This window comes from Artibeus jamaicensis, unplaced genomic scaffold (genome assembly GCF_021234435.1).
Source record: "Artibeus jamaicensis isolate MK-2021 breed Jamaican fruit bat unplaced genomic scaffold, CSHL_Jam_final contig_387, whole genome shotgun sequence".
NCBI classification, from domain to species: Eukaryota; Metazoa; Chordata; class Mammalia; order Chiroptera; family Phyllostomidae; genus Artibeus; species Artibeus jamaicensis.
The window spans coordinates 30,270,112-30,414,290 of record NW_026521812.1 but is presented as its reverse complement, the minus strand read 5'-3'; the positions used below and the strand labels follow the sequence as shown (position 1 = coordinate 30,414,290).

Below are 144,179 nucleotides of genomic sequence, written 5' to 3'. Positions count from 1 at the left end.
GGTGCTCTGAGACAAAAAAAATGTGGCCTAAATGAAAGGGCAGATCAAAACTCTAGAAAAAAATACAACTGAGCAGTGGAGAGAAAGCCAACTTATCAGATGCAGAGTTCAAAACATTGGTAATCAGGATGTCCACAGAAATGGTTGAGTATGGCCGCAAAATAGAGAAAAAAGTGAAGGCTATGAAAAGTGAAATAAAGAAAAATGCACGGGAAACCAACAGTGATGGGAAGTAAACTGGAACTCAGATCAACAGTTTGGATCAGAAGGCAGAAATAAACATTCAACCAGAACATAATGAAGAAACAAGAATTCAAAAAAATGAGGAGAGGTTCAGTAACCTCCAGGACAACTTTAAATGTTCTAACATCCAATTCATAGGGTGCCAGAAGGAGAAAAAGAAGAGCAAGAAATTGAAAACTTATTTGAAAAAGTAATGAAGGAGAACTTCCCCAATCTGGCAAAGGAAACAGACTCCTAGGAAATCCAGGAAGCTCAGAGAGTCCCAAAGAAGTTGGACCCAAGGAAGCACACACCAAGGCACATCATAATTACATTACCTGAGTTTAAAGACACGGAACCTTAAAAGCAGCAAGAGAAAAGGAGAAAGTTACCTACAGAGGAATTCCCATAAGATTATCAGCTGACTTCTCAAAAGAAACCTTGCAGAGAAGAAGGGGCTGGACCTGGCTGGTGTAGCTCAGTGGACTGAGCACAGGCCTGTAAACCAAAGGATTGCGGTTCAATTCTCAGTCAGGGCAAATGCCTGGGTTGCAGGCCAGTTCCCGGCAGGGGACACATGAGAGGCAACCATACATTGATATTTCTCTCCTTCTCTCCTTTCCTTCCCCAAAGATAAATAAATAAAAATAATTTTTTTAAAAAAAGAAAGGGCTGGAAAGGAGTATTTAAAGTCATGAAAGGCAAAAACCTACATCCAAGGTTACTCTATCCAGCAAAGCTATCATTTAGAATAGAAGGACAGATAAAGTGCTTCCCGGATAAGGTCAAGATAAAGGATTTCACCATTACCGAGCTCTTATTATATGAAATGTTAAAGGGACTTATCTAAGAAAAAGAAAATAAAAAATACGAAGAGTAAAATGATAACAAACACACAACTATCACAACTGAACAAAAAAAGTGAACTAAGCAAACAACTAGAACGAGAACAGAATCACAAAAATGGAGACCACATTGAGGGTTATTAGTGGGGAAGGGCACAGGGAATAAGCATAAATGGTAGGTATAAATAGGCAGGGGGAGGTTAAAATAGTACGAGAAATGTAGAAGTCAAAGAACTTATATGTATGACCCATGGACATACACTAAGGTGGGGGAATGATGGTGGAGGGGTGGAAGGGGGGTATAGGGCAGAGGAGAAGAACAGGGAGAAAAAATGGGACGACTGTAATAGCATAATCAATAAAACATATCTTTTTAAAAAGACGAGACTTGAAGCAAGGGATACAGAATATAACATTCCTTATGGTATTGAGAGTATTTGATGTTTGTTTTATTCTTTGTCTTTTGAGTACCTTTTATACTTCTCTAAATGCAAGAAGGAAAGGAAGGAGAAGACAAGCAACTGACTTGAAAAGGGGAAAGTCCTACAATTTAAAAAAATCAATCTGAGCTCAGACATCTCCTCCATACACTAAATCCAAAAAGACAATTTTGACAAAACACAAACAACAAATTTTAAAATTGTATTCCTAGCTGAGTCATCATTCACATGTCAAGGGAATGGAAGAACATTCTCAAGTATATAGGGGCCCAAAACACATACTATACTCTTCCCCTTCTTGAAAAAAATAACTGAATATCTACTCTAATCAAATGAGTAATAAATCCAAATAAAGGCCTGAGAGTTGTGGTATAAAAAGATTAGCAGTAAATATTGTAAATAGTCAAAGGAAAAAAATAATATGTGTACAAGGATACAAAATCAACCACATCTACCTAGAAATGTTTTTTAAAAAGATGTGAAAAGTAAAAGGATCATAAATGAAGAGCAGTAATCTGGATGCCCAAAGTCAGCAAGAAGAACCAAGAGGACTGGAGGTGATGAGTAGCAGAGAATAAAGAACACAGTAAAATAATGCTGAGGAATCCATCTTACATGGGATAGGAGCATGGCAAAAGGAAACTTTAAATTCTTTGATCTCAAATGAAATGTAAACTGAAGAAAGTTTTTGGACCCCCAAGAGGCATACAATATGAAATTTCAGCAGGATGCGAGGCATACAAATCACCAAAGAAAGAGACAAAGATGCCTCAGACAGCAGAATCCTGACAACAGAATGATAGTAATAACAACCTAAAAACTGAAAGCACAAAGCATAACGATTGATAAAAGCAAGGATAAACATTTTAGTGTTCAGGGAAATAAAAATTAAAATAATGATGTTAATGTCCACATTGGTTAAAGACTACAAATATCCAATACGGACAAGCATATGAGGAAAGGGCACTCAGCAGCTGGAACAGCCTCACTAAAAGGTAAATTGTCAGTGTATATCACATTTTTAAATGAGCATATATACCAAAGAAATTCTATATAGTGACAATAATGTATATGCCAAACACATAGTAACAATGGTATATACGCATATTTTATGGTAGCGTTGTTTATGCAAGCAAAAAAATGGAACTAAACAAAATGCCCATCAGTAGCATGATTGTAAATAAACTGTGCTATAACCATTTAATCAATTATTACAGAACAAATATTAGAATGAAATGGACCTATACGATATGACACAGGAAAATCTCGAACACATCATCAATCAGTTAGAGGGACACTGTACAGAACAGTGTGTACGATCTGCACCCATTTGGTTTGAGGCCTAACTCCATGTTAGTAGGTGTAAATATACAAGAAATGTTTGAAAGAATATATAGAATGCAAATTATAAAAAGTGTCTAAAAGAATATATATTAAACTTTTAACAGACACCTCTGAGAGGGAGTAGTCTTTCCCTTCTTTTTCCATATACTCTGTGCAGTTTGCATTTTTATACAGCAAATGTATATCTCAAGTAATCGTTTCTGTTTTGTTTTCTCACCAGGCCTTACTCAAATGTCAGCCCTGTAATCTCCCTCTGATTTCCTTTGCCTTTGGGGAGACTGACAGAGGTTAGCCAATGAAAAGTCAATAAATTTCAAGTCTCAGTTTCCTCCAATGGAGTGAGTCTCGGTTACAAAAGCCCCTCCCGAGTTCATTTAAAAAAGGGTTTTCTGTGAAATTGCACCTAGTTTGTCATTTCACAGCCTATCTGCAAAGGCAATTCTTTGTTGTTCCCAAAGAAACTCGTCTTGCTGTCCATTTGTTTAAGGTCAATACCCACAATTTTAAAAACTTTAAATATTTTAAAAATTTTTATTTATCCTCACTGAGGGCATGTTTATTAATTTTAAGGAGAGGGAAAGGAAGGGAGAAATGGAGGGAGAGAAACACCAGTGGGTTGCCTCTGGTGTGCACCCTGATAGGGGTCCAACCTGAAACCTAGGCATGTGTCCTGACCAGGAATCCAACCTGCAATCTTTGGTTTTATAGGAGTAAGCCCAACCAACTGAGCCACAGCAGCCAAGGCAAAAATTTTAAACGTTGGGGGAAAAGTATAGGCTCTTTTCTACTATAAAAACCCTTTTCCAGAGGAGATACAACTGTATAAAAGGCATGCTCAGTTAGTCACAGCATTGCACCAACTGAAATTTTCTTGAAAGCCAATCTTAGAGAAGGGGAAGGGGTGGGAGTCAGAGAAGTAAAAGACATGGGATCATTTTTCACAAGTGACTTACCATAGGGGCAGAGAATTGCCCTGGAAGCATCATGATGTACCCACCTGATCCCATGCCCACTCCCTGAATAGTTTCGTATTCTGTCTGTGCCATACCAACCCTCTTGCCCATCTGCAGCCTAAAGAAATTAATGAAATTTAAATGTGGTTCTATAGTAAAAATGTACTTTCTATCTTGGAATCTCACAAGGGTTCAAAAGCCAAATAACAATTCTGAAGAAGCTGAGGCAGGACACACCTTTAAAGGCCAGTGTAGAGGGGGTAGGCTGAGGCGGAACTCAGCAAAGGGAGGATGGAGAAGGCTGAGGGTTGCTCTTGGCACTCCAGTCAGGGGATGTACATGGTACCATAGAAGCCTGCCTGCACTGAGGGATCTTAAGTTGCCTCATCAGAAGAGTCTTCCTTTGGTCAGAAAAATATGTTTCAATATTTAGGTAGAAGACAGGGGGCCCCTCTTGTAAACTGGAAGAAGCCCCATTTCTGCACCCATGTCTCAGGCCAGAGAAACAGCTGTGGGTGGAATCCAGTTTCCTAATGCCCCAAACCTCTCCAGTCTGAGAAAATTGTTTTGTTGAAAGCCTATTTTCTTGTTTTTCAGAGATGTTCTTCACAGATCTGAACTGATTGGGGTTTCTACCTGACCTGCCACAAGCCACATTTCTAAGGGGAAATACCATTCTTTCCTTTAATCGGTTTCTGGTAAGATTTTGGTCATAGGACTAGGGTAAAATCTAAAGCCATAGTGCCAGTGCCACCAAATGGCCTTCTGGGAAACTTGAAGGAAACCAGCCAGCCTCAAGGATTGCTGAGAGGGGCCTTTGGTCCAGGTTATGGTTTCTGGTGATGTAATATGTACATTTGAATCCATATAATAAGGATTTTATTTTATATAATATAGGCAGACTCTGCTGATAAAAGAAATATGACTGGGCAAGAAAAGAGGAAGGAGAGCCCAGAGCCAGGGACCCTCAGGGAGGGTGTCTCAGCCCCACATGAAACTGGCAAACCATATGAGTATGTGTGACCATGAAAACTTTGCATTAGCTGCCAAAGTCAGTGCCCTAAAACCAAGATACATTTTAAAATGCTTTTATTCCACATATTTATTCATAGGTCAAGCCTCATCTTTCATTCCATTAATGCATTCATATTGCACCTGTTTTCTTCTCCCTTAGGTGCTTTACATAACCAAATGAACAAATACTGATTCTCCTCAGGTTTCCTGACTGTTTTTTAACTCTCAGCTTCTGACACTCCCTGCCCCTGCCTCAGATGCTCTGAATTCTGCTCTTTTGGTCCTTCTCAATTCCCTTGCAGGGTCTCATGCTACCCATCCTCACCCTAGTCCACATGCCTACTTTTGTTTTGTTTGCCCCAAAAGATGCCAGGCTAGATGTCATCTTTCTTTTACTTAAAATACAAGCATAAGAAGCTTTACCAATTCAGCCTCTTGGCTCCTTGTTCTTAGAGAAAAGGTAGTAGAACTAGTATGTTAATCCCAAGTGTGGTTTTTCTCACAAGATTCTTTAAACAACACTTTGTCATTGAACCAGACTTAACCAATCAGGCTGACTGGTTAAAAAAATACCCCTTGTATTTAGCATACAACGGAATCTCCAGGAAAACAAAGGATCAGAGAAATGTAAGGACAATCTTCCCTTTTAAAAAGTTGCAGTTAGAGAGCTGCTATGATTCAGCCCCACTGAAAGTGCTTCTCCACTACCCTGGCTTCATCTCTAGATTATTGATAGTAATTATCTTTGTAATTTTTTTTGTTGTATAAGTACATAAATGTACACAAATTTCAAGTTTATACCTAATGAGTCTTTACGAAGGGAACACCCTGCGCTCGCATTATTAACTAGCACCCAGATCAAGATATATGATGTTCCTGGTGTCCCAGAAGCCTCCTTCATACCTCCTTCTAGTCACTAACTCAGTCAACTGTAACTACAATTTTTGTTTCTGTCATCGTAGATGAGCTTTGCCTGTTTTTGAACTTTATATATTTAAGTGGATCATACCATACATACTCTTTTATGTCTAGATTCTCTTGCTCAGTTATTATGTCCATGCCATGATTCTATGTTGAGGTGAATATCATTAATTCATTATTTTTCACTGCTGTATGATTTTCCATTATATGAATATACCACAACTTACTTATCCACTCTACTGTTGATAGACATCTGGGTTATTTCTAATTTCAGCAATTATGAATAATGCTGCTAGAAACATTCTTGTACATGGTTTTTGGCAGACATATTTATGAATTTCTGCAGGGTTTGTACCTAGAAGTCAGACTGGTGCATCATAGAGTGCATGTATGTTCAGTTTTAGAAGATATTGTCAGTTTTCAACACAATTTCACCAATTTATACCTCTACTAATGTATGAGTTCCAGTCTTTCTCATGCTCTACATAATTTAGTATTATCAACTTATAAAATTTTAAGCATTCTCATGGGCAGCTGGTAATAGCTCATTGTGGTATTAATATTCACTTCCCTGATGGTTACTGATATTGAGCATCTTTTTGTATGCATATTGGCTGCTGAGAAATTTTTTTCAAAAAGTGCTTATTTGAGCCTTTTGTTCATTTTTCATTGGATTTTCTCCTTTTCTTGTTGGTTTGTAAGATTTTTAAAAATAAATTGTAGATGCTACTTCTCTGTCTGATATTAATGACGTAAATATCTTCTGCCTAATATAAATATCTTCTTTTGTTGCTTGTCATTTTACTTTCCTTAATGGTAAAAAAAGAGAATTTTTATTTTAATACAGTCAGTTTACCAACTTTTCATTTTATGGTTAGCTCTTTTTGTGCCCTATTTAAGCAAGTTTTGCATGTTCCAAGGTCTCGAATACATTTCTTTAATGTTATTAACTATAATATTTATTTCACATTAAGTTCAATGACCCACTGAGAATTGCTTTTTGTGTATGGTTTGAGTAAAGGACAGAGTTCTTTTTTTCCCTTATATTTATATCTAACTGGTGCAGCACCATTTATTGCATAAAGAAAAATAGGCTTTGGCACTGTATGGCTATGGCACCTTTATCATAAGTCAGATGGCCAGGGATATTTGTGGGTCTGTTTCTGGACTTTTCTATTCCTTTAGTCAGTTTGTCTATCCTTGGGCCAGCAAAATAGTGTTAATTACTCCTGCAGCTTTGTAAGAAATCTTGATATCAGGAAGTCTACATCTTCTAACTTTGTACTTCCACATGATTCTCTTCACTATTCTTAACCCTTTGCATTTACATGTACATTTTAAAATCAGGTTGTCAGTTTCCACCAAAAAGTCTGATGAAATTTTTATTAAGATAGATTAATTTGAGAACTGGCATCTTTTCAATATTGAGCCTCCGATCTGTGAAATTGCTATATGCTCCTCCATTTATTTAGGTCTGTAATCCCTCTCAGTAATATTTTATACTCTTCTGTATAGAGTCCTGTCATTTATTGTAATTTTCCTATTTAATTTTTCTATGTTAATACAAATGGCATGTTTTTAAAAAGCAATTTTCTAATTTGGTGTGGCTTATATATATATGTAAATATTATACAGTTCATTTTTATATATTGACTTTGTTGTACACAATGGCCTTGCTAAATTAACTATTATTAATTTTAATAGATCATTTGTAGATTTTTTGGAACTTTTGTGTGCACAATCCTGTCATCTGCAAACAAAAGTAGTTTTATTTCTTTATAGTATTTGTCTTTTCTTGTCTCATTGCACTAGCTAGGAATCTCAATACAATGATGAATAAAAGTGGCAATAGAAGATATCTATGACTCATTCCAAATATCAGAGGAAATATTTTCAGTATTTAATCAATAAGAGTGAGTGATGTTTGCTATTGATTCTGGTTTGAGAGGGGATGATAACTGTGATAATTAAGGAAGTTACTTTGCATTCCTACTTTTTAAAGAATTTTTCCATGAGTTGGTATTAAACTGTATTCAATGTAGTTTCTTCAGGTAGTTTCTTGTAGTTATTGAGGTGATCATATTTTTTCTCCTTCACTTTGTTAAACTTTCTACTTAATTTCATTATGGTCAGAAAATATACTCTGTACAATTTTGACTTTTGAAATTGGTTGAAACATGCTTTATGGCCAGTCATATACTTTATTTTGTCAAATGTTCCACATTCACTTGAAAAAAAGGTATATATCTATAGTTATTTCATAGAATGTTCCATATGTGCAGTTAGGTAAATGTTATGGATCATGCTGTCCCATTTTTCTACATGCTTACTAATTTTTGTTGTCTAGAAATCAATAACAGAAAAATAATTAGGAAATCACCAAATGTTTGAAGATTAAACAATACAATCAACCCATGGATCAAAGAAATATCCACAATGAACTAAGGTGAAGCAATGCTTAGAGAAAAACTTGTAACTTCAATGCTTAAGTTGGGAAAAGTGTAAAGCTTAAATTTGGGGTTGTTTCATCTTCCTATTGAATTGACTCTTAACATTGTGGAATGTCTCTTTTTATCCATAATGATGGTTTTCAATTGATGACACTTGGTAATGTCTGGAAATTTTTTCAGTTGTTACAATTTGGGGAGGCAGGATGCTACTCATCTAATGAGTGGATGCTGGGTTGCTGATAAGCATCTTACAATGCACAAGGCAGTTCCCACAACAAAGAATCATCAGTCCAAAATGCCAACTGCACATAATGAAGAAACGCCAATTTATGGTAATATCTCTTGCCTGAAAATCTACTTTATCTGATATTAGTATCATTAATACCGGTATAAAGATGATTTTCCTTCTTACTGAAGAACTTCCTTTACTATTTCTTTTAGTGTTCATATGCCAGAGATGAATTCTATCAGCTTTTGTTTGTCTCAAAATGTCATTTTTATTTTACCTTCATCTTGAAGAACATTTTCCTTGATATAAAATTCTAAATTAACAAGTATTTTCTTTTGACAATAAAGACATGCTATTTTTATCTAGCTTCCATTAGTTCTCTTAAAAGTCAGGTATCAGTCATATTGTTTTTTCCTGTGAACTTGTTTCTTTTTGTTATGGCTAATTTAAAATTCTGGTTTGTCTTTGCTTTTCATTAGTTTATTTTGGTATGCCTCAGAATAGTTTTCTCTGCATTTTTCCATAGAATGTCTGCATCTGTGGTTTGATGCCCCATGGATTTATGAAAATTGTCAGCCAATATATCTTCAAGTACTGCTTCTGACCATTGTCTCTCTTTTTGTTTTCTGGGACTCCAATTACATATATTTAGAATTTGTATCATTTTTCATATATATCTTTTATTGCATATTTTCCATCCATTTTCCTCCCTCTGTACATCAATCGGAATATTTTCAACAGAGCTGTTCTTCAGTTCAACAATTCTGGTTTACTGAATGCTAATCTGGTATTAAACACATCTATTGAATTATTAAATTTGCTTACTACAATTTCAGTTATACTCATATAGGTTCTTATTTTTGCTTCATTTTTACAGGTTCTTGTTTTCTGGTAATAATTTCTATTGTTTTCTCTATTTCTTGAGTACATTAATCATAGTTATTTTAAACTATGCCTGTGTCTAAAACCCCAATGTGTGGATCACCTCCAGGGGAGTTTCTTTTATCATGTTTCCTTATGATAGAAGGAGGGAGTTGTTTGCTTGATTTTGGGTTTTGTTTTGTGTTTCCTTTTTTATTTGGTTCTCTTTCCTATTATGCCTGGTGATCCTTTATTTTAATTTGTGAGGAATTCTGTCTGTGCATAATTCCACAGAGAGGATTTTTTCTTTTTCCTGGAAGACAGATGGAGAACTGAAAGATTATCCTGATCCAGGTAAGGGGAGTCTATTTCAGGTTTTCCCTTGTTCCAAAGCTTGGCCCTTTAATAGTCTCATGTGAGAGCCTCCACTATTTACCAGAGCCCCTCTTCCTGAACTCAATTTCAATCTCCAAAGCACTGCGATACTACTCTCTTTGCTTTTTAGTTTCTTGCAGCTTTCTGCTTAGTTTATCAGCATCTCATCCAAAGCATGTACTTTTTTAGGATGCAACAAATGACTCAAGAAGAAATTGCAGGCAGAATAGTATATAGCACTCTTTCCTCTAAGATCTTGCTCCTCAAGTCCTGGCTGCCTCGGAAGCCTTGAACTCTCATATTTAACTCCCAGCCCAGTGAGTACACTTATGACAAGGTTTCTGACAAGACTCTATGCCCTGCCCCACAATTGGTTAAGTGCCTACAGGGAAAAGCTGATGGTAAACGTAGGGCTCACTTTACTGCACCTTTCTTCTTCTTGGAATTTTGATCTATCAAGTCCTGGCTTCCTTAATTTCCCATTGTTGCTTCAAATATCTGTTTTTTAGTTGCTCTTAGCAGGAAGGTTAGTCTGATACCAGCTACTTAATCTTAATCAAAATCAGGAGTGGTAATTACTTTTTAAACAAGCTACAAGCAGTACAAAGTTGAGAACTATTTGATTCATTAAATTATTTGGTTAATTAGACTAATAACCACCTTGAATTCCTACAACATTCTTCAAAGGATTTCAAAGCACTTCTACACATTAACAAAGGACCACTACTAGTTGTCACCAGCTCTAATTTGTAAATCTGAAACTGGAGTAATAGAATAAAATAGCAGCTTCCCAGGTACATAGGCATCCAGAGAAATTAGAGAAAAACAGGCACTAAACGTGCTGATGGCCAAAATCACTGACATGGTTTGAAATCCAAGGAAGGGGACTCTCCATAAGTACAGCGTGGTTCACATTAAGCATGTCATTCCCTGTAACCTCCAGGGCTCTAAAGGGGTACGGAAACTATGTAGAAGGTATTAAGTGCTGGTTTGGGCACTTCATCAAGTAAAGTAAACAGATTGGTATCCAGGCTACTTAAATTATGTTATAAACAACATAATTACAGTGAAATAATTTTTTATAAGATTTGTAAGACAGAAAATTCTGCAGTTTAACTCAGAATAGGGTTTCTCATGTAAGTGCAAACCATAATAATTTTACAAACCATATTCTGCTTATCCTTTCAGGTTTAGCGTAGCAGTAGCCTTTGAAGTGATATTTTGTTCTATGAAATTGGAGTTATTTTCATGTCTTCTCTCCAGAATTGGCATCAAACCTGGATTTCTTACAAATTCTTTCCAGAGAAGCATATTTAGTTTATAAAGAAATTTCAAGATTTAGAAAGAAAAAACTGAGTGGGGAGAAACGTTACTAAATAAGCAAGTAGGAGCCTATGGACCTGAATTCTAAATCATGGCAAATAGTTACAAATGAAACACAAAGCACCCAATAGATACCCAATAAATATTTAATGATATTGATTTCTTACATCCTACAATAGGGATTTAGTGGGGCTTTGGTAGTAACTGGATAACTCATATTAAAACCATATTAATACAAAAGAATTTGGAATAATCTTTCATGGCGTTTTTCTAAGATTTCAAGTAACAAGCACCAAAAGCCAGAGGAGGATAGGCTGACCTCACACAGCCCTGCAAGCAGCCCTATGAATTGAGGATTAATAATAAATGGAGGCTGGTATTTTTATAGCCAATTTCTGTCCAACATTAAAAGTATCTTATAGAGACTGGCTGGAGTTCTTACCTTTTCTTGAAAGACTAGGAAGAAACAAATATAGCTATGTCCATTTCACAAATCAGCGAGCACAAAGAAGTCAAATATTTCAACAAAAGTCATGTAACATGCCCACCTCTGCTAAAGCCCACCATGTTCCCACTACCAGTTTAATGAGTTATTGATTAGTGCTGACTTCCTGCTTACGCCCTACAGTTTACTTCATAGACCAAACCCTAACGACTAAACTTTCTATATAGTAGCCCCATTCCCATGTTTGCAAAGTGACCACATCCAGTGCAACTCTTCCAACACACAACTCACCTATTGTGCCTCATTTAGGAATAAGCAATGAAGCAAAATTATGTAAGTGAGGAATACGGGGAGAATTGGACACTCATTTCCTCCTTGTATTTACCCTCCCCCAGAAAACGTCCCACCTTTTTGGACGTTTCTTGTAGGTTATTATCCCCTGCAAGATGAAAGCAAAAGAGAGGAAAAGTAAATAGGGCATTTAGAACAACGACTATATTAGAAAAAGAGTACTTTAACTCCTAAACAACCTCACACTTCATGAAGCTTAAAAAAATCCAAAGGAAAAGTTTTGGAAATTATATGAAAATCATTTGAGTTTATGCAATGAATAAATCAAATATTTATCATTTCTTCATTTCATATAATATCTACCCTCCACAGTGAGAGGATCCATGGAAGATGCTTTAAACCAATCCCAACTTTTTAGATAAATACAGATAAGTCTCTATATTTAGTAACACTTTTTCTGCCTTTGGTTAACAGTAGGTCTTGTACTGATACTGTGCTGTACTTCCTTTACAACCTTGAGTCCATCTCACCAGCCCTGGGGAAAAAGGGAAACAGTGTCAGTAGCAACCACCCTGCCAGAAAGAGCAGCTCAAACGGTTCCCAGTATCCAGTCAACACCTGGCAAGGAGCTAGTGGTCAAAAGAGTTAAGTGTGCCCACTAGAACTAGATGTGAGAAGTGGATACGGTGAACACATGCACTTTTGGAATGTCGCTTGCTTTATTTTGTTTTGCTGATGTGAGCAGACTGACGCCTCTTTCTGTTTCTGCAGCCTTTTCCTGTATGAAGGGCAGCAGAAACCAGAGCAGCAACGTCTTCCAAGGGAGACAGGGTGCAGCACGGAAAGCAGTTGTGAACTAGCTCCCCCAGGCTGCTGCCTCAGGCTGCCCAGCCCCCTCTGCAGTGTTCTGGCCTCCTTCACTAGTACCCCGCTGAGAGTTAGACTTCCAAGGACTTCTCACTCTTTTTGTGTTCAGCTTGTTCTTCCTTCTAAAAGGGACTTTGCTCTAGATTAAACTGCTCACCTCCCTCTACCATTTCTTAGGTTGCATTCAGAGTCAGAAAATCCAAGAAATAAATTCGCAGATGTTCCCTTGTTTATTTGTTGACTCTGTGTAATTTGTTTGCCCTAATTTGTTTTTGTCTACCTTGAGACATCCCTTTTTAATTTCCCTTTCTCTGTTTACCCCTCTTTGTGGAGCAGCGGTCTGTTAAGCTGTGAGAGGCACACGCCAAATTAAAAAAAAATGCACTGCAGATTGTTTTAAGCATGGGCTGCCCCTTTGGGCCTGAAGGCCTTGCTTGAAGCCTGCACCTGCTCCTCCTCCTGAGACACAGGGCTCCTGATCTTTATCCCTTGCCTTTAAGCTGCCTGATTCCTATTATCCAAAGTCAAACAGCGTTCTCTACATTCACGCCTCCAGCACTTGGCATGAAATTAATAAGCCTGGCTGATATATTTCCCTGGAAGCCTGCCACTCTTTAACAGTGGTGTTAGATTAAAAATTTTGGCATGGTTAATGAACAGGGAAGAGCTGAAGCCAAAAGTTTCTTGCAGCAATGCAAAGATTTGGGGGTAATGAAAAGAATACCAACTTTCCTCATATTTTCTAAATGCCACCCTAATTACAGGGTTAGATAACAGACACAACTAGGCAGTCAGCACTAGAAGAAAGAGTTTATTCTCAGGCTCTACTCATATTTAGATTTTTATCGTCTGTCCTTTCAATCATATGGCCTTCTATTAGACTGGGTTATCTAGAATTGTAATAATAGCTATCTGTGTTCTAAACAGGCCTCCCTCCTCCCAGGTCACCAATTTTCTCATTAAAGGAGCACTATGAATGTATTTCAGCCACAAACTGATCCTTCTGAAGTGAACGTCAATCCACTGAAAGGAGATTATTTGGAGTTTATTAAAGACCAGTGTCTCATTGTTGGGCTTCCAGCACTCATTATTTATGTCTACAGCCACACTTTCTAAGTTGTAAAAACACCTCCTCCCCACCACAGGAGAGATACTTGTAACTTAGATCCACCTCTTTGCTTCCTGCCTTCTTCTCAAAACAGCATCTAGCTGTTGTGAATTTGCCCCACCTAAAAGATGCAGAATTTACTGGGTGTTCATGACCTGTCCCACTGAATTAGGGTTTGACAAAGGTTTGTCAAATCCCAGGCAGAGTCCTGTATTCCACACAGAGCTGTCTCAGCACGGAGAGAAATTACAGACACGGAGACATGAGCATGCTGTTCACCCCATTACCCATCTCCGCTTCTGAGATAATGCATACACGACCAGAAGCCTGGGAATATGAAAGAATGTGGTAGGGGCAGAAAAGAAAGAGAAAAAGGAAAGTTATCTCTACTCAGTGGAAGCACAGTATGGTTTCCCCCTTGTTCTATCCACTGAAGAATGGCTAAGGACCATGCTAGATGCATGCCAACCCCCTTCAGTAGCTCTTGACTACAAGTCCCAAGGCCCAGAAAGGTGGGGCCTCTGGGGCTACAGAGCTCTCCATTCTTTGGTCTCATTTGAAATGCCTAGACCAAGAACTCAGAAAGGCATATTCAGTTGATCAAACACAAGATTTGTTTTTTATGTGATCCAAACTATCATGTAAAATCAGACTAAACCTACCTATGATCCATGGATAATTTAAATCCAAGAGATTGTTAATTTTAGGTTTTGCTTTAGTTTCCCTGATCAATGGAATAGTCATTTAAAAAAAGAGCATCATGTCAAAATCACCAGCATCACTCAAATGTTTACTTACAACTGAGAAAAAATCACCTAGATGTAGATGCCTAGCAATCACGTCATCTTCTCTTGTATTGGATATTGTGACAGCCATTTTGGTACATATTCCTGATCTAATCAATGACTTGAAGGAGGAACTTAAATGGTAAATACCTCTTCCTGAGCTGAAAATCGGAAGTATGACTAATACTCTTCTCTTAGGTTACTGGGAGGCAAAAGGCTTTTACAGCACATGAGGGTTTCATTGGGAGACAAGAGTTGACCCTTGGTAGAGTCAAAGCAATTTCATAGCAACCCATTACAACAGGCGTCTACTGTATTCATTATTGCAGGATACTTCAAAGCTTTTTTTTTTTCAATATAAAGGAAGCATAAAGAGATCAAAGCTCCTGGACCACTCATAATGCAGTTGAAAGTTGTCCCAACATGTTCTCTGCCTGCAAGACAAATAAGTTAAATATATTTGCAAATGCCGACTTCGTCCCTTTTAATGCCTTTTAAATCAGGTCAGTAAGTCTGTTTTGGAAACAGAAGTAGAATGACTCACATATACTTGCTTGGCTCATTACTCGAGCTTAGACAACAAAGCAACTCAATTTTAAGCACTCTGGGGTTGCCCTCCTCTGGTCCACATCCTCCGGACATGGTTACACTCTGACCGTTTGTATTTACAACCTCCTCCCTTTGCTGGAAGACAATATGTTACTATTGCACACTTGCACCATTATTATGAAACATGAAAAAATTAAACCCATTTTTAAAATTGTGTTTAGCTCTCCTGACCCCAAGAGTAAATACCGGTTTGTTCCCAGAGCGGCACTGAGTTTTGTCTCTCAAACCAACTTGGCCCTGAATATTGTACTAAATCCCGCCCTGAAGCAGGATGCACCTTTGCTGCAGATGATCTATCTGTCCCATTTTAAAGACTGGTTCCACTGTCCCAACAGAACCATCTTATTTTTGGCCCTCTAAACTCACATTGCACCCTGCTAATACCTCCCTTAGGGGATGTCCACAATCTTCTTTTTAATAGAATTGTGGTTTTAATCTGCCCCAGTCATGGACTAGTGGGTAAGTACTTCAAGGGCAGATCTCATGCTCTTGCTCTCAGGCTTCCCACAGGTTTGCATTCCCTGAGGAGGGACCGCATTCTCCTGCCAGCTTACATAACAAAAACCTGAAGTTAATTTGCATTGGATAAATGAATCAATAAGTGTTTACACTCGTCTCTATTTTTAGATGCAAAAACCTTTTTTGTGTGTGATTCTTCATATTGCTGAACAGCACAGACCCCCTGAGAAACTGTCAGGGCTGAACAAGAACACAAGGAGAGGATCAAGTGGATGGCAGGCCTTAAAGATTTAAACAGGGACAAAAAACTGTTATTTGTGGGTTGAGAAATGTTTAGGGACTCAAAGCATTATCCTTGTATTTTCCCCATTTCCTCCCCAGCCCAGTTGGCGCAATTTAGAAATATTCTGCGGCACCTTCCCAGGTGTTCCAGGCGTCTCATTTCTGGCTATTTTAAGCTGCTACTAAATAAACAGTATATACCAGTCGAGAGAATCAGCACAACCTTGAGTTTGGTGGGCGTTCAGACAATGTCACTACTGGGGTCCCAGGCTCAGGGACAAACAAAGTAGGTAGTGTGTATTACTTTTCTACTGCTGCTGTAAAAAAAATAACACGTACTTTACCGGCATAAGAATACATTTATGCTTATTATCTTAAAGCTCTAAATTTCAGAAGTTTAAAATGGGTCCCACTAGGCTTAACACAAGGTGTCAGCGAGGGTAAATTTCTTCTGGAGACTCTAAGGAAGAATATATTTCCTTTCATTTCCCAGCTCCTAGAGGCCATGTGCATTCCTTGACTCAAGGTCCAATTTCCGCATCTTCAAAGCCAATATGAGGTGGCTCCTTCTCACCCTACCTTCTCTCTTGTTCTCTCCCCTCTGCCTCCCTCTTCCACTTATAAGGGCTCTTATGATTATGTTTAGCCCACCTGATTAATCCAATATAATCTTCCCATCTCGAGGTCAGATAATTAGCAATCTTATTTCCATCTGTAATTTTAATTCTCTTTGCCGTGTACCCTAACACACTCACAGGTTCCAGGGACTGGGGCAAGGACAGCATTGTGGGCCATCATTCTGAATACCGTAGGCACGCAGAGCAAGGGAAGCCAAGTCCCAGAGTCCTGGGAGGAACTGTCTCAGTGGAACAGAGAAAGCCCTCAGGCTAGAGAGGATTGCCTGCCTACAGAGCCCTCGGCCAACAGGCCGGTGCTGCTGTCCCTCCCTCGGAGCCCACCAGAGCCCCTGCCTTTGAGGTGGCTTCATCACTCCTTTCAGGACAGTAATTAATCCATCCCAAGGGACTTCCCATGACATAGGAGCTCCCTGAAGACGACTTATCAATGGTAAAATTGCAGACATCATTTGGAGAGTTATATGGATGACTTCTCCTAATGTATCATGTACTCACTCCTCTAACAAACTATAATTAGGCTGACCTTATTCCAAAGCAAAAACAGTCAGATCACATGTGTGGATGAGAATTAAACAGAACACAAGACCCAAAACACACACACATACACACACTTTCTTTTATTGTTTTTAAACTTGCAAAAGATCTTTTTCTCAAATAGAAAGTGAAATAGAAAAATAGTAACTTTTTCATTACAATTTGCTGTTGCCACCCCTTAGGGGTGCCAGTATGGGTGGGTTAATGTCCTGTGACAAGCCAGGGTGAGATATTTTTATGGGGTAGTGTTTATCCTCACCATATGTTTTCTAGTATTGACTAAGAGTGTTAATTGGTGTTTCAGGAATCAGGAGGGGAAGATCAAGGGCACCTAGGGAGAGCACATCATCTAATGTCCCCCACCTTCAATTAGTAGGTTAACACATGTCTACATGCTCATAATTTGTGCTGATCTACTGCTTAGCCAGCAAATAGATCCCACTTAGAATGTGCTGTATGCTAGCCTTACAGTTTCCTTGTCTTCTAGTTTACTTAGAAAAAAAATAGGGAGGTTTTTCTTTTTAATATGATAGCTGAAAAATAAAAGTGAATGTGCCTACACTGAGGTTCATGAGTAGTTGAAAGAGTAGGTGGCACCTGGGTGTCCTGCCTCCATCCTCTCCTCCCAGGAAGACCCTCCATCTGACCATCCTGACTGAGCTCTCCTTTTCCCACCTGCCACATTCCCACCTGCTTCCCTGGATGCAGACGGTAAGCCCTTCCCAAGGCTATCAAGGCCTCTCCACTTTTCCCCTGCCAACCCACACCAGTCCCACTTCCCCAGAAACCTTCCAAAATAATTTTTGTTTATGCAACCTCGCTACAAATAACATTCAACCTCAAAACTACACAGAAAGATGGAATCTCAAGATGAAGAAGATTCTATAGTTAATGCTCCTCGATATAATAAGGCTGCTGGCTTTATAAATAAATAGTTGCCATTTTTCACTGTTTGGAACAATTTGGCTGGAGGGGGATTTGGATTCAATTATCAGAAGTCCTTCAAATATTCATGTGCATTGACTAAATAATTCCTCTTTAGGAATTCATAATAAGAAAATAGAGAGAAATGTGGCCAATGACTTACAAACAATGTTTTTCTTTTATTACTAAGCTATTTTCAAATTTTAAAAAAATCTTGGAAACAATGTGCTATGGTCTGAGTGTCTGTGTCTCTGCAAAATTCATATATTGACATCCTAATCCCCAAAGGTGGTAGTATTTATTAATAGTTGGGACCTTCAGGAGGTAATTAGGTCATGAGGGTGGAGTCCTCATGAAAGGGATTAGTGCTCTAACAAATAATGAAGGAGAATTTCCCCAATCTGGCAAAGAAAATAGACTTCCAGAAAACCCAGGAAGCTCAGAGAGTCCCAAAGAAGTTGGACCCAAGAAAGAACACACCAAGGCACATCATCATTACATTAGCCAAGATTAAAATGAAGGAGAGAATTCTAGAAGAAGCAAGAGATAAGGGGACAGTCACCTACAAAGGAGTTCCCATCAGACTGTCAGTGGAGTTCTCAAAAGAGACCTTACAGGCAAGAAGGGGCTGGAAAGAAGTATTCCAAGTCATGAAAACCAAACACCTACAACCAAGATTGCTCTATCCAGCAAAGTTTTCATTTAGAATAGAAGGACAGATAAAGTGCTTCTCAGATAAGATCAAATTCAAGGAGTTCATCCTCACCAAGCCCTTATTGTATGAAATGTTAAAGGGACTTACCTAAGAAAAAGAAGATAAAAAAGATGAACAGTGAAGAAAGGACAGCAAACTCACAGTTATTAAGAACCACACCCCAAAACAAAAGCAAACTATGAGGACAGCTAGATCAGGAGCAGAATCATAGAAATGAAGATCATATGGAGGGTTAGCAACAGGGGAGTGGGAGAAGGAGAAGGGGGGAGAAGGTACAGAAAATAAGTAGCGGAGATGGTAGGTAGAAAATAGATGGGGGGGGGCAAGAATAGTATGGGAAATATAGAATCTAAAGAATTTGAGACACGTGGTCATAAACTAAAGGGGGGAATGGTGGGGGAGGGGTGTGCAGGGTAGAGGGGAATGAAGGGAGGAAATAGAACAACTGTAATGGCATAATCAATAGAATATATTTTTTAAAAAATAAATAAATAAAAATAAAAAATAAAAGCGGTCCAGAGAGCTCCCTAGCCTCCTTACACCATGAGCTTACAATGAGAAGTCTGCAACCTGGAAGAGGCCTTCACCCAACCATGCTGGCACCCTAGTCTCAGAAGAACTGTGAGCAATAAATTTCCACTACCTCTAAGTCACATGCTCTGGGTATTTTGTTGTAGCAGCCCAAGCAGACTAATGCACAATGAATTCTAAGAGTAGAATGGCAGCTAAATAAATGATTCATTCATTAAAAATCACACTTTAGAATAGTATTAAATGAGATAGGAAAATGGTGAAAAAACAATTTTAAGTAAAGCAGCATGATATACTTGTGTTCCAAAATTTGTTTTATATATTAAATCATTATCCAGGATTTTCTCATAGGAGTTCTTATTCCTCCTACTCTTCCTAATGTGGTATTAATTACCTCCAGGAAGAGATGACACAGCATAAAGTAGAAAACACACAGGATTCACCTCTTGGCTTCCAATGCCTCAGCCCTAACATAGACAAAATAATTGGGAAGATGCAATGTGAAGAAGAACAAAGCATTTCCAACATTTTCTACCCCCTCCCAAGGTTAGATAAAGATCCTCTTGCCTAAGTAAAGGAAGAACTGAAGGAGATGTAGAGAACTAAAGAGAGAGAGAGAGTGAGTATGTGTGTGTGTGTGTGTGTGTGTGTGTGTGTGTGTGTGTGTGTGTGTAAGGGCATGAAGTAGGATGATAGGGTGCAAAACTGAGAGTGAGGAGAACCTAGGCCCTTCTTGGACAGAGCCCCTGGAAAACAGCAGGGAGATGCAGAGTTCCCTGTGCCCTGGGCAGAAATGGTCATGCCCTTTGTTTAGGCCCAATAGTCCTTCAGCTGAGGAGCTCCCAGCAAAACCTGGGAACAGCAGAACAAATTAGTGTGTTCAGGAATGGCACATCAGTGGCAGGCCCTTTGATGACCTCGTGAAAGCTTCTATAGCACAGGGTGCAGCAAAATAGCCTGACACCTACGAATAGCCTAGGTGTTCATAGAAGGAGGAAGCTGGCCCAGCAGCCCAGCATTCAGAGGACCCGTACCCCAGCCCTTTTGTTTTTTTCATCAAAGACCAGAAACACAGTTCCCTCCTGTTTTACATGCCATTGTCAGAGACCCTGAATTTTAAACTTCAGACCTACATCCATTCAGTTATCAAACCTCTTATCTGTCCAAGCCTATCTATCTGACTGCCATCCAAGACAAAGCCCTACTCTGACACTGTGAGTGGACCACTGAGCACAGGCAAAGGGTCTCCCTTGCACCAGCTCTTACCTCATTGTTTCTTCCCCCACTACATCAGCAGAGTCATCCTCTTGAAACTCATCTCTCACCAGCCCTGCTCAGAAGCCTCTAGCAGGTCCTCAGCCCAGAGCTCAGGCTTCCCCTGGCCCAAGGTCACAAAATAACCTGACCTGTCCAGTGAACCCATGTTACCCACCCCACCCCCATTCTCTAAACTGAATCCCCATTTCAGACTCTCTGTCTTCTTGCCTTGAGCATCTTCATAACCAAACTAACCACTCTTGAGATCCCAAGTCAAGTCCTATTTTCTCTAGCAATACCTCTCCATTCTTTCAGTTTCCATAGCTCTGTTTTTTCTTTGATTCCTATAGCTCTTTTTATCTGAACCATTCCCTCAAACCAGGAACCACTTATGACCTCATTATTTCATGACTGAAGCCCACAGTGTTTCTATTGCTCAAAGATTCAACCAGGCCAGCCTCCTGAAGGGCAGGCCAGCCAGGTCTTCTCCTCAAGTTGCGCTATGATGAAAGAATGCAATAAGTGCTTTTTAATGCATTTATTGGCCATCAGTTCCTTTTCTAGATCTTCCTTAACAGCTTCATGTAGGGCAGATGGGAAAATGGGCAGTGAGGACCCAGGAAATGGTCCCCAACAGAAAAAAGAGTGCTCACCCCAGAGCACAAAGCTTAGACCTCCTTAATGAAAGAACTCCTTTAAACCCAATGCTTGAGACTACACTGGCGAAACTTAATGTTTCCACAAGGTCAGCACTGCTAACACGTGCTTTAGATATGGGACAGGAAGAAAAGGCAAGGTTCATAGAAAAGAAAATGAGAACGACTTTACTGAAGCAGCTTAAGCACAATTTAGTAAGTGATGGTGCAACACAGAGGTCACAGAGTACACCTGTGTGTGCACACACATGCTCACTCACTCACAGCCAAGAGTTAAGAGCTGGCCCATCAAGTTTTACAAGGAGGTTTAATCAGTGTATGTTGACCACATCAGAAAACTAGATGAGGGACATAAACAAGAAATTCATATATACACACACAGCATTCAATAAACTTAGGGGGGAAAATTCCACCTCACTAGTGATCAATCAAAAGTCTCCTTCCTGACTCCTTCCCTATGGCCTAGGGGTATTGTAAATGAGAATTTCAACAAGCAAATTCATCTCAAGCTTGCTTTGTGTCTACTCTGTGTCAGACACTGGGTAGCAATAGAAAGCAATAGGTTGCAATGTGCAAGTTCAACCAAGAGGGGACATGATCACACAGACTGACAATTACTGTGGAAGTGGGAGACAGAACAAGTCCTTCTAATTGTCTACACCAAACAGTGAGGGCCAGCACTCAGATAGTGGCAATGGAGATGACATTTGTTTTAAACCCAAGTCAGTCTCTCCTTCCTTCTAACCTAATTTCTCTTTTCTCATTTGAATGCTCTATAACTACCCAAATTACTACAAGTACTGCAGAAAGGATGGTTTTATGAAAGGCTAACATTTTTTTAAAACACTGTATCGATCTTTCATCTTCCACCAAAATGTTAAACTCTAAAGTGTGGAGGTTGTATAAAAATGTGCTCAAATTGAGGAGTGAGAATGAGCCATTTGTTTTTGCTGTCTGAGTTACGTGAACGGGAGATCAGTAGACAAATACTCCCTAGAGGAACGTCAGTTCTCCTCAAAGAATTATTTTCTCTTTAATAAATCATAAAGCATGACTGTAAGTAACTTTGCGCATGTATATCTAGTGCTATGTGATTGATACATGATAATAATGGTGATGCTGGTCATCTGTTCAACAAGTTGCTACTCAATAAACAATGAAGAAAAAGAAAGCCAGGAGGGAAGTCTGACCTCAGAACTCCAACTACAAAAATTTTCTATTTTAAATGCACTCTGCTTTTCTTGTTGTTTTTTTTTCTTTCTCTTTCTCCATTCAATAAAACAAATGCTAGGTATTATTTTATCAAAAGTGCTAGATCTTCTCACAGGAAATAAGGAGCAGAAGTTCAGCTCTCGAGAGCCCCTGCTCACCTTAACTGCTTTCCTCGGCTGCTGGAGAACATGACTGGAATCCAAAGGCAGAACTGATGTCTGTGGGGATGGCTCCCAGCTCCCGGCAACTTCCAAAGGAGCCATGTCAACCTCTGAAGGTGGGATTTGGCTCTGAAAGAGCGCTGTGCTCCGTTAGAGATGTGCATATTCATGCCTTGGCTGTAAGTGAGGCCAGATCTGTTGTTTCTGCCTGGAAGGGTATTAGGTTAAATAGAATAATGCAACACATTGAATCAAGTCAGCTGGGAAATATTCTGGAGAGGAGCTCGGGCCTCAGTTTATGGGACTGGAGAGAAGCTGGAGCACTCTGCGAGGCTCTTCACAAGAGCAGCCCACAACTGGCCAATTCACAAAAAGCTGAAATCAGTTCATCCGACTGCTTGGCATCAAGGAGGTATAACCTTGATGTTCAGAGGCAGATACACTCCAGGGCCCTAAAATGACCAGGAGCTTGGCATAGTTTACTACTTTTCAGCAGCTACTCTAATAGAAGTTCCATACGGCATTTAATCCAACTCCACTATTATTCTATTGCATTTCAGCAGTTGTTGTTCGAGCCCTCTCCGGTGTCAGGCACTAAGCTAGGCGCGGCAGAGACAAGTCAATAGGATGTGAGTCCTGCCTTCATGGAGTTCATAACGAAGAGCTAACGTTTTTCTGTTGGGGCCCGCCTCCCAGTCTAGACCTTTGTTTATGATTCTGTTGTTAGAATGCGGAGAAAAAGTTCTAACTCTCCCACACATCGTCTCTTTGGGTGATCAATAAAAATATTTTATAATTGAGAGTGCTGAATGACTATTTCTTTTTAGGACCCTTTACCTCTAGCAAAGGTAACACTCAACACATTTCCAAGTGACAAGGGAAATACACTTATTAGGGAAAGGATACAGTTACTCAGAAAGACAGTATTAGAAAACATGGTAAAGGTCCTCATGACCAAGGCCCAGTTGGCTCCAGCTACTTGCCAGACCGTAGAGTCACCAGCCAGCCGTTCACACAGCCTGGTGAGGTGGGGCTGCAGCCTGTGGGAGGAACCCAGCAGAAAAGGCCTCCGCCAGAACATTCCACACGTTGTGCCTTTTTTAGTGTTTCAAGAATCACGCCAGCAAAAATCCCTTTCTTTGGGAAATAAAATCTTAAGAAAATGGACTCTTTCAGCCAAAAAGACAGAGAAGAAGGCCATACGCAAAGGTCACAAATGTGTCATAAATGAAACATCTGTATCTCTGCCTCGAGCATTGGCTGCATCAATCTGCAGCTGTTTGTGTGTATGCAGTGTCTCCACTTTCTAGAATGTGAGCATCCCCAAAGTAAAAAAAAAAAGCTGCACCAAATTTACCTTTGTTTCTCCCCAGACTAGGGCCAGGTGAGCCGGTGGGTGAGAGGGGTTTGCCCAGCTTCGCTACTGTGCCAGGGACCTTGAGACGCCCATAGGAAGAAATGCCACAGCCCATCCCCCAGGAAGAACCTCAAGAAGGGGTGCGACCCCACAGTCCCTGAACAACAGGGGAGCATGGCATAGAAGGGATGGGCCACCCCCAAAACAGCCTTGTCACCAAGAACAGCTACATAATGTCACCAAGAACAGCTACAAAATATTCATTTTGCATAGTCTAGTGCAAAATGAAAATGCAAGGTCCCTTGTTCAAAAATCAAGAATTTCAGGACAGTGACAACAGAAACCAAACACAGCACTCTTCAGAGTGTGAGGCCTTGTGTGGCTATGCAGGTCATGTGCCACTGAAGCCAGACTTGCTTGTCTTCTTGTCCGTTTCAGCCTCTAATGCCATCTGGTTGCCCCACTGCTCTTGGCTGATCGGTTCTGACTCTAGTATCTTAGGCTCAAGAGAGAGAATGAAGTTAATATCCATGGCACTCTAGTGACCTAAGCAAACTTGTAGCAATGGAAAGGGCTGCACTCAGGTTTTGGGAGGATAAAACTTAGGAGGAGACAAAAAGAAATAATGCTGTTTGCTACCAGATCCCAAGCAATAGGCAAAGCATTAGGTCATTTAATCCTCACAACAGCTGTATAAGGTATTCACTATGTGTATCTCCATTGTAGAATCAAATTTGTATCTCCACAGAAAAGGAAACTGAGGCATTAAAAAGTTAAGTAATTTTTTTAAAAGGTCACCCAAGAAGTTGATTGCAAAACTCACAAGAAGGTTCTTCTGGAAACAAAGTCCATGGTCAGTAGACTGGTGACCCCCCAGCCCCCAATCTGCTCGGAAGGCCTCCTCCAGGCAGCCTTCCAGGGGTGGATGAGGAAGCACCCACAGAGCTGCTTCCACAGCCCACAGAACACTTTCCCCTTGCCACCTGATAAGATACCAGTCATAATTAAAGTTTCAATAAGGATATCACCTCCTCCAGGAAGGCTTCCACTCTGTCTTCTTGATTAATTCTTCCTTGGCTCCCTCTACACTTTATATTAACCCCTGTTGTAGCATTAATCTCTCAACTGGAATTTGTTTGCATATTTTTCCTGCTCAACAGTGAGTGCTTTGAGGGTAAAAATTGTATCTTATGCCTGACTGATAATAGGTGCTCAAGAAACAAGAACTGAATTTAATTCAGTGGCATAGAAAGAATGGAATGGTATGCCCTAAATTTATTTCTTGTCTACAAATTCCAGAAAGCTTTGAGGTAAAAAGGGATCTAGGGAACAGCAATGTGAAAAAATTTGCGATTCAGTGCCTGTGACCCTCTCTCCTGTTGAAAGTGGAAATTTAATTTGTTTTTTGTCGCTGTCTGCACGTTCTCTTCCTCTGTGAGCTGCAAAACAATCTAGGAAGGAATAAGACCAACTCAATGACCTTTTCAAAATCTTTTAGTCTTTTGAGTATAAATGTGCATTTCAATCCTTAAAAACAATGATTTCAGGGCGTTTTGCCTAATGGCCACTTTTAAAAAGAAATCCCCTCACGGAGCAGCCCAGTGAGACCCAGGTCGGTATGGCCACCGCTCTGGGCCCCCGAGTCCCTCCTACTGCTAATTGACTGTCAGAATCCGCGCTGTCCTGAGCGCTCTTCAGCCAGGACTGGTTTGCTCTCGTAGCACATTGATACATTTTCATTTGCGCTTTAATTAAATCTCGTCTCTTCAGGTGTCAGTGACCTGCCGTGGCAGCTAAAAGGTAACATATAAAAGTTAATTTCCTAAGGTCCTAGAGCACAAAACCCTGACAATGGGCACAAGATACACGTGTGAATTCAATTTCAAAGGAAGTATGTTGGAATTGCCCTGCTCAGAGTGAACAGAATTTTAAAAAAAGAGAAAAAGACTTGTCTTTGACCAATGAGAAAAGGTTCATAAAAATCAACATAAGTCAACTCATTAAGTCTGTCTAATATGACATAAATATGCTGTCACGATCTGGAAATATGTGAGGCTAATATGGAAATTATTCATGTAGGAGGAGGTATTTACTAAACCAGATTCAATTACGGAATCCCAGAGCTAGAAGCACTCTAAAAGATCTGTAATCATTTAGTCCAATTCTCTTGTACTGCATTAGTTTCCTATTCTGACGGTAACAAACTACTATAAAGTGGATAGTTTAACACAACAGAAATTTATTATCTCACAGATCTGTGGCTCAGAAATCTGGCATAAGTCAGGGTTAAAATCAAGATGTCCACCAGGCTTCATTCTTTTCTCAGGGAGGGAATCCATTTCTTGCATTTATTAGCTATGGCCCCTTCCTCCACCCTCCAAACCAGCAATGTTACATCTCTCTGACCATTTTCCTGTAGTCACCTCCCTCTCTGATCACAGCTGGAAGGGTTCTCCACTCTTAGGAAACCCACATGATTAGGTTGGACCCCCCTGGATAATCCCAGGTAATCTCCCAATCTCAAAGCCCTACACCCTGGGCTCATGAGAGTTTAGGACCCTTTTGATCTATGCTAGGTGAATCCATGACTGATAGGAGCAAGGTTGTGGCAAACTATCTGAACTTTCTTTCAGTTTTCCTCTACTGCTACACCCACAGGCGCTCCGTGACCTCCCATACCTCTTCCTGTGAGAGACCACACTGATCTCTATGCACAGATGGAGACATGAGCTTCCCTCATCTTAGCTGGACTCTCTGATGACCTTCCAGTAGGAAGGTGTCCCCTGCCTCTGCCCCTGCACATCTGCATACCCACCCCAGCCCCTCATGCTCTCCCCTCAAGGCCAGTTGCAGCCCCTGCGGCAACCACAGGTACACACACATCCCCAGGTACACACACATTAAGGTGATGGCTCGCTTTAAACAACTAAGTTCACATGCAGTACTGAGGCTGAAGGAGATGGAATATTTTTTCCTGGGAACCTCATTGTTTATACGTAAGCATTTTAAGGTAATTCCATTTTCAAAAAATAAGAAAGAATACTTGGAATATCAACGTAGTTCTATTCATTGGCACTTTACAGCTGTAAAATACACAAATCTAACCCATGGTATTTGATTAATAGATGCATATACCAAGATAGGGTTCTAACAATATATATCATTGTACCAAAATGTATTTTCCTCAGTTTTACTGACAGAGATCAATACAAATGCACAAGGCCCTCTGTGTCTCTGCTGAAGCATGAATCTTAGAAAGAATATTAGATAAATACATTAATAGAGTAATGAAAGTATAACTGCCAATGTTATAAGCAAAGCTGTGACAGAAGAGCGTTCTCACTGATCTATAACAATAAATGTTCAAAATTTGTTTTCTCTCCTTAAAAAGCAGATTTGTCTTATAAATTTTTGCTTTCCATTCATTGTTTTTTGCCTCCTAACAAAAAGAAAAGTGTTAGAAGTTTATTATGCCACATTCCTGTCTCTCTGTTATCAAGTGCGTGTTGAAATTATTCGCTTTTTAACACTAAAAATTATGAAGTTGTTAATGTCTTTTTTGAGTAGGATGAGATGCTCCTAGCGGATTTTGTCTCTTTTCAAACTGAGTATTGCTCTCTGCTCCCTTTCAGGAGGCAGGTGCCCTTGCCCGCACACCTCCTTTTTTCAAAGCCTTTCCTAACACACTAAGCAATTCCCTTGGTACAAAGAAGTGGGTATCACCCCTTCACCACCCTGGACCCTCAGGTATCAACACAGTCCACCAGCAGGAAAATACTTCAAGCTGCTGAGAGTCTGAATCACTATCTCCTCCACACTTCCACAACCCAGAGAATTTTCTGGTCTCCCTCTTCCCACACATCCCCTGTGGAGTCCAGCCAAGCCCCAGGCCCCGAGGGGTTTCTTCAGGCTGAGATAGGCCCTAGGGCGCTATCTAAGGGGGTTTAAGGTTTCTCCTCAGTGGTTCAGAGTAGTCTGAATTTTGTAGGCTATAACTTGAGTGGGTTTCCATGGGCGGCTGACAGCTGTCAGGGAGGCAAGCCTCCCTCTTGCCGCCAGCCAATCCTGAGGCTCATTCACTGAGACAGGGACAGAGCCCAGACTGACACACTGTCTTGGCTGGTTCCATGAAACCCCAGCACACTTGGTTTGGCTGCCAATGGCCCCAAAAGTCAGCAGAACATGCAGGCTTCTCAAATATCATTGGATCAAGTTACCAGGAACTGGACCTAGCCCTGATAAGAGACTCTGGTCCCTCCTGCAGACTGCATTTTTTGCGATCAAATACACTTTACTTTCATATCACTAACTTCTTTTGAGCACCTCCTGTGTGCAAAGACTGGGGATGCAGGGCCTCTGGGATGTGTGCTGCCTGAACCTGAAAAAAATCAAGGTGAAAAGGAACTTTGCCATTTGTTTGTTTGTTTGGTCATTCATCATTCACTTACTCATATTCAACAGATAGACACTGAATATTTACTCTGTGAAAAAATACTGTGTTGGACACAGTACTGAGGTATCCTGCCCTCAAAAGGTTACTCTTTGACAGAGGAGATGTTGCGGCTATAGCTTTTTCTGGGATGAGGTTGACTATGAGAAAAGTACAGACAGCACTGTGTGTGTCCCAGGAATGGAAAGACATTGTTGTCATTTGGAATACAGGGGAAGTGGTCTGCAGTTTGGCTTTCCCCAAAAGCAGATCCTGAGATAAGAATTTGAGTACAAGTAGTTCATTTGGGAGAGAAAAGGTCTCGGTGAGCACAAGGAATGGAAGTCAAGGCAACAGGGAGAGAAAAACCAGCACAGGATGCTTTAACCGTCAGTTACCACTACAAATGTCTGGGGCTCAACCTCTTGGGGAGTCTCTGGGAGAGGCCGAGCATCCCCCAGAATCATCAAACGAGGAGTAAGGAAGTTGGGGTGCTTGTCTCACAACTCCCATCTCTCAGGATTAATGGTCACTATTTCCAGTGCTCCACAGTCCAAACCCCAACCTCAGGCTAGAGAATACTCTCTGGAGCAGGGGGCACGAAGTGCCAAAGTTAACAGGACCTGCCTACGAGTCCCCTGGGTGGGCTAAGGGAATGTGGGTGGGCACCCAGCGGATGTATAAAAGTCTTCGTGGAGTATCAGACTTCAGTGGGGTCCCCCTTAATCCATTTGGACTGCTATAACAAAAATACCATAAACTGGCTTGCAGACAAATGACTATTTCTCAAAGGTCTAGAGGCTGCAAAGTCCAAGGTCAAAATGCAGGCAGATTCAGTGTCTGGTGAGAGCTCACTTCCTGGCTCATCTTCTCCCTACAACCTAACTAGGGAGTTCTGTCGGGTCCCTTTTTTAAGGGCACTTTTCCCATTCATGAGGGCTCTCCCCTTATGACCTAATCAACCTCCCAAAGGCCCCTCTTTTTGTAACATCATGTTGGGCATTAGGTTTCAACATATGAATTTGGGGAGGACCGAAATATACACTGTGCATAGAAAAAAGTCTTACAGAAAAAAAATAGGATTTGGCTTGTGGAGGGCAGGGGGATTTCAGGTGAAGAAATAGCTCAAACAAATGCACAGAGGCAAATAGCCACAGGCAGTTAAAAGGGAACAGTGAATAATTCAGCAAAGCTGGACCTCAGGGTCCAAACTGCGGGGCTGGAAGAACTGCAATAGGACACCCATGAGAGTGCCAGACTGTCCATCACCTGCTAATGGATCAGTATTTAGTGGCTAATTCGAAAGAATTTAGAAGTACAGATGACATTTTAAAATTTCAGTCTCTGCATAAAAAACCTTATTTTATCTCAATGCCAGACTGCTTGACTGAGAGACATGTTCAAACCCAGTCTACTGTGCCTTTGTGGCTAAAATGGTGTCCGTGAATGGCCACCAACATTGATTGTGAAAAGCTCTTGTTGGTGAACTATGGTTGATCTTTATGATCCACAAAAGCTACTTCAAATACATCAGTGGTGTAGCTCTTAGCACTGGTAATAAGTATACACAAGGCAAGGTAAACAAGGTAAAAACACTTTATCTTTTATATTTTAGGAATGGCCTTCTCTGAGTATATCGCCTCTTTACCTTGCCTCTGCCCTCAGGTGCTTTGGGAATGCAATCTCTCCCTACAGCTCAAGCACCCACAGAGACACTCATTTCTCTGCAGAAAAGAACTCCCACACCAAGTGTGACTGGTCCTGGGAGGCCATGGGACTAATACACACCGACACCCACTGCCTGGGAAATTTCTGTCCCCACGACTGCTGCTCTCCCATGTGTCCAAGGACACAAAAACTGTGTGGAGGCTCTTCAGTGGGTGAGCTGAAGAAGGGCTTAGAATTTTGGTATTAGAAATTTAGGTTTCAGGTCCATAGGAAAATTGGGGAAGTTCCTCTCCTTATCAAGGTCAGAAAACCACACATTCTCTGACAACTCAAGGAAAACCAAGCTTTTAAAAAATATTAGTAAATGACTTTAATAGAAAAAGAAGGATCTATGTTCTTTAGTTCATAAAATTATCATGTCCCCAGAAAGAGATGCAAAGATGAATTTCCTCAACATAAATTTTTAACTTCCCTCACATCCAAACCACCACCACCACCTTAGGTATCTGTTTGATAAATTTGAAGATCTTTGGATTTTCTTAGAGTAGAGCACATTGAACTGAAAATGTCATTTATCAGGAAACTTTTTTTTTAGATTTTATTTATTTATTTGTAGAGAGAGGGGAAGAGAGGAAGAAAGAGAGGAAAAGAAACATCAATGCACAGTTGCCTCTAAAGCACCCCCTACTGGGGACCTGGTCCCCAACCCAGGCATATACCCTGACTGGGAATCAAACTGGCAACTCTTTGGTTTGCAGGCCTGCACTCAATCCACTGAGACACACCAACCATCAGGAAACTTTTGAAGGTGGTGGATATGTTTATTACCTTGATTATAATGCTGGCATTACAGGTTTGTGCATATATTGAAACTTATCAAATTGTATACCTTAAATACTTGCAGTTTTTGTATATCAATTATACCTCAATAGAGCTATAATAAAATAAAATAAGATGCTGTTTATTATTCAGTTCAGCTCAACAAGCTTTGCTAAGGACCCACTGAGAGGAGGGACACCCTGGGGGAAGAATAAGAGAGCAGAGGTGGACCTGGCACAGTCCCTGTGGGCTTCAAGGGGTTGGCGTCTCTATTTTGTTTTCACTGATGTCATACTGGGCATTACGTCCCAACTGCAGAAGACCTGGAAGTTTTTAATGCGGTGCTGAAAGGCTTACAGTGTTAGTCATTCTACAAACTAATAAAAATAAATATTCCCCTTAATAAATCTTTTTAGATTATTTGCAAAGGAGCTAAAACCTAAAGAATAGGTTTGCACTCATTTTCTTTAAAATTAGAAAGCAATGTGTCAGATGAACAATAACCTTTACATTTTTGTTGTCTCTCTCAACAAACATTTACAATTTTAAATCTTTGCAAGAATTTCTGCTGCATCCTGGAATTCTCTCCCCAAGTCCAAGTTCAGTTGTTTTCAACCACCCCCATTCTTTTCTAATCCCCTCAGATTTTGATAAAATCAGATCAAAGTCCTTGAGTTTCCAAAGAGAAGCCATTAGAAAAGAGAGTAGGAAAACACAGTGGGGATATTTTCCTGAAGTTCCCACCAACAGTGTGACTCCCAGCCTGGCTTTCAGCCTCAACACAGTGGGTCCCTGGTTGGGACCACCGGTTCCCCATTTGCTAGCCCAGCCCAACTCCCAGTTCTGATTCTGAGCTGGGGCACAAGAGCCTTAAGAAGGTCCTTTAGTGTGTCTGCTCTGTTCTAATGCATTATACAACCTCTCTCAGTTAATTCTCCCAGTACTTCTCAGAGCTAGGAGATGTGAGCCCTACTCACAGGTAAGACAGTGAGGCCTCCATCAGCAGCACACAGCGAGGCAGTGGTGAAGCCAGGATCAAACCCAGGACTGTCTGGCTCCAAAGCCCATACTTTCCCACAGGTCCACCCAGCCAGTGCAAGTCCCTTACCAGGCTCTTGTGCTAAGCGTTGGGTGCCATGTCCAAGGCTAACCGTGTCATCTGACAAAGTCATGTCATGGGGACTACGACTTCACAGAAGCATGTTCCGGCCAGGTGGATGTGGCATAAGTGGATATATGGTGTTGATTCTGTTCGTGCTGACTCTTGGTATTCTGACATTTACTTTTCTGATAATTTGGAATCTCCTAGAAATGATGGCCATTCTCAGAGATGATCAACAACTAGGTCAGACTGAGAAAAATGCCACCTTGGCCTTTCCCCAAAATAATACCCTCTCTGGGGGCCGAGAGGAGGAAAGGCCCACAATGTCCAGTGAGTCCAAGGGGAAGAATATTTCCTTCCCTGACCCAGTTAAGCAGATGCAGGACAAGTTAGTATTAGGTGGCAGGGAGCCAGAATTACCCAGAGCGCTCCCCCAAGTTACTCCCCTCTAATGAAATAGCCCCTGAATGTCTAAAACTTGTTGGAGTAACAGCCCCTCCTTTACATTGAACAAGAATATATATTAATTAGAATTAAGCAAGCAAAGAAACAGGAAAAGCTTGTTAGATACCACAAACTAAGCACGAAGATACAATTACCAAGGAGTTAGAGTCCATAGTACACAGAGAAACATTTTGGACAGAAAGATAGATAGCTAAGTTAGACATCACAAAGGACTTATAATAAATTTCCTAACCTCTGCTCAGTCTAGCGTACCTTTTGCCCCATGCCAAATTCTAGACCTTTAATAAACAATAAGACATTCAAACTCTGTACATAGAGTTATTTCAAATTGTTCGATTAATGGTTCTCTTGGTCAAAACAATTTTTGTTTAATATAACTGAAACTATGGAAATTCTTGTACTTTTCCTGGTTACCTTTGTATTGATTTTTTCTGCTTAACTAATCATGCTATACACCTGCAAATGTTAATCACTATGTAAAATGAAAATATAAAAACCTGCTTGTACTTGCAATAAACAGAACAGAGCTTCACTGTCCTTTGAGGCATGTTGTCATCTGTTACCCATCGCCAACGCCTTACCCACCTTCGGGAATTCCTGGACCCTGCTGCGGCTGGACCGCGGCAGTTGGGCACCTCTGAACCTGGTGGCTGGTGCCCTGCCACCCACTAACTGCTGCTCACCAGGAATTCAGAACACTTTCACCCCATAATTCCACCTGTTGGGACAGAATGGCTGGGCTATACCAGGCTTGTCCGCCATTCCTTGAACCTCTTCTGTGCTGGCCAGACCAACTCTCCCTTGGCCCCTGAAGGCTGACCAGAGCCATTCTGGGCCTCTTCCATCTGCCATGTCTGCCTGTGAACACCCGACCCATATGAATCCTAAGAAAAGACAGGAAGAATTATGACACCAGAGATGTCAGGTAATACACTGTGATGGCACCATGTCTGAGAGGCCAAGCAAAACCTGACTTCCAAAAGAAACATACAGGCTTTTGCCTGGAACTTTCTAGATTTCTAGCTTCAGATCTAAAAAAAGTATTCAAATATCTCCAAACTTTGCCTAGAATTTCACTGACCACAGAAAACCCAGGCCAGACTAGTAGGAACAAAAACTGGAGAACAAAAGCAATTTTCTTGAGTAGCAATTGGCAACCTTTCCACAGGGAAGCAGGCCATGGGCTACTGCTCCCTGGAAGTAGAGCCTGGGCTGGAGTGAGTCGGTGCCTGCGCACTCCAGGGGGTGGGGCAGTGTGCAACTCTCAGTGAAGACCGCATGCTGCAGGGGCCCGCCCCAATTTGGAAGACCACTTCTATTCAAAGCTGGATCATCTCATCTCAGAAAGCGCTCTGGCCTCTGATGAAGCCACAGCTACAGTAATAAAGCATCCTGCTGCGATGTTCCTCTGCGAACACCAGGAATCACAGATTTTCTAGTGTGTCAAAAAAAAACAAAGCCCATGATTTACCCCAAAATAATTTTCTTCAAGCTACGGAAGTAATGCAGAAGGTTACATAGTCCCTGTAGACTCACAAGCATTCTGTAAGTCAGTTTCATCAAGCCAAATATGTTTAATATTTTTCTGATTACCAAAGCAATTAAGTGTTTATAAAGTAGAAACAGGAAAGTACAGAAAAGCACAAAGGTAATAATGTAAATCAATCATTATCCATAAACTCAGAGTTAACCACTATTGATGGTTTAGTGAATAAACGCCAGCCCTTTTTTGTGCATTTACATTTCTCTTCTGTTGTTGTCTTTAGAAAAATGGGAGGGTATTCTATATGCTATCTGTACCCTGTTTATTTCACTTAATGATACAGCATAAAATGTTTCCCATGACATTAATTTTCCTTCTACAGCATGATTTCAAGGATTATCTAGCCTTTACTGTTGGATAGTTAAGTTGTTTCTATTAGAAGTAACATTAGTAGTAAAAGTTCTTGTACATAAATCTCTGTGCATCTCTACTTATTAGTTCCTTAAAATAAATTTCTCCAGGCAAAGTCTGAGTATAAATGCTTTTAAGCTTTCAATTTATCTTAACAAGTTACCCATCAAAATTGGGCACATCCTCGCTCCTTTGCCAATGGTGGGCTTGTCTGTTATTTTGCCAATTTAATAGCTAAAATTTGGAGTTCCTGTTTTAATTGGCATTTCTTTGTTTACTTGTGAGGTTAAAATTTTATCATATATATTTGGACATTCACTTAAATAGTTTTAACTTTAATCATTTAAAAAAAATCTAGTATTTATCTTTTATTAATTTGCAAGAATTTTAATGCATTAAAATATCTGTCTTTGAGCTACCACATTTCTTGCCAATGTTCCCTACAGGCTATCATTTGCTTTTAATATAATTTAGGGTATTTTTGCATTAGCTAGAATTCAATACCATTTTGAAAGTGCTCTAAGTAAGAATAAGAAACCTTCTGCATGTAGACGCTAATAGCCTTGTTGCCCCATCACAAGAGTCCAGGAGCTCCAGTCACATTAGAGGCTGTTTGATCAACAGCCTCTGGTACGCACAGCAATACGTAGTGGCCCTGAATTCCAAACACATTGTCCATTCTATGCAAACAAAAAAACAGCTAAAACTAACCTAGACTGAGCTCCTACCTGACTGAGTTGTTTTCTGACTTGTGATATAAGACAGGGTACAGCAAACCCTCTGTAAAGGGCCAGTCAGTACATATTTTAAATTGTGCAGACTTCTACAACTCATTTCTGCTATTGTAGCATGAACAAGACATAGACCATACACAAACAGAATAATTTTGTCCAAATAAAACTTAATCGATAGAAACACTACGATTTGAATTTCATGTAATTTTTGGAAGCCACAAAATATTAGCCTTCTCTTAATTTTGTCAACCTTTTAGTTTGCCAATCCCTAATGCAGGATGAATGTCTGGTTCATGTAGACCCACTAGAGAAACTGAAGGAAAAGGGTGTGTTTTGATTTGTGAGGAGAAGAGATACGTACCATCCCGTGGTGCCTCACTCCTGGTACTGTCCCTGTGTCAGCCTGGGTCCTGAAGTTAAGATACACGGAGAAGGGCCACAGCCAACCTACAATGAACATGAAGCCCCATTGAGAAATAAACTTGGACTGATACATAGTACCTTCTACTGCTGTAGTAGAATTCAGTAAAATCTGTCTTATTCTATGACTACTTGATAATAAAAACCTTTCTATATTACTTTACAATTCACAATGCATTTTTCATATATCTTACTCATAACTTTGTAGGTCAGGGTACACAGTAATGCAAACTTATAGAAGAAAAAACGAAACTCAAGTGCCTTAGGATAAGACTTAATTTCAAATGTCTATAGGAGCCAAGCAAATATAAATACAGAACAATCTGTTCAGGTGTGTATCAGTCAGCATAAGCAAACATATGTGCAGTACCAAAGTGATCCTCAAATCTTGTTTAGCTCCTATAAGAATTTGAGTTTAAAAGTCTTAAGTCATTCGGGTTTTAGTTTCTTCTTCTATAAAGTTGAAGTCTGAATTCTACTACAGAAGCAGAAAGTACTATGGCTAGGGGAGACTCAGACAAATAAGATCATAGAAGTCAAGAGAAAGCAGCATTTGAACTAGAGGTTGACAGACTGGCAGGAATCTAGGAGAGACGTGTATAAGGCAGGTAGGGACAGCCTTACTTTGGCACAGTGTTGAATTCCCCTCGTCCCTGCCCTTGTTTGAGATCTTAAGTCTAGTGCCCACTCATTAAATTTTGAGAAAGAAAAAAGAAGTTCTATTATAGGTAAACAGTGTGTAATAGAAGAGGACTCTGAGATGTTCATTCTGAAATCTGATTTTATATTTCAAATTATTTAATTCCAACTCAGAGTGAAGGCAGCCCAGGGGGGTTAGTGACATAATTGCTCTTTTAACAGTCCTGGCCACCGTTAGCACATTTAATTATTCTGTAATTACTTGTACTTATGGCCCAATGTGGAAATTATATGTGGATTATCGATCTTTGTGATGAACAAAAAAGAAAAGCAATCATTGTTCTCTGTCCCCAGAAGGCCTCCTCCCCTTCGTCATAAGGACAGACAGCTTTCTCTGGACAGTGAAGAAAGCTGAGGATAGGCCTGGGGGCCCAAAGTACCATAGGTGGGAGCTGAGAGTCCTCACAAAGGGTAAAGACACAAAATGCTTACACATTTCCAGGAATATTTCACCTTCAGTTCATCTTACCCAGATTCACGAATGACAAATGCTCCCTGAGACACACAACTGTTCAGGTAGGAAAGTTCTTGCAAAACTCATATTTAGTGAAAGTCAAGGATACTGCAGCATAAATGCTCTTCCTTTCAGTCCCCCCTCAGAACCCACTTTTGCATTTTAAAAATAAGCATGAGCTCAATCTATTGAACTGTCCACAGCTAGACACAAAGTCACGGCTGGCACCACTGGACTTTACCCCTACATCTTCAGTCAGACTTCTAGTCTCTCCTGTATCATTGGTCTGCAATTAATGGGAAAGGCACTTAGTGGGAACTCATGGCAATTAGTGGGGAAATGACACAAATAACACTGATATACGATAAGCTGATGAATCAGGAGTCCTATAGTCAAGAAGTAATGCCAGAAAGAAAGAAACAGACCTGCTTACAGCAGTCACTGCCCGCAACAGTTGACTCTTTGTTCCTGTAAGAACACAAACCCTCTTCAACTCCAAAATCTCATTATGTGTTTTATGAAATAATTTGAGGAAAATGAATTTGGGTAAGACCAGTATTGCATAAGTGAGAGAGCTGTCTGCTTACATTCAATATTAAAGTTTAAACCATGCCTAATCCAAGAGCCACAAAGAGCATCCCAGTTGCTCGTGAAGACCAATGTTACCTCTTTGGTGATGCCTTTAAGAATCAGCAAGTATAAAATAAAGTTCCCAGCCCCTTATCCTGACTGAGGGACCATTATGTTCATGCAGAGCCTCTTCCCTTCTGTGGCTCATAACTTATTTAGGGAAGAAGACAGAGAGATGAGTCATTAAGAAACAGCACAGACCTGAGGGACAGAACAAGGTGACTTGAGGGACAGAACAAATGACTTCAGGACTGCACAGGCTTGACCAACTGAGAAATAGTTTTTCAATAATTCAGACCAAGAGAGAAATCTTGGCGGTCTGGAATGGCCATGAGGATGCCTGGGTGGAAGTTGGGACCCGACCCGAGGGTGCATAGAATATTTTGGGAAAATGGGCAGACCATGTTCCCAACATACCCAGTGGACTCAGAGTCTCAGAGGAGGAATGTGCCTGATGAGCTCAGGGACAGTGAGACCTGCCACATCTGAGCTGTGCCCACAGATGAGTTGAGGGTACAGTGTGAGGGGCCTGGAAGGCCAGAGCACAGGCTTCGGAAGGCAACCTGAGGGTGAGCAGCCGGCATGGTTTTCTGCTTGAGTCTGTGGCAGAGATTAGTTTCTCAGCCTTTAAAACAGGGACAATAGTACTCACCTCATAGTGTTGTTTGAAGGATAAAATGAACATATGTATTATATAACAATTATTTTATTATATTTGGCAATATTCCATCATTTCTGCTAAGGAGTTTTATGCCCTTGGGACATAACTAAACAGTCAATTTAATTCATTCTCAGATTTTCTAGAATAAAAATAAGTATAACTTTGCCCACAACAGCTAAGAGACCCATTTCCTAACTGTACCCCAAAGAGAAAAAAGCATTGAGCAGGATAAAAGGTCCAGGAAATGAGCTCCTGCGACCACCTCCCCAGATGTAAACTTTGTTTCTCCCACAACCTTTCCCTGGGATCCGGCCCTGGAGTTTCTAGCCCATTAGAGCACCAGAAACAGTGATTAAGATGGACATCCCCTGAAACAAATCGGAAACTTTTCCTAAAGGGGGGAAAGGGCTGAACTTCCACAGTATAAATATTACTAGATGGCCTCAGGCTCAGATGCCATTCACAAACTCCTCAAGCTGCGCTCTCGCAATGTATGACATTTAACAGAGCCCCTGGAGAGCGCTCCAGTCCTGCCGTGCTCCAGAGCCAGATATTAGCCTCCTTGTGTTAATGAGGCCGAGTCAGGGAAGAGGAAGACAGGAGATCATTTGAGTGATTTTGCTTGTTAACTTTCAGGCCTCTTCTCTCTCCCCCTCCTCTCTTCTCGCCCATGCTTGAGAGAGAAGCTGGAAGCTTAAAGGACGAGGATTCGGTGTGCCCCCCTCACCAGGCACCCATGCTGGAGCTATCATGGGGCTCATCTCATTATGTGTCATGGGCTGCTCAGCTCCCAGATCCCAGGGCACAGTTGGGAAGAGGAGATGGGGAGATACCCAGGGACAAGGCAGACATGGTGGACACCAGCAGGCCACTGGCCTTATTCTGGCCTGCCTCCTTTAACCTCTTCTGTGGGGGCAACTTTACCCGCAAGTCCCCCTGTCCACCATGGATGAAAGTGAAACTACCAAGACATGATCTCCTGGGGGAGCAGAGGTGGTCAATCTCTCAGAGGAGAAAGGCCAGGAGCCCCTTCCTCAATGGCTTTTATTGGGTTGTAATACATAGGAATACAGGTGGCAAGGATCAAATAGTAGATAACATTTCAAAGAAATGTGAGGGCTTAGTCTGAGTCAGTGTCTGTCAAGTAAGGGGCTTGCAAAACTTTGGGAGACACACTCATTTCCTGCTTGAACCCTTATCATATGAATGAAAGCACTCTTAGCAAAGCAGGCTTCACAGGACTTTATGGATCCTTTCTTATGCCCCATCACCCTGGATCCCACTCTAGCTGGCAGGGGGCTGCACCACTTTCCCCATCACAGGTTTTCAGGCTTAAGTGGATTAGAGCCTGGAAGCCCCTCTCCCAGACACAAATGGGGACTCAGGCAATGTCAGAATAGCGGGGGGCCAGGGTCCATCACTCCCTCTTTGTTGCAACCCCCAAGTCCTTCCATGATGGCCTCCCAAGTGATCATGTCTGGCTTAGGTTGCCCCTCCTCTGAGGGGTCATACCCGTCTCTGACTAACCTACCAAGCATTGGGGACAGGGGAGTAAGCAGAAGCAGCATTGCTGCCAGAGACAAGCTTTGTCTCCTTAGTGGCTCACATTCTGGAGGTTGCTCACTCAGCCTTAGCCATGGGGGGCAGTCACAACTACTGAAGCCAGGCAGAGCGGTTCCCAACACTCTCCCATGCCAAACTTGAACAAACGTGGCTCTGCTGAAAACAATTTTTGGACCTCCAGCAAGGAAGGGTCTGTACTTTTATGGAGTAGAGTCCCTCCAAGGTTCACTTCTGGACAGGAGACTGTTCATCCAAATCAGCCACACACTTCCCTTCCTGTGCCTCAGCTGCCTTGACTTTCTCTTGGGCAGAGCAGTTATCTCTGTAGGTGTAGTCTTGTCAGGTTCAGGAAAAATAAATAATTGTTTATGTAAATTCTCTCCCATACCATAACTGAGACATACTTACACTCAAAAAAAATTTTTTTGTCCATTTGAAATTCAAATTTGATTTTGTATCCTGCCCTTTATCTGGCAACCTCACCAAGGCCTTGGTGTCCTCACCTGTAAGTGCAATATTAAACAAGATCAGTGATTTTTTAAGGACAAAGGTTTCCTTTTTAAAAAAAAACCTACCCAGAAGCACAACATATGAGATAGATAAGAACAGAGCTGCCCTGGTTGAGGCAGAGCAAGGCAGCCAGCGCTCTCCTCCCACCTCCTGGGAAACCCAGGTGGGCCCTGAGTTCTGGGCATAATCTCTGTGACCTCTCCTGACCCCTCTGTCTCCACCAGCCCAGGCCCCCAGGGGCCTTCACAATTGAAGATCCCACAAAACTTCAGACCACTCGTGTCTCTTTGCTCTACCATTAAAATTCTTCACAGGCACCCTGTCATGGGAGGTAAGGGGCTCATCTTCAGATACTCCAGGTCATGATTCCAACCTCCAAACCCATAGGACATCAATAGAACCACTCCTCCTAGACTTGCCCCATAGAAATGAAGCACCTCCAAGACTTAGTACTGTGGGGAGTGCGTTGGCCAGGCTGTGTGTGCTGGTGGGAAAAGCATGGGCTCTGAGACCACCATTGTCACTATTTAGCTGGGTGACCTTGGGACTTAGCCTCTTTGAATATTGGTTTTTTGATAATAAGGTTATTGCTATAATAATTAGATAGGATAGATGTATGTAAAAGACCTTCATGAATAAAAGAAGTCAGACCTCCCTCTACCAAAAAAAAAAAAAAAGGGTGCAATGTTATATGGTTCCATTTAACTCTAAAAATACAAACTAATCAATAGTAATAAAAAGTAGATCACTGGTTGCCTGGGGATGGCATGGCAGAGGGGGACCACCCAGGGGCACAAGGAGACATCTGGGGGTGATGGACACATTCGCTCTCTTGGATGTGCTGATGGTGTCATGGTTGTATATACATGTCAAAACGTGCCAAGTTGTAGTCTTTAAATATATGTAGTTCACCGAATATCACTTATATATTAATAAAGCTGTTTCCAAATAAATAAGCTTCAAATATTGAAAAGTAACACATAAGCTTCATTATTACCATTGTTGTGCTTGTTTTTATGCCAGCTTTGAGGAATCTTGCCGTGTTTGAGGAATTTCTTTTTCTCCCTAGATCCAAGTATATTTCCTAACAGAAAAAGTTCAAATTTGTGTAACCCTGTTATGCCCAAGGCTCATGGAGTGTTACCACATCAGAGATGCAAAGGAGTCCGAATGCCATCTAGGCAAACCTTTCATCAAATGCACCCTTAACTCCTCTCTCACCCCTAAGTCCCATAGATTCTTGCCTCCACCCATCTCCCACATCTCCCCTCATTTCTCTACCTCTGCTGTCCTCAGCCACTCCCTCTCTTGCCTGGACCACTGCAACAGACTGCTGATGAGCTCTACACACTTTCATCTTGCTCATCTCCAATCCATTATCCACACTCTAGCTACAGTGATCGTTTTAAATGCAAATACAATCATGTCACTCCACTGCTTAAAACCTGAAAGTAGTTCTCCATTTTCCTTAGAAAAAGATCCAAAATCTCTACCATAGCCTACTGGGCCCACCTGGTCTAGCCTGGCCCACCTGATCAGCACAGCCTGTACCGCTCTGCTCTGCTCTGCTCCAGCCAATTTGGATTTCTTCAAATGGACCATGCTCCTCTCAACTCTAGCCCTTCCCAGATTTCCCACTAGCTGCCCTCTGCCCAGAAGTTTCTCTGCCATTGTAACAGGGTGCAGCCAAGAGGGGGGCCCCAAAAAGGGATTTGGAATTGGGTCCAGAACTCAAGGTGTCCAAGAAAGATTAAGATGTCCTTACCCCTCCTCCCCCCACAGGTGTGAGTTGGGGAGGGGACAAATGGAGCAGGGCCATTGAGAGCTGTTTTGTACAGCAACTTCTGGCATGATCATTTAACATATCTATAACATTTAACTGGCTGTATAGATATGTTAAATAGCTGTGGCCATGCTCTGAGCCAAGGGGATGGAAGTAACTTTCATCCAAGATGTAACTGGGGGGCAGGTCCCCCAATTTACAGCGCCTGTGTGAGAGCTTGGAGTTGATTGGCTACAGGACATGGGGCCATACCTGCCCAGACTCACAATGGCAGCCCAGTAAACTTGGAATAATACAGGAATGCTGGCAAGTGTAGCCGATTGTGGGAGGAGTCGGAAATGGGGCTGCAAAGGAGGACTGGCGCTGGGATTTAAAACCCAGACACAGCAGCCATTAGAGGGTACCACTTGGCTTTCCCAGAATGGGGACTCCTGCATCCATGTGGGGGAAGAGTACCACATAGCTTTTGGACAGAGTGAGGACCCCCGCAGCTGGGGGTAGAGAGAATCACCATGCAGCTTTATCAGAGAACTGCCACTCGGCTTTGCCAGAGTGGTGACCCTGCCCTCTCCGTGGCTAAGTGAAGGAAAGAACCATGCACTTTTGGCAGAGTGCAGACCCCTGCAGCTTTGGTAGAAGAGGTCCATGTGGCTTTGGGGTCCTCCCTTTGCCCATATGGCCTGGGAAGCAATAGAGACTTTGCCTGCAAGAAGGGTGAAAGAACTCTTTGCCAGTGGACTATGTGAAGGTGCCACATGGCTTTGGAGTCATTAGAGATCCTGCCTGGACAGCGACACAGCTGACGGTGCCAACAGCCTGAAACAGGGATGTGTGCTTCTTTTCCTGAGATATGGTACCCCAAATTAGGGCAGGGGGAGAGGGAAGCGCTGTGAGCGTCTGTGGGTATCCTAAAGGACTTTGATATTTTCATGGGGACATCGGGTCACTATTTTAAGTCTGTACTGCTTTAAATAAACCTTTCCTTTCCTTTTCACAAATCTCTGGCATTGAGAGACATCTTTCCTCTGGTGGCGGAGATTAGCCCAGTAAGTGGTCAGGACAGCATTAGTATACTGTCCTTAGGTGGGGGAGCTGTTGTTCTGTAACAGTTTTTGGCATCCCTGGGTGAGCCAAATAGTGCCCCCCCTTGGACCTCTGTTCTGTAACACCCTCACTCCTATAGCCAACTCATCCCTTTGGGTTTCAATATAAATGTCACTCTCTCAGAGAAGCTGAATTATTTCTTCAGGTAAAGTCTGGTCCACTTATTTTAAATCTTCAATGCATTTTATTTTTCATTTAGTAGTCAATTATGCAATATTCATTGTCTTTCCTTAAGGAAGAGGACAGGAATTATATCTATCTTATTTATAGATAGTCACTACCAATCAGAGTGTCTTACACATAGTAGGCGCTCAGTAAATTGTTGTTGAATAAATTAATGAGCAGAACTTTCAACTGCAGCCATGTACTCTTCTATTGTGATTCATGTGTAGCCCTTCAAAATCCATAAAACTTTACCATATTGACCCAATTTATATGAAATTATAAAATGATCATTGACTATATAAGCCAGGATCATCTTATGACAAGCCTTAAAAATGAATTGAAGAATTTGGTCACATATATTTTATCAGTTGGATTGGCAAAGATTAAGAAATCAGACCCTGCTTCATGCTGGTGACGGTATAGGGAAGCAAGTTCTCTCCATCGTTGTCAGTGCGAGCGTAAGTTCACACTATCTTTTGGTGAGTCGTCACATATGTATATATGGAGCAACTGAGCAAGAAGGAAAAAGGACTCATGGACGTGGACAACAGTGTGGTGATTGCTAGGCAGGAGGAGGTATAAGGAGACTAAATGGTAATAGAAAAAATATAACAAAGATCAAATCAAAATAAAATAAATTAAATTAAACAAAATATAAATGCACATGCTATTTCTTATGCACTAAATGTTTGTTTTTCCCCTCAAAATCATATGTTGAAATCCTAACCTCCAATGTGATGGTATTAAGAGGAAGGATGTTTGGGAGGTGAATAGGTCATGAGAGTGGAGCCCTTATGATGGAATTCACATTCTTATAAAAGTGGCTTCAAAGAGCCCCCATCTCCTTCCACCAGGTGAGGACACAGCAAGAAGGGTGCAGCTGGAAAGGGGCCCCACCTGGCCGTGCTGGCACCGGATCTCAGATTTCCAGCCTCCAGCACTGTGAGGGACAAATGTCTACTGTTGAGAAGCCACCCATTCTATGGTGTTTTATTCTAGCAGCTCAACAGTAGATAAAATTTTGTAAAATAACTATTGGTAATACATGGTGGTAGGCGGGGACCTAGAAAACATATACTAATTTGGAGGCTAGGTGATTTTTACTCTTTTACATTACAAATTTGTGAAATGCTCATTGAGGTGACACTTGCGAGAGGTCCTCCGGAAGAATGGGTGCTAAATAAACTTTACTGCATGCTAACCCTAAATAAGTAGATAGGCTAATTAGTTAATTAATTTGTATGGCTTTAATTTTTACACTAACATCTATTACCTTGAGAGTCAGGTGAGTTAATAAGGTTTTCAAAATATTTTAGAGATTATCATATTCAATTCCTTAATTATATTATTGAAGAAACTGGAGCTCAGAGAATTACACAATGAATAATTTTTGTCTTCCACAATTACTTTTTTGTCAGTCTTTAAACTTGTTCTCTGAGTAGCTTCCCTTTTCTATCCTGGTAGACTTCCATGCACAGACATGGGCACGCAGTTGTGGCTCCCAATCAAAATACACATCCCCAGGACGCAGGGCTTGGTCCAAGGATGGAGATGAGACACGAACAACTAGAATCACTTTCAGAAATTGGCCTGGATATAGAAGAAGAGGACTTCATACCTTCTACCCTAGATTGTTATTTATAAGGAATATCTGAGTTTCAAGCTACCCAAGCATACATCATGCCACAAAGTAGAAAAATTACACATGCAAATGAACCCGAAAAGACAAAAGAAGATCTGAGAAAGGAGACAATGTCCCAATGACTGCAGTTGTCCAATAGATCTGGTTGTGTCTGTGTCCTGGTTCATCCTCTTGGAATTCTTGTTTTTGCTAAATACCCTGAATTTTTTTTTTTTTTTTTTTTTTTTTGCAGAAAACAGCACTCACAGGTGATCACTGATGTGACAAATCTCAGAAGTGGCAGGGCCAGGGTTAACTTCCTGCTGTCACAGCTCTGCTGCTGCCCAGACTGATGTCTAGCCACACTGACCTCCAGCCACCACAAGTTCCACAGGAGCAGTTGATGTTCAAACACCACCTCTTTGGTGAAAATGTGCACATGAACGAACTTTCTGGAAAGAAAATGTATAACATGTATCATGAACCTTCAAAATATCTGTACTTTTTAATGATTTATTTAATTAATTTATTTATTTATGGAGAGGAAGGAAGGAGAAGGAGAGGGAGAGAAACATCAATGTGCAAGAAAAACATCAATTGACCACCTCTTACATGTGCCCAACAGAGAACCTGCCCACAACCCAGGCATGTGCTCTGATCGCAGATTGAACCAGGGGTCGAGAGGGGTGTCATTCCCCTCTCGGTTTGTGGGGACAACGCACAACCCACTGAGCCACACCAGTCAGGACAAAACATCTGCACTTTTCTATGATTAGAGATTGTGTTGATGAGTGGCCTTTTTTGATAATTATCTCTTTCATTATAAATTAATATATTCCCTTTCTAATTTTAATGGTCATACTCTCTAACTCACTATGTTCACTTAGGAAAAACATCTTAAGGAAATTATCTAAATTATGAACAAAAGTTTATGGACAAAAATGTTCCTATAACATTGAAAAAGAAGTGATGTGGTCAAGGTATGATGATGGTGAAGTACATTAGGAAGTAGCCATAAATCAAAATGTTCACGATAATTTCGAAAAGCTGTTACATGTTTATGATTTTTAATATCAGGAAAAATGCTTATAATTAAGCAAAAAGGTAGGTTTATTTTGGCTATTCCATTTTATTACATCTACTATATCTCAGAAATGTTCCACTAAAGCCATCTCTAATTTGGGAAGGAAACTGACACATGGTAGCCAAGAGTTAGATTTGTGAAGAAGAGCTAGAGTGGCAGATCATTATTATTATTTAGTTAAAATAATATCAGTGCCTACCATGTACATCACTGAGCACATCTGCAGTCATATCAAATATCCCTCATGTTCCAGCTACTAGAGTCCCCGTGAACTGCTTACACAAAATCTTTGAACAAGTAGCCCCAGAATGATGCCCTTGAGGCAATCAGCTGAGCGAGATGACAAGAATGTATGTTGAATTACATGAAGCTACCCCACAGGCAATTTTGGTTCTTCCAAACCAGTTCCCGAAGTCAGGTGCACTAGAGCCCACACACAGCTAACTGAGGATATACTTCCTCTTTAAAATGAATACTCAGTGTGCCCCCTGGGACTCACTCATAAGGAAAGGGGAATATTTTTGTTGTGCCTCCTGCCTTCTGCATCGGTGACTAACAAACAACTCATCACCTCACTATGTTTCTCTGCCAGGAATGACATGTTTCACCAGGCAATCTTACCTTTAATTCTGTTCCTGATAAACAGATTAAAGGTGTTGTTAATAGGGTAAAGATTTAAGAAGCATTGTTTACTTGCCTTACTGGGGAACTATACTTAGAAACACCTTGCTCTTGTGGGAAAAGCTGTGTGTTAGAGTAACAGGCCAGGATACAAATCCTGGCTGAGCCTGTTTTGAGATAGTTAGCCTGCCCAAGACGCAATTTCCTCAAACACTCAAACACCACTTTGCCAGGCAGTGATGAATTTAAGCCTCAAATGGTGCCTGGCACACTGTAGAAGGGTAATAAATTGTTTGTGAGTGAATGACCTTGAAATGCTTAGCAGAATGCCCATCCATGTCCATTGGTGCTTCCCAAATTTTAAAGCACCTAGAGAAGCATCTTGGGGTCTTGAGAAAATGCAGGTTCTGATTCAGTAAGCCTGGGCTGGGGCTCGAGGGGTCCAACAAGCTCCCAGGTAACACCAATACTGCTGGCACACAGAACAATGGGAACAGCAAGGCTGTACATCACTGGTTCTCAAATCTGAGTCCGCCTTGCCAAGGAACTTTAGAGAATACCGATGACCGGGTCTCACCCCCTGAGCTTCTTGTTTAATTGGTCTGGGGGTGTGGCCTAAGAAGTGGGATTTTAAAGCTCCCCAGGTAATTCTGAGGTGCACCCATCTGAAAAACATTGTTTTATATAGTATATACTTAATAAGTCAGAACTATAATAATTATGCATTTGATGCAGGTCCAGATAATTGTGATCATGCTTAAGTAGCATATAACATACTGTAATACTATTTCTTAATAAATTATATCTACCATGCTATAATAAATAACAGAGAAAACCATATAATTTTGCATGTAGGTCTTAACAATTTTCAAAAAAAATAGAACAAAATAAATCAATCAGAGTCTATACAGACTTAGAGTTTTCTAAATTTTAAATTTAATACTTTAAATGAATTATATGCAATGCTTTTAAAGAAGTCCTTCTTTTGTAGAAAAAATGTCTCTTCAGATGGACTCCAGTGCATTGGCACACACAGCAAGGTTTCCATCCTATCTTGTTAACTATTTGGGTTTCTTTTAACTGTGCCTTCTCATTTCCACTAGAGAGTGGGAACACAAGACACATGATACAATGGGGAAAATGTTGAGGCAGCATTTTCAAACAATCATCCGAATGTGAAGGGACATGCAGTTCAGAAGAAACAGAGTAAGATGATACAACAAGGAGAGGAGAGAGCAGGTGACGCAATCCGATGTGACGCTGACATGCCAGATCAAAGACTCTGAGGGAAGAGAAACATTTCACTTGGGAATCAAGTGAATTGTTATAAAGTTGAGAGGAGGAGGACTGGGGAGATAATAGGACTGGCTTTCAGCCACCACATCTAAGGACTTCGCCCAGAGGAACTATTCAAGTGCTCATTCAGAACACAGTGTCCGGAAACTTAAATGAAAGTGTCCGGATTCCAGCAGCATCTGCTTGTCTTTGAATGTCACCATCCAAATCCTGGGACCCTGACCTTCCAGAGAGCAGCACCCATATTCTAACAGTCTTCCTCAAAAAGGACCAGTCCCCTCTCCCTGAGATGTTTATGTATTCAACCAGTTCATTGAGTTGAGCACTTGGTTTGCATTGAGCACTTGCTTTTGGATTAACTTATTTTACATGCCACTAATTTTTAAGTAAAAAAAAGTTACTTTACCATATTTTCAGAGTACTAAATGTCTTTTCATACTCCTTTAAACCAAATAATTGTATTATGTCTTCTTAATTCTTTAACTCTTTTCTACCATTTTGCTATTTTGCAGAACAAATCTACCACTTCAAAGGAAATAATTTTAAACAATTATTTGCAAAGCAGAACAATAACCACTTATTGAGGAGTCTAAAGAGAGCACCAAAAGTCTTTCTCTCTGGTCCTGTCACTCCCTGAGGTTGCCTGAGTTGGCAAGACATTTGTTCTTTGCCACCCTGTTTTTTCCATTCATAATGTCTTGAAAATATGAGAGATTTTTAATAAAATGGTATAAAATTCCTCTGAAGAACACAGCATTAAAATTTACCAAGACAAAAGTAGGAGTGGAATTAATATGAACTAACTATACAACTTAGAAAGAATTGGAATGTGTCTGGAACACCTGAATCGTGTTCACATGGACCAGATCCTGAGTTTTCATGAACAAAGTCCAAGGGATACCATAAAGCTGATAATAATTGAATTTAAAATATTAAACTAAATATTTTCATAATAGTGATCAGAATTATAAAAGAATGAAAAAAAACTGAAATGAAGATTCTGTCAGATGTAGGCAAATGAGAAATCCCAATGAAGTACCACTAGACAGAGCAGCTAGAAGAGCCTAACACCAGGGCTGGTGGTGGGTGGCGAGAATGCCCGTGCCTAAGTCCACTCAGTGGAGTTGAATGATGGATCTAGTTATAAGTGCTGGAAGGAAACACTGTTACAGGAAAATGAAGCAACCAGACACTGAGGGATTCTGGAGTACGAGGTTTATTAACGTGCACGGGTCTAGAGGAGTCAGTCTCCAAATTCTGAGCCCCAAACAAAGGATTCTTAGGGTTTATATAGTCTACGGGGTCTTCCTGTCTATGTAGCAAAGCGAGATACAGAAGCGGAATGTGGTAATTAGTTCTATGTACGGGGCAGAAGCAGAGTACAAAGGCTAAATGCGGAAATTAGTTCTATCAGTGGGGGTGCTAGCCCCAGTCCTTGTGACTATCCTGCTGTTTGCTTTTCTCAGACGGCCTTATCACTCTCCCAGAGCGCCTGGGGTTTTGGGTGAACAAAGGTTTTCCAAAGCTTCCCACATCAACACAACCTGCCAGGTGCAACACGTTCTCTAAAGATACAGTCACAGAAGATGGTGCCTAGAACATAGTAGTAACTCTTGGTTGGGTGGATGTATGGACGATGGGTGGATGGATGGGTGATGGATGGATATGTAAGTGGATGGATGGGTGGGTGGGTCATTGAATGGCCATTCAGAGTCAGAGTCCCAAAAGAAATAGCATGTTACCTATAAAGGCAGCAAATTGGGAGACACGAGGGACAGATGAGAAACTCGGCAGCCCTGAGAGGAATGTGGCATCAGAGATATCTGTCATCAGGTGGAAAGCATTCAGGGATAGAGAACAGGAGGAATTGAATTAGAGCAGAAGCCCCAGCCTGGAGGAACCATAATAAATGGAAGATTGTTTAAACAAGAATTCATAACAGGAAAATAACATAAACACTATACTCTCTGATGAGAAAACAACAATTAGTCTCAAGTACTAGACAGAAGCTCAATTTTTAGACCCTAAGGCACAGAGCGAGGTGGCTCAGGACTGGCACACAACTTCAGTCATCAGACCTGGGGCATGAGGTCAAGGTTGTACGAGCACCAAAGGCCACTTGATCTGAAACTCCTGAAGTTTCTCCTACCTAGAAGTGGGACTAGTTAATCCTTGAGCCCAGGGCAGAGCTGAGACTACAGCTGTGTTCAAGAAGAGCCAGGCCTGGGAGAGGAGACAACAAAGGCTGGAAATCAGACAACCTGGGAAGCAAACAGGACCCCAATGACTCCAGTAAAGAGAATGGGGATGGGGTTCCAGAAAAACACGAATATCACACCCCATGGACCATTCCAACAGTATTCTGAAAACACCTCCACCCCACTGAAAAATAGCTTTCACACAGTTAAGAAGCTTGAATCCTCATGGAATCCCACTTTGGTGGGTCCCAATCACACTAGCGACCTCATGTTACTACTAACCTAGTAACACAAGTGCCACTAGCCATCAACATTCCCTGGCATCCTTTCCAGGCAAAAAGCCCTGTCCCAGGCTTCCATAGGAAAAGGGAATTCCTGTAATTTAGAATAAACTGTTGACAAGAATGCTAAGACTGAGCAAGGATTACATGAAAAAATATGCAAGGATTTTCTTTTCCAAAATCAAAACATAGACTGTGGCAGGGACTCCTGCCATCCATTGAAAGGGATGGGAAGTGGTCCATCAGACTCATAGGAATAATGCGACCTGAAATCAAAGAATCACAGTGTGCTGAAGGCATTTCCCTTTCCGGCTCTGGTCCAGTCCTCTTACACCTTCATTCAAGTTGGCCTCAGTGGATGAGCCTCTCCCTAACCAGACAAACGAAGCAGAAGAGCTGAAGTCCCTGACTTGGTGCCCCGGGAGGTGGGCAGTTTGCTCACAGGGGAAAAAGCCCCTTCTGCCACTGCCTGCTGGTTCTATGGCACCTTCCCCACATCAGTATTCTGAGGGGGTCTTCAGATGCAGTGGCATTGAGGTGCAGCAGTTGTTTTGGTTTTAGTCAGTTGGGTATTTTTAGCCCCCAGCATTGCCTCCAGCCACTTGCACTTGCTTAAGAGGATCATTTGCTACTGATGTTTGCTAGAAGCATCAGCAAGATGTGATGGTGCTGCCTTTGCTTTGCAAATAACTCCAGTTTCAAAGAACAGAGACAGCTGCCTTGCCAATCCAGAGCCTCTGTGGAGGATTCCAGACAGGAGGCTCAACTGCCCAGAACCAGAGTCTGCGGTGCTTCATTCCACAACTTTGTGACGCCCTGTGAGGCCACATCCTTAGCCCTAGGGCAGAGTGTAGGTCCAACAAAGGAAAGGAAGCGCTTTCCTCAAAGGCTGACTCCCTGTACTGAAACTATCTGAATTCTGAATGTTAATAACACAGCAGCCCCTGGCCTGTCTTTAACAGATGGAAGAGCTCCCCTTCACTAATGGAAGGCTCTCGTCTCTTACACACCACAGCACCCTCCGTGCAGGCAATGATGCTAAGGAGAGCTCATCCAGGGAGCCTGTCCTCTGCCCCACCCTCTACACTATTCCAAAGAAGAATTTATGTGGACCACTCATATCTCCTTCAGAGAAAAAAAGTGCTCATGTGTCAGGGCCTAGAGCATTAAGACAGAGCAACTTCATGCCCCTCACCTTCACTTTCTGAGTCTGCACAGTCCTTTTAACTTGAATAACCAGCATCACCTTTTTTCTGCTCCTCCTGCCTCCTCCTCTCACACCCGTTTTCCCCAAAGGGTTAGGGGGCAGGGAGTAGGACAAAGAAGCTAAAGTGATGGGCAAGTTTGGAGGGGAAGACAAACCCAATTAACTTTTTGCCACTATTGAAGCTAGCTGTATTAACAGGTCCTTCTGTTGTCATGCTGGCAAAAGGTTGAAGATCTCTCTTCTCCAAGCTGTGGTTTTCTCTGCTGGGAAATGAAAACGATGGTGCCTATCTTGCAAGGATGCTGAAAGAGTTCAGTGACACAATGTCTGCACGGAGCCCGGCATGCAGTAGGCATACAATAAATGGTAGCAGTTTTCATTGCTTACTCTCCTGAAGGGTCATGCCCATCAGCATCCTGTGCACCGTTACTGCCTTTTCTGTAACCACCTACCACACAGTGTCACGCACAGCTCAGCTTCACCAGACAAGGCAGAGGTAGCACTACCCCAATCTGGCTGCTTTCCCTGTGGCCCCTGGAGAACAGGCAGACTGTTTCTATCAAGGTCAGGTGATCCCCAGGGGACACAGTAAGGTTTACCGTCAGAGAAGACTGGCCTTTAAGGTAACGTGGAAATGAAACAGAAGTTCCTTTTAGAGTTCAAAACAACCAAGAACTTCTGCTTTCCACCTCATAACACTGCCCAGTATTCCAGAGTATGGGCTGCTCAAAGGCAATGCTGTAATTTTAAGAGCAGGCTGCATTGATTGTTTCTGATCCATCCGAAACCATGTAAGGGCCCAAGAAAACCCCTGACCCTATAAGATTCACAGACCAATTTTCTAAAACCAAAGTGGTTTGCATAGGCTTTGGGTAAGAATCTGAAATCATGTTTTCTTATCTACACCAGACCACTTTAAAAGAAGAAAAAAGATACATACAATACCAGCTTTCCAGGGAGTGGTTTGCAATAGTACAAGACCAAGGAAAACAATTATTTGGAAAATGAGTATTACATGTCAACAGTTCACGCTCAAAAATGACACGATAGCACATTTCATAGAGCTTGGGAGTGTACACCTGAAATAACTAGTGTGATACAAAAATCATCAATTGAGCTTGAATGGTATCATTTATCTGGACCCTGACTGTTGTCTCCCAGGATAGGACAGAAGGGATGTGGTAAAAGGTGACACTGTCTACGTGAACGGTAGCTGGAGTGGTTGGGAGTCATAAATCTACAGAGGTGTTAACCCGCCCATTACAGCCCCTATACCACTCTCACCACGGAAGCAGTGGTGGTCCTGGGTCCATCCATCTCAGATGAACTGGAGGGAGGCCCCTCCACACAGCTACAGCAAAGGCCATTGCTTCTTGAATCTCTCCTTAGTTAGCCAGGGTTGAGTGCCCCAAGAATTAACAGGATTTCATTAGGAGATTAGAAGCATATTCTTAGAAGTAGAAGTAACCTAACACTATTTAGAACAGCTACCATATTGAACTGAGACAATGAAAGTCTTGCCATGCAAGAAAAACAAAAATAAAGAATAGCCTTAATTGGGAAATAGTCCTTAGAGAGATTTTTTCATGTATTTCTCATCTTCATTTACCATCTGAAGTCTTCAAACATCACTTTGATCTTTAAATGAATTTTGGGTTATCATAGCATCTGTCCAGAATCTCAAAGCAGTTTCAAAATGAACAAATTCCCTATTTCTCCAAAGAACAAATCTGAGACCATTTCACAGGTAAGGCTAGAAAAATGGAATCCCAATGCACCCGGAGAAGGGAATCGTTCAGTGCGGACTATTTTAGAGAAAAGCTGAATTCAACTTGCCAAATTGTTCCAGATAAACAGAAAAACCTGGGACCTTTCCCGCCCACACACCTGCCTCTGGAAGGGCGGTCGCAGCCTCACCGGGAAATGCGGGTGAGAAAAGCAATTCCATGAACATTCTCACCACCAAAAGCTGCACCTACATTTCTCCATCCTGAAAAATGTGTCTCCTTGTTCACCTCAGCATACCTAGGAACATATTACAAATGCAGATTCTCAGACCCCAACCGAAACTGACAAGTAAGAATCTGCTTTTTATCAGCACCTCTACGAACTTTGCTCGCACATAAAAGCTTGAGAAGCCTGGGCTGCCTTCCCCCTGTTCCTAAACCTACTGGGCCCTGTTGAGTCTTCACTTTTTGTTAACATCCCTAAAGTTTTCCTTAGAGATCCTGTCCTGAGTTTAGTCTCAGCCTTTCCCCCACCACTACTCTGCACAAGTGTCAAAAGGTGATTGCCGTGAAGAGGGGCGGGTCTCCCAGAGTCAAAAAGCCCCAGCAACTTTTTCCTGATCCTCAAATGTGCTCACCCCTCAGGTCATGAATTCCCAGTCACCTCCAGTCACCTCCCAAGGCTGAAGGAAGAGCAATGCACAGCAGAGCTGATGTACTGGGCGACCATTGGTCATTAGGTCGCAGAGAGCAGCGGGGCAGGGCACAGGAAAGGCCTGATTGGAGGCCGGGGGACTGGAGATGCTGGATGAGGAAACCAGCCAAGTGCGGCCAGTCAGCGCCCCACCGTCCACACAGCGCAACATAAAGCAGCGAGAAAAGAGAAACCTCTGCAAGAGGCTGGTGATATCTCAGCATCCACTCCACATAAGACACATGGAGAATCCGTGGGGATGATTTAACTGAATTATTGGCTATAAAATAGTCAGCACATAATGTATGGTTGGCAATGCCCCGGGAAAAGAGACATATAAAAACCTACATCAAGATATAATTAACTAAAATTGGGGGAGTAATTAAAGTAATTAGAGTATATTTATATGAAACTTAATGTTGCCATTAAAAATGTTTAGGAAGAATATTGATGGATGGTAACTGCTCACAATGCCTCCTAGCTGAGCGATCTTGGACACGTTGCTGAAGCTTCCTTTGCCTCTGTTTCCTCATCTATACGTGGAAATAACGCCACCATATTCCATTAATTTTAAGGTGCCTGGTTGCTCACATTTTAACTTCTCTAGAAAAAAATCATCATTTGCAGAGACTTTCAGTTTGTTGGTAGTGTTTTTTCTCTGTTTCTTAGTGCACATAAAATGATGATGCATCTTAGGACCCACAGCATCGTAGACCAGATGAAATGGAGAAGCTACTGCATTAGATTTCAGTAAGGATTAAAAGAGTTCATACAGGTAAAAATTTAAAACTGCCTCACAAGGGGTAAGCACTCAAAAAAACCTCATTATTATAACTGTTATCAAAGGGGAGTGCCTTCGGCACACAGGTGCTCAACTTGGCAGGAAGAGCTGACCACCTTCTGGAGAGGGGTGGGCTGCACTGGCAGGGGATCCTGTCAAAACAAACGTGCCCCTCTCTTCTCTTTGGCCCCTGGACTTCCCATCACCCATCCCTTCTCTTCCTCAAGAGCAGGGTTCCTCCACTCTGGCTGTGCAGAGTAATCACCTGGGGGCTTTTTCAAGTGCCAGTGCCTGGGACTCCCCAATACCCTCAAACACACACACGCACACACGCATACACAGCCTTAGCCAGCCTGGGATAAGCCCCTGGCATTGGGATTTTTCAAAGCTCCCTAGCTGATTCTGCTGTGCATCCAAGTCAGAAAAACCACTGCATTAAATTATTAGGCCTTTGAGACTAAAGACCTTTTTGGAAGAAAACCAATATAGCAGTTGAGTTAAGGTTCCAGAGTCAGCCAAGCCTGGGTTCAAATTCCTGTGCCTCCTCTTTGACTAAGTGATCAATTGCTTAACCTCTCACAACCTTAACTTCTTCATCCACAAATTGGGAATAATACCTAATTCAAAAGGTTGTTTACAGGATTCTTTAAATGTCGTGAAATGAACTGCATACACATTTAATAAGTTGTCACTGTTAGTGCCATTGGATCGCCCTCTGAGCATCCCACACAGTGGCTCCCAGTGGAGCTGCTTAATAAACATCTGTTGATTTGAAGTGGAGGCCATGCAAAGCCCCTCCCTCACAGGGAGGCAACCAAAGGATGTCACAGAAGGTCCAGTCTCACAGCTGAGCCAAGGCCTTTCTGCTCCTTACACGGTGGAGACACAGAAATCATCACACTCCTCCCATCGACAGGGCAGTGCTCCCCAAGATGACCAGCGAGGGAAAGGTTGCTTGCCTTGGAGACATCCCAATGGCATCCAGTCTCCCAGCAGGTAAACTGGCAACTGAACAGCATCTGATAATTTGGTCAGAGGCACAGTCTGAAGAGTCTTTCAGAACAAGGAAAGTTGAAACAAACAAATATATATACACACACATCTATAATCTATATATATTATATATATATATATATATATATATATATATATATATATATTCTATTAAGTGCAGGGCTATGATGTTCCTCTCCTCATAAATAAAATTTGACCTTGAAAGGAGAGAAGGAGGGTCACCACAGACCCCCCTGTCCCACATGCCTGGGCCCAGGAGCTACCAGCCAGACCAGCCGCAGCCCAGCGACAAGCTGTACTAACAAGGATACCTGGGAAATGTGCACCAGAAAGCCGCACTGGGAAACAAAACCTAGGTCCCGTTCCTCCCATCAGCATCAAATTTTTATTTCCTGACTAGAAGCTCTGTGGAAGAGAAACAAAGCTGGAATGGAAATCATTTGCTGCCCTCTTGTGGGTAACTTGGTTTCCTTCCCAGCCAGTGTCCAAAACAAGACACATCAAAGGCAGGGGGTGGGCGGTACACGTGGTGTCCAAAAGGCCAGCTCACCTCAGCAAAGGACCTGGGAAAATGACACTTGTGCTTGCTCCCAAACTTCCCATGTGCCTCCACAACTTCGTTTAGTTCTGGCAGGGGCTTGGTGCACTCAAGGGAAGTCTGAGTATGTCCTTAGCCTCCAAGGAAAGGTGGAGGAGGAGAAACAACAAAAGGTCTGATTTGTCGTGGTGGTTATAATTTCCCAGCGGCAAAAACCTGGATTTGGACTGTTGGCCTATCCCTGAGAGGTGGGTGGGCCCGCCAAGGAGCGGGGAGGTGGGAAGAGCTAGTAAGATGAGATATTCAGGACCAGTCCTTAGGGTTACAACTTCCCTAGAGCAGCTGAGGTCAGGGGCTCGGGCCCATCATGAAATGCTGGACTACATTAACTGCGGAAACAAGCCAGGCTTCCAGAGGCGGGTGGGAGAGCGAACCTGCAGCCAGGAGCTCAGGCAGAAATCAGATGCTGTGCCCCGTCCGGCAGCCCAAGTCTCATCCCCAGTGGGCCAAACAATACCTTAGCCCTTCAAGCGCTAAAAGAAATGTTTTTGTTTTTAGAAATGTTGAAAGATATCCTCAGTCGCTTGGAATATGTCCAAAACCTGTGCTGAAGTCACAGTTCTCTGGAGACTACCCTGTGCTAATGAAAGATTTAAGATTTCCCTGTTAGCTGCCACATCATTTGCAACTTAACTAGAGAAAGATAAATGAAGAAGGATGGGCTTTTTAAAATTATCACATTCTTAATATGGGGACAGATTTCCAGAAATTTTACAGATGTGCAACATAATAACCTAAAGAAAGAGGGGAGCCTTAATAAAACAATATCTGATTTGTTATCTTTTTTACTGTTATATCACAATTAAGAAGCTACGAATACTATGACTAGAGGTTTCGAAGCAGCATTCATTCAGACGCCACAAGCATTCTCGCTGGAAAAGCCTGCACGGTGAGCGTCCTCTACCCCTGGTGCCACTGTTGTTTCATTTCTCAGGTTGGTCTGTGCAGAAACCAATCAACGGATGATTTTTCTTACTTGACTGATTGTCCCAGCATGGCACAGACACAGCTTCATATTGATGACTCCTCCATTGGAGGCATCATGAAACACATATCTAATTGCATCACTTACTTACCTAGAATCTCTCACGGCCCTACATATTCTAAAGCTGCACTGTCCAATAGCCTCTAGCCAGGTGTGTCTGTTTACATTTATGCTTTAATTCATTCAAAGAAAGTCCCTCCGTTGGACTAGTCATGTTTCAAGTGCTCAGTGGCCACATGTTTTATTCACCATGGTTTCTCTAACTCCCATGATGATGACTCACACATAGTAAACACATAATAAGCATTTAATGACTATTTAATGAGCAAATGAGGTCAGCAAAATAATGGCAGAATCACTCCCACAATATAACTACATTGTGCAGTGTCCTTATACCTCTCGCTAGTCCTGTGGTTGCCCTTCAGCACTGTATAGCTGTCTGAGACAATCTGTTCTTGCCCTGACCTTGCTCTCTTTCTATACTAATGAGGCTCCATCCTTACATGTTCCAGTAAATACACTATCCTCTGTTGGCAGTCTCCTCCTCCTTAGCAGGCATTGCTGAGGCCGCCCACCTTCTATCTCTTGTTTGCTGGGCAGCCTAGGGCACAGGAGTTGGATCCTGGTGACTGTGTTTACGTTACAAAACTTTGCACCGCTGCCAACATGGCCCAGGCAGAGTGAGATAACCACAGCCGGGAGAGGGGGGGAGTTCCAGGTGCCTCAGCAGCACCCATGTGGGATTCACCTGATTTTTTCACCAAAAATTTAAAGGCTGAGGGGCCAACTCTTTACTCAGCTTTGAATGTCAAGGTTCATTCCTGAGGAGAGAAGCATCACAGCCCTGCATTTGGTAGAGTACTTATATACATTTTTTGTTTCAATTTCTCTTATTCTGAAAGATCCTTCAGATTGTACATCTGACCCAAAGACTGGGAGTCACCAATCTATAGAAAACATCGTGAGCACTTACCACAGAATCGCCCATTCTGAGGTTTGGTTGTCCTGTTCTTTCTTTAGCTTTGTGAGATACAAAAGTTCTTCCCATCAATTTCTGTTGTTTGCAATCAAATGAACATTAACTGATAAAGCCAAGGTGTACTCCATTCTACTCTGTAGCATGCGATTTTTCCCCTAATGTTCTAGCTGGCAGATATCACAGTTACGATATGGACATTAAGTCGTAGCCAAGATAAACTTGCACATTGATCAGAGTTGGCTGTTGACCAGTAGGGACCTGTTGGTGCACTGTGATGGCCAGGGACACGGGTGAATGCTGTCAACCTAGAAGGAGCTCAGATTCCTGGGAAGAACGTGGTGCAAATCCAAAATGATTACATACTATAGGAATAGTGATTAGGACCCAAATTAAAGCTATAATCATCTACATAACCAGATAAGAGGAGCTGGAAAGATCTGGATTCTTGTCAGTCTGATTGCAAGAGACCTGAGGGTTTCAGCTGCATCTAATCAGGATAAGCTAACATCATATGAGCACAAGGGAATGAGGCTAAGAAATTGATCAAGTTTCCAGATCATGATAGGTAGTAATGACTCTGCAGTCTGCATGCATTAAATATTATTTGCAATATTGTCTCTAAATCCATTGTCATCCTATAAGAATGACACTGCCTAGAGATCATGGGGGAGGGGTCTCAAGTGATGAGAGGAGTATAAACCATATGACATGAGGAACTGTTAACACAACTGTGGGTGCTTGATGTAGGAAAGGAAAGGCTTAAGAGAGTCCAATTGCTTTATCACAAATTTAAAGAGCAATTGCTTGAAAGAAAGCTTTCCCTATAACTCTAGTAAACAGAAGTGGGGATAGCATAAGAAAATTATAGGGAGGCAGTATTTAATCTAAAGACTAGCTTTTATCAGAATTCTCCAGCAAAATAATGAGGCACCTACCCTTCCTGGAAATCTCAAACAGGCTAAACATTTCTGGATGTTTTAGAATGTGCTTCTGCATTAGAAGATGAGGGGCAGAGATGACATCTCAGTTTCTTTGGATACTAAGATGCATTACATCTTGTGTGGATCTTATCACTCACTGTCTAGGTGACTGGAGCAGGTGTGCTCATTTCTCTTGGGCTTTTCAGTCTCACCTCTCAGGAGAAGAAACCAAATTAGATGGTCTCAAGGTCTCTTGCATTGCAAAACCCTGTAATTTAAAGCACAGAGGGAATATGATCCACAGAGAGTAGGAAAGAGGGTGGAGGGGAGAAAAGACTCTGCAGTTACGGAAAAAAGAGAGGCTGATGACAGAACAGGAGAAATCAGTGTTTTCATGAGGGAAGGAAAATATAAACAGAGTCATGGAATAAGAGAGAAAGGAAGGAACCGAAAAAGAGGAAGGAGAAAGGTAGAGAGAGAGTGGAGAACTTCTGCCTTTCCCCGGCCCTCCTCCCTTGGTCTATTTAACAGCTCCATCTCCACCTTCTTTACTTCAGCTATTTTGAGAAATTTCAACTGGCATTATGTGAAGCATTTGGTTAATAACATAGTTTTAACTCTCAAATCAATTTTATAGCCAAAGGTGTCTTTTTTTCCCAAAGATTTCTCTGAGACCCATTGCATTTTCCCTTTATATTCTTCACTTATTACAGGTTTCCAGGAGCCCCGAAATTTCCTATTTATGTTCATTCTCCCAATCGATATGCTGAAGGGACTTCACTGCCATTTGTTATGAATGAGCTACAACAGTATTGCAACAGTGCTCTGCAAACAGCTCTTGACGTTTAGGTGTCATTACATGCAAGTTAAACTAAATGGATGAATTTTTAGCAGGAATAATGTAGTTCATGTTGACATTATTCACAGCTTTCCCAAGAAGACAGGTATTAATCAGACAACACTCGTGTAGGTCTCAGTATATAAATATTTGGGCGTCTGGCTAAACAGTGCCCTAACCTTTAAAAGGCATATAGACCTTATGCTTTAAATAGGATCATTAGTATAAAGGGCAACTTAGGACAAATAAAAGGAAGAATTTGTTTGCACAATGGTATGGATGTATACGGAACCCATTATTTCAAGAGTTTCAACAGCATGCTAATAAAAATAATTCCCCAAGAAGGATTCAGATAAGTCAGTAATAGCAAAGTCTGTGAATTGTCCCTTCAAAAGTTCTGTGAATTCTTCCTCATGTAAATGTCTCTTACCCTCATTCCCACCTCCCCTGACTTGGACAACATACATTTATCAAAGCCTCAGAGAAAAATTTAAAAATATAGGAAATTGAATGTTGTTTCTGAAGGTGTATAATCTAGAAAGTGGGACAAGAAACAAATAGAAATGCACGTAAGTACATGCTAGGTGCTCAAAGACAGATGAACAATGATTACCTCCGACATGAAGAAACAGGGACCATTTCTCCAAGAAGGGAGATTTCCTGGAGAAGAGTGAATCTGCTGTGGCATACTGCATGGGATGGGCACTGGGAAGCCAACGGGATGGCAAACCCATGAACCAAAACACGGAGGCAGCCATGGAGGTGGCCAAGGGTGGAGAGCACAATCAGCTGCCTGGGTGGAGAGCCCAGGTCCTCTAGGGTGCTCACGTAGGACAACAGGAAAGTGAGACATTTAGAGGCCAAATTCTAAAAGTTCTTGACAAGTAAGTTAAAGACTTGAGACTATTCTGTAGGCAGTGAGGAGCCGTCAAAGGTATCTGAGCAAGGAGTTCTGACAAGAAGCAATAAGGACCCAAATTGAAATCAGCAATGTGAATAGAAAGGGAGCAAATCAGGAGAGCAGTGTCAGTGTTGAACACAAGTCAGAATTCTTATTATTATGCTTGACTGCCTGTATTAATAACAGAACTGCAGCTGTTTTGCTGGACTTAGGAGATGCACAACTTCTCACTGGCTCAGAGTGAGCATATAAACAATGAGGCTTGCCTAACACACCCTGGCTGGTGTTGCTCAGTGGGTTGAGCTCCAGCCTGAGACTCCAAGTGTCTCTGGTTAGGTCCGCAGCCAGGGCACAGGCTGGGTTCCGGGCCAGGTCCCCAGGAAGGGGTGTGCAGGAAGCAACTGCACACTGATGTTTCTCTCCCTCTGTTTCTCTCTCCCTTCCCTTCTCTCTAAAAATAAATAAATAAAATCTTTTAAAAAAATGTTATCCAACACTACGGAAAAACTACCCTACACAGCAACTTTTTAGGAGCAATTATTAAAAAATTAAGTTTATAATTGTACTAGACATGTCTCATGTCTGCTGTTCAGGGACTAGTTATATATGTATGTATACAACAATACAGAAAAGAGAGTTAATACAATATTATATCACTATGAATTAAAATTCCTAATGTCAGGAAAGAGTTGATGCAGGCAGTAGAAAAGGTAAAAGAAGAAGGCTTATCTTCCAGCTGTCAGGAATCTCTCCTACTTTTGTGTACAGAGATTGTGCTAAATCCATGTGTCGGTACTTAAGCAAAGAATGCATCACTAACTGCACTCTGCTTCCTACAGGATGAAAAGACTGATAGCTAAAAGCAATGAACTTCCAAAACCCCAGAATAAAGCTATTCACAAAGTTATAATGTATGTAGTCTCATTGATAAGTTAAATATCCTGTATTACATAGTGACAATATAAGACAAAGGACAGGTAAATGTGCCTTACCTTAGTGGCTCTAACAAAAGAATTGATCAGGCAGCATAAGCACACCGGGGTGGAAAAAACACAGTGCCAATCATTAGCAGGATTTGGGATTCAGATCCACAGTATATGTGTGTCAAGGAAACCAGAGCAATTTGAATTACACGGCTATAATTCCAGGGACGGATACTGAGAACTGCATAAACCACTTGAGCCTACGGAAATCACTATCCTGTATTTCAGCCACCTATGGTTTGTTCTATGAGTAATTTACTGCCTTTGCATAGCCTGTCCTTGTGAACTTCAGACTTTGGTTATTTGTTTACAATGTGGTTTGTCTTTTACCTGAAAATCTACCTAATCCTGTGACCAGTCTTTATTGAGCATTTACTATGGGGGCAACTTTCCTCACATGCCATGGTCCCCCCGCATGCCATGGATGAAAGTAAACATGACAGAGACATGATGTGATCTGCTTGGGGAGGAGAGGTAGCCAGTTTCCCAGAGGAAAAAGGCCGTGAGCAGTGGCCAGTTTCTCAGGGGAAAAATGCATTGAGCTCCTTCCTCCAAGGGCATTTATTGGGTTGTAATATACAGGAATACAGGAAGGCAAAGATCAAACAGTAGATAACATTTCAAAGAAATCTGAGGGCTTAGTCTGAGTCAGAGTCTGTAAGGAAGAGTTTTAGGATTTCCTGCTTGAACCCTTAACATACAAATGAAAGCACTCTTAGCAGAGCAGATTTCACAGGTTTATCAGGAAGTCTGTGTGATGCCAGATTTTTCCCCAGGACACGCTCTAGCAAGGCAAGGAGCCGCACCTCTCCCCAACAGGTATTCAGGTTTAAGGGGATTAGAGCCAGGAAGCACTTCTCCCAGAGAACATGGGGACTTGGGCTTTGTCAAAGCTGGGGGGCAAGAGTCCATTGCTCTTTGTTGCAGCCCCCCGAGTCCTTCCATGATGGCTTCCCAAGTGGTCGAGTCTGGCCTAGGTTGCCCCTCCTCTGAGGGGTCTTACCTGTCAAGAACTTCTGACCATGCTTTGGGGGCAGGGAGGAAACTGAGACAGTGTTTGCTACCAGAGACAAGCTTTGTCTCCTGCTGCTTGCATTCCAGATCACACGTTCATCCTTCGCCCCAGGGGGTAGCGAGTTACAATTCCTAAAACCAGGCAGAGCGGTCCACAACAGTTTACTACATGCATGTATACACCATGATGTGGGGCGAAGTGAACTGTGCTACCCCTCTGGTCTCCAGCTGCAGCAGCCTTTTCCGCACTTAAGGCTATCCAACACCAGAAATCAGACATCCTACATGTGCCAGCTAGAGTAAATGCCCATCAAAAACAAAAACTAAAATGTCAAGTGGGGACACAACCATGAGTTTTGTGGGGTGTGGTTCCCAGAGTGCTCCATCCGTGGGGTTCTATCTAAGCGGTTTCCCAGGGCTCCAAGCAGATGGAAAAGCTACTGCACAGTGACTTGAGGAAGATGCTTCTAAGGAAAAAGAGGTTGCCTTAACCGATGCTAAGACGTGAGATGCACACCCCCAATCAACTCACACCACCTGCCTGCTAGCCACTGGTATAATGCCTCCCAGCTAAACCTTGTCCCCGCAGTACCACAAATGCACTCCATGTCCACTTTAACCCTTTTGTGACACTTCTTTGCATCCTTTATCCCTTGAAAGCTGTACAGCTCATTGTATCTAGTAGTGTGAAAGCTAGACTCTTATTCTCAAGCTCTGCACTGAAACCGCAGCTGCTCTGTTCACTCAGCAGAGATCTAGGAAAAGTTACAGTCGTACCTCGGTACTCGTCAGCTTCAGAACCTGTCAGACCCTGTACTCATTGCATTTTGATGAAAAAATGAATGCTTCAGCACTTGGCACTTGCTCTGGACTCTTCATACTTGCTGGAACTTGTATGTTAGGATGCCAACATACAAGTTCCAGCAAGTTGGAATGCCAGCCCACAAGAGGAAAGGCTCCAGCACTCATCCTTTGTGGGGGTGACTACTTCGAGAGTCCCCCCAGTGCCACAGACACACGTGAATGAGTAAATATGGCTGAGACAAGATGAGATCTGTTTAGGGGAGGAGGAATAGACTGTGGCCAGTTTCTCTGGGGAGACAAAGGCCAGCAGCAGCCAGTTTCTCTGAGGAGGAAAAGGCCCCGAGCACCCTCTTCCATAGCCTTTCATCGGGTTGTAATACACAGGAATACAGGGCGGCTGTGATCAAACAGTAGATAACATTTCAAAGAGATCTGAGGGCTTCAGAGTCTGAGTCAGTGTCTGTGAGGAAGAGAGTTGCAGAAACTTTGGGAGACATACTCATTTCCTCTCAGACCCTTATGAATGAAAGCACTCTTAGCAGAGCAGATTTCACAGGTTTATCAGGAAGTCTTTGTGGTGCCAGATTTTTCCCCAGGGCACACTCTGGCCAGGCAAGGAGCTGCACCTCCCCATCAGGTATTCAGGCTTAAGGGGATTAGAGCCAGGAAGCACTTCTCCCAGAGGACATGGGGACTCGGGCTTTGACAAAGTGGGGGGGGGGAGTCCATTGCTCTTTGTTGCAAACCCCTTGAGTCCCTCCATGAAGGCCTCTCAAGTGACTGACTCTGGCTTAGGTTGCCCCCCCTGTGAGGGGTCTTATCCGTCATTGATTTATGACCAAGCTCTGGGGGCAGGGAGAGGAACTGTGGCAGCATTTGCTACCAGAGACAAGCTTTGTCTCCTGTGGCTGGCATTCCAAAGGTCGTCTCTCACCCTTAGCCACAAGGGGTAGAGATACAATTCCTAAAATCAGGCAGAGCAGTCTACAACAATCCTTGTTTGGTGCTCATCCGTTTCAGCACTTGTCACAAATCCCAGAATGAATTAACAATGTGTATTGGTACCACTGTATTTAACCTCTCTCTGCCTCAGTTTTCTTGAGGATGGTGATGAAAGTGGTGGTGGTGATAAAAAAACTGATGGTGACAATGATAGTACCAATGTCACAAGGTGGTTATGAGGATTAAATGAGTTAATATGTATAGTTGCTAAGAACAGTAATTCACATGTAGATATCAGCTATTACTAGTTGATTTGGTCAACAAACTCCTCTTTTCAGCACAATGAGAATTAACAAAGCAGGGGATGGAATCAGTGTTTATAGAGGAGTGGTACAGAACCTCAGGGGAAGAAGAAAGGACATTCGAACTGGAAGGTATCTTAAACATCACCTGCAAGAACTGTCCATCTGTATATGAGGATACAAGGGACATGGTCCAGGTGTTACCAACTCTAACAGTATCTTGAAGAGAAACATACAAATGCAAGGTCCTATTGACTTTTATCATCCTTCCAACTTCCTTCCTTCAGCAACCCCTTCAGGGGCCATGGATTCCCTTTTAGCCCTTTTGGAAGTTTTAGTCCTGCATCACCTACCGATTCTGGAAATTCATTGTGGCTAAAACAGGATGATGCTTTTCTCCAAACCAGTGCCCTCTCCTCTTCCTTTCCTACATATCACCATGTCCCCCATCTCCCAGGGTTACCTTCGTCATCTCCCTCCCTGCGCCCTTGTGCTCCCCACATCCAAGAGTCTTAGTGTTTCCAGGAGCTCAGTGGCTGCCCTTTTCCCTCCACATTCCCACCACCCCACCCTGGGCCAGCCCCACCCCATCTCACACCTCTCCTTCCCTCTGAGACCCTGAGGTCAGGTCCAGCTGCTGGGCTGCAGCCTCTCCTCTGACTAGTCCTGCATCCACTCCGTAATCAGATAAATCTTATTTACTCACTCTTTCCTCTTCTTAGTCCCTTGTTCAAAAAACCTCCTCACTCCAAAGGGATGACTTCCCAACAGTCTGCTCAGAGTCCTCCTCCCCTCCCATGCTCGCGCCACCAGCAGATCTGGACTGTTTGATATCCTCAAGCCTTCCTTAAAATTTCTGCCCTTTTTCTTTGAACACAGCAGCTAAAGTGGAGGGAGGCTTGCAAGGGTGAAGAAGGAAGCAGCGGGGCTTTTGCACAATGAACCTGTGGACACAAGAGGGTCAGGGAAGACATGAGAGCTGATCCCTTCCACACACAGGCCTTCCCTCCACTCTCCTCCTGTCAAGGCTGCCAGCGACATTGTTTTCAGCAGAGTTTACCTGGATACATGGTGAGCATGAGATACCCAGTGTGCTTGCCCAGGCCAATCACGCCCCCAAGTACACAAACCTCCAATCCTCACATCCCTCAAGTGGAGACAATCCCCAAGTCTGCACACAAGAACACGTCACTGAAGTAGACCAGGTGCCTCTTAGGCATGCAGGACAGCAACACAGTAATTACCTCTTTGTTCTCCAAAGTTCCCTTTCATCCAAAGGATGAGCTACTCTAACTTTGGCAGGGTTTGAAAGAAAAATCTGTTGCTAAGGGGAAGCAGCCCAGCTGCTAAGTGTTCAGTGGGTACTGACCGTGGCATCCTCTACCACACACAACGGGCGGCCCTGGGGGAGCGAGGCCTCCCACTGTTCTGCCTCCCCTCTGAAGGGAAGGACAAAAATATAAAAACCAGGTCGTGGAACGTTCAGTACAACTGGCTGCAAAACATTTCTCTCAACACTTCAGAGAGTACCGTGTGTTGGAAAGGCAAATGATTCCCTTCCCACTGCTGCCTCCCAGAAGCAAGGAGAATAAAGCTTCCCTAAAAGGACAGCTGTCAAGCTTGAGTCCAGGACCCTGACACAAGTTCTAGAAGGATCTGGAGCCAACTTAAGTTGAAGTAGACATAGATTTGTCCCAAAACATTTCCAGGAAGAGTCTATGTTAATAAGCAGGACTAAATAGTTAGGTTTTATTAGGTCAAGAAAGGACAGGGGTATACAAGAATAAAAAACAAAGTATCTCTAGAATGTATGATTAGGGGTTTCCCTTATTTTCTACTTACTAGATACTCCCCTGGTTTGGGCAATCAGTGACTTTGAATGTTACCTTATTGGACTTGGCTCTAAAGGGTAACCAGCTAATATTTGAATAATAGTTGGTCAAATTTGTAGATAGCATTTGAAGCATCTAGAATGTCTCAATCTCGATATGCCCTTGTGCCCAGCTATCTTTTGCAGTTCATGCATATGGGTGTGAAAAGTAATATGTATTTCCAAAATCTCTGACCCCAAGATATTAGTTGAGCATATCTTAGCCAGATTACCCTGATTAACCTACCTGAGCCTCTCTCCTCATCTAGAAAGTGGGAATCATAATTACTTGATTGAAGAGGTGGAAAAAACTAATTAAGATTATATTTATAGAAAGGGAAATTGGTCTACTATATGATTAGCTACCACAGGGAAGGTCTTTATTTTTTTATTTTATTTACTGATTTTGAAAGAGAGAGAGAGAAACATCAATTTGTCGATGTACTTATTAATGCATTGATTGGTTGATTCTTGTATGTACCCTGACTGGAGATCAAACCCACAACCTTGGCATATGGGGATGATGCTCTAACAAACTGAGCTACCTGGCCAGGGCCAGGGAAGGTCTTAGTAACATGTCCTGCTCTCTCCTCCTTTTCCTCCCTCTACCAGTAGACATCACCCCTCAGAGCGCTGGCGGCACACTGAGCATGAAGTGAGGGCAGGAGAGGGTAGGATAGCATATTCAAAGACCTGCTTTTCCACTTAAAAAACACATTCATTTGAAATTCTGTCAGCAAGTGATATGCCTAAAGAATCCATTACCTCTGTTCTAATTATGCAAGAGCTTTACAACTAAAATATTCTCCCAGCAAAAATTTGATATTTTCCCCATGGGTGTAAAGTTTGAAGATTTAAATTCGCAAAAGAGAAGTGAATTGGAATAAAGACATTCGCGGAAAGCTGTTTCATATCCATTAGTTATCATTTACACATCAAATACATACAGACCAAATATACAGAATTGTCACATCTATATACAGTAATCAAGAGTGCACAATTCAAGTCTATCTTACAATCAAGTTTACAAGTTTAAATATGGCTTTATAAACTACTAACAATAACTGTGGTAAAGTAACTCATAGGTCCAGAAATAAACATTGGAACGCTACCTCCACACTGAGGCCCTCATTCAGCAAGATGCTAGTCATGTGTTTGCAAAACAGATGGTGCAGGTGAATGTTTCCAGGGAGCGTCCACCCCGCGGCTCCCGAGCAGCTGAAATGTGGTTCCAATGATACCAACAGTGGTCCTTCTCATCTCAGACATCTGAAGATAAATCTGTACATTTCCCACACATTTGGAGACACAAGGTCATAAACAAATAGAAGACAGACATATCAATGACATGGTGATTATCAGGAATTATCAAAACATGTTTTTCAGATTGCTGCTCAAATCCTTAGGCAATATATCCTGCATTTGCATTATTTGAGGTTTCACCATCCTTTCTTTTCTACTTTTGCTTAAATTGGTGTACTGTGCAATCTTTCAGAAATTTTCAAGAGCTTCTAGAAAGAGTGATCAAAACAAAAATAAAATGAGATCTTGTAAAGGTGACATCTAATTATTCACTCTTCTCTGATCAAAAATGCCTGTTTAAGTAAAAATAATGAAGAAATACCTTGAGCTAAAATCATGCACCCATGCTTATTTTACATCCACTTTGCCACACATGTTACATGACACTCTTTAATCAGTTACAGCCTTCTAGATGCTACCCTGTGTGCTTACCCGTGTCTCTTTCTCTGGGCTCTGTGGAGTACAGGAGCATATTCCCTGTAAGTTTCTGTGTTTGCCACAGATTTCAATATACACACTCAATCAGTACAGCAGTGTGAGCAGCACGTGTACGTTTACAAACAAATATGCTGAAGGGCATGCTCAGGAACTTTTACTGTTGCAGTGAATGAGCACAGAGGTTCGGAGACCATTGCCTACATAGGGATGATTGGGGCTATCTCCACTTTAAAGGATTCTGTACAGCAAATATACATTACTTTGTACAATTTATATTTGTACAATGAAAACTATGTGCCACAAACACGTTTGAGAGACTAGAAGGGAGCTGCAGAATCGCAGACATGAACACAGTGGGGCTGGCCACTCTCAGATTCTTCCCTGGTTCCCAGGAGTCACTGCAGCTGGGACAATCCGGAAGCATAAAAATATAAACTGTGACAAAGATCATGTTACTTCAATGCTTCCTGCACCTGCCACTTGTACGTCTATATACCATTCTCCTGGAGATTGTATTTTTTAAATTTAAAACCTGTACTTTAGTAAGATGCTAGAACCTATAAAACTCCCAGTGTGCCTGACACCTCTGACCCACAGCCATACCACTGGTTGCTTTTAGCCCCTGTATCTGTCATTTTCCTTCTTTCTTCCTACTCAGTGGAACTTGAATACCACCAAATAAAGGACTGACGTCTTCAACTTCACAGCCATCACCACCAAGAAACCATCACCCTCATCATCAACGTTTGAGTTGTCAGATACTCTGCACGATGCAGGTCACTGGGAAAAAACATATGTTTACAGTAAGCATAATCCCATGAGACCGATTACTCGATGGGAAATCACTTTGACAGGAGTTACACAAACACGTCACCCTTAATGAAGAAGAAATTCCTCAAAAATTTGAGCATCCTAGTTTGGTCTAGTCAGCAGCAGTTGGAGAGCTTTGGTTTGCGGACAAGTTCTCTGCTTCATCAAGAGCCAGAGTGATTGAGGTGGTCACGGTCAATGAGTGACTTTTCTTCCAGCTGTTTTTCAGTATTCTCTGTAATCTTCTCTAAGGAGCAAGGCCACTATGTGGCTGCCTCAAGTTACCTTAAAGATGAAGAAACCTTAAATATCTTTAAGATATTCTTTAAAGCCCTGGCTGGTGTGGGTTAGTTGGTTGGAGCATTATCCCATAACTGAAAGGTTGCACGTTCAATCCCTAGTCTGGGCAGGTATGTGATGCAACCAATAGATGTTTCTCACATCAATGTTTCTCTCTCCCTTCCTCTCTATCTCTAAAAAAGCAATGAAGAAATGTCCTTAGTGAAGGGGGGGAAAGATATTCTTTAAAGTCAAGACTGAATGTCTGAATTTCTGGTGAGGAATTCAAATGATGAAAATCCTGGCACTAGCAGGAGTTCTGCAGGCAAGAAGCACCTCCTACCTCACTCACCAAGGGGGTCCTTTTGAACTTTGAAAGTTTTATCTAACCACTGGCAGAAATGGAATAAAAGTCAAGCACTCCCCAATCACATGCAGTTGATCCCTGGACCTGTTAAGAGGGGTGGCTAGAGTTCAGCATTTAGACTCAGAAGTATTTTTCATTGAATGTACTCCCATCAATTCTTACTCAACTTAAACAGCACTGTGTAAAGGAGAACAACCTGGGTCATAGTCAGGAGCAACAAAAATAACTTTACCCTGAAAGTAGGAGGAAGGAGAGGGGAAGAGATTGAGGAGAAGAAGAGAACCTGAGTTTTTCCTACCAACAAATGTCACTATCCTTTTATGGAAAATACCTGAACAATTGTGTGGATGGATTCATGCATGCATGCATGAATGAGTGAATGAATGAATGAATGAATGAATGAATGAATGAATGCAGGAAAACCTGCTCGTGCAGGCCTTTTTCTTGTAAGGAAAAACCCAGCTTCCTCCCTCCCACCTCAGTGCCAGGCCAGTCAGTCTGTCCATGCAATGCAAAAGTGATGAGTTTCAGGGCTCAAATGAAGCTCACCTGGCCCTGAACTAATTTTAATAGATTGACCTTTTAGATTGTTAATAGATAAATGACAATGGTGATAACAAAACCTCGTCACTTTCAAAATGCCAACTCTATCGAGACAAAGATATTCTCTCAATTAATGCAAGTCAGATCTTCGTCCTTCTTTCCCTGTCACTTAGAACATACTCAATAGGGATAATAATAAAGATTGCTTTCACTTGCCCATCCCATTCCAATTTTTCTCCTCTTGGGAAATGTTAAAGGCAAGAAAGAACACTAATGACAATTTTTAAAGACTCTTTGAAGAAAGCTTCTTCAGCTGGGGTTCATGAACCTTTTAAAGAATCCACAGATAATTTCAAAAGGTTTCTGAAATCCCCTTAACTTATATGTAAATTATATATATTTGCATATAGGTATTTTTCTAGGAATAGGGTATAGGACTTTCATTAGACACAAAAATTTTAAAGCACTGTTCTAGCCTATGGACCACTTTCTGAGCACACCTTTCCCATGCAGTCTTCAGGGAAGGAAATGATGAATGTTGTTTTTCTAGAGTAAAGGTAGATTTTAATGAGCTGATACGCCTTCTTGCAGAACCAGTGAAGTTGGGCCTTGAGAGGTGAGGATGAGTTGAGCCAGTGGAGAGGAAGGGTGAGCATTTCATGAGAGAGACTGGCATGAACAGAGGCACAGAGTGGGGGGCACATGAGGCATGTTTAGGGCACAGCAAAGGAACCAACCCAGATGTACCTGGATATCTCGCATGAAGGAGCTCCAGGAGACAAGGTGAATACAGAGGTGAGGCTACCCAGCCCTAAGGAGTGACCCTCGTCCTGAGGCTGTATGGCACCCCATGAGGGTTAGAGCTTTTTACAAAGACTGGCCTGATGGTGATAGGTGGCATGGGATGGGAAGTGGACAAGCACATAGAAGAAGCTATTGCAGAAGTCCAGCCAGAAGAGGATGCGCTAAAATCAGGGCACACATCTGCCCTGTTCCTCACTCAATCCAGTGTGGACCCCTGGGCCAGACATGGGGTTGGTGTCCAGTGGATAGTGAGCAGATGGGTATGTATGCTTAAAAGATAAATAACAAAGAATGAAGAATACTGGTGACTTGGATATCAATCCTGGTGTCACTCACTGAGCCTAGCAGTGCCTTGCAGAGAACAGATAATGAAGAACAGTCTCCTGAATTGGCCTGAACCAGGATGAACAGACATGGGGCACAAAGGTGGACGATTCCAAGCACTCTCTAGGAGGCTGGGAATGTACTAGTTCTAGGAACTTCTAGGATTGATCTCTCGGGGCATGTGTATTTTGACAGGAAATCAAATCAAAGTGGAATAATAACAAGAACAATCTAGGGCAAAGTGAAAGCTCTCACCCAGTTCCTGGTCCTGCCTTGCAAATAAATATTTAGTGACAGAGTCAATAATGACCTCAGGGCTCTCTCGTAAGGGGCCTTCTAGAGCTAATCCATGGCCTCACCAAACACTTCAATGATTCAATACTCTCAAATAACCCAAGGAAAACCCATGAGACTAATTCTCAACACTTCCTTTCTGGGACCCCTCTTGTCTCACAAAAGCTTGTCCTAGTGCCTCAGTACACACCAGCAGGGCTCCCTGGAGGACCAGACATCTGTTGTGATTCACGTCCCAGTTGCTCTAAGTCTGTGATCAGTCCTCTAGGTAGCCCGTGGCCTTGGTAATGTCACTGTTCACAATTCATTATGTTACAATAACAAAATGATAAACTCTAGCAATATAGTTCACTTCTGTATAAATTTATATTGTCCTTATATCTACTCTGATATATGCAAAACATACTACCCTGCTCATGAATCCGGATGTGCGGGGTTGGGGAGCGCCCAGGGAAGTGGATAGAGGGGCAGAATTTGTTTGCACAGTGAGAGGCAGAACAAAGCAGGCGGCCCACGGCTCTTCTGTCCAACCAGAAGCATAAGTTAACATCCAAGAGCACACTTCCTTCAGTTACTTTCCAGTGAAAACAAACACAGACGTTCAACAAGTGAGCCAGGTGACCAAAATATCCCCTAATTTCTTGATGTTAATTTTTCTAATAAGTAGCACCTGTTCATCAAATTGGAGCATGCTTCCAATCTGGCTAGCTTAAGAATAAACCACGTAAAATTAAAGCCCTCTGAATAAAAACCGCATAAGTCATTCCCCACTACTGTGATTTTTGTCTTGGTCATTTTGCTTCCTCCATTACATTATTGGGAAAGTAAAACCTGAATATGTTTTAGGCTTCCAAATCAACTTGCACCTGCAAAATGTTGACGACCCCATCGTGAGCTGCCAGGCCAGGACCCAAGTCCCCTGGTGACAGCGCCCATTCATGCTCCTGTGGGAGTTACCTGGATGGAGTCAACTGCTCCACAACTTCCCTTTGAAGGGTGGCTCTCCACATACTGGCTCTCCAAGTAAAACATAATAAAAAATACGTATTTTTGAATCTACAGACTCATAACTTGATCACTCTTGGAGTGGACATACATCAAACAGTGCTATACAAGAATAAATTGTAGGCAAAATTTCAAACACAACTCTTTTCAGGTGTGGGTGGAGAAAGGGTGACTCAGTCTTTATGGAGACAGGTCCATAGTCTACCTGTTCATTACATCCACACTTTCAGGTCCGGAGCGTCCCTTGTCACACAGAACTACCTCCAGGTGGCCTCGGGACACAGTTGCTAGTGAGAGAAAGCAGCAAACAGTCCTTCCAAATGAAACTGGAGACAAAAAATAGGTTTATCCATTCATATCTTCGCCACTACATTCTCCGTAGGCATCAGTCCTCCCAAAAATAAGTCATTTTAAGAAGATACTAACAACAAAGTAATCTGAAGAATAAGGTATGTCAGCATTTCTTCCAGTTCCATATCCCCTACACAGTTGTTTAAATGGTAAAAATCCTCAAAAACTCCCCCGCCTTATGTCTCTGTGAATCCATACCATCGTAGGTTTTGCAAAAGCTATATTCAAAGAGTCTTTCTGAAGAACTTCTCAGAAGAGATTGCTGTCTTTTGAGAAATGCCTCTTTAATCCCATCATGAACAAATCCTTACCCATTCTGTCCAAAGCAAAGCAGAGCATAAGCTTTGCAGCTGTAAATCTCAATACTGAGTCTATTAACCCAAATCCACAGCCACCACCCCAGGAGCTTAATTTCAACCTAAATTTCAATGAAAAAATGTTTTAAGTCAACAAAAACTGTGTCTTCAGCAATAGAGCGCCTTAGTATATACAGTAAATACAGAGTTCATGGGCACTAAGGGGAGGGTGGAGTGTGGGGAGGGAACGAGGGACCCTTAAGAAACACTAAATTTTGTCCCCAGCATTGTCCCCCTCTCACTGGGCCATGGCTGAGAACGCCAGCAAAGCTGCGTTAATATAACTGCATAGAGTCTACACTGCACACAGTGCCCGATACTAATAACATGATCCTCCTCCTCCTTCCCCTTTTCAATACCACCCCCCCCCCCGGTGTGTTTTCAAAAAGACGTTACAAGTTGGCAACTTCTGCTTACAAAAATCAACCAAATACTTTCTCCTCCACTTCCATTAAGCCCATCATATTCCTGAGCTTTATTCCCACCAAATAAAGCAAACACAGGCAACTTAATACACAGAAATCAGCAAAGGATGACATTCCAGTGTGCATTCAGGCAATGAAAGAAAGGCGCTTCTGTGAGCATACATGATTAGAGACTATTTGTAGCTGTTGATGATTTGTGAAAATGTTTCCACGGTTCTTTCAACAAAAGATTTTGATTCAAACAAGATCACGAGAGGGATGATGACCGAATCCTGACTGTGTCTGCATGTTTCACTTGCTCAGGTTTTTTGAGGGACTGTGGCTGCTGTTGCCTGAATGTGAATTCCATTGCCTTTGAAGAATTCACACCCTTCCAATGTGAATTCAAATATTCAAATTTATGAAGCACAAGAATAAAATGTTGTGTTTATGTCACACCTCTTCCAAGAGGTGTAAAGCTCCAAATGTGACCACCTGAACCCTCACAACACCCCTGTGAGGTAGGTAGGCGGAGAGTATTGTTGTCCCCACTATACAGGTGGGGGAAATGAGGCACACAAGAATTAAGGGACTTGCCTGAAATCACACAGCTAGTCACCGGCAGGGCTTAGAGAAAAACTTACACTGATTAGCACCTAGCACAGTGCTTTGCACATAGCAGGTGTTCACTGAATACCTATGGATTTTATTGGACTTATATCTCGACATACAATATACACAGAGAAGACAAACAGCATAGAACATTCATCTCCTACATTTCTTCTGATGCCATCTCCCATTACTTCAAACCCTGTTGAATGAAGGATGTTCAAGAATTCATCTCACAGCTAAGCCCTCAGGCTAAAGAGGATCAACATAAACAATCTGAGGAAAACCTGCTCTTGCACTTGGTCTACCTCACGATATTAGTTTTCTAATGAAAACAAAAATGGATTTCAGGAACCATGCTGACAATTTTTTTTTTGCCTGTTTGTTTGAAATGGAGCCATCTGAATGGTTCTGTGTTTTGTTTGTACAAAAAAGAAATAAGGCTGCTGTAGTCCAGCTAGCTTGTGAGAACTGTGCCAAGCACGAAGATCTCCTCCAGCTCAGACGGATTTCCACCTGGGAAACTGGACCGAGCCCCGGGGTGGCAGCCACAGCAGCAACGGGCCGGCGGGGCTGAACGTCACTTGCACTGTTCGTGGTCTGTGTAGTCATCCATGTCCACGTCAGAATCAAAGAGCGAGTGTCCAGTGAAATCCGTGTCTGGGGTTCTGGAGAAACTGTTCTCTGCTCCCTCATCTTCGAAAGTCTCTGTCCTTGAGTAGAAGCTGAAATCCGGCAGAGGCGTGTGGGTTTTGCTGCCTTCGCTGCTCTCCTCGGACTCATAGATGGTGTTGTCGTCGTCATGGTGCCACTCCGGCCAGAACTTCCTCCTTATCCTCTCACAGTACATGGCGAGGTTGATCAGCTCACCTGCAGTGTGGCAAGGACAGCGAGGGTTAGTTCTCAGAGGCCGCCATCTGCCCGCCACCTGGCCTTCTGGGAAATTTGGAAGAACAGGGCGGGTAGACTTTGAAAATGTTTTCCAAAGAGGAACTGTCAAAATATTTAGATTTTCTACACATAATAAGAAAGGTAAATGGGAAAAGCTAAATTCAGTGAGGGGCTGGGAGACACATAGGACTGAGTCCTATGAAGATGACATATTGGGGGTGGTGGTCTATCCAAAATGGTGGCTACACCATCATAATCTGGCTTGTGAAGCACTTAAATATTTTATGTTTACATATCAAGAAAACTAGGGTTTCATCTCATTCATATTTAAATTAATTCGTGGTCTGTGAAAACACAGCAACTGATCATTGGATTAAACAAACCAGAAGTAATCATTCATCCCACAAATATGTGTAGTGTTACTACAGGCTGGATACTGGGCCAAGTGGTTGAGAAATGTTATGTTGAGATGGAAACTTTCCTCTAAATAATCCATAAAGTGGATAACTCAGAATTACCTTCTTGGATGAGTGTAGTACCGACAGTAAAGCAAATACATTTTTAATTTTTTTAATTAAATTTTACAGCTGCATCCACAATTGGGTTCCCACTCAGTGACTGAACTACTTCTTCTTCACGTAAATCAAAGGAACACGGTGGGTGAGTCACCAAAACCAGCCAGGCATTTGTCTGAAACATGACACAGTATTGGGCTTTCATTTCCTCATTTCACATGAGGAAGGGTGAGCTTTTGCCTTTAGTCCACCAGATGGCAACATTGCTCATAAACATGTAATTTGTCACTGTGTCTCACAGGACTTCATTGCGCTAAAAATATTCTTTGGATGTTTATGTTTTTAAAGTTATATAAACATTCATTTATTAGGTAGGTAAATAATCTATGTTTTACTGCAGAAAATTAGACAATATAGGTAAGCGAAAAAATAAAAGAATTATCAATAATCCTATTCTCTATAGTATTTTCATTTACATTCTTCCAGAACATTATATATGTATACATACATTTATATATATTTACATTTGCTGTGTAGCATTTTACCACATAGTCTGTTTCCTATCCTACTTTTTCCACTTAACAAGATATAATGAAAATGTCTGTTTCACACTATCACCACCTTGATAATTGCATAGCATTTCATTATACAAATGTACTATAGTTTTATTTTGTCATGGCTCATTTATGTTGTTTCTGTATAATTACAACCTGTAACTACTCTATTTTATTTTCTATCAAAAAAATAATATATCCCCATTTTGGAAAATTAGAAGTCTGAATAGAGAAACTATAAATTATAAAGAAGAAAACACAAAGGATCTATAATCTCATCAACCCGAGATAATCAGAATCAACATTTTGATGTCATTTATCTCAGTATTTTTTCTATTTTTTTATTGTCATTATTATTACCTATTACTTTCTATAATATTAATGCAAATGTATTCCCATGTCATTAAAATTTTTCAAAACTTGATCGCTGTTCTGCTTAAATAAACACACCCCCACCAAGCACAATAAAGCAAGTCTCCCTGCCTCGTGGACCCTGGAAACCACTGTTCTTGCGCTGGCTCCAGGCCACCATTTCAGTCCTATCCGATCACAGCAGCTCAGTTCACCCTGTGTAAGAGCCCATTCTGATGGCTCCCTATGCAGAGATTTTTATGTACACGCTAAAGAGTCAGAATCAGAAAAGCCAACGTCACTGTCCCTCTTGGAAAGATGCATGCAAAACCTTCACTTTTTTTCCTCTCCCTCAAGGAAGCAGTCATGCGATGCACCTCCCCAGGCATTGCTGCCAGTCACTGGTAACCAAGAAGAGGATGAAGCTGTGTAGGCAACAGCAAGGAGGTGGGGATGGGGAAGACATCAAAAATGGACTATGGTCACTCCACAGCAAGACTGGGGAGTGACCTGTTTGCCTCACTCAAGCCCATTCCCTCGGAGCTGCTAGAAGTCAGAATCTAGTCACAAGATCCACAGGAACTACTACACCATCTCTGACGCTATCCACTCCCTTTGCAGCTGTTCTCTCCACAGCCCGTGGCTTTACCTTTCTCCCAGGAGACCTGCCCCCTTCATGACTGTGTGACATTAATACCACTTAGTGTGCAATAATAAAAATTAATAAGACTAGCAGACAGACACATAGTCCTTACTGTGTACCTTGAAGTGTTTTTTTCACTGTTGAATTCACACTAACTCCCTTAGCCCTCGCAAAAATCCTCAATCAGGCAGGAAACAATATTATCCCCTCTGTAATGGGAAAACTGTGGCAGAGAGGTGACTAAGGTCAAGCTCTAGATAGTGCAGAGGCAGGATTCAAACAGAAGCCGTCTCCAGCCTCTATGACCTCCACTACAACTCAACTCTGCCTCTCTACTGGTGAGTTGACAGTCGGCCTGGGAATTAACAGCTTTGCACCATCTGTCACAGAGTATTTTTGTAGGGTCTCAAAGAATTGTAAGATGCTGCCCCTCCAAGATAATGTGTTGTCATGAAGGAAGTGATTATTCCATCCTGCATTAAGAAAGGGTCTGTCTGCCTTGATGCGCAAGGACTGGGAGCTCACACACCCATCCTCAGGTCTTGCCCCTTATAAAGAGTGAAAGTCTGTAATTGACTTCTACACTTATCTGGCTTTGCCAACCCTTCCTGTACCCAGATTCTCCTCAGCAGACCCAGTCAACGTGCCTACCAGCCAAAAGAACAGAAAAAGTCATCAGTAGAAATAGGTCGTATATAGTATGTGTATGGGGGTAGGGGGGAGAGTTGACTATTAACATAAATGCCTGTAATGAAGATGTAAACTTTGTGAAACAACAGAAAAACTGCATTGTCGAAGTGTACTCAACAATCAGATAACAATTTCATCTATCTGGTAAAAATTAAAGTCTAATGATATCCGATGTAAACGATAAGGCACTGTACTGCATGGCTGGTAGAAGTCTAAATGGCCACATCTTTGGAAAGTAATCTGATGTTACCTATTGAAATTTTAACTGTAGGTATCAGACCACTTTTAGGACTCTACTAAAATAAAAGCATGTAATATATATAATGCAATTTCATCATTTAATTTTAAAATAGTAAAAACACACCAAAATAGCTATATATATGTACATAAATTTGTAGATAAAAAAGAAAGACACAGAGGATTTACTCCAAATCTGTAGTATAGGTTATTGCATGGAGGGGGGTGATATTGGACATGGATGAGGAGTCATAAATCTTTAAAAATACACCTATATTATTCAACTTATTGTGACAATAAATAAAAATCCAATAAAATAAATTAGTAAAATACCAATGAGTGATTAGTGATCTTCTCAAACACCTGGAGAAGATATTTATCAGAAAGCCAAATGGCCCTATAACCAGAGCACATTCCCAGACAGATAAAGAGCTTTTCTCTAGAGTTTCTCAAATAGAAATATCCCTGAACACTCTGGAAAAAAAGTGACTTTTTTTATATTCCCATGACATTCCAATTTCTCTAATATTCAAAAACATTGAGTCCAACTTGACACTGAAAACACTGTCAACCAGACCCAGAACCCAGGGCTCAGTTTCTCCTGCTGCCGATCACGCATGGCAGGCGGGAAGGCGAGTGAGACAGGGGCCTGCCAGCATCTCCCAGCATCTCCCAGCACCACCTGCTCAGCCCTGGTCATGAACCGGCAAGTATCGGGAAAACATGGAGTTGGCACCACGCACCTGACGTACAGGCATTTGCTCAGCACCTCCCGGCTTCACACCGGTGCGAGATGCTGGCCCGTGCCCTTGGATGCTCCATTCGCATTCTGCCACACAGGTGGGGGCCACTGAGACTGTCCTCTCAGAAGGGTCCTTAGCAAACCTGAATGCTCTAATGAGGACACCACCTCGCCCTCATCGCCTTGAAGCTGAAAGATACTAACTCGTAGACTTCAAACTCCAAAGACCCCCCAAAGTCATTTGAGCCAGCCCTATGCTGGGGCCTGAGTGCCCCCAACAACCTCTTCCTGGGAATGTCCACGTGGAGAACAGGAAGAATGGGCACTTACGTGTTTTTCAAGGATATTGGCATTTTCCCACCTTTTAAACAATCAAATAATAAGAAAAAATGTAATAAATAACTGTTGGTAAAAGAGTGGCCGATAAAGGTTTTTCTTAGAACAGAGAGGTTTTATTTCTCACAAATTCAGAAAAACCGAGTTAGGTGCTGTGGTCTGGATGTGGCTCTGCCGGGTGAGCAGAGGGTTCGCCGAGCCCCTCCCCTTCCGTCCCTTCGGGTTCACGCTCCTCGGCCCCCCAGTTCTCCGGGTCTGCTTTGTGCAGCGCCCGAGTCAGCCTGCGTTTCTCTAATAAGGGTACCCTGAGCAAAATAGCCAATGTGAATGCTCATTAAGAGCATTCGTGATGATAAAATTGATACTCTTTTTTGATTAAAAAATGGCAAAAATTTCAAAATAAATTACATTTGACCAACTGAGGAACAAAGTTGAAGTGCTAAGAATACTTGTGAGAATAAACCGCAACCGTCTTTCTAGAAGCAACTTAGCCATACAGACCAGGAGCTTATGTCCTTTGAGACAGTAACTTCCCAACTCGAAATCTGAGGAAATAGCCAGCAATAAGCACTAATATATACTTATACAATAGTCATTAAAGAATGTTACTAAAAATTACATAAGGTAGCCCACAAGTCCAGAAAAGACTAATTACATAAATTATAATGTAGCCATAGGAATAGGATATTATACAACTACTAAATAGTTTTGAAGAATATTTAATAACAAAGGAAATGGCAATAATACATAGTCAATGTAAAAACTGGAGGCTATGATTATATCCATGTCATGATCCCAATTTTTAAAAATATAGACATACATATGCTTGATAAAAAAATGAGGATACATACCACAATGTTAATAGCAGTTCTCTGAGTGATAGGGTCATACTTTTTTTTTTTAATTTTTTTAACTTTTCTATCTTTTCTAACTTTTCTCCAGTAAGGAAATAATATTGTATATATCTACATCTACAGAGGTAGATATATAAACAAACACATAAATATTTTAAGAATTACTGAATATTCACAGCCTGTCCTTTACTCACCTAAATTAAGGAATATTTCTTGCTAACCTAGCAGTTCCAGAAGTAGCTTGTGTGGCCAGATACTGTGAATAAGATCTAGAACGAAAAGCTAATATTTACACACACACATACGGTGTCCCACAGCTGAGGCGGAAATCTGCCTCATCCGAGCCTTTCACACTTCTGGGTTTGAGCCAGTTGCAACTCAGCCAGGCTCTTGCTTGTTCCTACATTTCCTTTCTCTTGTTACTTCTTGGGAAAGTTTCCATCCCACCCCCCACAAAAAGGCAGAGAAATAAGTTGAGACCAAATTAGCAGTGTGCCTGCATATTAGCAGTTCAGATCAAAATGTTTGGAAGGAGCCGGGGCCTAATGACTCCAATGAGATTTAGAGATGCTCCGCACTTTAATAACTGGTGCTACCCCTGTCCCCAGGGAGAGCTGGAAGCTCCTAATTTGTTTCAAGAATCAAAGCACATCCAACCGCGTGCCAGAAGTCCCCTGCAGATGATGGTGTCAGATTCCCCCAAATGTGTGTCTCAGGGTGGGACTGGGATCAGGCCTCCAAAAGGCTGATCGTTGCTCTAACAGGAACATTCAGTGCTGCAGGGCCTTCCAGGAAGTAACAGAAGTAAGGGCCAAGTCATAAATAAATTAACAAAAGACGCTTCATTTCTGTAAGTAGCAATGCTATAGAATCTGAGAGTGCCACTGATGATGGATTCCTAAATGCTCCTGACTAAATAACTGAAGACCTTAAGAGATGTGTGTGTGCATACGCATAGGGTGTATGTGTGTGTGCGCACGCACATGAATGTGCTTGGTCAGGAGTGTAAGTTTATGTGTACAAGCAAGTGGGGGCGTGCGTGTGTGTATAGAAGTACGTAAGTAGCTGTGGGCGTGTGCTGGTGGCTGTGAGAGGTGGCCGGGCAGAGAAACACAGGGAGGGAGTAGCAAGTAACAAGAAGGGAGAGTAAATATAAAACACACTCCAACATGAACTAAAAGGAATCAATCTACTGTAGACCACCATGATTTAAAATGGAAAACCAGTATTTTAAAAGCTATAAATATCACCAATAAGACAACGTATTCAATTTAGATAAGTTCCAACACATCACAAGACAAGGAACATCTCCATGCTGATTATCTGGGAAGCTAGATATCAATCCACACTATCTCTCACCCCACTCAGCTGAAGTCCCAGAAGACCTTCCATCTATGCCTAAACCATCCCAGCCAAACCTGGTCATGCTTCTGGAGCCCCAGCCTCACCAACAGGAGGATCTGAAAAGTGACTCCTGTCCCCCACAGCCTGCTCTGAATTTCTGGGCACGCACCTGAATGCACATGAACATACACACACAGAGCTACACCCTTCACCAGCCAACCTCCCCACCCACCCACCCACGACTGCTTACCTGCCTCAATTCCTGTACAATTCTGCCTTGCCATTCACTAGTGAGCTCATCTACACCTCCAGCCTGCTCGACTGGGCCATAAACACTTCAGTTAACTCTTGTCAATCAATCCGCTTACCCAAACCTAAATATTGAACCTTGGTCCCCACATCCCCAGCCCCCAGGCACGTGTTTAAGTACTGCTTCAAAGTGGAGATGACTCTAAACAGTACCACCCAGCGCTGTGAGGGAAGCCTCCCCCAGGGGCCCGGGCTGCCCTGGTTGTCCCCCACCACACTCCACCGCACACAGACACGTGCAAAAGCACACACGCAGGCAGGCACACAGGCCAAGACCTGGTTCTGTGACATCAGCCCTGATTTTCCCTGCTCTGTGGCAATGTGAATTTACTTCTGGCTACCACCCTCATGCCCATCCACCAGCTCGAGTCCCAGGCATCCCCACTTCTACCCCTCCAGTCTAGAAGTGTACTTCTGATGGCCTTACAGCCAAGATCACACAATGAAGATACAAGATTGTGTTTCTTTGGTAAAAATGAACGTATAATAATATTAACAATAAAACTTTGCATAGCACCAGATTTACAAAGCATTTATTGACATTTTCCTCATTGCCTGTATGATCTATAGACACTTCACTGAAACAGGAGAAAGGAGGGCTTTGAACTCAAATGACACAGGATCATGTACTTTTACCTACATGTGAGATATGTAAGATCAAGTAAGACAAAAAGAGCATCTGAGATGGGCAGTCAGCCCATCGTCCCCACCACACTGTGCTTACTGTGGCACTGGATATGCCAGAAATTGGTAGGCAGCCACCGTGCCAGGGACTGTAACAAAGGCCAACAAAACAAGGGCACTCGGTAGAATTCAAGTCCTGTTTCAGCAACAAAGGCTCCATCTACCGTGTAAGCATCTGGGAGAAAAGCCCTGGTGTAGAACACGGCACAATTGTGTCAGTTTTGCCAGACACACTGTGAACAAGATGGCAAGTGAGAATCTCAGTCTGTCCTCCACCTGGACATATCCTGAGCACAGAAAAGTGATCCTGGCTTTGGGTACCACAGCCCGGTGTCTCCATAAAGCACCAGCAAGCTCACAGGCATCGGCCTGGAGTTCTCCGTTGTATCACCCAACCCTGCACCCTCTCAGCAACTCCCAAAACCTGAAGAGGTTTGTAGTGCTTGCCTTTGATCAACCGCTCGGGCCTCGTCCCAGGTAAGGTCCACATTGCCTGTGCCAAGTGTCCAAAGACAGTGGCGTCAAGAGTAGAGAGCTTGGGCCCCATGATGTACTTCTTGTCACCTGCAGCAGACAGAACGGAGAGGTCACTGCTGGCCTGCACCACCCCCCACAGTCACAGACATTCAGCACACTTGCGTTATACGCTCATTTAACTGTGCGTGAATCCAAAACATTGCAGAGTCAAAATGCATGCACCCTTTTTCTTAAAAAAATTAGAAACAAAAGTAAAAGAAATAATTCTGTGATATATCAACCCATACAACAATGAAGTAGGGAAGTAACTGGGAAGGTATCAAGATAAACAGATATGGGAGGAGGTTTATAAAAAGGACAACCAATCCCCCTCAGACCTCTGGGGGAACTTCTTTGTCTCCACTTCTAGGGATTGAAGCTTGAGAACCCCTGGAAGTTCGCTTAAACCTTCTCACAAGTAGCCCCAGCCAAGCACACCCAACCTCAGCACTTACTTTATCAAATTAATACATTTCCTTGGGGAAAGTGAGAGGCCTAAGCTATCTAAGAAGTCTGGAGGCACGGTTCTCCATGACACCTCTTGGTCTTGGCAAGGTTCTCACCACTGACACCAGCTTCCCCTGGAAACACTACCTAAGGGAGAGCTGTCAGATTACAGGCTCGGGCCCAGAACCAGGCTCTGATATACGGATGCTTCATACTTCTGCTCCCATCCCTCTTTCCCACTACCACTGTGACCTACCTCAGGCCTTGTCACCTTAACTATCACATCTGACCTATGAAAATTACCCCAAGCTTGTCTCCTGGGCTACCGTCGGGTGCTGCAGCAGAGAGAGGCAGCATAGCAGGAAGTGATCTACCTAGTTCACATCCTGGACTTCACTGTGGAAGCCTGGTCCTTATTTAACCTCTCAAAGCCTCAGTTTTCCCATCTGGAAAATGGGGATGATGTTAACGGTGCGCATTTCTCAGGGTTGTTGTGAGGATGAAATGGCAGAATACACGGAAAGCACCTAACACATATCTGGGCGACTCAGTAAACATCAGCCAGCATGGTGACAGTCCCTCTGGGTCTCCAGTCCACCCCACACCCCTGAACTGAAATCTCCAAGACACTTTCTCATCATATCACCCCCTCTCACAAATACCTTTAATGGTTTACAAAATGGGTTATGAAATAAAGTCCAAACTTGGAATCCAAGCTCTCTGCCTCCAACCCACATTGCAGCTTTAGCCCGCATTCCTCTCTTTCTCTAGCAAATCTAGGGCACACCCCGCATGATCCAGGACACTTTATGTTTCCTACTGCTACACCTTTGCTTATGCTATGCTTACCCTTCTCCCTGCCCTGAAAAACCTACATGCTCCCCACTTCTCTACACAGGATAAATCCCACCCATCCCTTGAGGTCGGGCTCAAGCCTCCTTTCAAAGCTTTTTGTGTTCATCTATCTGGTGGCAATGGGGGCTTTTACTTCAGACAGCCCTAGGTTCAAACTTCACTTGCACGTGTACAGCCTTAGAGAACTTTAAGTCCTTTAATGCCCATTAACCTCAGTTTCTTGAACCATGAAATGGGAAAACATCACTAATTGTTTAGAAAAATAAATGAAATGACTTGAGGGGGGCCCGCAGCAGATAGGTCCTGCCTCTTCTCATCCAGGCCTCTGAGTTCCATTCTGCTCTATACATTGGTTGTTCTTCATGTGTTTGTTGTATCTCTCCAACTTAATGGCGAGCTCTTTGAAAGTGTGATTTCTTCTTTGTATTTAACAAACTCTGACACAGTGTTTACTACATGCCAGGCACGGTTCTCCTTGCTATATGCTACAAATATCCGCCCACGTCACTGTTCTTGAGTGGCAAGCCCAGAAAGTTAAATATCTGGTGACAATGCATAAGCAAGCTGGGGGGGTGCAAGTGCACAGACCGATGCAAACGAAGCTGGAGGTGGGCGGAGATGTTGGTGAGCCCTGCGCTGGCAATCACACCGCAGTTTACACATACATCAAATCAACCCTAAACTTACACAATATTGTATGTCATTTACCTCTCAGTTTTAAAAAGTAAAAATTAACAAAAAGCCCACTGTGTGAAGCTGGAGGTGATATTTTAAAAAATCATTTCCACTCTATCTTCCACATGGACCAAGGAATCACCCACACTAGTACAATACGCTGAACCTAACCAAACTGTCTTTTCCAGTGAGGACAAGCAAGTTGTCCATGCTAGAGCCCTTAGGTGTCTTCCCCTGTCAACCAACTTCTCCATCATTTGAATTTTAAACTGGGATCTAAACCCACTACCCAAGTACTGGGAATGCAAGGGAAAAATACTAACCCAGGCAAAAAGAACAAGGAGAAACTAAGCATATCATTTGTTCTCAAGAGTGTCAGTTACTTCATAGCAGTATGTCCCGCTGGCTCCATGCCTCAGCCACACCCGTGCTGGCACCAGTGCTGTAGGCAGGCAGGGGGCCCCGGGCCCAGGGCTCTCGGCCCACCACCCTGCTAGTACAGGAGGGGCGTGCCAGCCAGTGCTCAGCCACTCAAGGCCTGAATGGGGAAGCTCACCACCTGGAAGCCACAAGAGGACTTTTAGAGACTATTGTGAGAAGAGCTGGCTACACACCATTTCACAGAGATCTGAGGAGAGCTTTCTAATCAAAAGAAGAAGAAACAAAAATGTCAGTCTCTTCAAATTGCTAAAAAGCCTCTGGGAAATGCCAGAAGAATAAAGTCTATGAATTGTTAAGCCCACTATACAATCCAAGGACAGGAGGATAAATGTACATTGATTTTAAAAAACACTTCAGACACCTACAAATAGAATTCACAGGACCTTGATAAAAAGAAAAAATAATAAAAATATAATCATTTGAAACCATGTGTACACTAGTGCATCTAGTGTTCAGCCCAAATTTGCCACTGGCCTCAGCGACTAGACCTGGAAGGACACTGACTGGGTTAGTAACAGACGCTAAGGAAGCTGGCGCCCAGGCCTCCTGACTTCCGGCCCAGCGTCCTTTGCTCGGCCCAATATGCCATGTGGGTCATCATCCCAGAGATAAAGACCTGTGGGACGGCGAGGGGGCTGAGCTGTGAATGTTTACAAAAAGATGTGTTAGCCAGTAAGGGATACAGAATGTATGGGGGGGAACCCAGAAGTCTCCCGGTTTTTAAAAGGTGCTAGCAAACAAAATTGATGGACTTTATCATTTGTGGAAACAATGAATGGCAGAGACAAAGTTATATGAGTGTACACGCAAAACAGTTATAAATTTAAAGAACATAAAAATAACCCCTGTTATTAAAAAGTCCTTAGAGTGCCCAATGGCAGGAAGCTTTTTTAAAACATTTTATTTTGAAATAATTTTAGACTAACAGAAAAGTTATAAAAATAGCAGAGTTGCTGTATACCTTTCAACCAGCTGCTGCTAATATTAACATCTTATATAACCACCGCACGTTTATCAAAAATAAGAAATTAACATTAATACAATACTATTAACCGCACTACAGACGTCATTCAAATTGTATTGGTTTTTCAACTAATGTTCTTTACTGCTCCGGGATCCAATCCAAGATCTCACATTGCATTTAGCTGTCATTTCTCCTTAGTCTCCACAACCTGTGAAACTGTTGCCTTCCCTGGTCTTCTATAATCCTGACACTTTTACAAAATCCTAGTCATTTATTTTGTAAAACGTCCACCAATCTAGGTTTGACGAAGGTTTTTTATGGTTAGAGGAGGTGGTACATTTCTGCAGGAACACCACGTAAGCAGTACAGCACCCTTCTGCGGTGGTTAATTTTGTGTGTCGACTTGACTAGGCCATGGAGTGCTGAGTTCCTTGGTCAAACATTATTCTGGGTGCTGTCGTGAGGGTGTTCTTGGATGAGATGGACATTTGGGTGGTAAGAGTCATTTCAGCAGATTTCCCTCTGGGCTGGGGGTGGGCCTCATCTCATTAGTTGAAGGCTTGCACAGAACAGAAAGGCTGACTCTCTTCCAAGCAAGAAAAAAATCCCCTCCTGCCTGACCACTTTCAAACTGGGACGTGCATTTTTTTCCTGCCCTCGGACGCAAACTGAAACAGTGGCTCTTCCTGGGTCTCGAGCCTGTGGGCCTTCAGACTCAGACTCCACCATCACCCATCCTGGTCCCCGTTTGCCAACTCACCCTGCACATCGAGGACCTGTCGGCCTCCATAATTGCATGAGCCAATTCCTTATACTAAATTGTTATACTAAAAATTTTTTTTTCATTTTTCTATTGGTCTTTTTCTCTGGGGAACCCTAACACACCTTCTCAGGGCATCAAATCAAAGGGTCCAAAAAAAAAAGGGGGGGTCCATAATGTCCATGTCTTATGACTGCACTTTTAACCTTGACCATGTGCTAGAAGTAGTATCTCTGAGTTTTCTTCACTGCAATGGTACTATTTTTCCTTTTTGCAATTATTAATCTTAGGAGAAAACATTTTGAGACTTTATAAATATTTCCCCACAGACTTTGGCCCTCTGATTTTAGCGTCCACTGGTGGATGTCATCTGAAACAATTACTACTATAGCATTTGCCTAAGCAAGATTTTCTGTTTATCTCATTTCTTCTACGTGTATTGATCAGAATTCTACTGTTCACTCCATCCCTCACTTATTAAGGTATTCAATTATTTATTTAAGTATGCACTTACAAATATTTGTTTTTATTCTATGCTTTTATAATCCACTACTCTCATTATTTATTTTGGTGCTCAAATTGTTTCAGCTTTGGCCTTTTGGACCTTGGTGGGAAGTGTTTTTTCAAGAGGGAACTTGAATTTAGACTTGACTACTTAGAGACAGACAAACCAAGCTGAAGTCTCAAGTCCGCAGCACTCCCAGGTTTCACCATGTGGTCCCACATCTCACGCCCAGAGGGTTTTAACAAAAACAAAGCACTAAGGGCACTGAAAGAGCAGGCTTGGGTGATGAGGCCACTGGAGCTGCATATTCAGTAGCCAAACCACCCCATCGGCTCTGTTAGGGTGGATGAGGAATATCAGAGCACCTATAACTCCCTGCGTGTCTCCAGGTTGGAAGAATGGACTGGAACCTCGGGTGAGGGTAAATAGAGGTTGACTCTACCACAAACCCTGGGAGGTGAGGGACCCAGGCTTCATCAGATTGCCCAAGGGATGCTCCACCAGCAGCTTTCAAGCACCCAGACTCTGTCCCCGAGGGTGCACAGACCTCCTCACTGGGAGGGTAAGCCCATGTCACAAGAGGGTGTGGAGCACACCCAGCCAACGAGGTGGGGTGACTTCAGGGGCCCAGTGTAATTTTAAAGGCCTGTGCGGCTGGAACTTCCAGTAGCAGGGAGAAAATACAAGACCATACAGCCAGAGACGAGGGGCCATGTGGTCCTGGAGAAGGAGAGACTGAGGCAGGAGCTGGCTGCACTGAAGGCTGGGAAATAATACCTGGTCCTGGGTGTTTCTAGAATCTGATCTTACCTCTCCTTGATGGCTTGGGCAGCTCTGCCCCGCATGAGAAAGTCTATGTTGTGGATGCAAGAACCACTGGGGTAACACAAGGATAATCAAAATTGAGTGGGGGATACTAAGTCATGAATAACAACAATCTTCTCGGGCCCTGAAGGATATTTACTCTTTATACCCAAGACTTGAGCATACAGTGATCACTAGTCAAAACCTTAAGTGACCCATTAATTCCAGGTTGCTTATCCTGACCTTCAAGCCTGAACTCTGGCCCTTCCCACACTGTCTTCCACTTCTATCATGAGCCGCAACACAGGGATGACCAGGAGACACCAGGATGCAACAAAAGTGAGAGCACGTGGAAAAAACTGAGCATGTCACCTGGTTCCCTCACCCCTATTTCCTGCCCCTTCCCCAATAGGACTGACTGAGGCAATGGCTGGGCGATGATAGGGAAGGGAAAGTGCAGACAGCAAAGCCACACCATTGTCCAGGGAGAACTAAATGAACATGGAATCTCTGGAGAATGGCCAGAATCCAAGCCTGAAGATTCAAGCCAATCTGAGAGAACGAGCAAGCCGCAGAGCTGATACATGCTGGGTTTGGTAAGAAGGGGAACCGAGGGGAGGAGAGAAAAGCAGAAAGCAATGTGGATCTTAAAAGTCCCACTGGAGGGCAGAACCACACAACAGGACAACTAAGAAAGCGCTCCTGGTCCAAGGCTGTTTGTCTGCTGTCTGGCTCTCAGCTGCCTTCTTGGGGAGGCTGTGTGAGAGCTGACAGCAGAAAAGTCTCTCCAGGCCCAGGCGGGACAAGCCGAGGCACACCTAGCATGAACACTTAGTCAAACATGCCTGGTGCTCATCACACCACCACCCTTCATCTCTTCTTTCCCAATGACTTCCACTCCTCTACCCTAACCCTTCCCTTACCATTCAGATCAAGTGCCCCTTCCTCCACTCCATGAAGTCTACCCACATGGCCCCAGGGCACTAGCCCCTCTCAGTGCCCACTCCTCTGCTGGGCACAACAGCTCAGAGCACACTGCTCAAGGAATGGCCGGGGGCGGCAGCAGCACACAGCTTCAGGTCCCACCTACTGAATCGGAATGTTGGAGAGTGGGACTAGACAATCAGTTGTAACAAGCTGTCAGGTCAATGTCTCTGACAATGTCAGGTCAATGTCTCCAGGCATAAAAAGCACCTGGAGAGCCTGCAGTTCTTGGGCAAGACATTGAGCAGCACTCTTCCCGGTGACTCTCATGATTGCTCAAGTTTCAGAAGCATCAGTCTACACTAGAAGAAATCAGCGGTCTTAAACTTGAGCATGCATCATAATCACCTTGAGGACTTTTCAAAAACACTAATCGATGTCCCTACTCTTCACCAGGGGTTTCTAAGTCACTAGGTGTGGTGTGGGACCGAGGATTAGCATTTCAATGAGATCTCACATAAGGCTGATGCTGCTGCACAAGGACCACACTTGGAGAACCAGTGATCTAGCGCACCCTGTAGGTAACTGACAGGTGCCGCCTCAGTCTCGTGTATGTGGATGTCCTAGCTCAGGTCGTTTTCAAGCTCCTTGAGGGCAGTAACCTTCTGTTTTACTTTTCTGTCCATTTGTTACCTATCAGCATAGAAACCATCAATGAAGGTGATGAGAGCCTTAATTATTTTTTTATCTCTGTCCTTCCTTAGAATGGAGAGCTATTGGAAGAATTAAAAAACACACTGGTAATAATGTGAAAGCACTTTACAAACTGGAAGGTGCTGTTCTAACATGAGGTGTCTTATACTCGCCGCCAATAACCAAAATAAGCACTGCCTGCGGACAGAAGCAGTCCAACATCTCTCCCAGGATAGAAATCCCTCCTCCCGCTTCCCCATCACATATCTCTCAGCCCCAACCCCACAAGAGGCTTCTCCATCCCTTCTTGGGCAGGGCAAACTATTCTATGGTTACCTAGCTCCTGATACTGAGACAAAGCCTGTCTCCTTAGAACTACCACCACTGACCCCAGCTCTTTCCTCTGGAATTACACAAAGAATTTATGGCCATATTTCCTCTTCCTAGGAAAATAAGTGTCCACAGTCATACTTCTAAGTAAAACTCGGTTCCTTGTTTTCACGTATGTCATCGTGGGAGTGTGGGTAGGAAGGTTATGCAAAGCACTGAAACTGCTATGGAAATGAACCTCTGATCACATCTGCTTCCTCCATTACTACTTCTATTCCCAGAATCAGCCACTACCAGCTAACAGTCACCATCAGCACCACTTACACCATTTAGCTAAGGTTTCAAGTGCTGTGAGTGGCAAAAGATAAAAGACTTGCTTTGCTAGAAAACTGTAAGTTCAAGAGAGACATTAAAGAGAATAATCATATTTTAAAGCACTCATTTTTTTCTATTAATCTAAGAAATAAAGAGTAATTGTGTCTCTTACCCACATAAAGTTCCCTATATGAGAGCACAGATATGATTTATAAGCAGGTAGTTTCAGAGTCAATGTGGACACCATTCATAGTTCTAATTGTTCCTCTCACCTTTAATTAACTGGGAATGTAAGAAAAATTGAGAAATGAAGATTTTCAGCACTTTCCCCAAGGACAGAAGAGGTCACAGTCATCTTGCCAGTCAAGTTTCAAAGAACACACTCACCCCTTAAGCTTTTTTTTTATCATGTAAATCTCCCAAAGCTACAGGGAAAAATGAAATCTACTTTCTGTTCTTTCTTATACTCCTGATCGGACTCTCTTTAAAGAGTGCTTGTTCATATTCCCAGCTGGAATCACTCAGTATGTGATTTTTTTTCAGCCACTTGGAGCAGGGAGGAGAAGCTACCTTATATGTGAGTTTATTGACGGTCCTTAAGAATAAATCTCAGAATTAAAATCATCAACTTCAACAACTTTCTGATATGTACTTTTGCATCAGTTGGCACCAGTTGCATCAATTGGCTCACACTCTAAGAAAGGATAAAGGTGGGTAGAGGACTAACAGAAGAAGCCCCTAAATTTAATCTCTCCTCAGATTTCATTATGGAAACCAACTAGACAGTCCCGCAGTTTTCTGTAAGACTCTGAAAGAACACACAAGAGAATTTTTTTTAGTTTGTATGAACTATTCCAACCCCTTCCCAACTGACCACCAAAACCAATCATCTCACCTGTTCCTTCCAGTATTCTCTTTGACATCTTGACTCTTAACCCTATGATGAGATGAAAAAGCACATACATTCCCCACTACAAAGAACAGATGCACTTGCTCCTCTGCACTTCAGTCCCCCTGAGCACCTTCTGAACTCCACTCAAAGCATCCATGGGCATATACTGTAGTTCTAGAAAACTTTGCAGGAGTTGTGGAAAACTTCCCACACAAATGCAGACTAGGAAAGCACTCTGAAGAGGAGGCAAGTTCATGCTCAGACTCACTTATTATTAAATTAATATCATTTAAACAGCAGCTCCCAGTAGTCTTAAAGAATAGCATCTCTAATGACGGTGCACTACTATGACTCACTAATAATCAGCCTTATTTGTCTCTCCTCTTGAAGTTGCTGCAATACTGTTATTTCTGAGTCTGACTACATAATTGACTCAAACGGTAAGATTTAAGGGGCATAAAAGTTATATGGGGCTTCCCAGTTTCACTTTCCCAAATACGCCTTCTGAGGGTAAAGAATATGGAGCACTCGACTCAAACTATATCCCAGGGGAAGTTTTTCCCTTAATGTCATTTCTGTCTTGATTGTCCTGTGTTTGGGCAATCAGAGGAACCAGCAGTTCTATCTCTTTATCCAATAAAGACTATCTGGTAGCCCCCAGAGTCTGGTTTAGTTCATGAAGTGACATAATCAGACAGAACTCAATGTCATGTTGAAATCTGAGTTCAAACCCTTTTATAAGAAATTTGTCCTCTTTCAAGAAACCTGAATAGTAATAGATTCTCAAGGGAGGTCAGGTTGTGTGGGCATCAGGGCCGGACAAGCAGACTCCACATTCCCAAAGGACTTTTCTTCATTTTATGGATCCCAGGATCTTCATCCACTTTCAAACATCTGAACCATCATCAGCAACTGGTAAACAGTTTTAACCATCAGAACTGTTCAGGCCCTGCCCAGATCCCTAAATAAGGTGGTTTGACTCAAGATACAGGCCCCTTGGAAAGAAATCAAACTACCATCAACCTCATTTTTAAGAGTGAATATACCATACCTTCCCAAATGATACACCCACGACTACACTGGGCATCACAAAAAAATCCTGCATGATGCTTCTTTTCAAGTGCAGGCATTTTTATCTCTTCCTCTGTGGGAGGCCTTGCATCCTGACTACCTAACGGTGACAAATGCCCCTTACGACTCTCCCCAGAACAGACCACTTCATCAAGGATCAGTGAGAATCCAGAGACAGGAGCCTCTTGTGAGCCAGGCTCCATAATCTCTGAACACATCCAAGTTTCTTCACAGCTAAGATGAGAATACTCCTGCTAGAATCAGATAAGGCAATAATATTCAGCTCTTGAGAGACTGAAAGATAAGATTCCACTTCTAAATGATGGAAAACCTCTTGTCTTATTTGAGGCAACTGAGATCTGGTGCCCACCACCCACTTTAGCAGGGGGAGAACTTTCTCTGCCAACTTATTCTGTACACTCAACAATAGTGCAAGAAGGCACATACTAGGATTAACACAATTGCAGCTATGTAGGAACATTAGTTCTTGCTAGCTGTATAACAGATTGCCCTAAAACTTAGCAGCTCAAACATCATTTATTATCTCACAGTTTCCATGGGTCAAGACTTTCTACAGCCTTAGCAGGGTGCTGCTGGGTCAGCGTCTTTCACAGGATGCAGTCAAGATGTCACCCAGGAGAGCAGTTATCTCAAGGCCTGACTTGGAAGAACCTGTTTCCAAACTCATTCAGGTCCTCGCTGGCTCTTGGCCAGAGATATTAGTTTCTTGCCAGGTAGACTCTCCACTGAGCAGCTCGCAACAGAGCTCACTTTCATTAGAGCAGGTGAGGGAGCAAAAGCCAGAGCGAGAGGTTGCCTAACATGGAAGCTACTGTCTTTTTTAACCTAATCTTGGAAGGGGCACCCCATTGCTTCTGTTATAGTCCATCTGTTAGAGGCAAACCACTACGTCCAGCCTCCACTCCCAGGGGAGGGGATGGCATGAGAACATGAGCACTGGGAGGTGGGGTCATTGGCTGCCTACAGGGGGGAACCGCAGAGGGACATTCAAAAGTATTTGGAGGTTAAATGTCTTGATATCTGGATATCTTGATATCTCTAAAATATATCCACCCACCCACCCACACACCCCCCCCAGAAAATGACTGAAAAAAATGTGGAAAATGTTAACAGCTTTTAAATTGAGGTGATGGTTATAAAAGCTGTTCATTGGACTATTATTCCATTTTTCTATCTGTTTGAAAAACGAAAATTTTTCATTACTAATGAAAATTTAGTAAAAATCTAAACTACCTGATCTTGTTCACTAATAATGGATCAAGGAAAATATGTGCAAACCATGTTAAATCCTAAATTATAACATTTGGCAGCCACCCCCCAATGTTTAAATGGACATGGCCCTCATCTAACAGGTGAACAAACTCAACTATTTGGGGCTTACTGTTACCTGGATGCTCTGACAGTCTCACCAGAATGGTTCTCTTGTGATTTCATCTAACCTATAAAAGCTGTGAAAGGAATCACTGGATGATGACCTCCCCTTGAGTGCTAAGGCTGTGTCCCTCAGTGCCCATCCTGGTGCCCAGCACATGGTAGATAATAAATATATTCTTCAGTGAATGGTGACTACTTCACAATACCTGCCCTTAAATCTTTAAGACCAAAATTACCCCCCAGTACTTGATAGTATAGGACTCTAGGATGCAGAACTCCGGGGGTCATCCAGGGGCTTGTATGGGTACCTGAGCTAATAGTTCACAAAGAACTATTTTGGCCTTGTCCCATGATGCTACAGCTCACCTTCCACAAAGGCGAGACGGCCTTGCAACCAGGCAGCACAACAAGTCAGCCCTTAAGTTTTCCTGAGAGAATATTCAAGGTTGGACCACCTAATGCAAGGAGAGCTCTCCTTTCCCAACAACGTGGAAGAGCCATGCCTCTGGTAGCCACCAAATAATAATTAAATGTAAACTAGCCAACTCAGGACTAGCCAAAGCTCACCCTCAACCCCTTCCTGAGAAACGTAACTGATTAGACAGTCGGTCTCAGGTGCCTGTGCGACAGTTGTAGGACAAGTTACCAAAACCTCTGGTTTCTCCAAGCTCCACCCCTAAATAAGTTATATCAGGAACAAGATATTGGAATTATAGTAAAGTAGTCCCCAAACAAATGTCTTTGGAGTTGCAGTTCAATGTTAAACCTTGAGCTTTTATTAAAACAATCTTTTGCAAATGTTTATGTTCAAAATCACAGTCTATAAGGAAATTCAATCTCCCTTATGTAACATCCATAGAAGAATTTCTTCCCAGAATTCAGGACAAAAAAAAAATGTTGTCCCAGCTGAAGAACCTATGTGTTTCCTTTTCCTAGCAAATAAACACAAACCGCCCCATACATTTCCCATTTCATCTTGGTAGCCAAAAAACTCAAAGGTAATTCTGCCCAATTACAGAAACACTCATTCCAAAAACATGATTTTTTTTCTAAACTGGTTTCTAAAAGTTTTGTATTAATGTTGAGTATATTATATTGCCCTGTCTTATGTGCAGAATGCCTCAAATTCCTTTTGGAAGTTAGTGTTCATTAAGCAAATAGTTATTGAGTGTCTACTATTTACCAGGCCTCCTGTTAGATACCAGGGTTAGAGCCAATTCCTTCCAAACAACGAGGTCCGCGGGCAAGGGTGGGGCAAACCTGGAGGAAGGGGGGAGCATGGGAAGAGCCCAGACTAGTACGATGCAGTACTTCCACGATGGAAGTATGCAGAGAATGAAACAGGAGAGAAGAGAAACACCCCACATAGGTTGCCCTGTGGGGTTGGAGGACTTTGGCAGGAATGTTCAGAAGTTTTTAAGTAAGAGACTGTCAAATTCAACAAGGCAAGGGAAGCCAGTGCAAAGGCCTGAAGCTGAAAACAGCACAGTGGGCTTCAGGAATCCAACGGTAACTGGTGTGGTGGGAATCGAGGTGTGCATGGGGGAGAAAGGGGAAAGGGGGCGAGGAGGAGACAAAGTGAGTAGAATTCAGATTGTGAAAAAAAGGAGTTTGGATTTTACTCTAAAACAACTGGGAGCCCAGGCTTCTGGTTTCCATTTTAGAGTAATCACTCTACTGGAATTAAAAAGCAAACCTGGAGGTCGGGACACCAGCTAAAAAGCTGTGGCAAAATCCAGACATGAGACATCGGTGCCTCTACAACGGCTGTGGGGCAGACAGGAAGTGGGAGGTTAAGGTGTTTGGCAGGCGCCCTGGGGATGAATTATACCCATTCATGCAGTGCAAACATTTGTTGAGCATCCGGCTCCACAGACTCCTGGATCCAAGCCTGGCCTCTCCACTCATGAGCCATGTGGTCTCAGGTAAGTTAGGTAACTGTTCTGTACGGTACTTCAGCTTCTCCATTCCCAAACCAGGCACAACAATACCGATGATGACGCTGATGGTGTTGATGATGATAATACTGGCCTCACATGGCTTTAGTGAGAATTACTAAGAATAGTTTCTAGCTCATTCAGTTTTCCAGAACCTTATAAGTATTGTTTTTATAGTACCATAAAGATACATATATATACATACACACACATATGCATATATTATACAAATATATAGTACATATTTCACTTACATATATGTACATCATATGTTATATATTCTGTAATTTATTCTTTTGTATGTTATATAATTAATGTATAATATACATCATGTACATTATTATGAAAGTATACATTATATTACCATATAAAGGCACTATATATTGTACTACTATTTGTAAAGGCACATTGGAAATGCTCTATAAATATCAACCCTTAATAATATTGTTTTGATTATACTCAAAAAATAGCTGAGTGCTTGCGAGACAGGGACTCACAGAAGACAAAGCCACTGCTCTCGTAGAGTCTACATCACATGGAGAGATGATAAACAAATCAGTCAGTATGAGAGCTTTTTAGTTGGGGATGAGTTATGCAGAGAATTACAGGAAGGTGACATAATAGAGGGTTACTGGCAGCCACATTAGCATGGAAAGGGAAGACCTCTCTGTGGCAGTGATATTTACACAGAGATAGAAATGTTAAGAAGGATCCAGCACTGGAAAGAACTTGAGGACGAGAATTTTAGGCAGGGCAAAAAAACAGCTAAGACAAATGCCTTCAGGTCATTGGTGGGTCTGTGAAGCTGGGAGAAGACCAGTATACTTGGCATACAGTAAGCAAGAGGTCAGGGGTAGGAAATAAGATTAGAAAGCAGGCAGGGCCCAGGGAGTGTAGGGCTTTGAAAGCCAGGAGGAGGGTAATGGAGGAGGAGAGATCTAGGATGAGTTTTTGGCATCCGCCTTGAATAACTGAATGAACGACAGTACCATTCACCAGCAGAGGTTATAGGAAGGGATGCTGGTTTGGTGGGAGGGCAAGGGTTCTCTTTTGGGATATGCTGAATTTGAGGTGGCTGTAGGACATCTTGGTGAAAATATAGAAAACAGCTGGATCCAGGAGATGAATGGGGCATGGGGGGCAGGGAAGAATACTGAGAACCATCAAGATTTAAGAAATCTGAAAAAGAGAAGCAGGGAAGAATGGACAGAAATGGTTACTTATCCAATAAGAAAAATAAAGGCTAAAAATATTTAGCAATGACTTCTGACTTCTTCTGGGCAACCTTAGGTTTAAATTCAAGCTCCACCACTTATTAGCTAGGTGTCCCTGGACATAACCTCTTTGGCCCAAATTTCCTCATAGACAGGACCACTGTGAGCAGTAAATGAATTGATGTATGAAAAGAAAGTGCCTACATGTGTTAGTAGATTACACCCAACCGCCAGGGCATCACCTGAAGTAGCAAGAGACTAACACCGCCTCAGGGACACCTGGGAATCCGCAGCGTTGAACATGGGGAAGAGAAAGCCCGAACCCTTTGTACTTCAATCACCAAAGACACCTCCTTTTCATTAGCCTTAATCAGGGAGGACACTTCTCAAAGTCTCTCCCTCAGGTAGAAGTTGTTACTTCCAAAAGTCAAAATTAAAAAAAAATTTTAAATAACTAAAATAAAAGGCATTTAGATGGATCTGGTGATGGACACTGTGTTATTTACCTTTTCACAAATAATTTGGGGACAGGGCAGGAGTCAGGATGCAGTGGCTTGAGAGTAAATGGGAGACAGGCGAAGAATGTGGTTGTCGCCACATTTCAAATTAGCTTCTGTGGGAAGGGAAAGGAAGGGATGGGGCAGAACTGGAGTGCTATTTTCTTATCTATCATTATTTTTTAATCCTCAACCAAGGATGTGTTTATTGATTTGAGACAAAAAGGAAGGGAGGGAGAGGGAGGAGGAGAGAGGCAGGGAGAGGGGAGGGGAGTGGGGGGAAGAGGGAGAAACGCTGATGTGAGAAATAAATATGGGTCAGTTGCTTCCCATACGCACCTCCACCAGGGACCAAACCCACAACCTAGGTCTGTGCCCCGATCAGGGATTGAACCCTTAAACTTTTGTTGCACAGGACAATGCTCCAGCCAACTGAGCAACCTGGCCAGGGCTGGAAAGTTATTTTTAAAGATAGAAAGACTTAACATGGTAAGTAGAAGAAGCCTATAAAGAAATTAAGGTTGAAAAGATGAGAATTTGGTCTCCAACTCCTGAACAGAGGCACTGGTGGACAGGTTGGGACTTAGCAGGGAGGAGAGAGACACTGACCAGGCTAAAGGACCTGACTGGAACCCTGGCTGGTGTGGCTCAGTGGGTTGAGTGCTGGCTTGCAAACCAAAGGGTCACCAGTTCAATTCCCAGTCAGGGCACATACCTGGGTTTCGGGCCAGGTCCCCAGTTGGGGCGGTTGTGAAAGGCAACCACACATGGATGTTTCTCTCCCTCTCTTTCTCCCTCTCCTCCTCTCTCAGCCTTTAAAGGAGCCGACTGGAGAAGTAGCCCCCGTGGTCTCTGGCACAGCTAAGTGAGAGGAAAGTCAGTACATGAAGAGACTAATAAAATGGTGAGTGGAGGGAAGATGAACGAGAAAGAAGCTTGAGATCTGGAGGCAGTCCGTGATTAAGGGAGCGAGATGGTGTGAGAGAGAGCGTCCTGGCAGGTGTGAGGCCCTGGTCCAACGTCGGACAGTGCAGGTGTTGTCTGAGTCTGAAGCTGGCCTGTGGCAGAAGGCGGCTCAATAGGAGGAGCAGAGGTCACTGTGGGGACAGGGTGCAAGGCTGTGAGGTGTTGGCCAAAAGGTCCACACGAGCGCCGTGAGCGCCTGCAGTGGGGTGGGACTGAAGAGGATGGCCATGAGTAAGACTGTCCATTCACATACACCTTTAAGATTCCAAGGCAGACAGAGAAAATATTTACCACACATCACTCAGGGACTACATCTGTGAGATATAAGTAAACCAATTACATTGCAAAGAAAACCTCAAATTTTAATTTCAAAAAATGTACAAAGGATTGGAACACTAATTCACATAAGAAACATAATTAGGAAAAAATCAAAAGGAAAAATGTTTCTTACAAGTGATTAAAGAACTGGAAAACAAAATAACCTTAAGATACCAGTTTTATAATGAAAGAAGTGGCAAACTATTTTTCAGTAATAAGACCTGTTACTGATGAGCCTTCAGACTGAGTCCGTTACTGGTCACTTGGTAACTCTGTACTTCCCTTTTGGAAAAACCATGGCAGTGCCTGCTCACAGACGTAACAGTGCTCATAACATTTCTCCCAGGGATTCCTCCCCCATGAGTGTATCTCAAGTAAACAATTCCTCAAAAGTAAAGCATGCAGGAATTTAATTTAGAGTTATCTATTGAAAAAATCAGGCCAAGTCTAAGGGAATTAATAATACTTTCCACCATAATAAAATATTATGCAGCTATTTAAAAGGATGAATTTCTAAGATGTGTCAAACAGAAAAATGTTTAGTTTGCTTTAAAAATGAATGGAATACAGGCAGATGTATACATCAAAAATAAAATTTATTTAAAAAATATATGTGGAAGATACAGGGTAATAGAAAATAGCTACTGAATTAAGTGATAGAATTATGGAACATATCTAAGTTCTTTTCAAGTTTTTATGGGTTGATTATAGTTTTTTCAATACAAACTGAATAATTTTAAGAAATAAAAATATGTTGTTGGGTTCACCAAGGACCAAACAATTGATTTAATGTATTAGGGCACATCAGCTCATCATTATCTGTAATTCCTCCCTGAGTTGGGCAGTCTGCTCACTGAATTCTGTCTGAGCAAATCAGCCAGCAGAACACACGTGGGGTGGGGGTGGGGGCTTCCCCGCCTGACACACTAGGAGAGCACTGAACCTCCTCGCTCCGTATCAGTCTAATGCAGAAGCGCCTACGAAATCCGTGCTGATACATTTACAAACCTACTGTCTCATGACGCTGTCCTATAATTTTTTTCTATCTTTCATTCTAGTCATTCCGTAATTGGAACCCTGAAAATTTAAGCACAAAGTCACTATTCTCAGAGGAAGAAAAACGCACCATCCCCAGAATACAGGTGAGACCAGATCACTTTGGGCAGAATGATACCAACCAATTTGTGTTACTAAATAAACCACAGAGATGTCTCAGAGCTTGGTACTGATCAGCATTTAATTTTATTCTGCTACCAGTCATTTTTGTATTTTCATGAGTAATAAATATATTTTTAGCAATTGAGACAGCAACAATGAAATGGGAAGCGAGCCACAACTCGGGCCAGACGCTGCCTAATCCCTGCCTAATCCCCACATGGCTGAGAACACTCTAATAAGAGCAGGGCCTGTCCCCAGCAGTCCCTGGCTAGTTAAGGATTTCCAGGCTGCCAGGCCATCCCTTCCTCCCTCGGGAACTCTAGAGTGGGAGGATGCTTGAAAAGAAGAGTTGATGCTTTCAGAGTCCCTGGTCTCACGCTCTTCTCCACTAGTGAGCCCAGAGCAATTCAGAGTTACTGAATAATATGCAAAGACTTCTCAGACTGAACACCTTCCACTTCAGTCAGGGAGTGCAAGGCTCCAGTATGAACTTGTAAAAAGCAAAGGCTCCCACTGAAAAACAATCAATAAAGGTAAAAATAGATTTTATGGTTTCCAAATCAAATTATTATCATCCTTGCGTATGATTTTAACGAGCCACCAAGGCCAACACACAGAGGTGGTACAGGAAGAAAAAAAAGCAGTCATTCGCTAAGTGGCCTGAGAACCAGCCTCCAGCCTCCCTGACCCTCACCGGGCTTTCTCATCTGTGAGATAACTCACTCTCGGAGGCACTGTAAGACTACAACATCTGAGGATGCTGTAAGAATGAGGGCCCAAGATTTACCCACACAAGGATTCTGCAGTCTACATAGCAGGTTTTTCACACAGAAACCAGGAAGGGCTGGGCTAAGTACCAGGCAAACAGACCCCACCAGGGTTACCCTCTCAACAAAACCAAAGTAAGCCTGGTTTGTTCTGGCTTTTATTGCCCCCCTTACAAAGACTACAATTTCCCCCTGTCATACCTGCCCAAACCAAGGCACAGCCTCCTCCGATGGCCCCTCTCATGGCTCTTTGCCCACCGTCCTCCTGCTGGCATCCTGGCCCACCCTTCGCCCTTTCCTCTGCCCCCTTCAGTCCTCCCCGCTGCCTTATACTAGATAACGACACACTAGAATCACCTGCTGAGCTTTAAAAAGCACCTTCCCCCACCACCACGCCACTCCCAGAGACTCAGACTTAGTTATGTGGCCAGGCATAGGGCCTGCACAGCTGCGGTCTAAAAGCCCCCCAGGTGATTCTAACGAGCAATCAGGGCTGAGAACCACTGATCCAGACAGTTTATTTGGAACGGGCTTAGAACCTGCATTAGGAAACATTGCTTTGAGGTTCCAGAACATTCCTCATACTGTCCATCATTTTCTTCTTTATCTGTGGATTTCATCTTTCTAGCTAGACTGATGGGCATAATTACTTCCATTTCCCCTCCTCTGCCCTCTGTTCACAATTACTCAGCATATTGCTAACTGTGCTAAAATGTGCATAGAAGTAACCTAATGTTTCTCATCCTTTTCTAACATCTAGGCATGAAACCTTCCCCCCGTCATTCACTGGGAGGCCCATGTGTGGCTGCTGTACTCCAGGTGGCCCCAGCCCAGGCCTGAGGGCCTAATGTGAATGCAGTGCTGTTGCATGATGGGATTAAACAAGGTAGGAAGATCAGCTATTAAAATAGCCTATTCCCTGGCACCTTAAAAACAATAACAAGTTTGCTAGTGTCCAAAGCCTTTGAGTAAAAATCACTTTGAAAGAAGTAGAAGATTAGAAGGGAGATTTATTAGAAACCAACTGTTGTTCAAAAGTAAATTTAATAACAAGAGATAGAGAGGAAATTTGGACCACTGAAAGCAGTGTGCCTTCAAAAGACATGAGTAGCCACCTGAACATAAATCACAATCCAAGAGATCAACCAGAACGAGCGACTGAATCTCCACTTTGACCTTGGCCTTGTTTTATAACTTAGAAAACTGTCTTTGCTCCTCTCCAGAGAATGAATATAAAAACCATGAAACCATCAGAACTGGAAGGACCCCAGAGACCCTGCCTCGTTAAAGATCTCATCGTCTGCAAAGAGACTCCTCAGCTCTCCTGTCCACCAACCGCACGCTGAGTAATTCCGAAGAAGTCTGCTCTGAGCACCCAAGACAAGCCCTTCCAATTCTGGACAGGTCCATTTTAAAGTGCTGCCTTACCCTGAGTTGTGATCCATGGTCGTTTTCCCACATACATGCCCCCTCCTCCTCTCTGTCCGCCTCTCCCCAAATACGTTCATCATCCGCAGCAACCTAAGTCGCCACCCACTTTCAATATTAAAAACAAAAACCAGCGTATGACCCATATAGCTTCACTTCTCCAGACTATCCATCCCCAGGATCCTTGAATTCCTTACATAAAATTATTTTGAGACTAACAATCTTTCTAACCATCCTCCTCTGGATACACCCTAGTTTGGCCAAGTTCTTTTTAAAAGATAGATCCTACCTGTCGCTGGTATAGTCCAGCGGATTGAGCGCCAGCCTGCAAACTGAAAGGCCACCAGTTCTATTCCAGTCAGGGCACAGGCCTGGGTTGTGGGCCAGGTCGCCAGTGGGAGGGCTCATGTGAGAGGTAACCCATATATCTCTTACACATTGTTTCTCTCCCTCTCTTTCTCCCTCCCTTCCCCTCTCTCTACAAGTAAATAAATAAAATCTTTCTTAAAAAAAGTTTAAAAGATGGATTCCAGAACTGAACATGTACTTCTTGGTTCAAGAAACAATTGTTGGCCACCTCATGTGTGCCGGGCACTCAGTCAGGCCCCGGAGACAGAAATGAATCCACCAGACCCGGAGCAAAGTCCAGCTGAGGAGGCGGTCGAACCGAATCTCCGAGAGAAGGCGCAGGGAGGCAGGGACAGCTCCGAGGAAGAAAGCACCCGGCGCCTGGGACCATGGAACAAGGTTGCCTGACACACCCTGGCACAACGTTCCAGAAAGGACACTGCTCTGATGGAACAGGCGAGGTTTGTATTAGCTTCTCTGGCAGCCCATCACACTGGTGACATACTGAGATTAAAATCAACCAAAATCGTAAGTGTTTCTTCACATGTCTCTTTTCATCCTAGATTTGTGCAGTTCAATTTGGGGACCTGGTACGGAATTTGACACACCCCTATTAGGTTTCTTCTTGTCAAGATTGAAAGCTTTGATTCCTGGTTTCCCTGTCCAGTGTTTTAGCTATCCTTCAGCCTAGAGTCATTCAAAAACCATTAAGTATGCCTTTGAAGTTGCCAACAGGACACTGAGAAAAGTCAAGAGCAGAGTCCCAGGAGAGCTCTCTTCAGGTTGTATCAATCCATTAATCGGCACTGTGAGGATGCAGCCACTGAACCAGCCACAAATGCATCACAATTAATCCACGGACTTTCAAACTTTTTTATTTGGCAGGAGACGTTGTCTGTCAAACAAAAATCGGCAGATGTCCAACATACAGGGTGGGGCAAAGGTAGGTTTACAGTTGTGAGGATGTGGAACACAGAGTTTACTCCTGAATTATTCTTTATTAATTACTGTACTATTTCCCATACAAACAACTGTAAACCTACTTTTGCCCCACCCTGTATAAACAGATAACAGAGGAGCTGCTGTAGGTGAAGCAGGAGTGAGAGAGACCCTCTCCTCCCCACCAGAGCATTCAACGAACTTTGCTGTCACGGCCATGGAGCGCCCTTTGAAGACCAGCCATCTTGCCCACAAGAACAATATGAGAGATGGAATCCAGTGGTTTGAAGAAATCAAGCGACAGTCTCTCCAACTAGTCAGGCTGGCAAGTCAGGAAGACAGAGTGGTCACTTTTTGGTATGATTTATTCATTATAAACCAATGACAGTCCTTCATGAAAACCACTTAATAACACATTCTAGTGCATTATTTCACTTCCAGTTTTTGTTTCTCCCTCCCCTGTTAGAAACTAGGACAAGTTCCTGTCCCTACCCTCTGACATGTTCCCTATCCTTCCCACTGCTGAAAGACTACCATCAGAGTTGCAAGAGCACGTGGGAAATTTTTTCCATCCTGGGACTCGAGCACCATTAGATTGTAAGCTTCTTGAAAATAGAGATGATTCTCATTCATCTTTGTTTTCCAAGAGCCTAGCCTAGCACCTGGTATATAACCAATGCAAAAATAGTGTTTAAATACTGAGTTTGCTGATTAATCTGTTACTTTAAAGATATTGAAGTGCTCTCTATCGACCTTCTCACCTAGTTTGTATTTCAATTCTTACCTGTGTAGAAGCAAATTATGAGTTGAGCGCTTTGACTTTCTCCTTGTTGACACTTAACTTTGTACTATTAAACAGGTGTTCCCCTGCCCTCCACCTCCCCACACCACGGCCCACTGCTTAGCTCTCCAGAACATCCTCTGCAGTGACTGACTTCTTTAGGTATATCTGTGACCAAAGGACACTAATGAAATCATATTGGTTTCCCCAAAAGAAATGCAAATTGCTCACAAATAAAACACGAGTTGGCACCTAAAGATATTCCAATTTATGTGTGTTCTGCCATGGTTCAACCTTAACACCCCCAGCTGAAAGAAGCCGGATGACAATGTAAGGAGACGAGAAGAGGGCTGGGAAAGGGAGAGCAGCCAAAGGGCCTCAAGTAATTAAGTTTCCTGTTACCACTTCACACAAAAGCTAGGGACACAAGATAAAAAATCCGTACCAACGACAACTGTAAGATTTCAATGTTTCAATGTTATAATCTTCTTTATAGATAAATCATAATTTTCTTAGGAAAAAATCCTCAAAATTTAATTATTTACCATGTGTAAAGTTTTATGACTTCTAAAAAGATTTTATTTATTTATTTTGAGAGAGAGAGGAAAGGAGAGAGAGAGAGAAACATCAGTGTGTGGTTGCCTCTTGCTTGCTCCCTACTGGGAACCTGGCCCACAACCCAGGCCTGTGCCCTGACTGGAAAGAGAACCCGTGACCTTTTGGTTCACAGTCCAGCACTCAATCCACTGAACCACACCAGCCAGAGCAAACTGTATGACTTTTAAAACTGTGGAATACAACTTTAGATAGTATGTACCAGTTTTAATTCCTACCAGCAGAGTGTCAGTGCATCTGCCAAACCCCTGCCAATACATCCCATTATCTTAAAAAAAAAAATCTTGGCCAGTTTGAGAGTAGTGCTTCATCTTTAAACTTTCGTTGCTCTAATTATTGAATTGGCCAAAAAGTCTGTTTAGTTTTTCTGTAAAATAAAAGACACAGTTTTTATTTTTTAAATTTTTATAAGATTTTATTTGACCCAAACTGATGAAAATGGCTGGGAAGCACATTTTTCATTTTTACCAATAACCTAATTGATTTGAATATTTTGGTTTCTGGTGGGTAGGGGCCAGGGGAGCTGCTAAACATCTTCCAATGCATAAGACAGCCCCACAGCAAAGGATTATTTGGCCAAAATGTCAACAGTACCAAGAAACTTCACAAACCATTTTTGACAAGTTCAATAAGTCACAGCGCCTTCTCCATACACTGCACAAATCTCTTTTTGTGTTTCAGTTGTTTTTACCTTTCTTGAAATAATAAAGCATAACAAGCCGAAAATGTTGCATATCTCCTTCAATATTAAAATGGCTGCACAAATATTCACCGATTTTGATTTTTTTAATGCATGCTGATAATGACAGCTATCACAACACAATCAAACAAAATTGTTTCAAATAAAGTTCAAGACTACTAAGCACTACTAGAGCCATCATATGGAAAAATCTAAACAAACTCTTTGGCCAGCCCAATACTAATGAGGTTGAACACTTTTCATGTATTTATTCATCATTTGTATTGTTGTTGCAAATTATCTTTGTATCTCTTTTGCCAAATTCTCCCCTTCAGGTATTCGTTTTTCTCATTGATTTGTATCTCTTCATATATTTAGTAATATTAATGCTTTTGTTACCTGTTCCAAACATTTTTCCAGCTTACCATTTCAATTTTAACTTTAGTTATGAACACTTTTGACATAGAGAAGGTTCGTTTCATTTTCCCCATGTAATCTAGCAATTCGACTTTTCTTTTATAGTTTCTAGTTTTCAAGCCATGTCAGAAAAAATTTCCCAACTTCGAGATTAGAGAAAAGTCTTCCACATTTTATCATGAAAACTTTATGATTTTATTTTCTACACTGAAATGCTTAACACATTTGCAATTTATTCAGGTGTATGACATAAAGTCAAGATTGGACTTATTTTGTTCTGAATGGTCAGCCAGCTGTCCCAGAACCATTTACTGAATTAATTTGTCTTTTCTCCACTGATAGAAATGGCCACCTTTATCATAGTCTTTGTTTCCACCCACATGTCTATCTCACAGGAATATCAAACTCAACTTAATATCCACAGCTTAAAGATGCAATCTTCCCTCTCCTCCAGTGTTCTTCAAGTCTATTCACTATTTTGTTCAGTAAGTTTTTATGTCAAGAACTTGGTTATTCCACACCCCTGTCCTCACTGCCACCACCCTCACCCTGCCCCATACAGACACGTCAAATCACTAAATTGTAGCCAATTCTGTCTCTAAAATATAACCTTAATCCATCATTCGATGAGCAACTCTAGCACCCTGGCTGCAGTCCGCAACACCATCTTCTCTTTCCTGGACTACCATGGCTTCCTCGCTGGGCCCCCGAATCCATTCTTGGCCCCTCTGGCACATTAAATATAAATAAGGTCTTGCCACTTCCCTACTTTCAACCTCTCATGGCTTCCATTGCTCTTAAAAACAAAGCCCAAAATGATTTAGGGGACATACAGGCCTGTGTGATCTAGCCCCTACCTACCTCCACCTCATGCCTTCATTCCTTAAACAACCCCAGCTGCTCTTCATCTCAGAGCCTTGTATTTCCACACTGATCTCCTCCCTGCCCACCTGGTCCCTCTTCCCCATGCCCATCCGTACCTAACTCCTGCTGATCTTTCAGAGCCCAGTTTACATGTCATCCCCTCGAGGAGGCCTTCCACAACCTCCTCCTCACAACCAGGTTAGTTTCCCCTGCACAATGCCTTGTATTTCTCCATGTGGCACTTCTCCTAAGTTTGCTGTATTATAGATGCTTAGACACTACCTCCCTCGGTAGACAGCTCTGGTGACTCAGGACTGTGCCCAACTTGTTCACCACTGTCTCTTCAGTCCCTCACAAAGAGCCCGGCGCACCTTTGTGTGTTTGCCCATACAGGTACACTCACACAGTCCTCAGTCAAAGGCATAGCCCTTCTGTCTGAATTCCAATTATTACAAGTATACTCTCTCTCCTAAATCTCTAGCCGTGACTGGAAATTACATTCTTTGATGGAAAATTGCAGGTGGCACCTGGAGAACCCATCAGTATTTTTGACTCTACTTCTTAATTGCATTCACGAATGTCAATATTTTACTAGGAACATACTCCCATATCCACAGATCCTGGAGTCCAGATTTGCTGTTCGTCCAGCACTTATTTATTGCTCATCAATGGTGCATAGCTGAGCATCATAACTGAAACTGTACTTTTATTATTCTCCCCCATATGATTATCTCTTCCAAACCAACTCTCTTCACCAATCATTCATTTGCTTTCCCCGTCAGATAAATGCTGTGTCACTGCATGGGATCTATAACAGCTCAATTGAAAGCGAAGACACATTAGATTCTGGTAGTGTCTGCCTCCCTGCACGCAGATCAATGCACAGCTTCCTGAAGACTACTTCGTGACAATCGGAACTATCCCCCAACACCCCCTCATCCTGCAGGCTGCCACCCCAGCCTGAGCCCTGGGGTCAGTAGAGACAAGAGAGGAATCTCAAGCAGCCACAATCTGCCCTGACCCACACACAAGGGCCCTCCACTTTCCTTAATAACTGTTAGCTCAACTTATGAAAACTGCCTTCCAAAAGCATTAAAATACAATCTTGTGTTGTGACTGGGAGAAATGTGAGGACAGAGGATATGGAGTATAAACCCACTGAAAGAACGTGGCAACAACCAAAGGCGCACTCGCCAAGGAGGGCAGCCCCCTCGCTGTAGTGACCACACCCCTCCCCGCATCTGTGCCTTCCTAGAGTCCTGCTTCCCGCTCTGGAGTCCCAGCTCCCGGAGGCCAACTCTCTCCACCCATGGCATGCCAGAGGGGTGAGGGGGGTCTACCAAGTGGTGCCTTGTTCTTCACAGATTTCTGGCTCAGACTTGCATGCATAATTGCAGCCATGCTCTCTTTACCTCTTGCTCACCCCTGACTCTGCCGCAGTCCACCTGCTTCCTGAGCCACATCACCTTTGCCCTGAGTGAGGCTTCCCAGTCTGGAGGGTTGGAACCCAGAGGCATGTCTGGTTCACAGTGGGCTAGAAATTTTCTATTACTAAGCACAAAAGCTTCCTTTAATCTTCTTTATATTATTTAACTAAGAACTAAATGGTAGAACAAATATGTACCTTAAAAATTATTTTATTTTTCAACTCACCCTAAAAAACTATACCACCTTGTAAATATACATGCTGATAAGGGTGACGTGAAGTACACATGGCAAATGACTCCTTTTTATTGACTTTGAAAAGAAGTGCTACTTTGCCTGGCTTTACTCTTTACTAAATAGTTGAGATCACAGACTGGTGTTTATTAAAAATAATGAAGAGATTTAGCTCTTTGACAGGTGCCAACCCAGTGTGAACAAGGGCTCTGAAAAATAAAGACTTCCGAGCCATGCTTATGTCTTAATAAAAGGCTTCAGGCTGGGCGAGAAGGAGTGGGGACCGGGGAGGAGCGCTTCACATTTGTCACTCATTAGTCAAGTGTCGTTGGCGGGCAATTGGCTTGTTTTTCTCACTTCCATTAACAAATTTTATTTTATTACTTGGCTCTTTCAATTGCAGCTTCAAAAAGACATCATTCCTCCTCAAATATTTATGAACTTCATACTGAGTTTTAACACATTTCTTTGTTGGGGAGCCAGCCTCCTAAGTAAAGAAGTGTATGATCTCAACTCACCCAGTCCAAGAAATCTATCAGTGATAAAACTTTGTATTTAATTCTCTACTTAGCCTCCAGGAGCACATTATAAAACACATTTAAAAATTACTTTGAAAATTACATTTTGACTTGCTTAGTTGTGACAACTTCCGAAAATGCTCAGAAGGAGTCATCTTGGCAAACATAACCCCACTTTAAGTCACAATTCATAAGGAACTTCAGGGCAGTTACTGGGCGAGAACTAGCAGGGACCTGGAGTCAGACGCCTCCCTGGCTTTGGTTCCTGGCTCCAGTTTTACTCTTTGTGTGACTGTGAGCAAGTCACAGACCCTTCCTGTGCCTCTGTTGCCTCCTGTCGCAAATGGTGGTGTGACCCTGATTCGCACTGGACTTCATCTCCTGTTCTTACTTTAAACTTATATCTAATGGCACAGTTGGGGATCTCTGCGCTAACACAGGACACAACTGTGTATTTCTTATTTTTATTCTATCTTATGTTCCTTCTGCCCCAAGATCATACCTGTAGATTCAGGATTCATAACAGAACAAAAATATAAAAGAGGCAGAGGGCAAAGTGGAGATTGGCTGATAGTCTTACAGCACCATGAGGTGTGCTCCCAGGTACACAAAACTGAATAGTATTGAATACTTAATGACAAAAGAAACCATTTGCAGTATATTAAGTGGGGGCAGACAGGTCAAGAAATTATATGTACATACATATATAATTCAAAACTATGAATAAAAAATTGAAAAGGTGTGCATCAAAATGGTAACTGTGGTTAGAATAGGTTATAAGATTAGGGTGACATTTTCCTTCTCTGTGCTTTTCTGAACCTTCCCAAATTTCTACAATTAAATTTTAAAATCAGAAGAAAGTTTCTTTCCCCCCAAATACCTTTTCCCTCCCATAACACAATGTTCGTAATGTACCTATATCACACATAAAATCTGTGAAAGGGATAATGAAAACAGCTAACATATATTTGGCATTTATGATGTGCCAGTCATTACAGTAAGGACATTACCTAAATTCACATTTAGTCCTCATACTCTATGATATAGGTATTGTTCTGACCCCATTTTGCAGATGAAAAAACTCAAGTTATTCATGTGAGGTCAGACAGCTAGTAACTGGTAGGGTCCACGGTCTGAACACAGGGGATCTGACTCCAGAACTCACTCTCTCTCTCTCACTCTCTCTCTCTCACTCTCTCTCTCACTCTCTCTCTCTCTCTCTCACGTGAGGGCCACTAGGCTTCCTGCCTCTGCCCACACTGCTTCCCCAAAACCTAACTTTAAAAAATTTTTGTTCTTGCTTTTTATATTTTCCATATAGCTCTTCTTGACGCTCACCCTTTTGGGAGGAGGATGGAAATAGTCGATGTGTACACTCATTGCATGAGGTAAAAATGCAGCATTCACTGCGCACATGGAATCTCTGCTTTAAACACACACACCTTCCCAAAGGGACGTGGGAACGTGCAGAACCAAACAGGGAGCAGCACTGACCAGACGGCAACCCTGCCGTTAGGGGCTCTCACGGCACGGTGAGCCTCTCCTGCTTGACCCCTGCCACGAATGAATTTTACACCTGCTTGTCATCTGTTTGTTTGCCAGGCACTACTCTGAGCACTTAGCGTATATTAGTTTTCTTCTCACCATTACTGTCCCCACTTTACACATAAGGAAACTGAGGCCTAGAGAAGTTTAGAAACTTGCCCAAGGTCACAAAGCTAATAAGTGACAGAACTGGGTTTTGACTCTGGCTCTAGAAGCATCAATCTTGAGTGACCATATAAATAAATGTATGAAAATACACTCTCCATTTTCTTTTTTTAAAAAAGCCTATCTCTTATTAGGATCGTTTGATTCTATTTCTGTAGGTAATGAATATTTCTCATAAATCATATTTTTCAACTTTGTTTTAAGATTTTTTTTTTATGTTTAGAGAGAGGGGGAGGGAGGTAGAAAGAGAGGGAGAGAAACATCTGTGTGCCAGAGAAACAGTCATCGGTTGCCTCTTGCAGGCCCCCATTGGGAGACCTGGCCCACGGCCCAGGCTTGTGTCTCAACCAGGAATCAAAGTGGCTACATTTTAGTTTGTGGAACACCATCCAACCCACTAAGCCACAGTCAAGGTTCATAAATCATATTTCTAATATTTTTAAATTGTATTGCTATTGGGAATGGAATTTTTTTAATTACATTTCTAAATTGTTATTTGGATGTTAAAACAAACACTGGCATATTAACCTGTTTGTAACTTTTGTACTTACTGAGTTCTCTCATTATCTGTAATAACTTTAGTTGTTTCCCCATTATTTTAGCTCCATAATCTCTTAATTTCTATAGATAATCATTTTGCCTGCTCTTTCCAACACTGAAGGTATCACCTTTTTTCAGTTGCCCAATTTCATTGATAGGCTCTCCTAAAACTAAATAAAGAACAGTGAGACTTCCGGCCAAGATGGAGCTGTAGGTGGAAACACTGTGCCTCCTCACATGACCAAAATTAAGGACAACAAAGATTTAGAAACAAAAACACAACCAGAACAGACAGAAAATTGAACTGTATGGAAGTCCGACAACCATTTAACCAGACGGGTAAGAGGGGCAGAGTCAGGGGCCAGCGGAGAGGGGTTGCAGCAGGAAAAGGCAGTGGCTGCCAGACCCGGGAGCACAGGTGGCACAGGACTGACCACGGTCACACATTTGTGCACAGATAAACCAGGCAAAAATGGGCAGTGAGGCAGACCATGCAACCCAGGGCTCCAGAGTGGGGAAATATAGCTTAAAAGCACCAATTGAAAAGGTGCCGGGAGAGATTCCTAGCCTCATAGGAGAGTTCATTGGAGAGACTAACAGGGTCTAAGAATGTACACAAGCCCACCTATCTGGGGACCAGCACCAGAAGGGCCCAATTTGCTTGTGGGAAGCGGCAGAAGGGACTGAAATCCAAGAGAGAGTGGAACAAGTGCCATTGTTCCCTCTCTGACCCCCACCCCCACATACAGTGTCACAACCCAGTGACTGGGTTGCCCCACCCTGATGAACATCTAAGGCTCTGCCACTCATATGTAACAAGCACAACCTGACCAAACATTATGGCTCAAACAGAAGAACAAATCAAAGTCCCAGAGCAAATACTTTTAAGTGACCAAGAGATAGCCAACCTATCAGATGCACAGTTCAAAATACTGGTGATCAGGACGCTCACAGAACTGGTTGATTTTGGTCACAAATTGATGATAAAATAAAGGCTACACTAAGTGAAATGAAGGAAAATGCACAGGGAACCAATAGTGATGGAAAGAAAATTGGGACTCAAATCAATGGAGTGGACCAGAAGGAAGAAAGAAACAACCAAACAGAAAAGAATGAAGAAACAAGAATTCAAAAAAATGAGGAGAGGCTTAGGAACCTCCAGGACATCTTTAAACATTCCAATGTCCGAATTATAGGGGTACCAGAAGGTGAAGAGGAAGAGCAACAAGTGGAAAACATATTTGAACAAATAATAAAGGAGAACTTCCCCAATCTGGCAAAGGCAATAGACTTCCAGGAAATCCAGGAAGCTCACAGAGTCCCAAAGAAGGTGGATCCAAAGAGGAACACACCAAGGCACATCATAATTACATTAGCCAAGATTAAAATGAAGGAGAGAATTCTAGAAGCAGCAAGAGATAAGGGGACAGTCACCTACAACTCAGGACCCAACTCCAGCTAACTCAGCTTCTGAGTGGCCCACTCAGTTTCCCACTGCAGAAAGTCATCTAGATTTGTGATGCAGTTTGAATACTTGCCAGGTACCCAGACTAGTTACCACTGACCATTCGTTCACAATTGGGGGAAAAGCCTTTTTCTAAGTCATTAAGTACCAGAAACACATTGGCAGTTTATCATTATTACAGCTAGGACCTTGCTCCTGGTTCTCCCAACCAGAAACACTCCAGAAAGGTCATGAGCACCCCTCTCTGGTTAAGGAGCCACGCTGCTGAATTGTGAAAGATGAGCACCATGTCACTGGCATAATCTCTGTCTTGACTTCAAGGGCTCAATGCCTGGCTTGTTGGGGCTCCCAACAGCCGAGCTAGCGAGGAAGGGGAAGAAGCCAGGAGCAGGCAGAGCCATTGCTAAGGAGGAAAAGACCCTCTGCACACCTGATCCGTGAGGCCGGGAGTCCGGCCTGACATTCCCAAGGAACGAGACAAACTGAAGGCTAATTCCACTCATTATCAGGCAGGCCACCCTGGGCTCAGGCAGGAAAAGCACCAGACAGGGTCACTCTCCAAGCCAGGCAGTGCTTTTCCACATCTGTTTGGAGTAGGAGCCCAGCCAACACCACCCACCACGCACCCCCACGTAATGAAGCTGGCCCAGACTGTTGTGAGTGCTGCATGTGCTATCAGGATCTCCCCCTGCAAGCTGGGGTTGGGGGGGAACCCCAGGTCCAGGAAGCATCTGGAATGTGGAGCAGGAAGGATCCAGCCAGTGGGTGTCCCTGCAGGGGGCAGATTACACCCAGCACAGACCCCAGTTCCCGGGGCACTAGGTGGGTTCCAAGAAAACCAGTTTCAAACCTCACCTCCTAGAAGTGAGGTACCTAATGCACTCCAAAATCGAGACAAGGGTGCCAAGAGAGGGCAGTGAAACCCCACCTTCTCCAAACAAAAGCATCATCCCCAAAGGACTAGGTCATAAGACCAGTCACAAAGAGAGCTTGGCTCCTTAAACATTAGTTGTCCCCAGGAGAGGCCATCATTTTACCTGTTGAAGATCCTAAATTCAAATGATATTTATGAATCATTACTGCTAAGACTCACAACAGCCCAGCCACCTGCAGCCAACCAGGTGAGCCAGGACAGGTCACCCTCCTCTCGGCACCCTCACCCACCCATGGGCGAAGGCGGTTTCCCTGGGAGTGGCTTCCCAAGCACAATTAAATCCATGGGGGGGCTGCAACCTACACGTGGATGCAAAGAGACCAATCAAAATCTTACTTTAAATTAGTAAACTTACAGTTCTTTACTAATCATGCAAAAAAGATAGAAAATATAGAATAGAAGGTGTGGTACATTACCCAAAAGCCCTGCTAAAGAGCGCATGTCCTTCTCCATCAGCATGTAAATCTCGTCCTCTGAGAAGCGGCCAATGCCGTGGCCGTGCATCTCGCGTTTCACAATTCCTTTCGTTATGTGGCACACGACCCACCTCAGCAGGTTGCTGAAGGGACCGCCACCACTAATAGAGAGCATCTTCCGGGTCTCATTGAGATTGTCCACCCACTGGCAATAAGCTAACGTCCTGGAAGTGTGTGGAAACAAGTTACTACCGTGCATTAGATACATCGCAGCTCCACAACATCGATTTCCACTGAGTGGTTCAGAACTGAGCACACTCTGGAGGAACAGAATCATTGCAGTTTTTATAAAGAGCAGTCTGCATGGCAGCCATGACAACAAGCCCTCATGGCTGCCTGAACTTCGGGCCTGTGAGATACACAGTAACGAATCCAGAAAAGGGTGCCAGGCTACCCTGCCACCTGACCTCTCCTGGCACCGGCCTCCCCCTCTCCCACTCCCACGGCCTTGCTCTGCTTTCTCTTCGGCAACCCCACAGAAGACAAGCAGAAACCCTCTTCAGAAGGGTTTTAGGCAGCACAGTGCGTACCTAAGGGGGCATTGGGAGGAGGCGGCAGTGACTGGCGTGCTGGCTTCATTCTCTTTCTTGATCAAAGCAATGGTTACACAGAAGTATGTTCTGTTCATTAAGCTGCACATTTTTGTTTTGTACACTTTGTGTATACATTTTATATTTTATGATATCAAAGAATTTTTTTAAAGAAGCCTTTTGTCTTTGTGAAAAGATTAGGAAGTACGTATACCTGTTCATGTTTATCATAAAATAGAAATTATAAATATTACATTAAGCTCTCCAGAAAGTCAATTGTCTGCTTCAGTTTGCTCTCCAGAACTCCAAAACAGATACGAATACCGAAAGAACGTAGGGGAATCATTGTTCCCATCTGGAGGGGGCTTTCTCAACCGCCCAGGTGTCCCTACGTAACAGGGATGGACAGTTAAGCAGCTATTGACTATTCGCGTGTTGTGCTGGCTGCAACCCCCAGGCCTTAGCTGATTTTGCTCTCTGAACCTGTGCAACTGCAGGGATGTCTTTATGGTTAACAGAGCTGGTAGATACAAATTAATGGGTTTCAAACGAAGGCTGAGAAAAATGTAGCTGGGTGCACAGGCATAAGATATTTAGTTTTTTCCTCATAATGTGCAATAAAGATGTATCAGCAGTCATCCCTACCCCTAGTGCTGGTTGATAGAGCAGAACGGCCACTTTGAAATAATTAGAAGAGTAAAAAATATTTTTACAGAGAGAACACAGGGGATGATAGTCAATTATACCTACTTTAAATTATAGCTACTCAAGGGAAAAAAAGCTATAAAAGGCCCTGAAATTTTTACCATTTTATATGGTTCTTGTTTTTAAGGGACTGTTTCTCTATAAAATAAAAATTAGGGAAAACTAGATTTCTCTAAAAGTTTTAAGCATTCTTCATGTTTACTGAAAGATCCTACAACCAAGTTTAACGTACTTTCTGTACTGTGACCATCACTCTTCCCTGTTACCTTTTACGGGGATGCCTGCTAATCCTGTAGAAAGATTTGTGCACCTCTTTTAAAAGTCTCCTTAAAATAAAGTATTGAGGAGTCAAGAAATGGGTTTTGGTGAAAAGAGGAAAAAGTACATCGTAATGGCAACTAATTAATATGTACAGAGTAGTCAGTGGAGCCTTTGATATAGAAGACCTCACATTTGCCCCACCCAGGTAGTTCAGCTGCTTGGAGCGTTGTCCCCACACCCCAAGGTGGTTGCTTCTCTCCCTGGTCAGGACACACACAACAATCAACCAACGAACGTATAAATAATTGGAACAACAAATGCATGTTTCTTTCTCTCTGCCTCCCTTCCTCTCTCTAAAAATCAATAAATTCTTTTAAAATCTCATATTTATTCTAGTAAATATTTTTAAATTTTCAAACAAAATGCTTTTCTATTTGCTCTTCTTTCTACACCAGCAATCAAGTCAACTTTCACATTCTCTCAGAATAATTTGACACTTTCCTTCTAATAAACTACACCTAAATTCACAATAAATGGGCTATGCCATCCGTGACTGTTCTGGAAGTCAGTGGTCTGAGAATAAAACAAAATTATCCTAAATTTAATCATGACCAGGTAATAATAGTATCCCAGAAGCATTTAGGGTGTAAAAATGAGGAATATGGTGGCTCTAAGCTAACAAGCTGATGTGGGGGGAAGATGCATTTTTATAAGCAAATTTCATAGGTTTTGTCATAAGCATCACTGATGCTGAAGGGTGACCAGAAGCTCACTGGGCGGAGCAGAGGGAGAGGCTTGTGCAGGAAGAGCACTGTCCGGTGGACGAAGGCCGAGAACTTCAGGACAGGTGCGTGGTGTACGGGATCCCTGAGGAAGCTCGTAAAGAGTTTGAGGCTGGAAGAGTGGACAAGGATCGGTCAGGACGGATCAGAAGCAAAGGAGGCTAAACTTTATTTTTAAACCAAAGTTTAACCACCTAAAATGTTCAAAGCAGGCAAGAAACATGATCAGACTTGTGGTGAAGGAAGGGCTGAAAGTGGGGAAATTGGAAGAGGAAGGCTGGCTTAGAAGATCATGGCAAGACCAGGCAAGAAATGATGCACTGAGCTAAGGCAACAGCGGAGGGGATGGTGAACAGGGAATGTGTGGGGAAAACATGGAGACATGAGAAAAAGGCCAATGGATATTTTTCTTATTCAGGCTTAGGCAGAAGAAGAACTTAGGCATTTTCTCCCAGGCTGATAGTTTTCATGGATGATAATGCTATTAACCAATACTGGCAACACACAAGGTGGAATAGACTTAGTTGATGAAAGATGAGTTAACCTGTTGCATCCGAAGTTTCCACAAACCTCCAAAGTGAGCAGTCCAGCAGTGTGAGAACTCGGGGGACCGATTTAGATCAGGATCGGGAATTGGTAGGCGGGAGCGGCAGTGGCAGCTTTAAAGCTGTGAGAGGAGGTGAGGTTGCCTAAGGAAGTTTCGAGGGTAGGGAGTGGTATTGGGGAAACCACAGTTCAAGGACAAGTTAGAAGAGAAGACAGACGGGCTCCAGGGCCAGCTTGGAGATGAGTAGCAGACATGGCTTTCTGAGATGGAAAACAGCAAGGACACCTTTGCAAGCGGTGAGGAGCTGGGGAGAGGTTTAGCGCTCCTATGACTCCGGTTTGCTCTGCAGAGCAGGAAACAAGGGCGGACGCAGAAGAGGAGGATGCAGCGATGGGGAGTTTTCGAAGACTAATGGGTAGAGCAGCAGGTGGGGTGGGAGAGACACCTACTGTGGCCGCACAGCTGAGCAGGCAGGGGCCCCCACCAAGGCCAGGAAGTGTGTATATAAGGTTCTGTGCCTGCATCAGCTAGTTGAAGGCAGGACACAGAAGAAACACTGGGTTGATTTAGAATTTTGCGGTTAAGAGTAACCTCAGACACTGTCTGGTCTTCTTCCATTCTCTTTCCCGCCCTACTCTTGATTTCTTTCCTTTCTTTCATTTCCATGCATTAGGAAAGAGAAGATCATGAAGACCAGGCAGGCTCTTTCAGGATCAAGCCCCGTAAAGTGTGTATAATACCACACTTTAATTTAAATACCAAAGTAAAGGTGTGCTTCATGAGCTCCTAAGTCCATTACTACAGGTAATTGACATTCCTGACACATGCTCCCATATTATTACAACCCCGAATATACTTCTTCCTGCAACTCTGTTTCCCAAAACTTCTGTCCTGCTACCTGTAACACTCCACTGAAACCATGCTGCTCAAGTCCACGATCCCTCCTTATTGCATAATCCAAGTCAACCTTCTTCCATATTTATCTTCCTTGAATTCTCTACAGCATCCAACAATACTGGCGTCTTTCTTAGAATTAGTCCTTAGCTTATGTCTCCACTGCTTTTCCTATCACGTCTTTCATCTTGCCAAGATTTTTATCTTTACTCCTTCTATCTTCTCACTCTAGGAGTGATCTATTTCCCACCCATGATTCCAAAGTGGTAACTCCCAACTCCATATCTGGCCCAGTCCCCTGTCCAGAGATCCACAGACTCTCATGAGGGAGGGACCCTTGGGAACTGCAAACCAACACCCGTACAGCTGCACTCATCATCTTCCTTCCCTTTCGATCTGCTTCTCCTCACCCAAGCCAGAAAGCAGCTCTGCAATTATTCCTCACTGCCCACCATCCCTCACTCCTGACAGCCAGCCACCCTGGGAATTCACTCTTGTTTCCAACTCAGGTAACACTAGGGTTCAGCCCTTCAGCATTCTCAGCCCGGAGGACAGTGGCCTCCTAGCAGGCTCCCGACATCCCCCTCAAGGTCATCCAAAAATCTCTTTGCCCCAAGGCAGCCACAAAGAGCTTCCTAAAACACAAATCTAAATGAGTGAGAATGATGCCGATTCTCAGAGTCATTCATCAACTGCCCATAGCTCTTTTGCTTGGCACTCCAGGCCTGTCCCCACAGTGTGACCCATCACCCTGCACTGCCTCCCATGCCCCACCACAGAATTATTTGTGGCTCCCAAAGGCCACTTTTGATCCTCTCAACCTTTGCAGACACTGCTCCCTCCGCCTGGATATCCTAATCTTTCCCTACCACCCAGCCCTTTCACCTGCCCCTCTACTTGTCCCTAGATTCTGTTGTGACACCTTCCCCTGTGGGAAGCCTTCCCCTCATCTTTCCAGCAGGTGCCTTTCCTTGGTTCTTCAAACTCTTCCCCAGCACTGAGAATACAAAGGCTCCATGTCTCCCTCCAGCCTGGAGGCCACTTGAGGACAGAGCGGCAGGCATCTCATCACCTTGCTTTCAGCCACACACACCCCCACCACCACACCCAGCACGGTGCCTGGCCTCTAGCAGTCACGCATTCACCAAGTTAGCTAAAGAAGTGAATTATTGATTGAATGAAAAAAGGCTTCACTTCTGAGCCAGCCACTGCTAAGCAGTGTTTCTGAGGGACGACAATATTTAAATTTAAAAAATGGAAAGAGCTGCAGTGGCTATGGAGAATGAAGAAGAGGCTGCCACTGTCTTTTCTGAAATCTGTGTCACTCTCCGCTGGGAAGAGGCCTCTGCACAGGAGTCATGAATTCTTAACTGGAGAGGCCAATGAGAGCCATTTGGAAAGTAGACTAGGCTGAGCAATTAAAATAATCTGTCCTTCTGAGAGCCTCTTTCAGGAAGCCGATACTTGTGTTCCTTATTGCAACTGATGGATCTGATATCTTCTGTAAAATGGGGTCAAAGAGGGTTCTGTTTTTTTTTAAAGAATGATTATATTGAAACAGAAGAATCAACCCTGTTCAATCATTTTTTAAAAGATTTTATTGATTTATTTTTAGGGAGAGAAGAGAAAGGAGGGAGAAAGAAAGGGAGAGAAACATTAATTGGCTGTCTCTCACACAGACCCCAACCAGGGACCAAACTCACAAACCAGGCATGCATCCCAACCAGGAATCCAACCAGCAACCCCCTCACCTTGCAGAATGACATCCAACCTATTGAGCCACACCAGTCAGGGTGCTCAAACATTTTTAAAGGCTATCAAGAAGTCAGGAAAGAAAAACAACCCTGGGTGTTTAAATGGACATGTCTCACTATAACCTAACAGGAGACCTGGCCCAGAGCAGAAACAAGTTTCAGTAGGCAGGAAGCTGCAGCCCATGGCAAACCACTGTTTGATGACTGAGTCCTCTCAGGTGGCCTCCCCGACCATGAGAACGTCTTTCTCCACGTCCTGCTATCCTTGCCATATTTTGCCTGTTCTCCAAATGCTCAAAGATGCAGAAGCACATGATAAGTTTCTGTGTTTTCCCAAGTTTCACAGGCATGAGATTAGCTCCTCCCAAAAGGAGCCCTCACTACATCTAGAACTGGGAGGGGGCATATCAGAGAAGAACACATCAATCAAGTTGTAATCAAAAGATCTTGGTGTTGCCCTGGCTGGTGCAGCTCAGTGGATTGAGCTCGGGCCTGCAAACCAAAGGACTGTAGTTTGATTCCCAGTCAGGGCACTGGGAATCCCAATTTGATGTCTGGGTTGCAGGCCAGTTGCAAGCCAATTCCCAGCAGGGGACGCCCAAGAGGCAACCATACACTGATATTTCTCTCCCTCTCTCCTTCCCTGCCCCTCTAAAGATAAATAAATAAAATCTTTTAAAAAATGAGATTTTGGTGTTAAGTCATTTTATTAAGGCTTCTCATCTCTCCACTCACTGAAAAACTCAAAATTTTAAAAATTATGGCCAGTCTAGAAGCAAACTTGAATTCCCTGTTCTAACACCTATATATCTATATGTGTTATGTGCTGTTATGACCAGTTTGACTACTGTGTCTCCTATGCATTTCCCTATGTGATGGGAAGACTCTTAAGACACTGGTGTCCACAAGGGGGCAGTATGTCACAGAGAAGAGGCTATGGTGTCTGCTACCAAAAATCAATTTCACTCCGGTAATTCGATCCTGTGTCTATCAGACTTTCCTTGTAGGGACTTCCCTGCATTGGATCTGACTTAAGCATTCAGTGGAACAAAGAGGTTAAAACCTGCCTTCTTCATCTTCCATAATAGCTTTATAAAGGAAGTGGGACATAATTATAGGGCTTTCAAGTGCAAGACAAAAACCACTTTATAGCTGAGTGTGCTTCTTTGAGCAGACCTAAAACAGACCTTCAGAATCATGACGTTATATAACAATAAGAGCTTTCCATTGTCTTTGTTCTTCAGAAAAATCACACCTGGAATATTTGTAAAGTTTCAGACCAAAATAAACATATCTGAAAAGTCCAGACAATTTAGTCGGTGGAGTCAAACAATTATCCCATGTCTTCCACTACTGTAAGTACGGACCCAACCTGGCAGCTTATGGACTGTCAGAATCTAACAGGTTCTCATGGGAAGAAAGCTCATACTTACACTGTTTTCCTACATACTGAGATCAGTTCCCCGTGCTGGTCTCATACTCCCCAGGTGCACGTTTGGTGTTTTGCCTCTGAGACTAGAGAATGGGAAGGAGGAGAGGAGCCTGGGGGTGGAGGGTGCCACACACTCTCACACCGTGAGGGGGACGGGGCTTTTCTCCCTTGGGGTTCAGAGCTTCCGGGAGAGCCTGTTCAGCATCACCCCAGAGCAAGAAGTTGGCTAAAGGTTTGGAAAACTTATGGAACCAAGGAAGGTCTGCGTCTCCTTCTGTTACTAGGGACTGAAGGGAATTGGATGAATCAGGACTTTTTTTTTTTGAAAGTTCACTGTACACATGTGCCTCTCAATCAAGACCTGGCCTTCCACCTTAACTATTTCTTCCTCAAATTAGCTCTTGAAGAGCACAAATGAGAAAGAGTAGCTAACCACCCCCCAAAAAAGGGGTTTTCTAATTAAAAAGAGAAGAGTGTATGTATGACCCAAGCACTTGGAGATGTATGGTCCATAGAATTAAGATATTTCCCTACCAGGACACCAGCTCCCGCCTCTTTCTCCCCGCCCCTAGCAAGTATTAGCAGGGGCCCTTGTAGAGAGAGGGGGAGGGGAGACCAGAAGATGAACTTCTACCATGAAGCAGACATATGCAAAATGCCCCACACACCTAGAGCAAGAGGCAGTGGCAGGTGGTACTTGGGAATCTTTCTGGATAAATGTCTTTCTAACTGGTGTTGTAGACCACTCTGCCTGGTTCTAGGAATTGTATCTTGACCCTTTGTGGCTAAGGGTGAGGATGACCTTTGGAATACGAGCCACAGGAGACAAAGCTTGTCTCTGGTAGCAAAGGCTGCCTCAGTTTCCTCTCCCTGCCCCCAAAGCTTGGTCGGAAGTCAATGACGGGTAAGACCCCTCACAGCAGGGGGCAACCTAAGCCAGACTCCATCACTTGGGAGGCCTTCATGGAAGAACTGGGGGGGCTGCAACAAAGAGGGGGCAATGGACTCTGGGAGCCCCCCACAGCTTCAAAGCCTGAGTCCCCACATTCTCTGGGAGAAGTACTTCCCGGCTCTAATCCCCTTAAGCCTGAACACCTGATGGGGAGGGGTGCAGCTCCTTGCCTTGCTAGAGCATGTCCTGGGGAAAAATCTGGCATCATAAAGACTTCCTGATAAACCTGTGAAATCTGCTCTGCCAAGAGTGTTTTCATTCATATATTAAGGGTTCGAGCAGGAAACCCTAAAACTCTGTTCCTGACAGACTCTGACTCATACTAAGTCCTCAGATTTCTTTGAAATGTTATCTACTGTTTGATCCTTAAGAAACTGACCAGCTGCTGCTGGCCTTTTTCCTCTGGGAAAATGGCCACCTCTCCTCCCCAAGCAGATCACATCACGTCTCAGTCATGATTACTCTCATCCGTGGCACATGGGGGGCTTGCAAGGAAAGTCACCCCCACAAACTGGAATATAAATTTTATGAACCACTACAGAAATCAAAGAGTTATACCAGAACTACCAACCCATGGAGGGCTTTCGGCTCCTTTTCGGCAGCTGACAAAGCACTAGCTCTCCACATTAATGTGCCCATCAATCAAATGAGGCGGCAGGAGGGTCAGGGTGGTCCCATGCTGGCTGTGCTGGTCCTTCATTTCCCTTAATCGCTGTGATGGAACCTGGCCAGCAGGTGAGCCAGGCTCTGTCCCACAGGCTTTCCCCTGAAGCTAAGCATGTCACTTGCAGTCACACATTCTGGTCCTCAGGGCCAAACCCCGCAGTCTCTGAGAAGGGAAGCCCAGCAGTCCTCCACAAGTGCTACTACCAGCTAGAGACCTGGGACACAGTCTCTGATTCCTCCCACACAGACCCACACCTCGGCCTGCTCCCCTCCCACCTCACCACTGTCCTGAAAGGAGGAAGAGCAAGCAGTGGCTCTTCAGGCCGGCCCCGGAATAAAGTGGGCAAGAACTGAAAGTAGAAAAATGAAAAGAGAAATAGAGGGTCACTTAAAATCCAAAAGACGGAGCAAGTTTCTCATTTAGAGAACTGAACAAATGAAACAGGAAGGTGATGAGGAAGAACCTTCCATAGTCACCTCCACACTGAGTGCATCTCCCAGTGGGGGAGGGAGGAGCTACAGGGTGAGCTACTGACCCAAGAGGAAAGAACAACGAATGGAAAATGCTGGGCTGAACAATTCTTAATTAAATCTTTGGAACAAGATCAAGTTTGCAAAAATCAGAGAGAAAACTTCTCTTATCTACTGGGATATAGACAGGTACTACAACTCTCAAAAGATGGATGAAAGAAAAGAAAAAACCCAGATGACCATGAGTTTGTAAAGCAAGAAGAACCATGTCTGTTTAACCCCCGTGGTGTCACAGCCAGCACAACGCCATGGGCGGAAGGGGCCAACTCGTCAACAGTGTGTGTGGTGCTCCCAGCTCCGGGACTGCGGCCTGCGGCTGGCAGGGCAGACCTGCGCAGACGGCGGTATCTTATGGTGCTTCACTCCCGGGTGTGGGGACACCCTCCTCCTCTGATGAAAACTGACCGTGATCTCACAAAGCCTGTGTAATTTACTTCACCTAAGACCTCTCTCCTGTCTTCGTTTTCTGTTCCCTCCTCTGCGTATCTGAGGTGATATTATTGTAATTCAGCAGCTCATACTGGTGAAGAGCCCAGTCTATGAAAATATCGCCCTCACCTTAGTGAGTTCCAGTCTAGGTCAGGGGGCCAGCCAACTATAGCCCAAAGGCTAAGAAATTTGCTTTTTTTAATGGTTGAGGCTAAGAAATAAGAGAAGTTTTGTATTAAACAAAATTCGAACTTCAGTGTTTCTGTGGGAACACAGCCATGCGTACTCATTTGCATCTCATCTAGGGCCATTCTCCCACTACAACAGCGGGCAGAGTCAGTACAGTTGACCCTTGAACTGCAGGGCCCACTCACACAGGGATTTCTCCCCACACATATGTACAGTCCTACAAATGTATTTCCCACCCCAAATGTTTTTCTTAATACATTTTCTTTTCTCTAGCTTACTTTATTGTAGGAATGCAGTATATGATACACATAACACTCAAAATATGTGTTCATTGACGGTTCATGTTATCAGTAAGGTTTCCGGTCCATGGTAGGCTATCAGTAGCTAAGTTCTGAGGGATTTTCAACTGTGCAGAGCGCCACCCCCACGTTGTTCCAGGGTCGACTGCAGCTACCACAGAGACGGGTGGCGCACAAGCCCACCCTATGTGCTAGCTGGGCCTCTGTGGAGCATGTAGGCCCCGCTCTGGGTACCTGGAAACTTCACAGGCCTAAGTTTGACCCCTCCGTCAGCAGAGTGCAGAAAACTTCTGAAAGGGTTTCTTTCCTGAAGGAGAGGTCTGGGGAGGATCTGAAAAGCGACGGGAACGTGGCTTTCACTGGGGGGAGGACAGGACTCACCAGTAGAAGTGCTCCTCCACCATCTTGGTCACCGCCCTGGAGATCGCTCTCTCCTGAGGCCCCAGGTTTTTGTTTAAATTCACGCCGAGTTTCTCCTCCAGAAAGTCGATTATGAACTCTGTGCCAGAAACTTTTTCATGATTATATTCAATCCAAGGCATTTTCCCTTGAGCAGAGAGTTTTCCACCAAAATAGTTCTAAGCAGAGTAAAGTTTAAAAAGAGAAAAGCAATGCTTTGTTTCAATTTCTCTGTATGATTAACAGAAAGAAGCATCCCACCTGTACATTGGACAGTGACCGCACTGCTCATGTAAACACACTCAGCACATAAACACTTAGAGAGAATAAATGGTTACTGTTGGGGAAAAATACAAGATTTAGTTCACACGAAGGTATTACTTTACTCCGGCCGATGTTCTCATGGGCTCCAGCGCATTGTTGAGAGACACCCAAAAGAAAAGAAAGTGAAGACTTGTACACAAATGTTCACAGAAGCTCTGTTGTGCAAATGTCAAAAACAGGGGAAAGGGCAAATGCTCATCAAGACGTAAGTGAATGAGCCCTGGCTGGTGTAGCTCAGTGGACTGAGCACAGGCCTGTGAAGCAAAGGTTCGCTAGTTTGATTCCCAGTCAGGTCACATGCCTGGGTTGCAGGCAGGTCCCCAGTGGGGGACACATGAGAGGCAACCACACATTGATGTTTCTCTCCCACTCTTTCTCCTTCCCTTCCGCTCTCTCTAAAATAAATAAATGAAAATATTTTTAAAAGAGGTAAATGAATGAAGCAAATTCTGGTATAACCTTACAATAAAAAGGAATGAACTACTGATACTCACAATAACACAGATGAATCTCAAAATAACACTGGTAAGTGAGAGAAGCCAGACCCCCCCACCCAAAAAAGAGTACTTACTGTAGGATTCCATTTACATAAATCTCTAGAAAATTCAAACTGATCTCTAGTGACTGAGAGCTGATCAGAGTTTTTGCTAGGCAGGATGAGGGACAGGAAGTAACAGGACAGCAGCATCACAGAGGGGAAGAAGAAATTCGGTGGTCATGGATACATCACTATCTTGATTATGGTGATGTTTCATGAATATTTACATGTGCCAAAATTTATCAAATTATACACTTTAAATACGTGCAGTTTACAGTATGTCAATTATATCTCGTTAAAGCTGTTTTCACTTTTAAAAGGTGGCATTAGGTAAATTTTAAATATATCAGACCTCGACATCTTTCAACTGTTTCTCTAGAGTAGGAGCCAGCAAAGCTTTTCTGCAAATGGCTGGACTATACATTGTGGGCAGGCTGTGTGGTCCCCGCCGCTGCAGTTGTACCTCGAAAGCAGCCACGGACAACACATAAGTGAATGAGAGTGGCAACAAAAATCTGTTTATGGACACCAAGATGTGAATGTGACATAATGCAAAATATTAATCTTCTTTTGACTTTTTTCAACCCTCTTAGGTCATTAAGCCTGATCGGGCCGGCAGACCAGTAGCCTGCCCACCTCTGCGATGGAGCAGCCATTTACCCAGACTGCATCCCAGAGAAATAAGATCATGCGTAAGTAACTGCACGCATCAAGCCCTGCACAAGAAGATGCCTCCTTGTAGAGTGCCTGCTGATGGCAAACTCTGCAAGGGCCGCCTTCCAGGTGACCCTGACCAAACCTTCTTTTAGACTAGAGACCAAATTTTGCCCAGAAATAAAGAAAATTACCACTTTGGGGTTTTTTTTTGTGTGTGTGAGAAATCATTGAGATTAACAAAGGTGACTATTACTCTAATTGTTCTCACCTAAATCACACCAAGATTTGTGTGTGCCTCTCCCCAAAACCAAATAGTACATCCTACCACAAGGGACAAAAAACACAGACTGTTACAAAATTTCTGAGTGAGGTCTCTCTAGGACTAAGAAGTTTGCTTACATGTTGAGTATGGTCTGTATGACCACTGAATGGGACTTCAACAAGGTAACAGGGATATGGCTCTTAAAGGCAGTTGTCCATTTGTGCCCCCAAGGACTCTGCTTGAGGGTCCCAGGCTTCTCAGACCTTTGAGGAAATATCACCTTTTTGGAAGGCTCAAAGCAGAACAGGACTAGCTTAATGTTGCTTACATCTGTCTTTGATGGTGCATATTGGAAACTTTGACTGCTCTCCCTGTCTGTTGGTATCTTGATACTTTATCTCATTGCTTATTGTAAAGAAATTCATTCTAGGCCCAGCCTGAAAAAAAGGGAGTTAATGGAGCTGTTAGCCATTGCTTTTGTGCAGCTAGGAAACCAGACCCTACTCTGGTGGATTCAGTCTGTGCCAGGATTCACAGCCTGGCGGGTCCTCCTGGCCCTTCCCTCGCCAGGCACTGCTGTGCAGTGAGCAGTCTGCACAACCACACGCAGCAGCCCTGGACTTCACCCCTGATGCTGGCTGGGAGACGTGGCACATACCTCTAAAAGTTGCTAGTTCATCTAATTTGTACTCTAAAGATGTGAATTTGCTGTATAACATAGCACTAGTTTCAAATTTCTCAACACGACTCATATCCATCTAACATAGCCCCTTCTGGACACCTGTCACTCACAGATGCAATCTATTCTCCAAAGCTACCATCAGAGGGAACAGCCTGCAATGCAAATGAGTTATAAGACCTTTGCTGCTCAAAACTATCCAGTGGCCTTAATGGATCTAATCTAACTCCCTTCACATAGAGTCTAGGCCCACACCAACTAGCCGCTGCCCACCTGCCCAGCCTATCAGTCCCTCTGGTCTCCTGAATTCCAATATACCTACATTGACAAAAGTCAAACTCTTCACCACCTCTCTGACTTTGTAGACTCTTTACTTTTTACAGGAATTCCTTCCCCATTCTCTGCAAAGTCCTGTCCAGCCCCAAAATTCAGATCAAATATCACCTTGTTAGTGAACACTTTCCCCAAGGTCAACCATTGTCTGCCTTTCTTCTATGCTTCCACTGTAGAACGTACACTCCCACCTCTTAGAGGATTTCTGTTTACACATCTGCCTTTCCCTCTGGACCACCCTCTTCCTGGGTACATGGTGCAATTCTATAAAGACCACTTTTTAAAATTGTATTGATAAAAATTAATGATCAACTTTTAGGGAAACTAAAGCTCTAGATGTATTCATCAAAAATTTTATTTGGGGAAGTTGGACTTTGGTCAAGATGGAGACACAGGTAAACGTGGCTCACCTCCTCACACAACCACAGCAAAAATTACAACTAGACTACAAAACAAATATCATCCAGAATCATCAGAAAATCAAGCTATATGGAAATCTGACAACCAATAAATTCAAGAAGCCACAGTCATCCAGATGTTTGGGAGGGTGGAGATGTGGACACACACAGGTAGGCAGGAGGATGTGGAGAGCCAGAACAGGCAGTCCCACACCCACGTTTGGCAGACAAAAACTGAGAGGGATCCCAGCTCCACACCACACCACACAGCCCAGGGTTCCAGTGCTAGGAAGATAAGTCCCCATAACATTTAGCTACAAAAAAAAACAGTGAGGGTTGGGGCAGCAGAAGAAACTGCAGGGTTTTCAGAGGTCTCCTCTTAAAGGGCCCACAGTGCACTGACAATTGACACAGACTCATTCTCTCTGGGCTTCAGCACCAGGGCAATAGGTGAAAGGACACCAGTAGCATGCGGGGAGAGATTGAAGTACCTGGCATCAGGGTAAGTACCAGGAGACAGCTTCCTCCAGGAAAAATTCCAAAGGCCAGGTAGCAGCATTGTCCCCTCTCTGGGTCCCCCACACCGAGCCACACAGCAGCAACTCAGGTTGCCTCCACCCTGGTGATTACCTAAGGCTTTGGCCAGTCCAACTTACCGATGTGCCTTTCTATGATAGGCCACACTACTAAGACAGGGAGTCAAAGCAGCTGCACCTAATACACGGAAAAAAACACAGGGAGGCTGCCAAAATGAGGAGACAAAGAAATATGGCCCAAATGAAGGAAAGAACAAAACTCCAGAAAACATATTAAATGAAATGGAGATAAGCAATCTGTCAGATGCAGCATTCAAAACACTGGTTATTAGGATGCTCAAGGAACCCATTGGGTACTTTAACAGCAGGAAAAAGACCCAGGAAGAAATGAAGGTTACACTAAGTAAAATAAAGAAAAATTTATAGGGAACCTACAGTGGAGTGGATGAAGCCAAGAATCAAATTAATAATTTGGAACATAAGGAAGAAAAAAATTCAATCAAAACAGCAGAAGAAAAAAGAATCTAAAAAACCAAGGCTAGGCTAAGGAGCCTTTGGGACATCTTCAAACATACCAACACTTGAATCATAGTGGGGCCAAAAGAAGAGAAAGAGCAAGGAATTAAAAACTTATTTGAAAAAATAATGATAGAAAACTTCCCTGATTTGGTGAAGGAACTAGACATACAAGTCCAGGGAACACGGAGTCCCAAACTCAAAGATGAACTCAAAAAAGAACACACCAAGACATATCATAATTATAAGGCCAAAGATTAAAGAGAGACTCTTAAAAGCAGCAAGAGAAAAGCAGGTGGTTACCTACAAAGGAGTTCCCATAAGACTATCAGCTGATTTCTCAAAAGAAACTTTGCAGGCTAGAAGTAACTGGCAAGAAGTATTCAAAGTGATGAAAAGCAAGAACCTACAACTTAGATTACTCTATCCAGCAAAGCTATCATTTAGAATTGAAAAGCAGATAAAGTGCTTCCCAGACAAGGTAAAGCTTAAGGAGTTCATTACCAGCAAGCCATTATTACATGAAATGGTAAAGGGATTTATATGAGAAAAAGAAGATCAAAACTTGAAAATATGGCAATAAATTCACAACTATCAATAATTGAACATAAAAGAACAAACTAAGCAAACAAGCAGCACAGGAACAGAATAAAAAATATGGAGATCATTTGAAGGGTTATCAGTTGGGAGGGGGAGGGGGCAGAATGGGGAAAAAGGTGCAGAGATTAAGAAGTACAGATTGATAGGTACAAAATAGACAGGGGGATGTTAAGAATGGTATAGAAAATGGAGAAGCCAAAGAACTTATATACATAAGCCATGGACATGAATATAAGGGGGAGACTTGCTGGAGGGAAGGGGGTACTGAGTGGGGGGGGCAAGGGGGAGAAACTTTTTATTTTGTTTACTCAATTTAAAAAAGCAGAAGACAACAGTTTAAAGACACTATCATTAACTCTAACTAAAAATTAGATGAATTAAAAAATATTTTTTAAAAGGAAACACAAAAATGTCAAAAGTCATTGTCAAGACTAGATGCAGGGTGGATGCAAGTAACATTTTCCATCCATTTTAATTTTTCTAAGTGTGGTTATATTATTTTTTAAACAATAATAAATATTTATATAGGTATATATTTTTATTATACACAGGCTGGCAAAGGTAGGTTTACAACTGTGAGTACACAAAACAGTTTATTCTTGTATTATTACTTATAACTATTGTATTATTTTTATACAAACAACTGTAAACTTACTTTGCCCCACTCCTGTGTGTATGTGTGTGTATATATGTACATATTTATAATAATGTCCTTAACTTCCTTAAATATATTAAAGAACTTCTGGTCTATTTTTATTTGAGTAACTGGAGTCTGACCAACCCACTAAGTGTAGTTTCTGGAAATAATTTTGGGAAGTTGAAGAAGTAAATCTCTATGTTTTTTCCAATCTGATGTTTCCCCCTGAAAGTCTGTCCCAGGTGAGATCACTGCATCTGTACCTACACTGTGTTATTAGCACAGGCTTTGGGCACAAATATCTGTTTCTGCCATTTATTCATTGTGTGACCTTGTACCTCCCTGAGTCTCCCTAATCCTCCCTGGGCCTCAGTTTCCTCATCTGTGGATTGGGGATGATACAATAACAGTTGCCAGAACCGAATGAGAAAATGCTCATGAACTACTTGACAAAGTACATTCATCAGTAGGATTAACATCACCATCACCATTCTGAGATGCAGAACTTGAGACCTTAAAAGAAATCCCAAAGTCTTAGCATTCTGATTTACTACACAGTCATGCTGCCCCCAAATTTTCAGCTAAATTCATATCTCTTATATTCCCTGCACCCCTGAAACCATCTTCAAAAGTCTCCCACTGGCTGAATTTGAAACTTTGAGAAACTTTTTGGGCTATAACACACTGAAAAAAAACTCCATGCACCCACTATTATGTTATATATTATAATTTATAATATGGGTGATGGTTTTATAGAAGCAGGTCTTTATTTTTTGGAGATGCAAACTGAAATGGTGAAGAATGAAGTGTCATGATTTCTGCCATCTACTTTCAACTGGTTTGGGCAATTTAAGAAATTGCCCAAAAAGGTATACACAAAGAGAAATAAAGCAGAGAAATCAACACATTAACAACAGTTGAATCTAGGCAAAGGGCATATGGGTGTTCACTCTCCTATTCTTTCAACTTGTCTGTAGCTTAGAATTTTTTTTAAGAGATCAGAGAAAAAAAAGGCAAGATCAGCAAATAAATGGAACATCAAAAGTTAAAACTGAGAACCAGAGTAGAGTTTCAAAGAAGCCACTGTCTTTCTCTTTTCCTCTCTTATTTAAAAAGAATTGTTCTGTGAAATACATGCTTTTTATACAACCATCTATTGCAAATGATGCGGGTGTCATCAGGCATGCCTAGAGAAGTGAGTGGGAGGATGGTCCAAACTATCAGTGACAGTAATCACGAGCTAGTAGATATCAGGTAATTTTCACTTTCCACTTCTACTTTTTTCTGTTGTTTGAAATTCTGATAAGAACCATATGTCAAATATATATAATCAGGAAAAAATACTAAAGTATTTTTATAAAGCTATTTTTGTTTTTTTAAAAAATTAACCAGCCTTGGCTAGGTAGCTCAGTTGGTTAGCGTGTTATCCCAATACGCCAAGGCTGCAGACCCCATCACTGGTCAGGGCACGCAGCAGAACCAGACAATGAATGCATAAATGAGTGGAACGACAAACTGATGTTTCTCTCCCTCTCCTCCTCTTCCCCCTCCCACCCTCCCTTCCTCTCTCTCTGAAATCAATAAATGAGAAAAATTTTTAAATAATTAATTTTTAAAAAAAAATCAGCCATATCTGCAGGGCCTCTCTGTGCATGTTTTACAACTTCCTATAAATCTGAAATGATTACAAAATGAAAAGTTTTAAAAAGTAACCTACTAATATTTATATCCAGATTTTAAAAGATAATAATGATGACCAATACATCAGGCTTTTAAAAAAAGCCTTGTGAGTGCCTATTAATGGTTATTAAATATTTATTCTAGTCTTATTTAAGTTAAAAATATAAAAGCTTCAAACATTAAGTTGTGCTTTTAGAAATACAACCTTTTAATCTTTTTTTAAAAGGCACAGAACGCAGAAGGGGCAGAGGATGGGGTACCCTGGGAATACGACGAACCTCTCCACTGACCATCGGAGAAGTTAGCACTTTCCGCCACCACATCCCAGGCATCTCTGGAGGGAACCAACCCCCTCCTCACAGCAGGTGGGGCTCAAGGCCCTCAGGCAGGCATGGAGCTTCCCCTTTAAACCACAGAACCACTTTCCTCTTACGTGGAATCTCTGGCCTGTGCTGAACGCTCCCTGCATTTATTTTCCACAGAGACCTCACAGAATAAAAAAACGTCCCCATACCACCCTTTTAAAAATAATATACTCAACAAAAAATAGTAATTTTAGAAGGGGTAAGTGTTCCCTTTTCTCTGTATTACCTCCAGGCTTCACGGTGAGGCATGTGCCCTGCAGCTCCAGTTATACTAACTAAAAAGCAGCTCTTCCAAAACATGAACAAAGGCAGTTGGTTAGGCTGCTGGTAAGGACGGGCCAGTGGCAATCAGCACTCGATGGCCAGAAAGCAAGACTGGAACGGTCGGAACAAACAGCAGGATCGTTTCATGGGGGTGGAGGTAAAAGCAGCCTGAAACCTGAAGCACAAAATTCAGGTGTAGGAGCGTAACTGTCCCAAAGCTATTACGGCTGCAGGGAGCAACCCAGCCTAGAGTGAGAGTGAGCAGACAGGCAGCTCCTGGACCGCAGTCCCCTCCGGTCTGTGCCCCTTGGTGACACTCATCTTTGATGCCGACCGTCAACACCAAGCTGAACAGCGATCTTTCAAATCTGATCCACTGCACTGAGATAAGTCAAGCCCCGTTTGTTTTTATCGCTGTTTTCTCCTCCATCACTGGCTGAGAAAGTCCTGAATAATCTTCTCCTTGCTTTTCTGTCCAGACTCACACTTGTACTTGAGTTTCCAGGCACAAAGACCCTGTGCCCTCCCAGACCCCGCAACCTCCAGACTCCTCCACCATATTCCCACAGGACTCCATAATGGCACTTTCCAAGCGGAGAGCATGACATTCGTCTTGTCCCAATGCTGCCTTAGCAGGGTCGCTGCTGACCCCACGCCCTCTTCTGTGGAGGAACTGGCTCAGAAAGCACAGGCTACAGGGTGTCAGGAGTTGGGGGGTGTGGGGGGTGGGATATTATCACAGCAGTCAAATGCTTGGCTGGGTCTGGAAGCTCTCCCTCTCCAAATTCCCTGCTGGTCAGCTTCCATCCAAGGACACCGCCTTCTCTCAATGCTGCTACTTTGTAAGAGCTTGAAGGTGAGTCCCTGGTCAGTGGGAGTCATTTGGACAAGAGGCAGCAAACAGGAGAGACCACACTGCCTTGGAATGCCGGGGGCTCACCTCCTTCCCTTTTTTCACTCCCTCTGAGGTACACAACCTGTGACCAGAGAGCTGGGTAGAAATTCCCAGGCGGGCAAGCTGACATTTCTGGTGAAAAGAGACCTCAAATAACTAGATACCAGAAGTGTATGACCACTGTAACAGAAGGGCAACAGACTGGATATCTACAACATGAAGCCGAGTTATTGGGAGAGACTAAACAATTTTAATTAGTATTGTAAATATCCTCTAAGAAATAATGGAAGAGATTAACAGCACAAACCAAGGAGAAATATTACGAGGAAAATATAAAAGTTGAACACAACAGATGAGAGAAACAGCATGGTGGATATACAAAGAGAACAGAGCCACAGAAGCTCAGAGAGATGTAGCCTCCCAGAAGGAAGAAGAAAAGAATGAAGGGTTACATTCAGAGATGCAGGAAATAAAAGCAGAGCCTTCACTATCAGGGAAATACAGAGAGAAGGGAAAACAAATATCAAAGAAAAGAATTACAAAGATTAAAGATTTCAAACTAACAGAGTTTATAAAGAACCACACAAGGTACATAAAGACCCACACCAAGGCACATTCTAGTGAAATTTAAGAATGTCAAAATTAAATGCAATTTCTAAAAGCTTCCAGAGAAAAAAGGAAGAAAAAGAATCAGATTAACATCAGATTTTTCAATAGCAATATGGATGCAAAAAGGCAATGGAGGTATATTGTTAAATTTTATACTAAAATGAAAATATAATTTTTAAATCACTGAAAGAACTTTGAACACAGAATCATCAAGTGTGAGGGTGTAGCAAAGATGCTCTCAGGCATGCAAAGCTGCTGATAGTTTGCCACTTAAGGCTCCCTCTGAAAATGGTCGTCATGGAAACACTCCCATAGAAAAGATAAACAGATCCTGTAGGATCAGACATATGGGAAATGCGGCTAGTCAAATAACTTAGCAAAGCCTTGTTGACTGAAAGAGGATTGAGAGGGAGAGAGAGAGCAAGAGCATGTTTTCAAAACTCCAGAAGTAAAATATTACATACCAGCAATGCAAATGGGATGAGGGTCAGGAAGAAAGGGATGCAAGCAAGGTTCACATGAACCTGCTAACATACTTGTACCATGAGAGGGAGAACACAAAATGGGATACATTTAAGAAATAAATATCAGTAAATGAGTGGCTCAAAAAACTATGGTACCTTTACACAATGGAATTCTATGCAGGAGAAAGAAAGAAGGAGCTACTACCCTTTGCAACAATATGAATGGAACTGGAAAGCATTATGCTAAGCGAAATAAGCCAGACGGTGAAAGACAAAACCATATGATCTCACCTTTAACAGGAACCTAATTAACAAAACAATCAAGCAAAATATAACCAAAGACAATGAAATAGAGAACAGGCTGACAGTGACCAGAGAGGAGAGGGGAGGGAATTTCAGGAAAAAAGAAGAAGGGTTTACAGGAACAAGTATAAAGGACACATGGACAAAAACAAGGGGGGGAGTGGAAATGGGAGGGAGGTGGGGAGGGCTGAGGGGGGTGGGCTGGGGTGGGAGAAAACTGTACTTGAACAACAATTAAAATTTAAAAATAAATAAATAGACATAAATAAACACACATTGGGGTCTTAAGCACAAACACGATAACAATAAAAGTAGAATCTGTTTAAAATGACAGAAAACAATTTATCTATCACTGGAAAGCAGGAAATGAGAAATATTAAGAACAAAGTAATAGTAAGGAGAAAAGTATTAAATAAGATGCTAAAATAAGTCCTAACACCAGTTCAGATTGAATATAAGTAATACATCGCATACAACAAAAGACAAATACACATGTAAGAAAGAAAGAGAGAAAGAAAGAAAGGGAAAAAAGAAAGGAAGGAAGAAAGGAGGAAAAAAAGGAAGAAACAAGGAGAAAGATACCTCAAGCAAATAGGAGTCAGAAGAAAGCTCAAGAATCATTTTCAATAACTGATAATATAGAATTCAAGGATAAAAAAGTCATAAGGGACAGAGATGGGTGACATATACTAGATAAAGAGACGAAACAGTAAAAGATGTGATCTTTCATATCATATAAACCTAACAGTATAACTTCAAATACATAAACACTCTTAAAGAAAGAACTAACAGAATGACAGAAAAAAGAGATAAACAAATACACTTGAATATTTTAACCCATTCCTTTTGGAAACTGCTAGAACAGGCAAACAAAAAATAAGCAGAGCTATAGAAGGTCTAAACAATACACTAAATATGCTTGTGCAAGGACACAGAGAGAGCTATACACGCACACTGAGAATACACAAGTACTCTTTACATTTATAAAACATAGCCACACACTAGGCTAAAGCGTCAGTAAATTCCAAGGAATCAATATCACAAAGACTACCTAGTCTGATCATAGAATTAAAAAACAATAACAAAAGTAAAAACTTTTAACACATCGCATTTAGCTACAACTTGGGTGAAAAAGAAAAACATAAGAGAATTCTTAAAAATACATAGAAATGAATGACAATGAAAATACAAATCCATCAAATTGTGAGACACAGCTCAAGCACTACCCGGGGAGAAGTGTCTGCCCTGTCCCCTCCTCTGTTCCCTCTCTAATGCTGAACTGAGCTGGTGTTTCCCTGAAAGTCACCCACACCAAACAGGGAACACTGTAGGGAAGCTCTCACAAAACCCGCACACATCTCCCAGGTGGCGTGTGGGCGCTCTGCCCCCAGGGTTCACAGGAGACAAAACACAGTGCAGTCAATAAATAGAAACCTAAGGGGTAAAACCATGTCAAGCAATGGTGCATCCACCTGGGTTAAAGCTGCCCAGCGAGCCTACCTAAACTCTTAACCGAATTACACTCTATGTCAGAAAAAAAATAACATGGCCCTGAACCCTACAAATTTCATAGCCCTTCTGATCCCACGTTACATTGAACATAAAAGTCACCAGCTCCTGCCGTCAAGGACTGGGCACTGGTGCTTTCATCCATGCCCCTCTAGCACCAAGTGCCAGCCCCACCGCCACCACGGGAGATTGGGTAATGCCCTCTAATCAACATCGCTGTCAGGACAATAAAACATATTTGCACACAAGTACCTGATAGGGTAAGTCAGCCATCCTTAAATAAGTTTCCATTTTCAAACAGAAAGGAGATAAACTGGGAACACCATTGTTAGGTCTTGCAAACTGATGCAAAATAATAGCATCTTTGGAGTCAATCTCTTGCTGTTTCCTGTTAAAACCAGAACAGAAATAAAGAACAATCCACATGTTATACATTTTAGTTCCTTTAGTTCCTCAACCTTGAGGATCTGGGCTGTAGCTCCTCAATGAACAAGCAGATCTGTTTGTCACGGGGCTCACCTCACACAGAAGCACTCAGAAAGTGGGAGCTTGTTTGAGACACAAAAGGACCTTAGAAACTCTGTTATTACCATGACCCCCAAATCTCAGAAAAGTAACTACATATCAACCTCCATCTGGTACCGATGGACAGGAAGCGTGCTCTCGGGTATATGTCCCCTTCTCCCCCTTACTGGCTAAGTCTACCTGCCAGGGACAAGTTGGGTGGATAAAAATGATATTCTGGGCTTATTATGTGTCAGGCATTGTTCTGAGGGCTTCACAGGTATTATCTCACTTAACCTTCACAATAAGCTTCTGAGGGAGGTGCTATTGTTATCCATGTTTGATAGATGAGGAAACTGAGGCACAGAGGATTAACTTGCCCAAAGTCACATTACTAATGAACGGCAGAACCCAGACTAAATGAGGTAGTCAGAGCCTATGTTCTTGACCACTAGACTGCACCGCGAAACAGTCTATTCATCCCCAGAACCCTGAAGTAACAGTGCTGCTTTATCTGCCGTGACCCAAGTCTTCAGGGGATCTGAGACGCAGCGTACACTGGTCCCTCTCAAACGCTCCGTGCCTTCCCCTGGCTTTTCACCTGTGGTGCCCAGGAACCTGGCTTCCGGGCTGTCCCATCCTTCACCCTCACACAGTCCCTACCTGTACCACACAGCGTTTATCTGAGTGCCCCTACCTTTTCCCCTTCTTCTGTCTCAGCCACACACACTGCTATTTTGGGTGGGGAGGACTCCCTGGTGCAAGTTTTCAATAGCCATCAGGAAGCAAATACTGGATACTGGATTCCACGCCTGGACACTTGAGGTCAAGTCCAACTCCTGCTTCCTACTGGCCATGTTACCCTCAACCTCTTCTCTTCCCTCACAGGGAAAGTGAGAACTGTACCTATTCTGTACCGATTATTATCCTGAAAATTAAGTAAGTTAATATCTGTAAACATTTGGGGAGTGATCAAGCATTAGGTAAGGAAGGTGGGCTTTATTCTTATTCAAAGAGATATGCTCTTATTCCCTCATGCTGCAAAATCTCGTCATCCCACACAGCTCCACTCGCGCAGCACGGGAACCTTCTGTAATTTCCTTCCTTCACTCCACCCAACCACTTCCCACCCTTCTCCTTGGCCTTCTCTGAGACTCTGCTTCCCTCATGCTGCTCCTAGTCTAGTCCCTCAAGAGCTTCTCTCTAGGCAAGCAAAGATGAGCTCTTCGTACCATCATCACACAGATGCTCACACACCACAGCATCTCCCCTCAATATAACAAAACTCTCTTGGAGACGTCTACCACTCAAGTGCCCATGCCACTTCAGGAGGGAAGAATGGCTCATTTGGAAAATATTGGTCAAAAGAATAAGAATATTTACTGCTTTCTGGCAATACTTGCTATGAAACAAAGGTTTTCATTTAGATGACATATTTGGAAGGTCAAATACTAACATTAAGAAGCTGTTTAGACTTTGTTCCTAGAAAGTACAAATTGCAGATTTGACAACTAACTGATCTTGTCCAGTTAAATAATTGAAGTCATGGAGTAGTATTTTCATGTAAATTAGCTGGGCAAAATTTTAAGAACTGAAAGGTTAGGAGATAAATACAAAATTCCCTGAGCCACTGGCCAGAACAATCTCATTCTATTGGTTAACTTGGGCCATGCCATAAGAATGGATTCTATGTGACAAGTGTGTATGCCAATGAGTTTGTATACATGCATATTAAGTGATTTCAGTAGCACTATAGAGTGGGTATTGTTATAGTTCAAAATTGTATATTTTAAGTATATACTATACTTACATTTTATAGTAGACAGGGAAACTGAAGCTCAGAGACATTAATAACTTGTTCAAGGAATATCAACTTAAGATCAAATTATTAATAGCTCCAGTCCCCCCATTCTTAAGCACTTCAACTACACCAAAATGGACCATTCCTCAGTTTTATTAGCCAGTTTGACTCAGACCACTCAAGCCCAGAACTTTCTAATGCAAGTCTATAGTCACTAATACCCAACTTTTACTGTGTGCTCACTGTATGTCAAACGGTGTGCTAAGCCCTTCACATGTGTTAACTCATTCCGTCAACTCCATGAGGAAGGCTACTGTTACCATCCCTACTTTACAAATGAGAGAACCCGGCAGCCACGACGGTTACCTCCAACCCAGGCTCACATGATTGATTAAAAGCAGAGTGAATTTAAATTCAGTCTGGCCCCAGAGCCCTGCCTCCACACACCAGGAGCCTCTCTCCAACTTAGGGTCAGAGAAACAGGTGACCCATTTCCTGGACAGCTGTGTTTTATAAAGTGACCTTATGAGAACTGTGTAAGAGAACAGGGCAGTGAGAACGGCCCCTACTCCTGTGGCGAAAGACATCACAGGTGACCGTGCCTGTGTCCGGCTGAGGGGCTGGTTGTGGAGATCAAGTGACCCCGCTCTGATTCCCTAAGTTTTCTAGCGCAGGCTGAGCCCATGTACCTTAAATGCAAATGAGATACCAGTAAAAAGTCATTAATTTAGTCATTCAACTTACAAATCATACATTTCCAAATGCCAAACTGAATTGAAGACAGATGCTAGTCTACCTCCACTCAAGGAGAAAAAACATGGGGTTGGAACTACATTTGTTTAAAAATATTGTGGTGGGGAAAACATGAATAAAATCTCAAATACCTACTTTGGTTCTACTCATTAATGTAACTACAAATACCTCTCATCTGTCAACCTCACCCTCCACTCTGGAGACCTGACCATAGGTTAAGGTTAAGTCCACACAGAAGCAAACCGAAGGAGGGTGGTGGAGTCTAGGCAATTGCCGATGAACTTAGAGCAGCCAGTTTGAAGTGTATTGTCCATTTTGCATATTTTGCATTGTTTTGTGTTTTCCCTAAACGACACAGAAAACTGCTGATTTCACCCTAAGTGGAGGTTTCTAACACGCAACCTCTGACCATCAGTCCCCAGCCTCAGTTTCCCCCCTATCCCTCCATGCCCCTAAAGGCTGTCAGAAACTCAGGTCCTTACCACGGGCCTATCTTCGCCAAGCGATGCCCCAGTTCTCTATATTTCTCTTCCTCTCCCCACATCAAAACCTCTTTCAGGACTGACAGTCTCTAGGACCCAGTGGTGGAAAAGTTCGAGCTCAGCAGACGCGCATTCCCAGACCTGAATCTGGATCCTACTACTCTTACTGTGTGTGACCTTGGGCAAATTGCTTAACCATCCTGGGCCGCACTTTCCTTACCTATAAAGTGGGGATCAAGCACCCAAAGCTAGTTGTAACAAATAAATGCAATCACCCAAGTAAAGCACTGCTCCGCAGAAGCCCTGCTAAGGGCTGGAAAATGGGCAGGCACTTTTATTACTTACATTGTAACAGGATTTTAAGCATTTGTCAAGAAACAAAAGTGAATAAACCAAGGATTAAAAACACCTCAACTAATTAAGTATCCAAGCAGACCCCTAAGTAGGGAAGGACACTTGTGGGTGGACAGGCCTCTTCTGTGTCCAGCGACCACACCTACCAGGGCGTGGCCTGCTCCCGGGTGAGCCCTGAGCTCCTTTCTATTTCCGCAAGGTCATTTAAGCAAGGTTTAGACTCAGTCCTGTGAAGCCGTGCCCTCACTCCCTCCACAAAGTGGACAACTGGTGAGAAGCCACATGGTTTGGGATCCTGAAACGTCTTTGGGCTAGAATGTAGTTGAGAAACAACAGGGTTACCTTTTAAATTACTGCACACATGCTTTGGGTTTTCATATAGCTTAAAACCTAACTTGAAATGGTTTTAACAGGAGCAAAAGCAAAATAATCTAGAGAGATAATTTCCCTTAAAAATTTTTTTATTTGGTTCACCTAGATTCAAGGCACTGGGCTAGGTGAGAGCAGTCAATGTGTATGACAAAAATAAAAGTTCCCAATTACGACTAAATAATATGAAAGCCAATACATTTTTCCAGACCGACACGATTCCCCACCCTCTGAGACTAGAAATATTCAGGCCACCTCAGTTAGGCTGTCCCAGGGCCCTCCTGGAATGCCTGCAGGCCTGTGAAAGGTCACTGTCACTGCCTTTGTTTACAGCCTACTGTTTCAGACTCCCACTAAAAAAGAGCAATGTGGACCCATTTCTCAGTATTTACAAAATACTGGCCAACAGGGACAGAAAATTGCTCACCTCGTCATTTCCCAGTAACAGAGGGTTCAAACGCACAGAAATTTTAATGGCAAATTAACGTAGCAATTAGCCAAACGACCGTCTCAGCAGCCTATGGCATTATCCTGCTCAAACAAAGATCTCACGACCAGCAGGAAGCATCAACAGCGGGGCCTCCATTTTCTGGTCTTTCCAAGTCAATCCCGTAAACATTCTGCGGCAGGCAGCCCATGCAACTGTTTATGGCCCTGGATGACTCCCGAGTTGTCAAAGGGGCCCATGTGCTCGGATCTCCCCTGGCTCACACAAACCATGGCATCTACACCTGAAGATGGTGCTTAGTTTTAAATACCAGATTAGCAGAGAGCCAGGTTAAGCCTGCATCCCAACAGCACACTGCACACCGCCACACCTGGCCATGCATCCTTAACAGGGACGCAGAGGTCTCTCTGGACCTTGGGCAATTTCAGTTTTTTGATGATCTTAATATTTGGGGAGGGATAGTGGAGAACTAACCTTTAAGTAAAAGATAAGGTTAGTGGTTAATGTTCCAGCGTTATTATCTATAAACGAATAAGGGATTTCAGAAAAGTGTAACTTAGTATTTCTACAGGGCCTAATTCTATTGTTGCAAAAACATTGCACTTAGCCTCTTCCTAAGGGCATTTCGTATTAGACTATTTTGCTCCACAGCCCAGAGTCTTTTTGCGTGCAGCACCGAAAGATTGGGAGACAAATGTTTTTCCCTCCCAATACCGGTTTAATTCTCCTGTCAACTCTAAACTGCCCTTCACGACCAGGTGCCCATGGAATGCCTCTGGGGAAAGGTAAGTACAGGCCTCTGAGCATTTCGGCCGCGTGAGGGGCTGGCACGCCCCCCACTCACCTTGGGCCAGCCCTGCCCAAGTGCCCCTCGGGAGCCCCTATGCGGGGCCCTCTCTCGGCTCACCTAATGACCAGGAGTTCGTGGAGCAGATACGCAGCCGCGGCCAGCAAAGCTCCCCCGGTCAAGTAAAGTGTTTTCTTCCACCAGGGATCGGAGCCCAGCCCTGCCATGATCCCACCGTAATCCTGCAAAGGGAAAGCGATGATGTCCCCATAAAAGGAGTAGGGCTCCTCGGACCCGGCCCACCAGCCGAAGAAGGAGACGCTCTGGTTCCAGCTCAGATCCACCACGCACGGCCTGGACGAGGCAAAGCCAACCCCCCAGTGCATGCTGCGCGGCTGGCTGCGGGCGCCCCTCCCAGGGCCGGCGACCGCATGAACGGGGGCCCGCGCGGCCCGGCGCGGGCTCAGCTGCGCGCTCCGAGGGGCGGCGCGGGCGGCGGCGACCGAGGCGGTGGCGGCAAAGGAGGAGTTGAAAGCGCTCGGGCCACGGTTGGCGGACCTGACCGGCGGGACCCCAGGGTCCAGGGCGGCAGGGGCGGCCGCGGGGTTCCCCCGCAGCGGCCTCTCCGCGCCTCTCTTTGTGTCGGCGCCTGGACAAGGCCGCGTGATGTCATTGCTCCCCGAGGCAGGGAAACAGAGGCGGGATAAAGTCACCTACCCCGCGCCCTGCCCCCGCCCTGCATCGCCGCGGTCCGGCGGCCTCCGCCCGGGCCGGAGCTGCAGGGCCGGGGCGCGCGGGGCGGGCTCCGCGCCTCCAGGCGGCACGCCCGGGAAAAGGGTGAGGACGCGGCTGCAACAGCGGCTCCGACGAACGCAGGCTGCAGTCGGGGCCCGGATCTCCGTCCACCCACCCCGCGGCCCGCCCTCCGCCTACGCTCCAGCCCCTCCCGCAAGCCGAGCGCGGGGAGCGCGCAGGACTCACCTGGGGCCGCGCGAGGCTGCGGGCAGGAAACGGCACCCCGCGGGGCTGGCTACCAGGACCCGGACCAAGGTCGGGAATTAGAGTCTTCTGGCCATTATCAGAGCGCTGTTTTTTGCATGAACTTGTAAAAATACTCTCGTTACATTACACAATTATTTAGGTCCTGGCCACGTGCTCATGGAAAGATATCTGCCGTAACAAACAGCAAAAATGCACTCTGGGCAGATTTTTCCTTCTGACAGACCGAGCTTCAAGCCTTTCCTCTTTTAAATAACTGTCACCGAACTTGCTGATGTGCGATGTTTTTGTTTTTCCTTTCCTCTTCGGTGCAGAAAATCGGTCAAAATGTGTGTGCGCTCAATTTTTCCCTTTAACTTCATTTTTAAAGGCTTGTAAGTACAAAGAATAAGATCGTGTTTCACAGAAGTTTATGATGTACACACAAATTTTAGCAAAAGTATGGATAATTTAAAAGTGGGGGAACCGAAAAAAAAATCAAGTGGGCATCTTTATTCCCACCCCTCCCACCACCAGCACCAGTTTTGACGACCTTGGCATGATAACATTAGCTTCAAGAGAGAGGCATCTTGTTATTTTTAGCTTTCAAGGGCTTTGTTTTACCAACTTTAATTGAGGTATTACAAGAAAAGAGAAGGGAGTGTATTTATTGAACACCTACATGTCTAGTGATTTTTTTCAGTAATTCTTCAAAACAACATGTGTTAAATAGGTATTGTCATCGCCATCTTACAAGTGAGGAAGCTGAGGCTCAGAGAGGTAAATTAACAAGTTTACTTCCCGGAGCTACGTAACGACAGACCAGCATTCAAACCCCAAGTGTCTCAGGACACCCGCCTTTCCGGCTTTTCACCATCAAAGACAGTTCTCACACCCAGTACGGCGCCGGAGCACTGTCCTTGCTATTCCGCACTCCGTTGAATTCTGAACTGTGTCTGAATTCAGTGGCTACTGTTGTACCCAGCTAGGAAAATTACAGCTAGGGCATTACCCAACCCAAATCTGCAGTTCCCGGAACAGGGTAATGAACAAACATCAGGGAACAATTGGGTTTAAAATTCTAGCCAAATAAGGTAACTAACCCGGCCCACCAGAAAGTGCCCGCCAGCAGCAGCAGCACCCACCAATCAGGGACCCTCGCCGTTTTTAAATAAGCCAATAGCTAACCGCCACCTCTGCTTCTGTATGCCTTTGCTTGCTTGCTAGAAAATATAAATACCCAGTAGTCTGTAAGCCAGGCGCCACTTCCATTTTGTAGCTCTGAGTAGCTACGTGACTCCGGTCACAGTTGGGGAAGTTCGCCCCTGCGCAGGAAAATCTTT

General features: G+C 42.9%; 1 protein-coding gene across 2 annotated transcripts; it reads right to left on the bottom strand.

Annotated features, from left to right (window-relative positions):
- Positions 1 to 73,809: 73,809 nt before the first annotated feature.
- FAXC (failed axon connections homolog, metaxin like GST domain containing) lies at positions 73,810 to 142,716 on the bottom strand. 2 transcript variants are annotated; one of them, XM_037145482.2, is made up of 7 exons: positions 142,576 to 142,716; positions 141,979 to 142,100; positions 136,613 to 136,748; positions 124,774 to 124,970; positions 114,362 to 114,585; positions 83,052 to 83,168; positions 73,810 to 75,324 (listed from the first exon to the last, which is right to left on the bottom strand). In XM_037145482.2, the coding sequence occupies exons 2-7, from the start codon at positions 142,083 to 142,085 to the stop codon at positions 75,035 to 75,037; spliced, it is 1,071 nt and encodes a 356-aa protein (XP_037001377.2). In that variant the 5' UTR covers positions 142,086 to 142,100; positions 142,576 to 142,716; the 3' UTR covers positions 73,810 to 75,034. The 2 variants fall into 2 exon arrangements, with proteins under 2 accessions (XP_037001377.2, XP_037001376.2); XM_037145481.2 differs by having other exon boundaries at positions 141,979 to 142,716.
- Positions 142,717 to 144,179: the final 1,463 nt, after the last annotated feature.

Excerpts from the sequence above, each read along its gene's own strand:
- FAXC (XM_037145481.2), bottom strand. The coding sequence starts at position 142,244 with ATGCACTGGGGGGTTGGCTTTGCCTCGTCCAGGCCGTGCGTGGTGGAT. Across the intron at positions 83,169-114,361 it reads CTCTTTAGCAGGGCTTTTGG|GTGACAAGAAGTACATCATG; the intron begins GTAATGTACCAC and ends TGTCTGCTGCAG. Across the intron at positions 75,325-83,051 it reads GCCCGAGCGGTTGATCAAAG|GTGAGCTGATCAACCTCGCC; the intron begins GCAAGCACTACA and ends GCCACACTGCAG.